The 144,179-nt window shown below is 39.1% G+C and overlaps 1 protein-coding gene and 2 pseudogenes across 1 annotated transcript; all 3 read right to left on the bottom strand.

The window, feature by feature from the left end:
- Positions 1-69,766: 69,766 nt before the first annotated feature.
- On the bottom strand, positions 69,767-70,240 carry LOC116888186 (annotated as a pseudogene).
- A 13,458-nt stretch (positions 70,241-83,698) lies between these two features.
- Positions 83,699-84,714, bottom strand: LOC116890091 (annotated as a pseudogene).
- A 9,732-nt stretch (positions 84,715-94,446) lies between these two features.
- Colec10 (collectin subfamily member 10) lies at positions 94,447-140,473 on the bottom strand. Its single transcript, XM_032915419.1, has 6 exons — positions 140,326-140,473; positions 117,644-117,715; positions 114,773-114,844; positions 99,534-99,587; positions 97,219-97,314; positions 94,447-94,868 (listed from the first exon to the last, which is right to left on the bottom strand). Exons 1-6 carry the CDS (start codon positions 140,471-140,473, stop codon positions 94,477-94,479), a joined length of 834 nt encoding a protein of 277 aa, XP_032771310.1. The 3' UTR covers positions 94,447-94,476.
- Between the last annotated feature and the right edge of the window lie 3,706 nt (positions 140,474-144,179).

The raw sequence follows: 144,179 nt of genomic DNA, 5'->3' as shown, positions 1-144,179 counted from the left end.
TCCACCTGTCATGAGGAGGGAATTAGGTAGCGTTTGCCTTGGGCTCACAAAGTGCTCCTCACATTTTCCTTTTCTTCTACCTTCAATGTTCATTAATTTTCAGCTCATATCCAGTCCAACTTCTCCATCTGTCCCCTCTAATGTTATCATGCATCCCAGGGTTCTTAAACGGGCATTAGAACCATGACTATAGGTTTTGGCACTATGCATGGTAAGTGGCCTTGGTTGGGCCTTATGGATTCTTCCACCCAACCCCTTTCTCTTGGTTATTATTCTAAAGCTTCTGGCTTTTTTCAGACTCTAGTCTTTGTGCCTTGAACAAGTAAACAAAATGTTGGGTGGGTGGATGAAAGCGAATCTAGACTCTTCAAATCTCTCTTACTTCTCTTATTTTACAAGGGGTTTAAGACCATCTAATCAACAGTATTACTTTCATTGAAAACACGGCTGTCGATGCAATTATCCAGGACAAACACATGGACATCTCTGGTCACTGTTCTCTCTCAAGCTACACCGTTAGTGAGCTACCACACGTGGATTATACTCAGTATGATATATCCAGTTCTCCTTATTCTCATTGTCTCATTCTGCCTCACAGAACATGATCCCTTCCCACAGTGAACACCCTATCCATCCAAATGTTCTCATTTGTGTACTATATTCTGCCATCAAACTGATTTATAAACACAAAGGTGACTACTATCAATCCTCTACTTATAACTGCTCTAGAATCCTGTGCTTTTCTCTGGGTCAATTCCAAATGCCATGGAAGGCAAGTGTTTCTGTGACAGGACTGCTGATGAACGTTCTTGCTGCCCAGCTCTATTGACCCACTTATAATCCCAGTAACAGCCCTGTCTCCAGACTTCCCACACATTCTTTCTTCTGATAGGACATCCTTTCTTTTGTACTACTTCCATACCCTAAGAACTCTTTTCTAGAAGATTCCTTTGGGTCATAGGGACAGTTTTCCCTGGTCCAAGGCTTCACAGGACCTGTCCCTTCAGGTGTATTCCCATAACTTGATGGGCTGATTCCCCTTACAGTCATTAGCTTGCTGAGTTAAAGTTGTGTTTGCTTGTCTCCTATCCCTTAGCTAGAGTTGTGTAACAGGATATTAATTTCAGAAGTTCAGTGGTAGGACCAGGAAATGTTGAATATCGGGTATCAAGGTGAGCTGTGTATCAGACTATTGGAAATTTAAAGTGGGGTTGACTGCAAGCTCATTAGACAATCTGTGGACTACCGTCTTCTGTTAAGAATATTTCAACCTCAGGTATGAGAAAATTTGAAAGGGTGTTTGTTTGGGGAGAGGTGGAAGAATCACACTTCCTCCCTTCTCCCTCTTCACCACTCCCTTTCTAATTACAGGAAGTTGTTGACCTTTAGTCACATTGCATAACACAAGTTTGAGTACAATCAGCTGCCCTGGTGAACTCTGCCTGCACATCTCTCGGCTTCGTGGTCATTACTTTCTCTTGTCCTCTCTCTGTTCATATGATTATCTGAAGTCCGTCTCAGCATATCATTTCCCTCTTTTCATTTCCTTCTGGAAATGAATCCTTCAATTTCCTTTTCTTTTTTTTTTTTTCACTTTCCAATTTCCACTATTTGTTCAGTCTTTCCTCCTGTATAAATGCCTTCAAATTCCCCTTACTACCTCTAAACAGGAGAACTAATATCCCTGAATAACAGGGAACACCTAAAATCTTAGCGGGAACTATGTGAAAACCTGATTTTTGTGGGCTATGCATAGCACACAGAGCAGGATTGTGATTGGACAGGAAAGTAACGATGGCAGCCCTATGGTTTGCTGAGGTTGAAGAATTTTCAAAGTGACAGAGGGAGCCATCCTTGGTAGAGGGCTGCAGTCTCCTTGAGTTTAGTTGATGGAAGCTTAAAATTTAAGGAAATGACAGAGTTAGAGTCCATGGGGTACTGATAAGGAAAAGTTGTATGTATACCAGCCAAAACTGAGGAGTCACAAAAAGGTCCCTGAAATCTCCAGGGGAGTGCAGATGCTAATCTGGACATTATGTACATATTATCAGCACATGAAGGTGAGATATTGCCCTGATGCCAAGGCTGGAATACCTCAAAGTAGCAGACGTTTACACAGGGCCACGAATAGTTCATGTTTCTATTGTACACAGAAGGGAAATTCCCAATAAATGGAGTACTGGATAGACTGAGAGATTTGCCTCAGTACTATGGCCATGTTCTAGTTGGATAAATGTCTGCTCTAGTCCAACATTACAAATCTTTTATTAATCTCTCTCTCTTTTTTGAGGTACAATCTTTTAGCTTATGGTTATACAATGGTTAACCTTAAATTCATGATATGATTCTCCGGTTTCTGTTTCTCAAATGCTGGGGTTGGAAATATGAGCCAACACATCTGGCACAAATCTTTTAAAAAAATCATCAAAAGTGACAGGTAGTGGTGGTGAATAATTTTAATCCCAGCACTGGCTAGTTAGATCTCTGAGTTCAAGGCTAGCCTGGTCTACAAAGTGAGTGCCAAGATAACCAGGGATATATAGAGAAACTGTCTCAAAACAACAAAACAAAACAAAACAAAAGCAAACAATCCCCTCCCAAGCAAACAACAACCAACCAACCTAAAAGCCACAAATAAACAAACACACAAAACCAAAAGAAAGAAAGAAAGAAACAAAATTCAACCTACTGACCAACCAACCAACCAACCAACCAACCAAAAAAGCTTCAAAAGGCCTAACTTACTGAAATGTAGAACATAGCAATATTTGGGAATTTTGAGGGAAGGCAAAACCACATAGCAAACAGCAAGATAAAGTTCACAGTGTCAGGTATTCAGTGAAAAGTTGCCAGGCTGGGATAATAAAATATACTATTATGTATAAAATCATCCATTATATGGAGGCCAGAAATCAGCCCGGATGATTATTTTCAGTGGAAGAAAACATGAAGATAGTTATTATAAATGGTTGTCATATGTTTAAAAAGAAAAGTGGAACACATTAAATAAAAACAATGTAATCAAATTGAAGTGGATGTGAAGACTATAACTTGACGGACTAAAACTACTTTGTAGAAGATTAACAGTAGGCTAGGTCCTACAGAGGATAAGACTATTCAACTTGAAGATGTGTAAGTAGAACCTAAGGTTGTATACATAGTGGGAAATGACTGAAAAAAAATGTGTCCATGAAGTGTGTAGTTGAAATGTTTTAATATCTTTGTCTCAGAAGAGGATGGATATTTAAAGAAACAATAATGAATGGTATTCAATTAAAAAAAATCATACCAACAGAGCTAACAAACTTAACAGATTTGAAACCTGAAGAAATCTAAACCAAGTCACATGTTAATCAACTTGCTTAATAGCCATGATGAAAACCTTTGAAGTAACCAGAAAGAAACCTCACAGCATCCAGAGCAAAAGAGATAAGAAGAGCAAGACCGGACATGGGAAGCAATTTAAGGAAGAAGATAGCAGAATGATGTCATCACTAAACTACCAAAAGGAAGAAATAAATATGGTCCCTCTATAAACAAAAAAAAAAGTTTTCAAAACTGAAGGTGAAGCATAATTTTTTCTTTTCATATAAGAAAACATTTCAACATGATTGAGAGCAGAAAATGCATTACAGGAAAGGGCACATGGAGTCTTTTAGGTTAGACAATATAGAAGACACCTGAAAATTTAATTCTACACAGAAGAAATACATAGAAAGGATGCACATTCATGTGTGCGTGTGTGTGTGCATGTGTTTGTGTGTGTGTGTGTGTGTGTGTGTGTGTGTGTGTGTAAGAGTGTCAGTGGAGGTCAGAGTCTGAAATAAGGTGGCTTCTTCCATTACTTTTTTAATTTTGAAATCAATTTATAATATTTCATGTATTCCTTGATAATTTCATTCGTGTCTATACTTTTAGCATATTCACCTCCAACACCTGCTTCTTTTTCCTTCTCATACCCCCAATCTTCCCAACAATTCTTTTCTCCCATTTTCATATTTTTTTAAATTCACTATTTGTGACCACTGAGATGAATTTAAAACTGGTTGCTTGCAAGATCGTGCGTAGGAGATTATATACAGGAGCACAGGCACCTTACCAGGCTACACCACTGAAGGCAGCAACCATTAACCAACCATTAATAGCTTTCCAGGAAGACATGGGGCCTCACGAACTTCTCTCTCATTTGGATGGACTATTGATAGGTCCAGTCTCGAGCCAGCTAACCACAGCTGCAGTCATTAATGAAGACAGATGCTCCACCGTATCCAGAAGACATTGTTGCACAGTGCTTGTCCTCGTTCTTCTGGGGCTAGCTGATTTGTCTAGCCTGTCCTGCCAGTGAGCTCCAGGAATCTGTCTGTTTCCACCTCTCCAACACTGCTCACGGATATGTGCTACTGTGTCCAGATGAGCTCACAATGAAGACCAGTCTCACCTCAAACTCACGAGAACTACCTCCTCTTCCTTCTGGTGCTGGGATTAAAGGTATATACCACCAGACAAAGCTTGTGCCCTATTTTTTACGTGAATGGTGCCGATCCAAGCTCTAGACTTTATGCCAACGTGGAAAACATTTTTCGATCAGAGTTTATATTTTAGCCATTTCCTTAAGATACGTTAAATTTAAATTTTTTATTTTACATTATAACTGGTGAAATAAAAATGTGACAGTTTAATATTTTAAGATTTATAATAGATCTGAGACATACACTGCACCTCTATAACATCACAGAGGTCTTGAGACAGAAATACCAACTGTAGCCTAAAGTCCTTCTGCTTCACTTACACTGCTTAACTAGTGCATAAAGCTAGATTATGAAAATGTCTTCTGTGAACTTGGAAAGAACAACAAAAAAGAAAGAAGCTACAGCCAGTAAGTAAGCAAAGGAGCCATGCAGAGTTCACAAAGCATCTACGATTAGCCCAATAGAAGCCAGGCAAAGTCAAAGAGGAGACCAAAATCAGACAAACTTATTGTCTACAAAAATTTTACTTTAAATAAAACATAAAATTATATTAAAAAGCTCGGTGGTGGTGGTGACGTGTGCCTTTAATTTCAGCTCTCAGAGGTTGAGGCTGGGAGGTACTTGAGTTTGAGAGTATAAAATAGTAAACCATAAGAATAATAATTAAGGGGTTGGGATTTAGCTCAGTGGTAGAGCGCTTGCCTAGCAAGCGCAAGGCCTTGGGTTCGGTCCCCAGCTCCGAAAAAAAAGAAAAAAGAAAAAAAAAGAATAATAATTAATAAAAACTCTTGGGATGCCTTTATTAGGCTAAATATTTTTCAATATCATGAAAGTTATCAAGAGTAAAGTAGATGAGTGATTAATGATAAAAAGGCCAATTTACTAAGCAGGCTTAAGATTTCCAAATTCCTATATGCTTTATAGTATTTATAAAATGTATCACGTGGGGAAATATTTACAAATGTAGAAAGACATAAAAGGTCCACAACTGGAATGAAACCTTTCATTGCCACCTCTCTCAATAACTGGTTAATTAGAAAGGTCAGCACTGGTACGGAAGACTTATCCTTCTCATCCAACAACATGCCCAGTCCTCTGGAAGGATATTTTTGTATGTAAATAATTGATACATAAATGCCACTGGGGAAAACTGGAATAGACATAAGTAAAACCTAGAAGCTGAGGAGGCTAGGAAAGGGTGTGTGACCTTAGGCAAAGTCAGGCTGACACTGACACTGCTGAAAAGATGGAGTGGAATTCTGAAGATCTTCTAAAGCTCTTCTGTTTCTCAATCTGACTGACTACTAAAACAACGAAATGGGAATTTCCCCAGGAATCGCATGCTGGGAGAAGGAAAAGGCATCAGCCAGAGGTGCAACTTGTTGCTCAGGAAAGAAGGTCACAGAGTTCCAAGTACTAGGATGAGCCTGACGGCCAGACAAGGATGGATCAGTGGTTGTCCAAAGCAGGCCTTGATGAGACCGCTTAGATTTGCAAATCCTTGGCTCTTCATTTCAAACTTCAATGTCACTTCAGAACCTCAACAAATGACTTGTGGGCATTCCCCAGCTCTTCTCTCCTCTTTCTATTGTGTCCAAACTGGATACATCTTTCTTTTCTCTGTTTTACTAGCGATTTGATTCTTTTTCTTGGCTCACCGAGGAAGGGTGGTTAAACTCACCTGAAGGCACAGGCTGAGACGTCAAAGTTAGCACTTCTTCACCGGGCAGTCATTGGAGAAGGCGAACTGCCTTCCCCATGCATTTGCACATAAAACCAACCTATCCCTCTCTTCCGGGCACTCACCTAGGGTACTGCTGCAGAAGGCACACAGGAGGGTGTACAAAGGGATTCACCTGGGCGTGCAACGGCACCAGTTCCCTCATTCCCTAGTTACACCTCAACCTCCAGCCTCTAGCTCAGATTTCAGGCTTCAGTCTTATGGAATGACCTTGCACCTGAAGCTCAACATGTCCTACATTAAACTTCACTTTTCCTTTGGGTTCTTCTGCTGCTCTATTACTGTATTCCCAGTCATTCAGTTCTGAATTTCATTGAGAAATAGTTTGCTCTGTTGAACTTCCTATTTCTAATCATTTGTTTGTTTTTTATTGATTATTGTATTTATCTTTCCTGTTTCCCTTCCGCATACCTCCTATCTCATCCCCCTCTCCATGCTTCTGTGAGGGTGCTCTTCCACCCACCCACCCACTCCTGCCTTACCTGCCCTAGCATTCCCCAACACTGGGGCATTAAGTTTTCGCAGGAGGGCTTCCCCTCCCACCAATGGCCATCCTTTGCTACATATGCAGTTGGAGCCATGGGTCTCTCCATGTGTACTCTTTGGTTGGTGGTTTCGTCCCTGGGAGCTCTGGGGAGTCTGGTTGGTGAATGCTGTTGTTCTTTCCATGGGGTTGCAAACCCCTTCAGCTCCTTCAGTCCTTTCTCTACTCCTCCATAGGGGTCCCCGTACTCAGTCTGATAGTTGGCTACAAGCGTCTGTATCTGTATTGGTCAGGCTCTGGCACAGCCTCTCAGGAGACAGCTATATCAGGCTCCTGTCAGCAAGTACTTCTTGGCGTCAGCAATAGTGTCTGGGTTTAGGGTCTGCATATGAGCTAGATCCCCAGGTGGGGCTGCCTCTGGATGACCTTTCCTTCAGTCTCTGCTCTACTCTTCGCCCCATCTATGCTTTAGACAGGAGCAATTCTGAGATAAAATTTTGGAGATGGGTGGGTGGCTCCGTCCTTAGCCAGGGGCCTTGCTTAACCTTTGGATATGGTCTTACAGATTCTCTCTCCCTTTGTTGGTATTTCAGCTAATGTCATCCTAGTTGTGTCCTGAGAACCTCTTGCTTTCCTGGCATCTAGAACTTTTTGGTGGCTACCCCCAGTTCCCCATGTCCCATTGCTACACACCTCTGTTCAATTTCCTGACCCTCAGTACATCTCCCCTATCTCCTCCCATACCTGATCCTGAACTCCTTTTCCTCTCTCCCTCCTTTTTTCCTCCCAAGTCCCTCCCACTCTCTACCTCCCATGAGTATTTTGTTCCCCTTTTAAATAGGACTGAAGCTTGGCCTTCCTTCTTCTTGAGCTTCATATGGTCTGAGTTGTCTCATGGGTATTCCAAACTATTTGCCTAATATCCACTTAGCAGTGAGTGCATACCATGTGTTTTCTTTGGTGACTGAGCTACCTCCCCAAGGATGATATTTTCTAGTTCCATTCATTTGCCTACGAATTACATTGTTTTTGATAGCTGAGTAGTACTCCATTGTGTAAACATAGCATATTTTTTTTGTATCCATTCCTCTGCTGAGGAACATCTGGGTTATTTCTATTTTCTGACTATTATAAATATGTCTGCTATGAACATAGTAAAGCATGTGTTCTTGTTATATGTTGGAGCATCTTTTGGGTATATGCCCAGGAGTGGTATAGTTGGGTCCTCAGATAGTACTATGTCCCATTTTCTGAGGAACCGCCAGACTGATTTCCAGAGTGGTTGTCCCAGTTTGCAATTCCATCAGTACTGAAGGAGTGTTCGTCTTTTTCCACATTCTTTCTAGCATCTGCTGTCACCTGAGTTTTTGATCTTAGCCATTCTGATTGGTATGAAGTGGAATCTCAGGTTTGTTTTGATTTGCATTTCCCTCATGACTAAGAATGTTGAACATTTCCTTAGGTGCTTCTTGGCCATTAGAGATTCTTCAGTTGAGAATTCTTTGTTTAGCTCTGTACTCCACTTTCTAATAGGGTTATTTGGTTCTCTGGGGTCTTCTTGAGTTCTTTTTATGTACTTTGCAAATTAGCCCTCTATCAGATGTAGGATTGGTAAAAATCTTTTCCCATCCTATTGGTTGCTGTTTTGTCCTATTGACAGTGTCCTTTGCCTTACAGAATCTTTTCAATTTTATGAGGTCCCATTTGTCAATTGCTGATCTTAGAGCATAAGCCATTGGTGATCTGTTCAGGAAAATTTCCCCTGTGCCCATGCGTTCGAGGCTCTCACCCTCTCTCTCTTCTATTAGAGTCAGTGTAGGAGGCATTGTGCAGTCTCTCCCTACACATCTTAAAGTCTATATTAGTCTCCGTTTGTTCTCTTTCTTAAGTAATCCCTCCTTTGGCCTTTGCATATACAAATCTGAGCTGTTCTTTAACTTCCTGCTTGACAACCACAATGCCTGAAGCCACATTTGAACTTTTCCATCTTACCAACAGTTTCCACATTCTGTTTAGCAGCCACCCATTAGTTCATATACATGTGAATATGTAATACACATATTTATAGCAATTCACATCATTTCTAATGTACATCACTATTATTTTTGCCCTTTGTGTAATAGTGCTTTGCATGTTATTTGTTCCTTTTGTGTATTTATCCATTGATTGATTGATTGGTAGTGTTTGTGTATTGAGCTTAAGGTCACATGTATGCTAGGAAGTATTCTACAATTGAGCACGACAATGACCTCCTTTTCTCCTCCTCCTCCTCCTCCTCCTCCTCCTCTTCCTTCTCCTCCTCCTCCTTCTCCTCCTCCTTCTCCTCCTCCTCCTCCTCCTTTTACTTTTTTCCTGAGACAGAATCTCATTAACTTTCAAGTGTGGCCTGGAACTCACCCTGTTGCCCACATTTGAATTTGAAATCCTCTTGCCATATTCTCTCTAGTTGCTGAGATCACAGGCCTGTACCATCAGGTTTGGTTTAAGTCATCCTTTTATTCCACAGATTCATTTTGTATTGTGAGCATCCTGTCCCAGGCACTGGAGATATACTGGTATATATGACTGACAGAAACTTACTCTTTATCAGCCTTCTAGTTTCAGGGGTGGGGCAGACATCAGTGATACAAAAACCTGTTTTAAATTGTAATAAATATTATGAAGGGCATTGATTAGGATTCTAAATTGCAAGCAATAGAACTGGAATGTAGTTGGTTTAAATAGAAGTACATTTTATTGAGAAGACATGTAGAAATTCATAGACTTGGCAGGCAGGGTATAAACCCAAATTCAGAAAATGATAGAAAAATAGAGCAGGTATAGAACCACAAATCACATACAAAACTCAACTCGGGGTTGTCTAGTGCTGGTGACATGTCCTTTTTTCTTTGTATTTTTTATTATTCAAAGTTTCTGTAGCCCAAGCTGGCCTAGAACTCAATGTATAGACCAAGCTGGCCTCAAATTCAAGTGTATCTTCTGGCCTCAGCCTTCTCAAAGCTGCAATTGTTACTGTGAACCACCCCGCCTAGCCAGGGCTCTACTTTCTACTCCACTAATCACCAAAACAGTTCACTCTTGTCATAACTAGATTCTTGATTCCACCACACAGTCCCTTTGTCACCAATGTCGCCTTAAAATTGGAGCTCCTGCCACCACCTATGCTTCTTTGAGCTATGTGTTCTTATTTACAGCCAGAAGCCAGTTTCTCCGTCCTGCTAAAACTGGGGTCCAGCTGAAAGGAAGATGAAGAGCATGGATCTCTGCTTTTAGACTTACACAATGAGAAATGGCTTCATGGCTCAGTGTAACTTCAAGTTGGGAAAACTGATCAGATAAATATTTGGTTTGCGTACTGAGCTGCTATGATGACAACAGCTGATGTTCTTTATATGGAGAAATGCAAATATTTAGCTGAGTATCTTTATCCAGTGTGAGAAGCTGGGGAGACCTTTAATCAGTAAATGTCTTAGAGTCAAAGACGAATATAAGCTGATTTGAAGGATAGAGCTATAGGGTCTGGTAGATGTGTGCAGAAGGCCCAACATGCACAGTAAACATCTGTTGTGTGATAAGCATCATTAACAATAACACATGTATCAAAGAAATTATCACTGAAAAAACTCAATGTTTTGTATTGTGGCACTTGCCAAATTTAATCCAACACACAATGATTTTTAGAGTATATAAAACAAAGAAATGGATTAATGTTTATACAAAACATTTATACAAGAGAGAATGGGTGTTGCCAAGAATTTTAGTTAAGAAAAGCCATTTGAAATTGCTAAGTTCATACCAAGTACTCTGTCCCACCAAAAGAGAGAAAGAAATGCTTTTCTAGGGTTGTACTACCCATGTTCTTTAAGACTTGGTAGAAACAGGTTCTACCGTGCTAGAAAATTATTCCATGATATATAAGGCCTATTAAGCCAATTTTCTTCTAATTATATTACATTTATAAGTATAGCCGCTAGGCAGGTCTTAGCAGAGACCAAAAGCTTTTGAGGATGTAAGACGGTGATTCTGCTAGAACAGTTTTAGGTTCACAGAAGAACAGTGTGGAAGGTATGGATATTTCTCACTTACCCTCCCGCTTTCACACATTGTTCTCACCCACAGCCCAGGTTAACATAAAAACTCACTGTCACAGTGGTGCATCCTATGAATTTGAAGAAATTGTGTGATGATTAATGCTATCCACTGTGGTATCATATAGAGAAGTTTTAATGCCTTGAAAAATGGTCTGTGTGCCACCTGGACATCCGTCCATTCTCTAAGTGCTTAGCAACCATTCATCTTGTTGTACTGTAAAATTTTGCCTTTTCTAGAATAAATCCATAGTACACCAGCTTTTCAAGCTGACCTCCTTCTGTAAACAACATTCATTTAAGTTTTCTTTACATCCTTTCATAGTTCAGTAACATTTATTTCTAGGACTGAATAATATTTCATTGTCTAGCTTACACATTATAAAAAGAATATCCTTAAAATGTTGTTTGTAGAGTAAGAAGACCTCACGTGTGTAGGTCAGGATCGGATTTTATGTTCACAAAAAACCCTGTTATTTTGGCAGTGGATTGAGAGGGTACAACAAAAGGTAACAGAAGCCTCATCTGGTAGAAAGAGAAGGTTCTATAACGGCAAAGGGTTAACCTGGGTGAATGAATTCTTCTGCTCCATCATTTGCTTGGAGAACTCTGGCTATGTATAATGGAGAAGTATGTTTAAGCTTGACAGAATGATCTTACATAAACTGGCTAATAGTTGAATGATGCTACTTATTAACTTTAAACGATGCTAATAAGCAAATACATTTCTCCTCTTTCAGCTTCCCTGCAGCCTTCATGTTCATTGTCTCTAACTATCTTTGGGATGTTACAAAGTGGTTTACAGTGTGTATAATTGTTAGAAAGCAGGCTTCATTTTAATTAAACATATTCCATTATAGTAATTAGTCTGCTATGTTCTCATTAAATGGAATTATCTATCATTTTTCCTAAACATTGCTTTGTTCACAGCCTTAAACTGTCTCAGGGCTCCTCCCACACTAAGTATTCATTAACCTGCTCTCTTTAAGTGTATCCTCACTTGAACCTTAAGGAGCTGTCTTCCCCTTTTTGTTTTTCACAATGGATCCAATGTTATCCAGATAAAACTTCTTCCTCTCCCTTATCTTTATGTGAGAGTTGAGTTCTGATTTTTATAGGATCTGGGTTTTCAACTTTTCATTAGTAGATATCAAAATAGCAGTTGTATATGATTGAGATGCAAGTGTATTTTTAGTCTCAATTTCACATAATTATTATTTTTATATGTAAAATAATAAACAATAAAACTGTTTAAAAAGTGAGTTTCAGTGAAATTGTGGTACCAAATTTTGCATGTTGAGTGAGTGCTTATATCAATATAAAAATCAGATATACAATTTATATTTGATTTATTTCACTTATGAAATCTAACACATATATGTACAGAGGTGTGTAGTTGCTTGGCAATAGATTGTAACATTTAAGCCAAGTATTAAATTGTAATTTCCAAGTTCCATCCTATGTGCGGCTTCAGGCAAATACTTTTTCTGTACGATGCATAGAGTTTCTTTTCCATAGAATAGAAACAATGCTTGTAAAATACTTAATTAAGAATAATCCTTCCTATAAAATCCACAATTAAATGAGTATTAGCATTTAATAAAAAAAAGCAGGAACTGCTTGACTGTGACAGAGTATAGAATACAAGCGGGAGGAGGGATAAGGGAGGGTAGCAGTTATGAACATAATCACCATTAAGTAGATGAGATGTGGAGAGTGAAGTAAAAGTTAAGAGAAAAAAAACAACCTACAACTGACAACTAATTCTACTTTAAGAATGTTTTCAGGCATTCAAATGTATACAACCATTATGGGAGTAGACAGAAGCAGAGTTATCAAAAATATTATAAAAGTTTGTCATGCAACCCTGTCAGGGGAAGCAAGTAGACAAGGTCCAGCTACTGTAGAAAAGTATGGCAGGTGATGGATAGATGTGGCCCTGGCTGTGCTAATTCTCAATGAGCTATGTGTGAGGTAGTTGTATTACTAGAGAAACTATGGGGGAATCTGATCTGAGTCAATCTGGATTGCAGCTAAAACACATTTTGGTGCAAGTATATGCCAAATATTAAATTTATACTTTAAAGGTAATTTCTCTGTAACTGAAGTTCAAGTTTAGCTCAACATTCTTATATTTGTGTTCATTGAATCTGGCAGCCCTATTCTGTGTTCAGTTTTGGTCAGCACAGCCAGTAGCTGAAACCAAGATCTAGGGACAGAGCAAGGAAAATGAGGAATAGATCAGAATTCTTGCCAGATAATGAATTCCTCACTAATATTTGCCTGGAGGGTGTGTTTTAGTTCCAATTTCCAGGCATCTATCTGATAAGTTCATATGTATGCAATATATATATACAGAATAAGTTCATATGCATATATATATATATATCTATAGATATAGATATAGATATATAGATCAGCATAGACAATGGCTAAACTTCTTTTGCAAGAAAGGTCACTTCTAGTGGATACTGGAAGTGTCCACAAAGATGGCACCTTCCATATCTCCAGCCTCCCCCCTTTTTCCTCTGTCTACCCTCACCCCATCTCTTACCACACATTTTATTCCTGTAATGTTTACTATAACCTTAATTGCACCCAGTCATGATATGCTCTGCTGACTATTTCAGGATTATCCTGAGGTGCACATCAGTGATTTGTCTGTTTACCAACTATCCCATTGTTTTGGAAACTGGATTTTATGTCTTTTAATGAGCTATAATTCCCTAGTATTACTCTAAGCAGCTTTAATGAGTTAAAAGCCCATTTCCACGTGCAAGCTAAGAACACAGAGAAACCTATCCAGTCTTCATATCCATTCATAATCCAGACCGATTCTGTGAGATGAAATCTCAAGGCTCCATTGCTCACACCAAATTGCTACACTGGGGTATTCTTTCTTTTTCATTTAAAAATATTTATTATTTCATGTGTGTGAATGTATGGTTGCATGTACAGCTGTGTGTTACTTATGTACCTGTGCTTTGGGGACTAGAAGATGAGGGCTGTAGTCTCTGGAGGATTGTGAGGTGCCATGTAGGTGTTGGGAACCAAACCCATGGTCCTCTGAAAGAACAACTTAACACTAAGCCATCTCTCCAGCCCTTATCCTTTTCTTTTTAATTTAGGGTGTGTGTGTGTGTGTGTGTGTGTGTGTGTGTGTGTGTGTGTGTGTATGCACTGGCATGTGCACACACACATGCCTGTGTACATGCATGTGTATGAGTATAGGGGGATATGTTGGAGAAGTCAGAAGACCATTTGGTTTTGAGTTCTTATCTTCTATCTTGTTCAGACATGGTCTTCCATATTGTTTTTGCGTCTGCACTGTTTATTCCAATGTTAACTGGCTAAAGAGCTTCTGGGAAATTCTTTAGTCTCTGCCTCTACTATCTTGCCATAAGAGAGTTCAGATTACAGATGTGCACCATTGCATAGACCTTTCTCCATGAGTTATAGGGGAAACTCAGGCCATCAGGCTTGTGTGGCCTGCTGATCCACCTTCCCAGTCCAAGACATTCTTGAATCTGGATATGCCCATGATCCACTTGTGGAGTTAGCTATGCCAGAAAGCAAAGTCAACACAGGGATTCAGAGTAGGGAAGAAAAGTTGTGTCATTAACTCATTTGGAGATCTTAGATCTGCTGTTCCATTCATAGCTTCCTCCATTTCTGTTTGAACAGGTTTGGATAGACACACATGTGAACCTAGACAAGGTGGGAACCAAGACAACCTGGTAGTTCTGTAAGAAACTAGTAAAGATACAATTCCTGGCAGATTAACTGAACCACATTTAAATTTATAAGGCAAATTACTTACAGAAGAACGTCAAAGGTTGGATCTCTGGCATACATTGTGGTGAATGTTTCAGAGACACAACCACTTATAAATGTACCAGGGTTGTACATTAGATATGTGTTCTTTAATATAGAAAAATGTTTTATAAGAAATGAAACATAATATGATTTAAGGTTTGAAAAACAACCCCAAAGGAAAAGCAGACAGAATATTCCTTCCAAAGTGAGATGAAAGAAAACAGACACTTAGTTGCCGAGGAACTAATTTTAGGTACCAGCTAAATTTTGTTATATTTTGTACCTCTCTCTGAAGCAGGAGGGACAAAACACCCATCTCCATATATAACCAGAAGAGGGAAGGAGGCACAATGTTTAGGGAAGTGGACTCAGAGCCAACTCACAGAGGCTGTGTCTCGTGTTACTGGAGAATTGTGTATTCTGTCAAAACTCAGAGAGGCTGAGTTCTCATGGATACATGCCTGGCCCCCAGAATACCATGCTATACTTCCATAGTACCTCAATGATGTATCTCTTACAGTGGATATTTATGGTCCTTCTTTCCTTCCTTCCTTCCTTCCTTCCTTCCTTCCTTCCTTCCTTCCTTCCTTCCTTCCTTCCTTTTCCCTTTTCCCTTTCCCCTTTTCCCTTTCCTTTTTTCTGTTAGTACAGGAATCTCCTTCTTAAAATTAGAAAATCCCCTACCTTGAGATACAACCTACTACCCGATTCAGAAGCTAAATATTCTAGCTATTCATTACCTGTTCCCTTTGTAATCTCCCCTGCCACCATGGTTGAATGTATTGTGTAAGTTATGTCTTAGTAGGTATTTGTGCTTCAGAGTTTCACACAGACTATAGTAGGTGAACCTGAAAAGACACAGAATCAATCTAACTGGGTGGCCAATTGTGCCTCCCCACCCCTTCGACATGATTGACTTCAGTGGTCACTGTTCCAGGGACAGCTTCACTATCAAATGTGTGGGCAGAGCCCAGTGGAGGCCATGGTGTCTCCAGCAGAGGTTCAAAGTGGTTCACAGATTTCTGCGTTTCTTTTCAGTTTTATGTTTAGATTCTCTGAGGTACGTCATATGCTTTAATAAAACCATTTTATGTTTATAATACAGAGTTCTTCTCTCAGAGACTAATAAGAATCCTATTGATACATCTCCCAAGACAAATTGTCCTGACTTGCCTCCGGCCCACCTCTTACCTCTTACTGTTTTAACTCCAGGTAACCATGTATGTATGACTTTGGATCCTCAAATTCTTTAAGAAGTACAAAAATGCATTTCTTGAAACATGACATTTGAGGAGATGTGTGTAAAACGGCTTGCATTCATCTGAGTGTACTTTTACTCTTCTGTTGCTGTGCTAAAACACCACGACCAAGGCAACCTGTAGAAGCAAAGGTTTATTTGGCTTATAATTCTCAGGAGATAATCATCCATGATGGGGGAACAGAAGTAGCAGGGAGTTGGGGCAGCATCTGAGAGCTCAATTCCAACTACAAATGGGAATTGGAGAGGTAGAGGTGGGGGTTGGGGATGGGGCACAAGTGTTGGTTGGGTAGGTAGGTGGTGGGGAGAGTCACTGAAAACAGCCGATGGCTTTTGAAACCCCAAGCCTGCACCCCGAGACATACTCCTTCCTGCAAGGTCACATCTCCTAAACCTAACTTAATAAAGTTACCAACTGGGAACTGAGTATTTAGATACCAGAGACTATGAGAGTGGCATCTCATTCAGCAAATATAGAAAACCTAAGGGTAAACCACGGTTATCTGCAGTCACAACAGCTGGCACATCTGTTATCCCATTCATTTTTCTCTCTCTATTTGCATACTGATGCTAACTGTACTCCAACAAACTCAGCTGGCTATGTCTCCCATCAACTTAACACAGAGTCATCTGCGTGGAGTGAACCTCAATTGAGAAAGTGCCTCCATGAGACTGTGCTTCAGGCAAGCTTGTAGAACATGTTCTTAATTAGTGACAGATGGGGTTAGTGGGCAGCCTATTGTATATGGGACCAGCCCTGGGCTAATAGTCCTGGATTCTATAAGAAAGCAGGGCAAGCATGCCTTGGAGAACAAACCAGAAAGCAGTACCCCCTCTTGACCTCTGTATCAGTTCCTGCCCTAGGTTCCTGCCCTGTTTGAGTTCCTGCCCTGACTTCTTTCAATGACTAGCTGTGATGTGGAAGGATAAGCCAAATAAACCCTCTCCTCCCCACATTGCTTAGGTCAAGGTGTTTCATCACAGCAATAGTAACCCTGACTAAGACAAACTCCTTCATTCTCTGTTACGAGATATTACAAGCATTTTTCATGTTATTCTAACACAGTTCAATCATCTTATCACTTTTTCTGGTTGTGTTTTTTAGTATTGCACTGTTATTTAAAAAAACCCCATGAGGTTAAATATCTCTGTAGATAAGATCCTTTTCAAAAGCCATGTTGTCAAGTAAAAGAACTGAAATTACTTTGACACATAAATGTACTTTCACGAGGAGGCCTTTTACCCAAAGGGCCTTTCACTAGCTGCGTGCAGGCGTGGTCATGTACTATGTGTGTGGTCATGTACCACGTGTGTGCTCATTTAAGGGGTCGTTTGTGTTAATCAGCTTCAGTTGCTGGGATGAATCACTTGAGCAAGTCAGCTTATGATTCCAGAGATGAGTCCATGTTTGTCTGGCTCCATTGCTCTTCAGCCTGGGATGGGGCAAAATGATCATGGCAGAAAGATGGGGCAGAAGGAAGCGCCTCCCCCAGGCAGCTGGGAAGCAGTGAAAAGAATCTCGAAATCAAATACTCTTCATTTAAAAGCATAGCCCCAATGAGTCTCTCCACTTAAGACCCCAACAACAAATTCATGTATTCATTAGGTCACAAATCTTGCAATCAAATACCTTCTCAGGGCATCATTCAAAGTAAGAAGCAAATCCACACCCCCAGGGTGACGTCACAAGAAGAGAGCGCGGCTTGATGTTATCCAGACATGAGTTTTAGCGCAGCAGCTTTACTTCTCCAGATCACGTTTGTCTTTGCTGAAGAACGACACCCCCTCCATTTCTCCTTGACTATGATATAGGCCAGCATTTTTCTTTGTTGTTATAAAAGGCCTTCTCCTTTCTTCTCTTTGCATTGGTTCTTTGAGCCAATCTGTCTTCCCGATGCACGTTCGTTGAATCATTTTCTGAGCGCACCTTCTTTCTCTTCTTAAACACGCAGCTGTTCAAGTTTCTTCTCTAGCCTTCCTTCCTTGCTTGCTTTCTCCTTGTCTCCTTTTGATCACTAGTCTTTAATTATTATCTTGCTTTTTATTATCATCCTTGCCTTACTCATTTCTAGGAATTAAACCCAAGGTGTCACATATGTTAGACAAGCACCCCACCTTTAATCTTTTGAAAGTTTAGCTTTTTCTCTTACATATATTGTCTATCTCCAGTGTTTTTTTAAAAGACAGATTTTCCAGGTAATATTTAAGTTATTTTCTCACCTTTGATATAGGATCTCATAAATTTCAGGCTGGTTTCCAATTTCCCATGTAGTCATGGGTAATCTTGAGCTTCTGCTCCTCCTGCATCCTTCTCCTTGGTGCTGGGGTTAGGGGTAGCAACACACCCCATTTATTTAGTGCTTGGGCCTGAACTCAGGACTTTGTGCAAACATTCTGCCAACACAACTATATTCCAAATGCAATGTTTAAATTATGAAAGTGAGTTGCTAATATTTTAACATGGAAAGAGAGGTCTGTGAGGATGCCTTAGCGGTTAAGAACACTTTCTCTTCCAGAGGACCTGGGTTCCATTGCCAGCACCCACACGTGGTTTCACAGCAGCCTACAACTGCAATTCCACAGATTCCAGTCCCCTCTCCTGGTCTCTTTGAGCATCAGGCATGCCTATAGTATATAGGCATACAGACTAAAAACTCCCATATACATAAAATGAAATGATTTTAAAAGGTGAGAGTTTATTCACAGTATTATAGTTCAGCTTCTTCAAGAAAAAAACTGAAAATCTTGGACCAATAGGCCGATATTCTTCCGAGTCAGGAAATGCTGGGCATGACGATGGTTGCCTGCACCCCTCTGGAGCAGTCTCATGCCCTTGTATTGTTTCTGGGCCCTGAGCAGCCCATTTCCTTGTTTATATCCATCTGCAGAAAGGAAATAAAAGTTCACACCCCAGTCACACTGCCAGGCTGTAAAAGTTGCTTCTATCTACTTGATAATTATATATTCCTGGTGATTTTCCATGACTTTAGGTGCCTTAATGCTCTTTCTACAACGGAGAGTCAAGAATGTCCATCTTCTGAGCTGCTGTGAGGGTTAAATACATTTAAGAAATGGTTTAGACTTGTGCTGTATAAAGATAAACAGGTTCGCTATTGTTACAAAGCCACCTGGGCTTTGTAAGAACTAAGTTCACAGCCATTGTTACACTGTCTGCAGATGTGGCTTGAGCATGCTCTGTTCCCCCTTCCTCCAAGACAGGATTTCTCTGTGTAACCCCTGCTTACCTGGAAATCACTCTGTAGAGCAGGCTAGCCTCAAACTCAGAGATCTGCATGCCCCTGCCTCCAGATTGCTGGGATCAAAGGTATGGGTCACCCCAGCCCACTGACAATGCTCTGTTTTCAAGACTATCCTTGTTGTTGTTGTGTGAGTGCTGTCACTTTTCTTCTTAGCGAGGAACTCATTGAGGTCGCCCTCTCGTAACAGCGTGCGCGTGTGCGAGCGCTCACACACACACACACACACACACACACACACACACACACACACACGGGGGTGGGGTGGGGGGAACGACACAGAAGAATCTCCTGGTATCAAAATGAGTGGTTCTAAGTTTCTAGGCACCTGAGAGAGCTGTGATTGATGTGTCTTCCGCTAGTGCCCACCAGCTAGCTCCTAGACTGTGAACTGAACTCGAACACAGAGTATTTGTTTTTTAATTCTTCTTTTTCTATTATCTGAAAAGTAATGATATCAAGACTGAAGCTAAGCCAGGCATGGTGGCTCATGCCTTTTACCTCAGTCAGCCCTCTAGATGCTGGTGAATCTCTGTGAGTTTGAGACTATTCTGATATACATAGAAAATTCTAGAACAGCAAGAGCCATATAGAGAAACCCTGCTCAGAAACCAAAACAAACAAACCCACCTTCCACACAGCAGCCTTAAGATCAATCCCTTTCCTTCTCCAGATTCCATTTATTTCCCTGTCTTTCACTGTGAGCTCTCTTTTACCACCCTCCTTTGTTCTTTCTCTCCCTCCCTCCCAACAGGCAATAGAACTCTGTTCTCAGCACTAATGACTTTGTAGTCTGAAACATTAGATTTGATGAGTCACGTCTTATCTTGGGCCAGGAAACACATTATGACTAGTTAACAAATTATTCATGTTAATATCAAAATTGAACTGTGCTATACAGTTGTGGGTGCAACATAGGAATTTTCCAAATTAAGTACCTGCTTCAGGAAAGACTCCCCTCATTGTAAAAGCTATTCAAGCCCCCTTTTCAAGATGCTTTCTCCCATATAATAATCTCCAGTATGAACAGCCCTAGGTGAAAATAAATAGTCACCTGAACTTTAACAGAAAACCACGTATCATGAAATCTCTTTGTCTAAGCCTCTGCTCCTCTCTCTCTTTCTCCCTCCCTCCCTGCTTGTCTGCCAGTTTTAATTATGTTCCTTCTTGAAGGAAAGAGTAAGGTAAATGGCCTTTCAGAATGCTCAGACTTGCAATTCTCTGCCTGTATTTTCTGACCTAAATTTACCCATAAGCTCTGTTTTACTGACTGTATTCAATTTGTAAAAAATGATTGGACTTAATTGGATCCTGTGACTTTAGTAAAAACAGAAAGCATTAATACTTCATCACGAGGCTCTTTTTGATTTGTTTTAAATTGGTCAATGGTACAGGAGGAGAAAACAGAGCATGCTCTAAAGATCTATACTACTGGAGGGTCTGAGAATGACTGACAGGCCTTGGAGTGGAGTGGGGGTAATAGAGGGATTTGGAACCTGGAAAGATCCAGGTTTCCTACCTGGTGGTATTTGGCAGACAGAGGTTTTTTGGAGGGTCAGTGGGGCAAAGTGGAACTAAAATACTGAATCTGGGTGAGTTGTTTTGATCTGGCTATAAGCCAAAGAGGAAGTGTACACAGGTGGGCACTCAGAAATCAGCAGGCTACAAGCACCCAAGGACAAAGTAATATGAGGACTCACTCCAAAGTCTGACTGGGCAGGCAGCCATCAACTCAGGGTGCCACAGGGAGGGAAAAGGCAGGGACAGCTGGGGAACCAGGAACTGGGCAAGCTTCATGAGCACTGGCCCGGGAAGCAAAAAGACCTTGATAACAGATACCAAACCCTGTTTATGATGTAGTCGGAAAGGCATGAGCAAAGACTCTATCCTTAGGTTCCTCCCAAACCAGGCACTGTGACCCAAGACAGCTTTCCGTGGCTCAGTCCAGGGCTTGGCACAGAGGAAGTGAAAATGTAGCATTCAGAGGCTCAATGTCTGTGTGCAGACATTGGGAGTTTTGCATACCTTATTCTGTAAGGATCAAATTGAATACATACCTAGCAGTACACACCTAGCATGCCTTGGAGCAGGTGCTTGGTGAAGAATTGTTCTGCCATCTGCTTTTCAACACCATCTTCCGGATTCACTTGTAGCTGGAACAAGGAGTTAGAAAGTAATGAAAACGAAGGGCTGTGGTTTATGAAGGCCTCAGACAGATGAGGTGGCAGGGATTTGCCCGGGAGCTGGTATGTTTAACATTTCTGCTTTCAGAAGCAGCTTCCCTTGGAGACTGCTTACGTTCTATTTTGACCTAAAACAACATACTGTTTTGAAAGAGTCTTCTAACTCCCCCTTGACCTTACTTCACGGTTGGTGGGTTGCTTATAGACGAAGATGGTTTGCCACTGGAAATCATCTCTCTGTATTTGGGTTCAGTGGGAAGTGGATTTCACATACGAGTGAAGTGTACACACACGAGTGATGGCAAACATAGAGAAAAGAAAGCCTGACGCTCTTCGCAAAGTAGGCATACTACTTCTACTTCGATAATGTTATCTGGACTTCCATGATAACACAGGTTGATCTAATGTTAATGTGGAAGCCCCTCACCCCTTTTGTTATTTCTCTTATCTATTCTACATCTCTGTCTCAACCAACCCAGTGCCCCGAGGATTAAATCCAAATTCTTCAACATGGTGAGTGTACTTTTAGAAACTAATCTGAGCAAACTGTGTGACCTCATTGGTCACGTCTCTTAAAACTGAACGGCAAGAAAGGAAATGGTCTTTCAACATAAATGGGGGTCTAGGAAGCAGCCCAACAGTAGAAAAAAGAAACAGCTTTGCTATGCTCAAAAAGCAGAACAGCAGAATGATGTAGCTAAACAAAATTAGCTACAACTCCATGCCAGAGTTGCCCTCATTTATTGGGTTGGATTTGTATAATTAATTGCACACATATTTGTTCACGCGAACCGGACCAAAACCCAACCAATCAGAAACATCCTAATTTGCATAACAGGAATTGCATGCTGGGAAATTTCACAGCAGAGAGGCTCATCCTATTGCCCGCACCATCCCAGACTACAACCTATGCTGCCCATTCTTTCGTTATTGCCTTGTGCCTGATTCCTTGGCACTGCGTTAAGTAAATCCCCCCTTCTTCCTACCATCATCAAAGGGTAATTTCTTTCACTGACCTGAAATAAAGCTGACCTGAAAAATACACGGAGGAATTCAAGTAGCAACCCATGCTATGTTCAGGTATTTGTTTTTCTGAAGTAATTTTTTCTTTCTACTTTTTACTTCTAACTCCTACTACTTTATATCCTAGTCTATAAATTGTCCCCTTCTTGGGGAACATACCTTTGAGTCTCCTATAACTAACCCAAGGGTAAAAGTTATCAGGTGTTCATTAGAACCTGGAGCAAATATTTAGATATGCATTGAAAAGAAGCTACACTGTCTAGTAATTACTTATATGCCAGTCTTTTTTCTTCATAACCCTAAATATTTTAAAGATAATATGGTAAAACTCACCCTACACACAAAACACTTCATGGCTATTATATGTAGCCAGTATGTGTTCAATGTATAAAACAATGAATTGACCTCAAGTGGAACAAAATTTTCTCCAAACAATAAATTATACCAGAACTATTATGGTAATTGTAAAAATCAACCAGAAATGTACTGGTTCTGAAAAAAATTTTTTACAGATTTAAACAATGTGGTTCTAATGTTCATGCACAAATGCATATATGTGGGTAGTCACATCAACAGAGGCGTTTGGAGTCCTGAAAACATTTGATACAATTACAGAGAATGAAAGAAACTTTCTTGAAACAGAAATGAGATGAATGAACAGAAACAGCATTGATAAGTACATTATGAAGTCAGCGAGTGGCAGCTAATCGCAGTGTTAAATATGTACATGTAAGTGTCCTGGTGAGATGCCCTGTTTCTACATTTCCATGTTGTCCATCCATCACATCTACATTCTGGTGTTTCCCTGTGCCACGTGGCAGTGGTGCTGAGAAGAAAAATCTGAGGTCTTGACACAAGTTCATCCCCATATTTATATGATGACTTTGAAACTGCTGGTGACCAGTTTTGCTGGATGGTTGAAAGCCTGTTCCTGGTGCTACTTGAAAGAGACTGCTCCTGACTGATTCTTAGAGGGCAGAAAAGCATAGTCCTGACACATGGATCAAACAGCCCATCTTCTATTTGCAACTTTCAGTTCTCTTTCTAAAGTACCTTCTGTGTATACCTCACCTTCCTCCCCATTGCCACAACCCTCTCTCCATCTCTCTCCCCCCCTGTCCTTTTCTACCTTCCTTCCTTTCTTCCTTCCACCCATGGAAAGTCTGCACTCTGGTTCAGCTCAACATCACAGACATTAGACATCATCAGAAAACCTCTTCCTTTTCATCTTGTATTTCACCCTCTCCATTCTTTTCCCATTAGGCTCTAAATCTGTTTAAGTCTCTTCTGTTTTCTAACACAAACAGCCTAGCCATGAGGCCTCCTGTGAATTGAATGACTCTTTTTTTTCCCCATTGCTAAAAACCTCTAGAAAGAGTACATTGTATCTACTACTGTAAATCTCAGCTTTATTCATTTTCACATGTTTCAACCTTCATCTTTTGCTCACTGTTAACTGAACTCACTCAGTAATTAATCAATCAATTAATTCATTAATTCATTTACAGCCTTATTTTGAGACAAGATCTCACTATAAAACTATGGTTGGCATGCAACTCTGCATAGGGCAGACACTTCACTCCCTCCTCCTGTCTCTGACTCCCCCACACACTGTTTAATCTGCTTTTCTTAATGTCGATAGTCACTAGGTGAAAAAGTTCAGTTTTTTCCTTTGACGTTTTTCCACCTATACTGCACTCATTTCTGTAACTCCCTTCCTTCCTACCATGTGATCCTTCTCAACTGTCTTTGAACTTTGGTTTTCCATGGTTTCACTAATGCCCTCTAGTTTGTTATTGTTTTGTTATTTGGTCTTTATAAGTGAAGTCAGTAATTTGCATAATTCTGACTACCTTAACCCAACTGCACATATTTCAAGCCTGGTATCTTTTTGAACTCCTATATTTCAGACTACCATAGCTATATATGTTGGATGTTCCATGTGTTATATCAGGTGAAGGTTTCTTCTCTGTTCTTATGTTCCCGAAGGAAAACAGAAATTCATTTAGCAAACCAAATCAAAGCAAATGCATATTCCAGAGGAAGATTAGAACAGGCTAACTTAAACGTGAGGAGAACCCCTTCAGATTCTATGCTGTGGATTGTAAAAACATTTTAATGAATATTAGGGAAGTGGCATATTTTGGAGGGCACAGTGACTCCTTTCCCCTCCACATCATAGTGGACCAAATATACTTTTCATATTTTTTCCACAGTCCTTATGAAAATTCCACACAAGGGGAAGGGATGTACTGGGTACTTTTATGTCAACTTGACACAAGGTAGAGCCATTGAAGAGAAGGAAGCCTCAAATGGCAAAATGCCTTTATAAAATCTGGTGGTAGGCCAGCCTGTGAGACATTTTCTTAGTGATTAATGAGTGAGGATTCAGATCACTGTGGGTGGTGCCACCTCTGGGCTGGTGGTACTGGGTTCTATAAGAAAGCGGGCTAAGCAAGCCATGAGGAACAAGCCAGCAAGTAGCACTTCTCCATGGCTTTTGCATCAGTTCCTGCCTCCAATATCCTACCTTGTTTGAGTTCCTGTCCTGTCTTCCTTCAGTGATGAACTGTGAGGCTGAAGCAGGAGCTGAATAAACCCTTTTCTCCTCAAGTTGCTTTAGTCATGGAGTTTCTCTTTTTCCACGTAGAGAGGTTTAATGAGAGAAGAATAGAAGAGAGAAAAGGCGGCTGGCCATGGGCACGCGGTAGGAGGGGGAAGGGGGCAAGAACAGAGAAGAACAAAGAGTAAGAGAGAAGTAAGAGGGGAGTAAGAGTTGTCATCACAGCAATAGTTTCTCTAAGACGGAGAGGGGAGGGTGAAATCATAATGCAAATGATATTAAAATAAAATTAGGGTCTCAAGGTCACAAACCCTTTAGTAGTATGTGTGACGACTGAGAAAATCCTAGAGTCTTGCTTTCTTAGTCAGGTGAAAGAACCTAAGTGAAGCTACAAGAATGTGAATTCTAGCATCCAGGAGGCACAGCTGACAACATGCTGCTGCTGCTTTCTTGGCTCCTTCACATCAAATTTCATACCTACCTGTTCTTGTACCTCAGATTCAAAGTGTTTGAAACCAAATCCAACTTTTTTATTGTTTCACTTCTGCATTATATAGCATTATATAGTGGATGACACTACCTTTCATTCAGTAGAACAAGTCAGAAAGCCTGTTTCATAAAATGCCACCTCCATGAATAGATGTCAGAAAGCGTGGCTATGAAAGGGGAACATATTAAATTTACCATAGAACCCACAATAGAAAGGAAAGTGTCATTGATTCCCAGGAACTGCTGTATTATTGTGTTGGAGCTCACTGGCTGAATCTCTTTAATGCCCTGCACTCTTGTCATCATCCCCTTAATCCCATTTGTGGTCTTTGTTTTAGATAAAACCACCGCCATGTTCATTTAGTAATGGGATTCCTCTCCTTCCAATGCCCACCCTTCCCATTTGTTTCTGGAGGAGGGGAGCTTATTGCTCTCCTTTTGGATTCAGAGAAGGCTGTCTTTCCTTACTGTCCCCTTATTGTTCTTGAAACAGAAACTCTGCTGATTTCAAAGCCTCTACACACACTCCTCACTTTTTGGCTACAGAATTTTGCCCAGAAAAACTCTGAGCTCATCCTCAGTGATTAGTTTCCTTGCTACCCTCATAAGCCTTGTTTCCTCCCTGTTTACTATGAGTTGTTGGTCCCAGCTTGGATTTATTCATTCATTTTGTTTTTCCTTACAGGTGTGATACATCCTGTGTTTGAAACAGTTGTGTTTACATTCTGTGTTTTAAACAGTTAAGTTTATTGCCACCGAGTCTGTTCTCAAGAAACCACATTATCATTTGTTGACAGAACAACTTCAAGATTAAGGTTAGAGAGGAAAATAACCCTACTGAGAGTTAACTCTAGCGACATTGCAAAGATGACAGTTTATGAAAGCATGTTAGTGACTGCAGGGTGGGTGCCTCACAGTAGCTGGTCTTTGGTACTCACTCCCTCTGAGAGCAGTCACATGGGGAGAAGCTCCCTGCCAGCACAGGCTCTATAGCTAGTGATAATGTTTCTTTGGCATCTATTCCAGAACCTTCTTTGAGGATGATGGTCAGCTTACAGAAAATGCTCTCCAGAAATATGCGTTAATAGTCAATGAACCAACTCTTTGCCAACCCAATATTTCTTATAACTGATACTTCTTTTGCCTCATGTCTTGAAATATTTTTAAATTAAAAAAATTAATTATCATACAAACTAATCTCCTTTACCATGGCATTGTCTTTCCTTTCTTTTTTTTTTTCCTGTTCTTTATTATTTTCTTCATGTAATTTGTGATGGTTTGAAAGAAAATGGCTCCCTTAGGCCCACAGGAAGTAGCACAATTAGGAAGTATGACCTTACTGGAGTAGATGCTGCTTTGTGGAAGGAAGTGTGTCACTACGGGATGAGCTTTAAGGTTTCAGGTGCTCCAACAGGTTCACTTCCTACAGATCCAGATGGAGACCTCTCAGCTCCTTCTTCAGTACCATGTCTGCCTACTTGCTGTCACGCTTTCCACCATGATGATAATGGGTTAAACCTCTGCAGTTGTAGGCCAGCCCCACTGGAATGTTTTCTGTCACAAGAGTTGTCATAGTCATCCTGTCTTTCACAGCAATAAAACTTCAACCAAGACACAGCATCTCATTATGATGTAGCTCTGGCTATCCTAGACAGACACTATGTAGAGAGGTTATCCTCGGATTCACAGAGATGCTCCTGCCTCTGCAGCACCACATCCAGCTCACTGTGACATTTCCATAGCACATTGCTTTGTGTTGACTCCCCTCCCCACTGCACTCTGAAATCAACTGTTCTAGCATTTGTACCCTGCCTCCCACTGTATCCCCTATCCACTTTGACATCGAAGTGTGTATTTCACAGGGAATCCAGGCCTGGGAGCCACAAGAGCAGTCTTGAAAACACATTCATATTGCTTAACCTTCTCCATTTTACTTTTTCCAACTCTCCCCTTTCTGCTCCTTGAGAACACCAGCAAATAAACCACTGCTTCAGGTCACAGTCTCGTCCTCTGATTGTGTGGGCATTCAAATGAAGACATTTACCTGAGACAGTGTAGTGTATCTCCGTAACTGCTATCCGTGTAGTTAACATTGTACAGTTGCCAGCTCTCAGATTAAAGACTTCCTAAGTTCTGTATGTCTAGTGACAATAACAATGAATCTACCAGGAGATTTATAAGGTTGCATCTGAAAGAACAGGACATTATGGATCAAATGTCCACAAGAAGAAAAAAGTTAGAAATAGTTCTACTTTTTTCCTTCCTTTTTTATTGATTATTTTATTTATTTACATTTCAAATGTTGTCCCCCTTCCTGGTTTCCCCTCAGCAAACCACCTTATCCTATCCTCCCTCCCCCTGCCTCTCTGAGGGTGCTCACCCACCCATTCCCACCTCACTGCCCTAGCATTCCCCTATGCTGGGGCAACAAGCCTCCACAGGACCAAGGACCCCACCTCCCATTGATGTCAGATAAGGCAATCCTCAGCTACATATACAGATGGAGTCATGGGTTCCTCCACGTGTACTCTTTGGTTGGTGGTTTAGTCCCTTGGAGTTCTGGGGGGGGGTCTGGTTAGTTGATATTGTACTTCCTATGGGGTTGCATTCCCCTTCAGCTCCTTCAGTCCTTCCCCTAACCCTTCCATTGGAGTCTCTGTGCTCAGTCCAGGGGTTGGCTGCAAGCGCCCACATCTGTATTGGTCAGGTGCTGGCAGGGCCTCTGAGGAGACAGCTATATCAGACTCCTGTCAGCAAACTTCTTGGCATCTGCCATAGTATCTGGGTTTGGTAACTTCATGTGGGATGGATCCCCAGGTTGAGCAGGCTCTGGATGGCCTTTCCTTCAGTCTCTGCTCCATACTTTGTCCCTGCATCTCCCTTAGACAGGAACAATTCTGGGTTAAAATTTTTGAGATGGATGGGTGGTCCCATCCCTCAACCGGGAGCCTTGCCTATCCACTGGATATGGTCTCTACAGGTTCTATCTCCCCTGGGTATTTTGGTAGTTCTACTATTTTGATTCCAGCCACTAAATGAAGAAATTTCTTAAATCTTTCTTACAACCTTAGTGACAAAAACAAAAGTCCATCCTCCGACTGTTCCACATCCCATAACTCTTCTCCTGCCCCCAGTCTCCAAGGATGTCCCCCACCCCACCAGACCTCTAAACTTCCTGGGGCCTCCAGTCTCTTGAGGGTTAGGTGCATCTTCTCTGACTGAACCCAGAACTGGGAGTCCTCTGCTATATAAGTGTTGAGGACCTCATCTCAGCTGGTGTATGCTGCCTGGTTGGTGATCCAGTGTCTGAGAGATTTCAGGGGTCCAGGTTCATTGAGACTGCTGGTCCTCCTACAGGGTCACCTTCCTCCTCAGCTTCCTCCAGCTTTTCCCTAATTCAACCACAGGGGTCAGCAGCTTCTGTTCATTGGTTGGGTGCACATATCTGCATCTGACTCTTTCAGCTGTTTGTTGGGTCTTTTGGGGAGCAGTCATGATAGGTCTCTTTTTGTGAGCACTCTGTAACCTCAGTAATGGTGTCAGGTCTTGAGACCTCCCTTTGAGCCGAATCCCACTTTTTCTTTTTGCATGTGAATGTATTGTGATATATTCACTTCTATTACTTACTGATACCCACCTTCATTTTCCTCTAAACACCTTTATTCCACCTAGTCTGCCAGGTGTGACACCATTAGAGAAAATGGCACTCCCTCCCCAGTAACCATTAACAGTCATTAGATCTGCAAGAAGAGATGGAGCATGGTGGCGACATCTTTTATCCATGGTGGAAACTTGGTGGGCCCAAATACGGTGCTTTCCATAGTAACTGTGTGTTCATGGTTGCCATAGCAACATAATCTCTGGGTGGCAGCATTTAACGAGACTTATCTCCATCCCTTGGCTCTTAAGTTCTTTTCAAGCTCTTCTGGGAGTACTTAGGCCTTGTGGGGAGAGGATTATAAAGAGGTCTATCTGAGTCAGGGTTTTTATTCCTACACAAACATCATGACCAAGAAGCAAGTTGGGGAGGAAAGGGTTTATTCAGCTTGCACTTCCACGTTGCTGTTCATCACCAAAGGAAGTCAGGACTGGAACTCAAGCAGGTCAGGAAGCACGAGCTGATGCAGAGGCCATGGAGGGATGTTCCTTACTGGCTTGCTCAGCTTGTTCTCTTATAGAACCCAAGACCACCAGCCCAGGTTCGGCATCACCCGCAATGGGCTGGGTCTTCTCCCCTTTATCACTAATTGAGAAAAATGCCTTACAGCTGGATCTCATGAAGGCATTTCCAAAACTAAGGCTCCTTTTCTGGGATAACTCCAGCTGGGTCAAGTAGACACACAAAACCAGCCAGTGCAAGGTCCCATTTGTGTCTGAGCACTCACCAGCCACTTGTTCTCAGCACTTTGACCAAATGCAACTCACTGCCTTTATTGTCATCCTCTGCAAGAAAGGGGTCCTCTGCTTGAGAGGAGCACTGGTCTATGAGTACCAAAATGAAAACTTAAAGGAAGTTTGCTAGCATATTCATCTAGGGATTAAACAATATGTATTGTACTGGATAGTTTTTTATCCAACTTGACATAAACTAAAGTTATATGAGAGGAGAGAACCTCAGTTAAAAATGCTTCCCTACGGACAGGCTACAGGACAGCCCATAAGGCAAGTATTTTCAATTGGTAATTGATGGGAGAGGGTTCAGTCCATTGTCGGTGGTGTCATCCCTGGACTGGTGGTGGTCCTGGGTTCAATAACAAAGCTGGCTGAGTAAGCGGTGGGGAACAAGCCAGTAAGCAATATTCCTCCATGGTCTCTGAATCAACTCCTGTCTCCAGATTCCTGGCTTGCTTGGTGTCTTGGGGTTTTACTGCTGTAAAGAGACACCATGACCCGTGCAAGCCTTATACAAAGGACAACCTTTAATTGGGATTGGCTTACAGGCTCAGAGGTTCAGTCCATTATCATCAAGGAGAGAGATGGCAGCATCCAGTCAGGCGTGGCGTAAGCAGAGCTGAGAGTTCTATATTTTCACCTACAGGTTGCCAGCAGAATACGAGCTTCTAGGAAGCTAGGATGAGAGTCTTATAGCCCACACCCACAGTGACACATGGACTCCAACAGGGCCACACCTTCTAATCATGCCACTCCCTGGGCTGAGCATATGCAAACCATCACACTTGGGTTCCTTTCCTGACTTCCTTTGATGATGACCTGTGATGTAGAAGTATGAGTCAAATAAATCTTTTCCTCTCCAACTTGTTTTTTGTCAGTGTTTCATCACAGCAATAGCATTCTTCCCTGAGCCCATCCTCTCTCTAGCCAGTCCTATATATAGTCTCTAAATAGTTGTGTCAATGTTACACCAGTGGGCAAATCTTGCCTGACAGGTCAGTATTGTAGTACACATGGCATATAGTATTAACTTGAGCTAATTGTCTTGTTACCCAGTAGGTAATTGCAACATTTAACTCATCATCTATGTAAACAGAAATCCTTTTGTTGAGAGATATTACATTTAAATGCATTTAAGGGTGTGTGTGTGTGTGTGTGTGTGTGTGTGCGCGTGTGCGCACTTACTTGGGGAATAAAATGAATACATCTGGTATCCAAGAACTAGAGCCCATGGAATAGGACCTCATTTCCTCTGATGACCAGTGCTCCTGAGCTGGTCTTCAGGTATATCATGGTTTTCTTCCAGTTCTTTCCCCACACATGGCAAGTAGCATTTCCAGAGACAGCATGGATCAAATAACTTCACTGTTTTGCCTCTTCTACCTGTTAATTTCTCACTTCTAAAGAAGTAGTTAAGTGATATAAAATGTTATTAATGAGTCACTCACTCTACACACAGCTTATCTTTTATCTCTTCCCCACTTTTATTATACTCAGGCCTATCAATCAGTCTCTCTCTCTCTCTCTCTCCCCCTCCCCGTCCCCCGTGTGTGTGTGTGTGTGTGTGTGTGTGTGCGCGTGTGTGCGCGCGCACGCGCGCGTGTGTACACATGTGTGTGCGTAAGCAGCTATGTAAACCAAAAGGCAACATGGTGGGGTCTCAATTTCACCTCTATTTTTGAGACAGGATCCCTAACAGAACCAGGTACTCACTAGTTAGTTAGATTTGTGGGCTGCTAAGCCTGAGAGTCTCCTATTTCTGCCTGTCCAGTGTTAGGGTTGTAGGTGTATGCTGCCGCTGCCTTGCCTACATTTTGACATGGCTGGGTAGGGATCTGAAGCCTTGGATTTGTAAAGCATGAACTTTTTCTTGATGGATCCATTTGTCCAACCCCAGGGAATACTTTTTAAATTGCTAGTCTTTTTTTTTTAAACAAGCTTGTGTTTTTTCTAAAGCTACAACTTGAAGATTTTTATTTATTTATTTATTTTTTTATTTATTTATTTTATTATTTCATGTATATGAATACACTGTAGCTGTTTCAGACACAGCAGAAGAGAGAATCGGGTCCCATTACAGATGGTTGTGAGCCACCATGTAGTTGTGGGATTTGAACTCAGGACCTTTGGAAGAGCAGTCAGTGCTCTTAACTGCTGAGCCATCTCTCCAGCCCTTAAAAGTCTTTAACTGTGCCATCAATGCATTTTCCTCTTTCTGTGCTCATGTTAGTCCCACTATAGGCTTGCAATTAGAATCAATTTTTGTCAAATTCTTAATCAAGGCATTCTTTAAGTTTGTTTCAGAATGTTTCTGAACGTGTAAAGTACTGTAGGCTAAGATGCTTTGTTTTTCATTGACCCCCTAAAGGTGTCTGGGTAGTAGTGTTACCTAAAGCTACTATCTGGACCAGCACCTTTGTGAGGACAAATTCTACTTTGTCTTGTTCCTTTAGACATTTAGAGCTGTTTTCCTAGAGTATAATATTGCACTTGGTTATATGGAAATACCCATATTAGACCATTGGCAACTCCATATGACTTAACCTAAAAGTTCTCAAGAAATGCATGCTGAACACACATATTTCGAGAGAGCTACATTAAGTAGTTGCTTGTAAGAATTCTGCCTCCTGCTGTTACCTACCCAGACAAATAAGGCAGATAGAATGTGGGAGGGTGTCACAGATAAAACCCCCAATTTCCCTTCTAACTTCTTGTCCTGTGAATGCAACATCCATGCCTGAAATATAAATAATGCAGTGTTATGACAATAGGAAGATGGGTCTTATATCAGGAAGCGGCTAGAGTTAGCCCATTTCCCCTGTTGAGGTCCTTACAGGTAGATGCTACTTTTAATTTTCATTTTACTGAACAGGAAATCCAGAGAGAGAGAGAGAGAGAGAGAGAGAGAGAGAGACAGACAGACAGACAGACAGACAGACAGACAGACAGACGCAGACACAGAGGCAAAGAGAGACACAGAGACAAAGAAAGAGACAGAGAGAGAGAGACACAGAGGGAGGGAGGGAGGAGGGAAGGAGGAAAGGAGAGAGAGAAAGAGAGAGAGAGAGAGAGAGAGAGAGAGAGAGAGAGAGAGAGAGATTTGTTTAAGTTAAGCTTCTTGGTAGCTGGGCTACTCAGATTGAAGCTTAGCAAAGTGATTCTGAACTTCAACCACCCCCTCCCCATTGCCTTGGAGAAACAACAGACCTGATAGAAGCACAGTAGAACAGGTCGAATTAGAAGTTACTTGTGCTGCCTGTGCTTGTTGGACTCGAGGTGTCTGAGCTATGGCATGCTGGGCAGTTCATATATTGAAATCCATAACGACTTTTGTGGAAAAACAGTTCTGCTGATAACCTTTGCTAAAACGGCAGTAAAATTCATTTTTCTGCCAGGACTGGAGCTAAGACTTTTGGCCAGAGCACAGACATTTTATGAGACCTGTAAATTTGACCAGTTTGTGAAGGTCATGGAAATCAACAAGCAAAAGAACAGACCCAGTTAAAACAAAATAACAAGACTGCTCCGTGGTGAAAAGCACTCACTGCTCTTCCTGAGGACTCTGATGGTTTTTCCAGCACCTAAGGTTTTCAATGACAATCATTGAAAACTCCAGTCTCATCTGAACCCTTCTTCTGATGTTCCCCAGGCACAAGACAGACATGTGGTACATGTACTTAGATGAAGGACAAACATACACATAAGGAAATCTAAAAATATAACATGGCTAAATAAATTAAAAATGCCAATAATCTATTAGGTGCATTTAGCAGATTGAGTGTTGTTATATGTGTCATTAAGAATTTTATATTACAGACTATTTTATAGAACTGTCATTAAAGGAATCACATATTTGAGTGTAAATATGATGGGCAGCTTTTGCACTATAAAGTTGGTGGATGGATGTATTAGGGTCTTGTAACTTGGATGTAGTAATACAGTACTGAGGGTAATTAATTTATAATGAAGGCTGATGACTCAGTCATTTGAGACACTACGTGTGATGCTGGTCCACTTCTCACTGGGAACATTTGATTTCTAAAGTAATTATTCTTGTGCATTAAAAGCTCTTGGAGAGCTTTTAAAAATCAAGAGATACAACCTTACATGGTCAAAGGAAGATATGAAACGTGAGATGCTATCTTTCCTCGCTACACAGAGTAATATCCTTTTTATTATTGAGAGCGCCAACAATGTTCAGGCTCTCACTGCAATGCGCTTTTGCAATTTCCTTACCTATCCCTCCAGAAATGAGACACATTGCAAAGAATTCTCTGGATCTCCACTTCCAAAACGAACAGCACTGTATGAGCTAAATGGAACTTTTGATTCGGTTCACCCAAAAGTGGTTGTTGTTGAAAGACAGGATTGGCAGTAAGGCTGCTGATGGTTTGTTGTTATTCATTGTCCTCTTCTGGAGTGGATCCAAAGCAGAAGGGGCTGCTTTTATGCATTCTACCAGGATATGATTTATAAACAGTGGCCAGCTGTCCATACTCATGATTTGTTCAAAATGAGTGAGTTTGCTAAATATCTATCATGTAGCTATTCTGTCAACAAGACTCCCAAATAATTTCTTCATTAGCTATTTAACTTGTAATTACAGAGCGTCTTCCATGTGGTAGGTACTGTATTGAGGGCAGGGATTGCAATGTAGAGAAGCAGCAATACAGCCATCGATTTATTTCCACTATGAAAATGATAGGAAGCAAAGGCAGCAGCCTGGGATCAAGTCTACTTCCGGGGCTGTGTATTTTCTCCTCCAACCCTTTTTCTCTTTTCTGATCTGTTCAGCATAAAGGACTCCTTTCCTCTTTCACTACCACACTGTGCTATTGGCTGAGCAAGATGAAGGGGGAAAGATGAAGTGTAGGGGAATAAAGTGAGGTCAATATCTTCCCCAGGAGGTTGTTACAGACCAGCAGAGCCCCACCTTAAAAACAATTTACAGTTTTTAGGAAGTCCTGCCCAAACTGTTCCTAAACTTCAATATCTCATCCTTCATCATCTTCAAACTTGGCACAGCTTGAATCTTTTGTTTGTTTGTTTTCTGAGAAAGGGTCTCACTATGTGACTCTTTTAGAACTCATTATGTATATCAGGCTGGCCTCAAACTCAAAGGGATCCTCCTGCTTCTACCTCAGGAGAGCTAAGATTAAAGTGTGTGCCACTACACCAGACTCAGTTTAAATATTCAGTGTCTTTCAAAGGCTCACGCTCTGAGCTATTAGTTCCTACTTTCTGACCCTCTTTTGAAGGTTGTGTATCTTTTTATAGGTAAGATCTAGCATTCAGAAATATGTCTCTAAGGGAAAACTTGGGGTTTTATCTGCTTCCTGCCTGGCATAATTTGAACAAATCGTTGGCTACCTTGTGTCTTCTACCATGGAGAAAGCCAGCCCGCCTTACCTTTAGTTCTATGATAAAATTCCTGAATCCGTGAGTCAATATAAAACTTCCCTTATTTAAGTTGCTCACAGCATTTTGTCACAGCAACAGGGACAGAAGGAAAGAGGAGGCCTTAGGATTGTTTTGCTGTTATTAACTCTGGTTAACTTGGAAATGAAAAAAAAAAAAAAAAAAAAAAGACCCATTCACAGACTAAAGTTTAAACCCGCAAGGCCAGAGCTTGTCTGGCATAATACTTTTCATGAGTTAGGTGTTTGAATAGAGTGGTGGTTTGAATGAGAATGACCATCCTAGGCCGATAAGTTTGAACACTTGATGGAATTGTTTGTGCCTGCTGCTGCGCTTCCCGCTTTTACAGCCATGGACTCAGAAGCCGTAAGTCCCTTAGAGAACTGTTTCTTCTATAAGCTGCCTTGGTCATGATGCTTTGTCACAGGAGTAGAAAAGTAGATAAGACAAGGTGATCTTGAACTGTTGAAAATATGACAGAGAATTGACACAGAGGGTGAAGAAATGTTTATACTAAGAATAAATGAAGGATGAGTGATAGTAACTTTACTAAGTGTTTGAAAAGTCAGGGAAAAATGCTTTATCAGTTCATATCCCTGTGCAAACATTCAGAAGTTAAATTTCCTGGAACATTTGAATCAACCACCTTAATCCTCATTTGATCATCTGCATAATAATACTTATAAGAGAACTGACAAAATTATTTAATTTGCATTAACTAATATCAAAGATTGTTAAAGAAGATTTATACACTAGAGATAGATTATTTATGGCAAGTAATATTTTTATGAGTGTATGTATATATGCTCTGGACTTCAATAAAAGGGATATTACTTGTGGGTATCATTTTGTTTGACTATATGTAATAAAAACACTTGGAAAGTAAAATAAAAAATGGTCTATAAAATATTGGTCAGAATAATTTGAAACTTTGGTTAAAATAGAATCTACCAATGTTGATGAATAACATCAAGATATTTTATAAGCTGAGATTCTTCAAAATCTACTTTAATAAGATTATTAAATATTCCAACCTCTTTCTAGCCCACTACCTACCAGAAGTAGTGGAAATGAAAAGTTAATAGGACAAAGGGAAATGTGGACCTGTTTAGAAATAGTTCTTTGGGGAGATTCCAATCTTTGTTATCAGGATATTAGTAGTTCAGTTTACACAAACCAGCAGCAGTAACATTCACGAATCAGCAACATCAGTTTGATCCAGAAGAAACCACTAGTCTCTGCCAATCATTCTGTGTCCTTGTGAAGAGCAGGATGCCGTGAAATTCTTTGATGAGTTTTTCTGTGTGAAGTCATGATAAAGGATGATTAGTTTAGAAGGCAAGGCAAACCAATACCACAACACTGACAGCAAAGCCCAGCGTTAGCAAAGCCCAGTGAAGAGAACCAATGCCACAGGGTCATCTACTGTCTGTTGGGTTATACCATTTCCAAATATCCTGTGTCCTCTTGAGCATCCATCCACTGCAGCAAAACATTACATGACATAACTGAGTCTCCAAAGAAACCAGAAATTTCCACTTCATATTTTCTTATACAGAATCATTTCATTGGCCCATTCTTACTATAGAATGCTTTTTGTAACCAAATCTAAATATAGATCTGAATACAATTCTGGATGATGGAAATATGGCCACGTAAGGAAAATGTTTTGGATTTATCTTCTTTTCTAGATGAAAAGAATATGAAAAGATCATATTCTTTTACAGCTTAACTTAAATCGAGCATAAGCTTAAACTAGCACTACAGTGTCCAAATCAGGTTAATTCTTTTGAGGTGTCAGGTGCCTGGTTCAGTGAATGTATCTCAGATTTATGATTCAGGTATTAGAAAATTATATAAGGAAGAAATGGAAAAGAAAAAATAAGTTTTCCCAGTGTGGAGTTTTAGCGTGGGGCATGAGAAAAAATGTGTGGGCTCTGGATCCTGCTGATGAAATGAAAGGCTTCATTGATGATCTACAAATAGATCTGTGCTGTTAGATAGTTTACAAAACTGTTGTTCAGAGCTGACTTGTCATGTCTAGTGGTCACCATAGTTGTCACTTATATAACAATTATCTTGAGAACTGATTTGATGTTTTTAACTGAGGAATATTTCAAAGTTGGTCCACTAAGATTGAATGAAAAAACATGATTTCAACAGTGTTCCATGGGTTTAAGTGTACTATGTTATCTTTCTTCTCTGTATGGGACAATTTCTGGACAAATGTTATTAAAATTCAATGGCATTTGACAAGGAACCAGGGCACAGGATTCCTTCACTCTCTGGACACACCTCAGTGAATTTAAGAAAAAGGCACAATATCAAAGGAATAATCTTGGAAAAAATCATGTTATTCATTTCTAAAAGATTTCCCACCAAATCCCCATAGTGTCTTCAAGCTACATGATGCTCTCAGAATGCTGTCAGCATGTACTGTGCTCAGCTGGATAGCTGGTCTCCTTGGCTTCATTTCTCTAGATCTACACCCTAATCTCAATTTTCCATCTTAAAACAGGATAGTGTATAAAATTGACCCAAAGGAAAGAAAAGAGAACATTTATATATTTATCCTTGTACTAAAAAACATCAGTAATATGATCTGAATTTCTTGGACTTGATTCTCATAGAGCATTAAATCTTCTTTGTGTAGTAAAAGGGTAAAGATGCCCCTTCTTCACAGTCATACTGACAAGTCTTCTCTGTTTCTTTATCCTTCCCTTTTCAAGTGGATATAAACAGGGTTTTATTTCTAACTCAATTTTTACTAGCTGTATAACTTGGTGTTATTATTTATTATCCTTTAGTAAGTCTGTTGTTTAACTGGAATTGCAGACCTCTCATTTTAGAGAAATTTAGGGTAGGAAATAAATGATTATAGAAAAAATATCTGAAAACCGACTAGTCTTCATATAGTCTCAATTCTCCCACAAACCTTCTTTCAGGTATATTTGTTTCTTTTTCTTTCCACCCATCACCTTGATATTAAGTAGACTTTGATACAACAAACGAACAAACAAACAAACCCCAAACCAGGCATCTAACAGGTTAAAAAAGAGAGATTAAAACATCAACAGTAAGACGTGAGTTAGCTATCTGTCCCAGTATATGAATATTTCCTTGTCTGTCTAAAAGTCCTGACTTCCTGTTTGTAGAAATAGGTTCTGGAACATCACGTTCTCTTTCGAGGAAATGGTTAGTGTTCCATATACAATACATTAAGAATGTGACCAAAGATATCTAAAGTGACATCATGCCCTGAGCTTAGATAATAAGAAAAGAGTCCTTCATTCAACCTGGTCATAAAGGGAGTCACATCATGGTATTTTAATTCAGAGAAAGAGACAGCAGGGGTCAGTCATATTCTGATGAGACAGACTGGTTGAAGAGACTATGGTTCCTCTTTGTGGAAAAGTCTTTTGTAAGGAAATGAATTCAACATATAGAAAAGAAATGCAATGCATTTAGAATACAATGGGGTTTTCTCTCCATGTTGCATTCTTGCTGGCATTTGGGAAAGAAGGTTGGTTTAGGAAACACCTTTCAAAGAGGAAAGACTTTATAACCCAGGCAGACAGGAGGTGGTAGAGTCTGTCTAAATGGAAGATCCTGACATTGGAGCTGATTCAGGTTTAGGTGTGGATATTGTCCTTGCCTAACTCCACTCAGAATTGAGTTAGAAAAAATTGAAAATAAGGAAAACAGAGAGATTGGGAACCAGAAAGATGCTCAAGTGAAACTGGTGACTATTGAAAGGCAGTCAGAGTCAGTATCAACAGCAGCAGACACTGCCAGGCGTGGTGACACTTGCATACATTTATTCCCAGCACTCGCTAGGTAGAGATAGGAGGATTTCTGTGAGTTCCAGGACAGTTAACAGTTCCAGACCACCAGGATTACATGGAGAGACACTGTCTCAAAAAACTTAACAACCAACAACAACAATAACAAAATAAACAAAAAATTCAAAACAAAACACATACACATCGACAAAACTAGTTAAAACCAGTAGGTAGGTCTTTAATGGGAAGTAGATTCAACTTAGTAACTAAGTAGATATGGCAGAAGGGGTAATTATAAAGCAAAGTATATAACACAAATATACATGTTTTGGTTTTAATGCTTTATAGTGGCTAGGAACAAATGAATGTGTGATTGTTACTTTAGCTTAAAAAGGAATGCTGCTGTACTGGGTGATATGAGTATGGATAGAATGTTTTGCTGCTCAAGACAATGAATGTATTTAAGTAATAGTCTGTTAATTATTCATTTTTCTCATCTCTTGGTCCAATGTAGATATTTCATGTTTATGAATATGCTCCTAGGTTTAAAAAAATTAAGAAAAAAAACTAGTTAAACTAAATTCCTGTTATAAGAAAACCAGTCCTGTGAAATTTCAAATTTATAGACTCTTTCAACACTACAGGGCTTCTTTATTCCACACCTATGTCCTGCATTTACCACAGCATTTTTTAAAATGAAGAGTAGCGTCCTTTCACTATAGCTAAACACGACTCAGGACTCGGTTTTTTTTTTTTTAGCATTTTAGGAAATACCTTCTAGGAAGAAAGACAAAATGATAAACACAAATCAGTTTCCATGGGCATCTATAATTTCGCAACTTTTAACATGCTGTTCGTGATATATGTGATTTCAAGGATTGGATACAAGGCTATCACATCCCAGTGTTGTAAAATTTACCTTACTAATTTGCCGGTTCTTGGATATTCTCTTTGTTCACTTGTACTCACCATCAAATGGTTGTAGTTTCTTTAGGTATGATGTTAGAATGCACCATCCAAGATCATGAACTCACTAACGCTATAGCAAGGATAACTATACGGAAAAAAGTAAGCATCACGAGTTGGATCAGAAAGATCCTTTAGAATTGAAAACACTTTCCCACTTGCTACTATGGCTAGGCCTTATTACAATTCCACAATACAGGTATTAGTAGAGTACTTTTAAAAGTCTTATCTTGTCTTGATAGGGGCACTAAATAACTTAAAGTCCATGGGAGGACTTTATCGTGAAATCAGGGACTGCATTGTGTTTTGTGAATATTTCCTTTCCAATATGCTCCAGCCGCTACACAGCAGAACAAATTATCTGTCCTTGAATGAGCTGAGATATCCTGTACATGACATCACATGTCCCATTCAGGCACTTTCCTGATTTCTAAGCATGATGGTGCGTAACTGGTCCAGGGTTGAACTTCTTGAGAATTGCTCAGAACTCAAAGCCCAGAATGTAAGTCAGGCAGTTCCTTGTCACTAGGAGTCCAATGTGCTATTTTACCACAGAGCAACCTCAGTTTTTCAATTACTTAGCATGAAGTTTGTCTTGGATCTTATCATGCTACCAACGAAGTGGCAGATGTTCATCAATACTGTTTGGTAATTAGCTACTATTGTTAGCTCAAACTAGCAGAATTTGATTATTTTATAGCTAGCTGACCTATATATAAGCGAGAGTAGAAGATTTGAGTTTTCCTTTGCACGGTTAAGTCAGAAAAGATATTGAAAATACTGAGCTTGGGTATTTTATTTCATTTTTAGAGATTATCACTATAGATAAAATATAGAGTTATTACTTTTTATAATTGTGTGTTTGCTTTAGTGAGAAAATCATAGGCTGAAAAATCTATCCACTGGAAACTGAAGATAATCATATAGTGCCATGAGATCCTTTTGTTTCAATTTTGGATAATTTGGGAAAGAACAAAATGCATTCAACCTTGTCAGAAATACAATTTTCTGGGTTACTCAACACAGAGGAAAGTTGGAATGGTCTCATAATTTCATAAAGGAACAAAATGGAGAATCACTGAAATAGTTGCTTAGCTAGACTGTTAAATAAATAGCTACAAGGAAAGGAATTGTTTTTAGTCGTTCAATTTCAACATACCGACTCATCTTTCTCCACTGGGCATTTTAGTTATGCATGAGCCTGAATGAGGAAATGGTTAGAGTTAACACGTATTCTATATGGTTATATATGCATATTTGTAGGCCTTAAACAATAAAACAAAGCACCCAGTCACTTTATACCAAAGAGTGTTAAAGGGCAACGTTCAGCAGCCACTGATGGTCTAAGATTTATGACAATACAATCATGATAATTTGAGGGCTGCTTAGTGAATTCCTTAATGGGTGTGTTCTATCTCCAGCTAACTTGAATAAGTGAGAAGATAAAGGAGAGTTTGTTGGAATAGTCTTGTTTTAATGGTTGGTTCTAATATAACCTCACTGTCTGCAGAGCTGCTGGCACGGGTCTCTCAGTTCAGGCGGTGTATATGAGCACACCTTTGATTTATGACTTCATTTTAGAGTTGTTTACTGGACTAATTGAACAGCAGGAATTCAATGCTTTGAAAAGTCCTTTCATAATAGCTGTTGGTTCTGCTTCATTTCCCGTGTTGAAATGTGCAGTCAACTTTCCAAATACATGTCATATTTTCAGCACAATAACCTTTATGCTTAACTTTATCTTAATGTAGAAAATTCAAGCTGTTCGGATATAAAGACAGATACTTTCTCTAGTTACAGAATGATGTTGTCATGCAAATTTAGTGTATACTGGTTGTCAGAGTTTTTTTTTTTCTTCTCCACACACATTGGATCCATCTTCCTGGCCTTGAGGTGGGTGTCTCTCAATGGAAACTATCCAGTTCTGGCACTTTATCTTGCAATGAGCTATGTGTGGGTTGGACTCCAAATGTTAAAAAAGTTGCCTAGCTACTGCATTTCAGCAGAGGAGAAACTCAGAATTTTGACAACATTTAGCTGCATAGCAAGCTTACCAGGCCTCTGTTGACAAGTAGGGAGTTTGCAATTTTCACCTCTGTGGTTTCTTAGAATGAGGCTGATTGGTGCAAATACTTGGATGTATTATCTTTTCCTATTTCTCCCAATTCATACCAGGTTTCAGTAATACATTGTCTAAAGTGTGGATCATAAGTCAGTTTGAAAAGCCAATGAACAAATAGTTTTGAATTTTTATGATGTGCAAGGACAATGTAGGGGATTAGGATATTGAGGTATATAAACCTTGATTCTAAGAAATGGGAAAAGAAGGGCAACTTCATCATGGAGGGGCTCACTAACCTCAGGCACAGGAAAGGGAAAGGCCCTTAAACATAGGTACCTCATGAAGTACAGCAGAATGTGTTGAAGGATCTCAAGGAATCACAAGGTTGAGAAGACAACTGCATGGGAGGAGAGAGATATAAGATAACTCTGGGCCAATACATTGAAGGTTGTAAATATTGTTTGGATTTTGTCCCAAAGCAGTGGTTCGCAACTTGTGAGATATGACCCCTTTGTAGGACATACAACCTTTTCACTGAGGTCTCCTAAGAACATCCTCATATCAGATATGCACATTAAGATTCACAACAGTGGAAAAGGTAAAGTTACACTAATGAAGTAGCAATGAAAATTCTATGTTTGGGGTCACCTCAACATGAAGAACTGTATTAAGAGGGTTATAGCACTAGGAAAGTTGAGAACCCTGTCCTAAAGAAAAGAGATCAGAAATTATTAAGAGCCATGACTACAAGGAGAGAAAATCAGTGGTGACTCCGAAAGGTACCATTAGGATATGATGGAGCATTTAGGAGAATGTTTTTATCTTCATTGTATTGATACACAAAGATGATGAAGACACAAAGTGGGGCAGTGCTGTAGGACAGAAAGGAAGACTGAATCAAGACATGTTTCAGAGGTCCAACTAAATGAACTGGGCGACTATTCTCTCATGCTTCTCTCTGTGAGATCATGAAAGGTAGATACAGATGCAGAGGGAATAAGCATTCTTATAGAGGCATATGAGAAAAACAAGATCAGCAAGCATTCTTTTTCTAAAATGTTATTTATTTATCTATATGTATATCTGTATGTATGTATGTATGTATGTATGTATGTATCTATCTATCTATCTACCTATCTATCTATCTATCTATCTATCTATCTATCTATCTATCTATCTATCTATCTATCTATCTATCTATCATCTATTTGTGTGTGCTATGCCACACAAGTTGGGGACATAGAACAACTTATGCATCTTAGTTCTTCATTTCTACTATGTGGATCCAACAGCAGCAAGAGTCTATGCCTGCTGATCCATGCCAACTGTTTCGTGTTTTTTTTTTTTTGAAAGTTCAAATAGACATGCTATTGGGTTTACACAGGACATAGACTCAGACATAGGGATGGGCTACAGATACACATGGAACAGAGGCAGTGAGAGAGCGGGTCTCACTATATGCTGTGGCACACACAAATAAATAAGTGATAAATAGACAGACATAACAGAGACAGTGAGAGAAGAGGTTGCTTAGAAAGGGAGTTGGTGTGAATACTGGACTGAACCCCAAGGAATTCTGATGATCAATTGCAATTTGGAGGGATCCGATTCCATGATGAAGTCTTGTTTGGGTAGAGAAATAGATCCAAGAGAAAAAGCAAAACAAAAGTGCCAAGAATTCCAAAAGAAATACGTACTTCAAGGCTAAAGAATTCCCCAGTTGGATGAGGCTATGGGCTAGAAGAGAAGGCTGACAGTATGCTTTAGTATGGCTTGCTCTAGAAACTACATTTTATTGGTAGTTAAAGTTTAGTGACTTGGCAATCACAGTGTTAGTAGAATGGCTGGAGCAGGATGATTGGGTGTGAAAAGTAAAAAAAAAAAAGGGGAAGGAGGTAATGAGAAAATCTCTGAAATTTGGCTGTGGAGAGGAAGACTTTTAGTTTGTTGCATGCATTTTTATGTATGTGCGCATGCGTGTCTGAGGAGCTAAGTAAGCAAGATTGTCAAAATGATGAAAAGTACAAAACGTTGACTCAGGATCAAGTTTTTATTCAGTTTTCAATATTAAGAATAATTCTTGTGATGGTTTCCCCCTCCCCCCCTGCATTTGGGAGGTGGGTCACTTCAAGTCTTCTGATGAGAAGGAAAGGTGAGACATCAGTGGTTTGAGACAAGGAATTTTTGTAAGGAGCAAATTTTGCTGGAACAAACTACCTAAAGGCCGGATAATTTGTAAAGAATAGGAATTTAATTTTTTCAGACTCTGTGAACTCAAGATCAAGTCTCCAGCATCTAGTGCCCGATGAGTCTTTGTGCTTTGCCTTTACCTAGTAGATGGCACAGAGACTCACCCAATGACCTCTTGAAGCTCCAGTTACAAGGGCATTTCCTGTTCACAAGGGCATAGTCTTCATGTCTCAGTCACCTCCCAAAGGCCCACCTCTAAACACTGTCACACTAGAGGTGAGGTTCCAATCTGTGACACTGAGAAACGTGTTCACACCGCAGAAATGGGGATGCATATGATGATTAGGGACATAGAGCTGTCTTTTCAATCCATACTTACTTAGGAGTACTGGGTACTAATTTGCTTATTAATAGAAATTTACCAGCAGTACTCACTGACATGAAGCCGCCACAGAGGTAGGCTGGTAAAGTTTTTGGTGTTGGTGGCCTATACTGCCACAGAGGAAATATGAGAAGAAGAAGAGCAAAGGAAAATTTGACTGTAAACCAAAATTATCTGTGGGACTAAAGGGCTGGAACCTAACCTTGGCAAGGCTTCCATAGGTTTTCTGTAGCTTTAAAGGATAAAACCCATTCGGTTAGCTATGATAAGAGGACATTTCACTTAGAAAAATATCAGCTGCTGCTAACTGTTTTGCTTTGAATATCTTATGTGGTTCTTGTTTCTTCTTGCAATAGCTTTCTCTAATGAGCTTCTGACATATGCTACAGTTGTGGATTGTGGAGAAGAAAGAGGCACCCCACCTTTATATAATTTCCCCTGTTCTCTTTTTGTTGTTTGTTAGCTTTTAACTTTCATGTGTCATGATTATATTTTCTCTCAGGATAAGTTGAAGATTTTTCCATACTTAGATTCCTGTTTAGAACACCTACCATTAGGTCCTCAGGAAAAAGGTTTTGTAATATTCTATGATTCCGTTCATTTGTCTTCCCATGTGGTAACTGACTAGGACAATCAATACTTTGTTTAAGTGTATTCAAAAACTTAATCTAAAATCTCACCTTATCTACAGAAAACAATTTTAAACAAGTGTGAAGTTAGAAGCAGTTGTTATCTACTCTTGAAAGCTTGAGCCTTTTCCCTATCTTTATATCCATGCTCTCTGTCATGGACAATCTGATTTATACTGGCCCCTCCTGGTCCACATGGTTCAAGGCCTAATGGCTTATCCACATCTGTCATGCTCCAATGTCTGCCCAGTGCTGTCATTTAATTTAGTTTTCTGGGGATAAGAGCACTATTAGGATGCAAAAGATCCTTCTTCTCCTCTCTGATGATAACATTATCAGTCATTAAGTTTCCTGTTTTAAATCATCTGTATCCAAGAGCATAAGGGAGAAGAAAGGTATGTTGTATAGGAGAGTGTACTGGCTAGATCTGTGTGTCAACTTGACACAAGCTGGAGTTATCACAGAGAAAGGACCCTCAGTTGTGGAAATGCCTCCATGAGACCCAGCTATAAGCATTTTCTCAATTAGTGATCAAGGGGGAGGACCCATCCATTGTAGGTGGTGCCATCCCCAGGCTGGTAGTCTTGGGTTCTATAAGAGAGCAAGCTGAGCAAGCCAGGGGAAGCAAGGCAGTAAGCAACATCCCTCTATGGCCTCTGTATCAGCTCCTGATTCCTGACCTGCTTGAGTTCCAGTCCTGACTTCCTTTGGTGATGAACAGCAACGTGGAAGTAAGATGAATAAACCCTTTCCTCCCTAACTTGCTTCTTGGTCATGATGTTCTATGAAGGAATAGAAACCCTGACTAAGACAGAGAGTTTGTTATCAAGTATATCAATCATGTTCTGTGTTTTAGGAAAGTTTTACTTATAGTAAGCCTACTGGTAATTTGTAAAAGTATTTTAATTCTCTCACTCTTATAACTTAAATATAAATATAATACACCTTTATATACACACCTATTTGTCTGTCTGTCTGTCTATCTATCTATCTATCTATCTTTCTATCTATCTATGAAAGATAAGGTTTTATGTAGTCCAGGCTGGCCTTACCCTTCATCTGCAGTGACAGGTGACCTTGAACTCTTGATCCTCTTGACTCCACCGCCCAGGCCTGCATGACCACAACCAGTTTATATCTTGCTGGGTATCAAACCCAGGCCTTTGTGTATGCTAGGCAAGTATTCTGCCAATTGAGCTGTACCCCTAGCCATGAAAATATGTTATATTCAATGCAACTGTGACAGAATATTTATGTATCTTTCTAATATAAATATAATAGATTATCTAGGGAAGAAGTATCTTGATATACAAGAGGTATCTGAGGGGGTTTTCAACCCCACGGGAAGAACAACAATACCAACGAACCAGACAGCCCAGAACTCCAGGAACTAAACCACCAGCCAAAGAGAACACATGAAAGAACTCATGGCTCCAGCTGCATATGGAGCAGATGAAGGCCTTGTTGGCATCTATGGGAGGAGAGGCCCTTGGTTCTGTGAATGCTAGATGTCCCAGTGTAGGGGAAAGCCAGGGAGGGGAGGTGGGAGGGAGAGGGTAGGTGGGTGGGGTAGGGAATGGGAGGGGAAATTGAGAAAAGGGATAAAATTTGAAATGTAAATAATGAAAATATCCAATAAAGAAGAAAAAAGGAGAAAGAGACAGAACTAAGAAGTATTTATTTTTTCCTTTCTGTTGTTACTCTCAAAATATTTCACTAAGTCTTCAAAATCCCTGATATCTAATCCTCATTATTGACTAATTCGAATTTCCTTCAATAACAAGGATAGGATTTATATACACAAAATTATAGTAGGAGAAGCCTAGCTAAGTGGTATTGAAGAAATAGTAAGATTAGAAAAATCACAGTTGTATAATTCCTAGTTAGGCAAAAAATCTCTTTGAGGTCCACATTTGTTTGTCCCTGATTCTGTACCCTCAGGGCTTCTAGGAAGCTGCATTCTGAAGCAGACAGATATGGTTCAACTCTGAAGCCAACATCTTTTAGTGATGTGATCACAGGTACTCCCTGCCAGTTTTTTCCCTCTATTAAATGGTGCTGTTAATAGTTTCCATCTCTAGTGAGACGCTAAATGGTGTAAGGCATAGCCTGTTTAATTTTCATTCAAATTTATAAATGTTTCTTCTGCAACATGTACTCATTGTTAAACATATCTACTTTGTTGTAGATATGGCTTGAAGGACTGAAAGCAAACATGTATGCAGGGGACACACGGTCTCATGGTGCTTATGCTCCTAGGGCAGAACAAAACAGGACAAAGGCAAATTATGCTAAGTGGTAATAAAGGCCAAAAGGAAACTGTACTATTTGGGTAATCAGGTCAGAAGTCCATGAAAAGATGGTAAGTGATGCAAAAAACACAAAACAGGCTTGGAGTATAGTTCCTTGGTGTTTGTAACCCAGACCCATATGTGTTAATATAGTTACTATTCAAATACTTGAAGATTCTCTTTTAGCTATGGATTTGGATCAAGCAAACCTTTCAGTCTCCAAAATACTTCAACAGCAGCCAAGTTGATAAAGCCCATGGTATTCATTGTTTCTTTTCTTTTGCCACACTAAACATCTAATTTAAATATTTATAAAACAGATATAAACTCATAGTATAGCTTAAAAATGAAGATTCAAAACCTAATTTGAAATAATTCTAAATTATAATTTCCTCAGTGAGTATAAGTCACTACACCTGCTGATACCTCTAGTATGATTAGAATAAACTGTGAATAAAAGACCAAGGGGACTGCTCAGGTGTTATTCCTGAGAACCAAAGGATTTGAAGGTTGTCATTTGGATTTTATAAGGCATTAAATTTTTTATTGCTATTTCAAAACCAAGTGGTATAAAAGGAAAATGTACTATTTACCTATGTGAGCTATCTACATGCATCGTCAAATAAAATTGGTTACACTGTGTACTATAAAAGGACTGAGCTCTTGGTTTGAGAAGTGAGTACTTCCCACCTAATCCTAATGATTCCTAGCAGTGTGTCAACTACATGAGAAACTCACTAAGTATGTTTAAAATTCAACTTACCTGGATTCTGGCCGTGTGAAAGATGGGTGAACATCTGTTCCAGATTGTGTAGGATTGAGGGTGATTTGGGGATAAAGGATTTGGAATTAAAACTAGCACAGCTTTGGCCAAAAGTAGATAGGATTTTTCCTTCCCTAAAGTGAATCTGATTTAACTATGGTCTTTAAGTGGGGAAAAATCGTTGTTTTTGAATGTGCTAAAATTTGAAAGTCTTTCTTAAAGTCACTTAAGAATTGACCAGGTACCATATGCCTATAATCCCAAAACTAATGAGGCTGTGCAGAAGGATTATGAGTTCAAAGACAGTCTAGGATACACAGTGAGTCACTAAAAATCATTTAAAAATTGAATATGCAGTTTCAGAGACCATTCTTCAGCGGAGAACTTTTTTTAAAATTAATCATTCCATTCATTTACATCTCAGATGATATCCCACTTCCCAGTTACCCCTCCAGGAACCCTCCATCCCACCTCTGCCCTTCCCCCTCCCCTTTGCCTGTATGAGGGTGCTCCCCTACTCACTCACACTCTCCTGCCCCACCACTCCAGCATCCTCCTACTGTGGGGCATCAAACCTCCCCAGGACCAAGGGCCTCCACTCTTGTTTCTGTCAGGCAAGGCCATCCTCTGCTACATATGCATCTGGAGTCATGGATTTCTTGAGGTACACCCCTTGGATGATGGTCTGGACTCTGGGAGAGCTAGGTGGTCAGGCCAGCCTGTGTTGTTTTTCCAATGGGGTTGCAATCCCCCTCCGCTCCTCCAGTCCTTCTGCCAGCCTCCCCCACCCCCGCCCCAATCAGGTTCCCTTAGCTCAGTCTGATTAGTCATCTTCTAGAGGTAAAGAACTTAGAGAATGAATGTGTGCACATCTGTACACACACACACACACACACACACACACACACACACACACACACAGGATTTCTTAGAATTGATTTTAGGCCATTCTAGTTCACAGCAGTCTAGCTAGTCCAACAATAGTCATTTATCAATGGAAGTTCCAAGAATCTAGTAACTGCTCAGTTCTCAGGGCTGGATGTTTCAGCTGATCTTCAGTATTCATTGGAATTTCTAAGACATAAGCTCTAATGCCATCAAAGGACTAGCTAAGGAGAGCAAGAGTAAGCAGGCAATAAAAGAGAACAGGCCTCCTTCTTCCATGTACTTTAATATAGGCTGCCAGCAAAAGGTCAGATTAAAAGTACATCCTTTTACCTCAGAATATCTTGATTAAAGATTTACCTTCCCATCTCAAAGATCTGGATTAGAAGTGGGTCTTCTTATTTAAATAATTTAATTAACAAAAAACATTCCACATAGATGTGCCCATCCATTTGGATTTTAGTTAGTTCCAGATGAGGTCAAGTAGACAACCGAGAAGAACCATCGCAGAACGTGCACTGTGTACTGCTTTTTCAGGTCCCCAAAATCAAATTAGGCAACTCACAGAGCCTCTCTTTCTACCTCCAGGGGATCTAGATACTACACGCATGTGCGGATGTTCCCATCACCATGACTCAAACAAAATTAAAAATAAATGAATACATAAATAAATTAAAACATGAAGAATTGATTATGTCCACACAGAAGGCAAAGGCAGGAGGGTGGCCCATTGGAGGGCAGCCAGCCTTGGTTACAGAGTATTATCATGTTTCAATAACGACAAGAAGTGAAACAAATGGAGGTCTTTATAGAATCCAATGATCTCTCACTTTATTTCTTATACATTTCAAGCTGGATAGTGATGATGACTTATATAGTAGCTCAGGGAAATGGACATAATAGACCTCTATACATATAGATGTCCCAGAGTGGGGATGTGTCAAGCAAATAGAGGCAGCAGGAATCAGGGCAAAAGGCATTTTCTTTCTTTGTATACCAGGTTCTCAAATTTACACAAAAATTGAAAAATCACTGTAATATAACTTTATAGAATAGTCTTGGAATAAAATGTGTGAGAAATTTTAAGTTACAAGACTAAGCTAATACAAAAAGCTATATGAGCCAAGTGAAACAGCTGGGTAATAAAAATACTTGCTTAGTTAGAGTAGGATTGGTGTTATCACAAAAGAGCCTTACTTTAAGGCCATCATTTCCCTTTTATTTTTCTAAATAAAAGAGTCGTTATTTAAAATTGTGTTTTCAATTTTTAACTGAAGTATCTGACATGTGGACTTTACACAAACCAAAACTAAAGAAAGCATTTGCGTTCAGTTCCTTTTCATTAAATTTTATAGAGTACATAAAACTAATCGAACCAGTTAGTCTGCATTCTTGGTAAAGCATTGCCTGATTCTTGATACAAGGAAGTGAAAATACCTAATGTATATGAAGCCTTATTGGATCCAGGGCATGTGCTGTAGTGTGAAACCAAAGACCAGAAAACCACTTTCTACAATTTTCTTTTTAATCCATAAAAAGGAGAGAGTGAAGATGTTAATAACGCCCGCAAACAAAAGTAAAGGTTTAGTGTGAGCTTGAAGGGTAGCAATGCAGAAATGTTAGTGGGTTGACTTGCACATTTCTTTTTTCAGAAAAGGGAGAGGCTCAAGCTGGTACACAAGTAAGTTAGGTGTCTGATACGGAGGGATTGAGGGGTGTTTTGTGTAAGTGGGAAGAAGGCTGCTGTTGTGGCTTAGACTTGTCTGAAGAGTGGTTGGGATAACACAACCGTCTCATCATGTCAATTATATTCTAATTCTAAAGAACGAGCATTGTATTCTTTATAAATGCTATTTAAGAAGCAAAATTATAATGGCTATTACTTGATCTTGGTGCCTTCCAGTATACACACAAATGCAGGTCTTTTTTGCCCCATATCCTGCTTTTTAAGAACCATCTAGTTAAAGGAGTCTTTCGTATCTTATTGGTAGTTATTATTAATTGGGTCAATAAAAATTATCGTGCCCATCTGGACCGAGTTCGGGGAGATTGCATTACGTTATATGGGCCAAGGCAGTATGAGAATCAGCCAGTGCTGGAGATGGTAGGGAAAACACCAATGTCCAGCTGCTCCGGAAGCACCTCACAACGAATCCAACTAACTCAGCAGGAGCTTACTAGTTTCCAGGTTAAAACTCAGCACTCTGACTTAGGCCTCCCTAGACTACATCTCAGGTTGTGGCTGTGTTCCTTCTGAAGGGTCTAGATGAAAATCCTCAGTTTTGTCATTTTTCATTTTACCAAGCTTGTGCTTTCCTGGCCTCAGGGCAACATTATCTGTGTTCGAAGTCAGCAGTCTAGAACCTTCTCAGACGCTATTATTCTTATGTCCCTCATTCTTCCAAGTCTGTTAGACTCACCAGGATAATCTCTCCATCTCAAGATTCTGAACAAAGTCACATCCACAAACTCCATGGTGATGTAAGCTAAATAAATTCACATCCATAGACCCTGGTAAATAAGGCATAGGTGTATTTTGGCCAAATATCTTTTTGTCTACCAGTAAAAACCATTACAGTCATCAAAATTAAGGCAACAAATATAAAAGATCAACAAATAGAAAAGAAAAGAGTAGGACATTTTACACCCTAAGACAGAAGAAATACACTCAATAATATGTCAGTTTAAATACATGTATATTAAAAAGTAAATTACTGAAATTACCACTCTTTTTAATAAAACAGGGACAAAATATACATTGGCTCCTCATAGATAATTAAACCTGACAATATTTATAAATGAGTTTTGATTTTAACCACACATAAAGTATGAAAGTGTATAGAATATGTTTGTCTGTATATATAATTACATGTCTCTGGTCAGCAGCCAAAATCCTTTTGCTGAGATTCTAAAGGAAATCTCACTGAAATTGATAATAAAGTCTTCCAGTTTTCTCTGCTCTTATTGGATACTTGTGACAGATATTATGATGTAGACCCTTGAAGACTAAAGAGTTCAATACTTCTCTGCTGGATGAACTACCAGTAGAGAATTCTTGGCAGCTAACATGCTTCAGAGATCACTTGAGTTGAAGAGATTTGCCTTCTCCCAAATGATAACTATTTTCTGCATGATAGCCCATATACAATTATTTTGAGAAATAAAACATGCTTTTTTCCCAGTTCTCTAAGAATAATAAACTGTTTAAAATAATAAAACAGTAGATGTTTCATTTATAGAATACACAGGAATAAAACTCATGACACAATTACATGAGGATAATAAATACAATCATATTTCATAGTCTTTACAATAAATGTAAAAGCCCAAACTATTAAAAGGAAAACAGAGAGCTGAGGAGATTAATGGATCAAGTGCTCAGAATGCGAGCATGAGGATCTGAGTTTGGAACCAAAATAACAAAAATACACACACAAACAAGTTGGTCATGGCATTGGATGCCTGTAAACCTAGAGTTAGGGCAGGAATAGCAGGCAGATTCCCCTTTCTGGTCAGCCTTTCTGATTGAAACAGTGATCCCTATGTTCAGTGAGATTCTCTGTCTTGAATAATGAGGTAGAATGACAGAAAAAGGTACACATGGGCACACATGTATGCAACACACATGTAATTAAAACCTACAAAAAAGGAGAAACTGTTAAAGAAATGTATTGTGTTGCCTTCAGCACCCATTGAAAGAGAGAGAGAGAGAGAGAGAGAGAGAGAGAGAGAGAGAGAGAGAGAGAGAGAGAGCTCTAAGAATAGTATAGTCTTTTGAGATTTCAAAGCTACCCTCAAAGGACATACCTTCTTCAACAAGGCCATGCCTTCTACTTCTTTCTCAGCAGTTCTAGTAAATGGGGAACAAGTATTTAAATATATGAGCTACTGGTGCCCATTCTCATTCACACTACTGACTAAATACCACAGGTGAAGAAAGAGATCAGCTAAGGAGAAGAAAATGTACTAACGGACATATTTTGGGCTTCCATCTAATAATGATGTTTGAACCAAAAGCAGAATCTGTTGCAATGGATAAAAACCAAAGTTCATTTTTGTAAAATAAGACAAAGTATTAAAAATGATGGGGGGGGTTGGGGATTTAGCTCAGCGGTAGAGCGCTTGCCTAAAGCACAAGGCCCTGGGTTTGGTCCCCAGCTCAAAAAAAAAAAAAAAAAAAGAAAAGAAAAAAAATGATGGAAAAGCTACAAAATACAAACATTAGATTTAGAAAGCAAACATTGTTATAGTAATCTGAGATTAGAGCAAAACAAGGGTTTCTCAGTTCCCCATAAAGAGTAAAAGATTAACTCGTGAAGAAGATAAAAGAACGTCAGTTATACTCATATATTAATAACGGAATTCCAAAGTACACAAAGCAATAGACAAAAATGAAAGGAGAAAGACCCAAATCCACACCTACAGAATTTGCTCACTCTTCTCTGCTCACTGATGAAACAAAGAGAGAAACAATCTCTTATGAAAATAGCAGATGAGAGTCGTAGAAGTTACTTGTCTGTGGAGAGAGAAGGAAGGGTTTATTGTAGCTTACAGTTCCAGGAGAAACGACCCGTCGTGGCAGGACTAGTGTGATGGCGGGTGCAGATGTCTGGTTACAATCCATACACACTTGGGACACAGACTGAGGAGTACTCATGCATATCTGGCTTTCTCTTTGACATTTAGTTCAGGACCCAAACCACTGAATAGTTTAGGGTGGGCCTTTCTACCTCAATTAGCACAATCTAGAAAATTCCATATGTACACGCCAAGAGATTTATGTCCATGGTGATTATATATCTTATCAAAGTGATAATCACGATTAGCCGTTACAAAAGTCCTGAAGATGTGGATGATTCCGAAAGCATTGTCAAACTGCTGAAGTAACTGCCATTGTGGGAACCACACCCAACAAAGCCCAGGGGAAGTTGTCAGGGTAGATTATATTTCAGGACATGAAACAAGTCTTACTGAATTCAAAGAGATGAAAACTCACAGAGTGTGTTCTGTGGACAGAGCCACTGAATGGGATTCATAAGATGAACACAAGTAGACTATAATAGTGAAAATAAGACATTTATAAAAGTTCTACATTTTAGAAATTGGAAAACTAACATTTCAAATGGCATGTAAATAAAAGAAAGTAAAAGGGATGAGAAATACATTTTGAGTAGAGTAATAAAATCATGACGTGAAAATAATGGGAGAGAATAGATACGACTGTATAGCAGGCCTTACAGTCATGAGGAAAAAGTATACAAACAAAAAAGACCAGATAAAATAGTAATGAGACTGCTCAAAAGGAGGAAAAGATGAACGGCAGAGAGACATACAGACACGTGCACATAGAAACACAAATACTAATATCCGGTAAGAATGTAGGGTTTTATTGTATATCTTCCAGATAAGGAAGGATAAAGAAATATAATGAAGAATAACTTTCTAGCCCATTTGGAAATTGGCACCAGACAAATTTCTAAAAAGCAACATATTAAAAATTAATAGCAGAACATATCTATAGCTCTTACTCATTGAATGTATTAAATATGCAATAAAAATAAATTTTTTAATAAAGAATGTCCAGACCCATTTGGTGAGAGAATATCTAAATTCTATTTGACTTTTAGGGAGAAAGTACTGCCATGTACAAAAATTCCTCCACAGACGCAGAGAGACAGGGCTGGAAACGTGAGCCGCTTGCTGCCCTTGCAGATGATCGGGGCTTGATTCCCAGGGACCGCATAACAGATAACAACTGTCTAAAACTTCAGTTTCAGGACATCTGGCACTCTCTTCACCTTCTGATCTTGGAAGGCAGAAGATATGTGCATGGTAGTATACATGCTTGCACGCACCAAAACACTCACACGCATAAAATAACAAGAGATTTTTTTTTTAAGAAGTAGAAGGATAGTTGGTACCTTTTTTTTCCATCTTTACTAGATTGGGTATTTCTTATTTACATTTCAAATGTTATTCCCTTTCCCCATTTCCAGGCCAACATCCCCCTAGCCTCTCCCCCTCCCCTTCTATATGGTGTTCCCCTCCCTCCATTACTGCCTTCCCCCAACAATCCTGTTCACTGGGGGTTCAGTCTTAGCAGGACCAAGGGCTTCCCCTTCCACTGGTGTTCTTACTAGGCTATTCATTGCTACCTATGCAGTTGGAACCCAGGGTCAGTCCATGTATAGGCTTTGGGTAGTGGCTTAGTCCTGGAAGCTCTGGTTGTTTGGCATTGTTGTTCATATGGGGTCTCAAGCCCCTTCAAGCTCTTTGAGTCCTTTCTCTGATTCCTTCAACTGGGGTCCTATTTTCAGTTCAGTGGTTTGCTGCTGGCATTCGCCTATGTATTTGCTGTATTCTGGCTGTGTCTCTCAGGAGAGATCTACATCTGGTTCCTGTCAGCGTGCACTTCATGCTTCATCCATCTTGTCTAATTGGGTGGCTGTATATGTATGGGCCACATGTGGGGCAGGCTCTGAATGGGCATTCCTTCAGCCTCTGTTCTAAACTTTGTCTCCCTATCCCCTCCCAAGGGTATTCTTGTTCCCCTTTTAAAGAAGGAGTGAAGCATCCTCATTTTGGTCATCCTTCTTGAGTTTCATAAGTTCTGCACATCTAGGATAATTCGAGCATTTGGGCTAATATCCACTTAGCAATGAGTATATACCATGTGTGTTTTTCTGTGATTGGGTTACCTCACTCGGGATGATATTTTCCAGATCCACCCATTTGCTTATGAATTTCATAAAGTCATTGTTTTTGATAGCAGAGTAGCATTCCATTATGGAGATGTACCACATTTTCTGTATCCATTCCTCTGTTGAAGGGCATCTGGGTTCTTTTCAGCTTCTGGCTACTATAAATAAGGCTGCTATGAACATAGTGGAGCATGTCTCTGTTATTTGTTGGAGCATCATTTGGGTATATGCCCAAGAGAGGTACAGCTGGGTCCTCAGGTAGTGCAATGTCCAATTTTCAGAGGAACTTCCAGACTGATTTCCAGAATGGTTGTACCAGTCTGCAATCCCACCAACAATGGAGGAGTGTTCCGCTTTCTCCACATCCTCGCCAGCATCAGCTGTCACCTGAGTTTTTGATCTTAGCCATTCTCACTGGTGTGTGGTGAACTCTCAGGGTTGTTTTGATTTGCATTTCCCTTGTGACTAAAGATGTTGAACATTTCTTTAGGTGTTTCTCAGCCATTCGGCATTCCTCAGCTGTGAATTCCTTGTTTAGTTCTGAACCCCATTTTTTAATAGGGTTATTTGTCTCCCTGCGGTCTAACTTCTTGAGTTCTTTATATATTTTGGATATAAGCACTTTATCTGTTGTAGGATTGGTAAAGATCTTTTCCCAATCTGTTGGTTGCCATTTTGTCCTAACAACAGTGTCCTTTGCCTTACAGAAGCTTTGCAGTTTTATGAGATCCCATTTGTCGATTCTTGATCTTAGAGCATAAGCCATTGGTGTTTTGTTCAGGAAATTTTTTCCAGTGCCCATGTGTTCGAGATGCTTCCCCACTTTTTCTTCTATTAATTTGAGTGTATCTGGTTTGATGTGGAGGTCCTTGATCCACTTGGACTTAAGCTTTGTACAAGGTTATAAGAATGGATCGATCTGCATTCTTCTACATGCTGACCTCCAGTTGAACCAGCACCATTTGCTGAAAAGGCTATCTTTTTTCCATTGGATGGTTTTGGATCCTTTGTCAAAAATCAAGTGACCAGAGGTGTGTGGGTTCATTTGTGGGTCTTCAATTCTATTTCACTGGTCTATCTGCCTGTCTTTGTAATAATACCATACAGTTTTTACCACTATTGCTCTGTAATACTGCTTGAGTTCAGGGATAGAGATTCCCCCAGAAGTCCTTTTATTGTTGAGGATAGTTTTAGCTATCCTTGGTTTTTTTGTTATTCCAGATGAATTTACAAATTGATTTGTCTTACTCTCTGAAGAATTGGATTGGTATTTTGATGGGGATTGTATTGAATATGTAGATCGCTTTTGGCACAATGGCCATTTTTACTATATTAATCCTGCCAATCCATGAGCATGGGAGATCTTTCCATCTTCTGAGATTTTCAATTTCTTTCTTCAGAGGCTTGAAGTTCTTATTGTACAGATCTTTCACTTGCTTGGTTAAAGTCACACTGAGGTATTTTATATTATTTGGGACTATTATGAAGGGTGTCATTTCCCTAATTTCTTTCTCAGCTTGTTTCTCTTTTGTGTAGAGGAATGCTACTGATTTATTTGAGTTAATTTTATACCCAGCCACTTTGCTGAAGTTGTTTATCAGCTTTAGTAGTTCTCTGGTGGAACTTTTGGGATCACTTAAATATACTATCATATCATCTGCAAGTAGTGATATTTTGACTTCTTCCTTTTCAATCTGTATCCTTTGATCTCCTTTTGTTGTCTGATTGCTCTGGTTAGGACTTCGAGAACTATGTTGAATAAGTAGGGAGAGAGTGGGCAGCCTTATCTATTTCCTGATTTTAATGGGATTGCTTCAAGTTTCTCTCCATTTAGTTTAATATTAGCAACTGGTTTGCTTTATATGGCTTTTACTATGTTTAGGTTTGGACCTTGAATTCCTGTTCTTTCCCAGACTCTTATCATGAAGCGGTGTTGAATTTTGTCAAATGCTTTCCCAGTATCTAATGAAATGATCATGTTTTTTGTTTTTCATTTTGTATATATAGTGGATTACTTTGATGGTTTTCTGTATATTAAACCAGCCCTGCATGATCATGATGGGTGATTGTTTTGATGTGTTCTGGGATTCAGTTTTCAAGAATTTTATTGAGTATCTTTGCATCGATATTCATAAGGGAAATTGGTCTGAAGTTCTCTTACTTGTTTGGTTCTTTGTGTGGTTTAGGTATAAAAGTAATTGTGGCTTCATAGAAGGAATTCAGTAGCACTCCATCTGTTTCAATTTTGTGGAATAGTTTAGATAGTACTGGTATGAGGTCTTCTATGAAGGTCTGATAGAATTCTGCACTATACCCATCTGGACCTGGGCTATTTTTGGTTGGGAGACTTTTAATGACTGCTTCTATTTCTTTAGGAGTTATGGGGTTGTTTAAATGGTTTATCTGTTCCTGATTTAACTTCGGTACCTGGTATCTTTCTAGGAAATTTTCCATTTCCTCCAGATTTTATAGTTTTGTTGAATATAGACTTTTGTAGTAGGATCTGATGATCTTTTGAATTTCCTCTGATTCTGTTGTTATGTCTCCCTTTTCTTTTCTGATTTTATTAATTTGGACACACTCTCTGTGTCCTCTGATTAGTCTGGCTAAGAGTTTATCTATTTTGTTGATTTTCTCAAAGAACCGGCTTTTGGTTCTGTTGATTCTTTGTATAGTCCTTTTTGTTTCTACTTGGTTGATTTCAGCTCTCAGTTTGATTAATTCCTGCCTTCTACTTCTCCTGGGTGTATTTGCTTTTTTTTTTGTTCTAGAGCTTTTAGGTGTGCTGTCAATCTGCTGATATATGCTCTCTCCTGCTTCTTTCTGCAGGCACTCAGATCTATGAGTTTGCTTCTTAGTACAGCTTTCATTGTGTCCCATAAGTTTGGGTATGTTGTACCTTCATTTTCATTTAATTCTAAGAAGTCTTTAATTTATTTCTTTATTTCTTCCTTTACTAGGTTACCATTGAGTAGAGCATTGTTCAACTTCCATCTATATGTGTGTGTTCTTCCCTTATTGTTATTGAAGACCAGCTTAACCTATGGTGGTCTGATAGGACTCATGGAATTATTTCTATCTTTCTGTATCTGTTGAGGCCTGTTTTGTGCCTGATTATATGGTCAATTTTGGAGAAAGTAACATGAGCTGGTGAGAAGAAGGTATATCCTTTTGTTTTAGGATAGAATGTTCTATAACTATCTGTCAAGTCCATTTGGTTCATAACTTCTGTTAGTCTGTCTATGCCTCTTTAATTTCTGTTTCCATGATCTCTCCATTGATGAGAGTGTAGTGTTGGAATCTCCTACTATTATTGTGGTAGGTACAATGCATGCTTTGAGCTTTAGTAAGGTTTCTTTTATGTATGTAGGTGCCTTTGTATTTGGAGCACAGATATTTAGGATTGAGAGTTCATCTTGGTGGATTTTTCCTTTGATGAATATGAAGTGTACTTCCTTATCTTTTTTGATGACTTTTGTTTGAAAGCTGATTTTATTCAATATTAGAATGGCTACTCCAGCTTGCTTCTTCAGACCATTTGCTTGGAGAGTTTTTTTCCAGCCTTTTACTCTGAGGTAGTCTTTCTTGGTCTCTGAGGTGTGTTTCCTGTAGGCAGCAAAATGCTGGGTCCTCATTACATATCCAGTTTGTTAATCTGTGTCTTTTTATTGGGGAATCAAGTCCATTGATGTTGAGATATATTAAGGAATAATGATGGTTGCTTCCTCTTTGTATTTGGAGGTGAGATTATGTTTGTGTGCTTGTCATCTCTTTGTTTTGTTGCAAAACGATTACTTTCTTGTTTTTTCTAGGGTGTAGCTTGCCTCCTTGTGTTGGGCTTTTCCATTTATTATCCTTTGTAGGGCTGGATTTGTAGAAAGATATTGTGTAAATTTGGTTTTGTCATGGAATATCTTGGTTTCTCCATCTATGTTAATTTGCTGGATACAGTAACTTGTGCTGGCTTTTGCGTTGTCTTAGCGTCTGTATGACATCTGGCCAGGATCTTCTGGCTTTCATAGTCTCTGGTGAGAAATCTGGTGTAATTTTGATAGGTCTGCCTTTATATGTTACTTGACCTTTTTCCCTTACTGCTTTTAATATTCTTTCTTTGTTTTGTGCATTTGGTGTTTTGACTATTATGTGATGGAAGGAGTTTCTTTTCTGGTCCAGTCTATTTGGAGTTCTGTAGGCTTCTTGTATGTTTATGGGCATCTCTTTCTTTAGGTTAGGGAAGTTTTCTTCTATGATTTTGTTGAAGATATTTACTGGTCCTTTAGTTGGGAGTCTTCACTTTCTTCTATACCTATTATCCTTAGGTTTGATCTTCTCATTGTGTCCTGGATTTCCTGTATGTTTTGGACCAGGACCTTTTTCCATTTTACATTATCTTTGACAGTTGTGTCAATGATTTCTATGGAATCTTCTGCTCCTGAGATTCTCTCTTCTATCTCTTATATTCTGTTGGTGATGCTTGTATCTTGAGCTCCTTGTCTTTTCCTTTGGTTTTCTATATCCAGGGTTGTCTCCCTTTGTGCTTTCTTTATTGTTTCTATTTCCATTTTTAATTCCTTCACCTGTTTGATTGTGTTTTCCTCGAATTCTTTTAGGGATTTTTGTATTTCCTCTCTATAGGCTTCTACTTGTTTATTTGTGTTTTCCTGCATTTCTCTAAGGGAGTTCTTTATGTCTTTCTTGAAGTCCTCCATCATCACGATCAAATGTGATTTTAAATCTCAATCTTGCTTTTCTTGTGTTTTTGGATATTCAGTGTTTGCTTTGGTGGGAGAATTACACTCTGATGATGCCATGTTATCTTGGTTTCTGTTGCTTGGATTCCTGTGCTTGCCTCTCACCATAAGGTTGTTTCTGTTACCTTGTTCTGCTATTTCTGACAGTGGCTTGACCGTCCTCTAGGCCTGTGTGTCAGGAGTGCTGTAGACCTGTTTTCCTGTTTTCTTTCAGCCATTTATGGAAACAGAGTGTTCTGCTTCCAGGTATGTAGTCGTTCCTGTCCACTGGCTTTCAGCTGTTCCTGTGGGCATGTGCCCTGAGTCCACCAGGCAGGTCACTTGGAGCAGAAAAGTTGGTCTTACCTCTGATCTTGTGCCTGAAGTCACTCCTTGGGGCTTGGTTTCAGCTCTCCATAAGGCCAGCAACCAGAAGGAACTACCCCTCCTTCTCCAGGGTCCCTGTGCACAGGGGCCCCAGATGTTGCTAGGCGTTTTCCTCTGGAGTCAGGAATGTGGGCAGAGAGTAGTCTCCTCTGGTTTCCCAGGCGTGTCTGCTTCTCTGAAGGTCTAGCTCTCCCTCCCCTGGGATTTGGGTGCAGCGAGCTATTTGACCGGGTCTGTTCAGATCCAGGCACAGTCTGGACCACGGGGCTCCTGCAGCTTGACTGCCCCTATCTTTCTGTTCCCAGAGGCCCTATTCAGTTTCCTCTTAGGCCAGGGATGTGGGCAAAGGTGGGCAGAAGTGGCGGTCTCTCCTGCCCTGCAGTCTCAGGATTTCCCACATGTCTGGGCAATAAGCTCTCTCTTCCACGGGGTTTAGGAGCAGGGAGCTGTGGGCCAGGATCAGTGAGGTTCGGACACCAGCTAGAAACCAGAAGTGTCCGGTCGCAGAGGAATTTTGCCTTTGTGTGTCCTGAGTCCACCAGGCAGGTCACTTGGGGTAGAAAAGTTGGTCTTACCTCTGGTCTTGGGCCTGAAGTTGCTCCTTGGGGCTGGGTTTCAGCTCTCTGTGAGGGCAGCAACCAAAAGGGCCTGCCCCTCCCTCTCCTGTGTCCCTGTGCACAGGGAGCCCAGATGGTGCTAGGTGTTTTCTAGAGTCAGAAGTGTGGGCAGAGAGTAGTCTCCTCTGGTTTCCCAGGCGTGTCTGCCCCTCTGAAGGTCTAGCTCTCCCTCCCACGGGATTTGGGTGCAGGGAACTGTTTGTACCTTGTTTTATGAAGCTAAGACAAGCACCACACACACAAACACACACACTCACTGATTTGTAAAACTGGCACTTATTATTTAAATATGGGAATTGTTGACTGTAATTAATATACTTGATCATGTAATATATTGCTTTCTCTTAACATAGGTACCAGGAAAATATGTCTGTTTTCAATAATTCAACCCAGAATTGGATTGTAAACCATAGCCAAAACACTGGGGATAGAAGTCTTGCTACAGTTAGGAAAGAAGGTATAACATTTTATTTACAAATTCTAGGGTATATAGAATTTAGAAAGGATGTGTAGCCTTAGGGATACTAACAAATACATTCAGCAGTACACAGGACATACAAGAGAAATGGAAGATACAAATCTTGAGCAACAGACAACTACAAAATATAATTTATAAAATTATATGATTTAAAATAATTTCAAATTCAAGTATCTTGAGAAGGATCAAAAATGTTTATTTTATTTTTTATATATATATAATTTATGCTTGCTTGCAGGTTTTCAAATAACATTTTATTGAAGAAAAAACAATTACATTAGGCTATAGAGATGGGTCAGTTGCTAGGAATACTTGTTGCTCTTATGGAAGACTGGTAGTTCCCAGCATCTACACAGTGGCCCACATTCATTTGCAACTCTGGTTTCTGAGGATCCAATGATCTCTTCAGGCCTCTGTGGTCATCATGAATACATGTACATAGACATACATGGAGGCAAACAAACCATATGCATAAAAAGAAATCATACAGAAATTCATGAAAATAAAAATTATGTAATAATCCAGAAGAGTAAAGAATGCCTCAGATAAATCAAACATTGGTCTTGGTAAGCAGAGCAACACCGAAAGTGTCAGTGATTTCCAAGGTCGACTTCCTATTTTGTGTTTTAAACCCTCTGAATGCTCTCCCACACTCTGTGAGCTTGCTCACCTTGGAAATGTTCCTTCCAGTGTCCCAAGCAAAACTTTCAGTGTCTTCCACCCTGAGTTTTGCTCCTGTGTCTTTGCTCTTTTCAGTATCTTCAGCTGAGTGACAGGTACCTCAAGTTCCCAGCAACCTTGTGGTGGCTCACGACTATCTGTAATGAGATCTGATGCCCTCTTCTGGTGTGCATGGAGATAGCTACAGTGTACTCATAAAATAAATCTTAAAAAAAAAAGAAAAGAAATACTTGATTAGATTCTCTAATCTCTGTTTGCTTATCTTTCAAGGCAGGGTACTAACAATTCCCCTTGTTTTCCCCTTTACTATTGTAATTTTTACCCAACCTTTGCCAGGTTGTGGTCACCCGTAGAGCTGTGACCAAAAAAGGGCCTCTAAGACTAACCCATAACCTGTAGTCAGTAACCTGCCTTGCTTCTGTGCTCTCACCTTGACCTTCACTATGTTTGCATTTGGCTCCATTGCCAAAGGTACTTTATCAAATGCAAGCTGGCTTTTGAGTAGGATAAAGAGCTACGAGGCTTTGCTGGCACTAGTTAGACCACACACCAGATGACACTCTCTGCTTACAATGCATAACCTTGGGCATGTTATTAGCTTCTATTTCCTTATGTGTGCAATGAGGAAACCATAACCCTGAATATGAGGTGCTTTGGGTACTTGAATGACTCAGTAAATATTGTCTGATTTGTTTGAGGACTTCCACTAACTCTATTGAATTATTTTATGTAAGAATATGTTTACACTTATAAGCATATACACACATAGAGTCATCTGTGTATTATGTATTATGGTTAAATATTACTCTCTCCTCAAGTTGGCATACAAAACTACTGCCTTTTGTTGTTGCTTTATTGATTATTAGTATTTTATATGTGTTTGTGGGGTTGTACACACCATGATGTGTGTGGTAGTCAGAGGCCAGAATTTAGGAGTCGGTTGTTGTCCTCCACCACTGTTTGAAGGAATAACACTCAGGTCCTCAGGATCATCCTGTAAATGTTTTTACCTCGCCATCCTCTAACCTGCCAACTTCCAGCTCTTCTGAGTTAAAAAGTTATTTAGCTTATATGTTAGTTGTCTTTGGGCCTTCATTTTCTATAAAAGAAAGTCAGAGTTTGTGTTTATCAAGGGCCATGGTCAGGGCCAACACCTTGACCTTTTGTATGACAGGACCTTTTATTTACAACCTGCTATCCCTCAAGTCTTCACCAATTCTGAAATCTTTGTATAAGTTACTTTTTGTATTTTGTTTGATGAGTTACATTTTTTTTACCCAGTGCAACACATAAAGGAAACATGAGGTTTGAAAAAAATTAGCCGTGCATGAAGTATGCTGCATTCTGTGTGCTACGGAACCAAACCCAACCAATCCCTTTCCCTCCTGGGACTGGTGAAGTTTGTCTCCTAATTTCTGAGTGATTCTTACTTAATATAGATGCAGCAAGTTCTGGGCAGGAATGGTTTCTCTCCCTCTCCCTCCCCATCTCCTTCATCCTCTCCCTCCCCCTCTCCCTCTCCCTTTCCCTCTCCCTCTATTTGTCTTCTCCTTCTACTCCCCTTCTTCCCTCTCACCCTTCCTTTCTCTTACTCCCTCCATCTTTCTCTCCTTTCTTTTTCCCTTTCCCTGCCTCCTTTACATTTTTTATTTTTCTTCTTCCCCTTTCCCCTCTTTTGCAAAGCTATTCAAACTGCAAAGATAACATCACTTTCCACTGATTTCATAGTATCTACAGAATCGAATGATTGTCTCTCTGTAAATTGGTGTGTAGTATAATGGGTATGTGACTTAACATACACAAAACATATAACTCTGAGCTGCATTGATCTTAAATGTCCTTTAGCCTATGATGAGGACGTCATTTGAGCCCATGTGTTCTAGTGGGAAGAAGTTAGGTCATTGGAAGGTATTCTGTTGAAGAGGATTTGGGGAATCTGCTACTCCTTCTTCCGTCCTTTGTTATCTGCTGTCATGAGGTGAGCCATTTGTTCTACCATATGCTTTCTGACATATGTGCTGCTTTACCAAAGCACTGACCCACAGGGTCTACCAATCATCAAACTGTTAGTCAAACTAGATCTTTTCTCCAAGTGGAATTATATTAGATATTTTGTTACAGTCATAGAAAACAAGAAGCTAACACAGCCCCCCCCATAAGAAGTCAATAACTGCATCTCTATCTCTATCTTTATCTCTATATCTATAAACTTTTATCAATCTCATTATTATTTGACATTGCCAGCACTAACACTTTATGGTGTGCAAATAGAGCATTACAATAGGCATATATACATACACTGAGATAACAATTTTGTTTGTGCACATAATGCAGCATGTGAAAAACATGCCAAAGGCTGCAAGTTAATCCTCTTTGTTGTAGTTTTAATCTCCTTTGCATTCAACAGTGTGTGTTTTTAAAATAAATAATTGAAGGGGTTATGAACTGCTTCCCTTGTTCAATTTTCTTCCATTTAAACCACCGAGGTGCCGATTATGTGCCAGACACCTAATTTGATGGCATTGTCATAAAGGACAAATAGCTGCTAATACAGCTTTGCCGTGTGAGGCTTAGAGGCTGACAGAATCAGGCCTGATGACACAGGCCTGGAATCCTCCCAGATACTCACAAGGCTGAGAGAGAAGTACTACAACGTCAAAGTCTGACAGGGTTACATAGGGAGTTCAAGGCTACCTTAAGCAACTTATTTATGCCTATCTTAAGATAATTGCCAGATGAACAAAATAGCAACCTGCTTTCTAAATACCTAGCCATGTGCCCATAGCTTAGTGAAGCTCTCAGCCCTGGACACAAAGAGAAGCTGCTGCTTTTGCTTCTTCTTCTTTCTTCCTCTTCCACTTTCCCTTCTTGTTCTCCTCCTCCTCTCCCACCTCCTCCTCTCCTACCACCTATTTCTCCAGCAGACACAGGTTAATATGGAGGCTCACAAATGGTCACAGTGCAGCGAATAAGGGACTGTGCATGTTCAGCACAAACGGGACCTCTCCATCACACCTGCCACCCCAAAAGTCAGGGCACCCTGTGGAGGAGGAGGCAGACAGATTAGAAGAGCCAGAGGTCAGAGAAGATTGTCCTGTAACCATGACTTTTGGACATGGCATGACCTTTGCAATCATAAAATGACAGCAGCTCGGGTTTGACTGCAATAGACACATTCAACATCAAGCTATTCAACAGTCCAGCATGTGTTTGTGTGTGTGTGTGTGTGTGTGTGTGTGTGTGTGTGTGTGTGTGTTTACAAAGCCCCCTCCCCGCTTTAACTGAAAAGCTTTTAGTGGTTAATAGCTGCTGGGAGAGGGAGAGTCAGTCCTCTCCAGATGTGTGGTTATTAGATGTGTGGGTTTGTAGCCCACATCATGTTCAGTCTTACACCCATGTACAGACAGCAGTAATTGGACTCTTTATTATGTTTTAAAAAGAAGGGGGCATGAAGTTGTAGGAAGACTTGCAGTTAGGAGTAAGGAATGAATATGGCCAACATGTATATATGTCTGAGCTTTGCAAAGAATAAGTTTTAATAAAAAAAGGGGGGGATTGTGTAGTTCAATAGAGGACTTGTCTATCATATGCAAGACTATCACTTCAGTTCTAGCTAAGGGGGACAACAAACTAAAGTTTTATTAGTGTTATATTTGGGGAAAAGACATGGTGCTTTATGACAGTATACATTCATTGGATACATTAGAAACTACTTGGTTTATGAGTTTCTAAACAAGGAATAAAATGTCACTTTTTTGATTATAGCCTCTCAGGTTGAAAAATCCTGATTAAACATTAAGCACTTCTCCCAGTCTTGCCCCCAGGCGGGATGGCATGGTGTCCATGTGGAGGTCAGAGAGTAACTTACAGGAGTCAGGGCTCTGTCTAATACATGGGTCTCTGGGATCAGAACCAGATCCTCAGGCTTGGCTGCATAAATCTTTATGCACTGAGCCATCTCACCGTGGGCTAACGTTAAGCACTTCCTATCTGCATTACTTTATTTATAATTTCTTCTTTTACTCTCGGCGTAATGGGAACTGAACCCAGAATCCTACTCATAACAGGTAAATAATTTATCACTGAACATAATCCCAGCCCTGCCTTTCTGTTTTAACTTAGGATCTTTTATCCTGCTGTTAACATAGAAGACTGTGAACTGAATACCCAGCCACTGTCCAGCACCACCCTGCTTTATTGTAGCCTAGAAAAAATATGAAAATTAAAAATTCAAAGTACAATGATTTCAAGGTGCATATCAATTTTGCAATACTCTACTGGCTGTACCTTAGAGTTTATGAACTATATCACTGTTCTAAAGGAATGTGAGAGATAATGTTATAATTGCTTTTTAATGTATGAGACTTTTCCCTTTTATTAAAAATTGATTCTTTTCTCATCAAATATATCCAGATTACAGTATCCTCTCCCTTGACTAGGCACCAGCTTAGCTTATCAATGTTCAGTGAGTTACGTGGGTAGAATCCTCAGCAATGGCCCCTGCTGTCAGTTTGTCAGAGCAACCCATTAGCTTGGCAGCAGCTTGGGTGGTTTGGAGATTTCCATGGGAACCCACCCCTCCTTGGCAAACAACTCAATTGAATGTAACCCAGTGTCAGTTCTGAAAGCATAGGTTGTTGACAAAAAAAAAAGCCATCTCCCTAATTATTAGCAGACCTCATTAGGATCAGGTTCATATATTTTAGGAACTTGGCAGGCACTAGGTTTTCACACGATCCCTCAAACGCACCTTAATTCCACTGTCTCTCCCATATTTTTTTCCTCAACTTTGTCTCCCTTCCTCTGCACCTGATTCTCCTATTACCTCCATGCCCCAGTCCAACCATAAAATCTATTCTATTTCTCCATTCCTGGAAATCCATATGCCCTTTTCTCTATATCTAAACTCTTTCAGATCCATATGCCCTTTTCTCTATATCTAAACTCTTTCAGTCTATGGATTGTAGGTCGATTATCATTTATTTAATTACTAATAGTCTGCATAAGAAAATATATAATATATTTATCTTTCTGAGTCTGAGTTACCTATTCAGAATGTTTTTTTTCTACTTTTATCCTACTTGCTTGAAAATTTCATGGTTTCATTAAAAAAAACAGCTGAGTAATATTCCATTGTGTAAATGTACCAAGTTTTCTTTATCCAATATGTTAAGGGATGTTTAGGTTGTTTTTAGGCTCTGGCTATTATGACTAGAGCAGCAATAAACATGGTTGAGTAAGTGTCCTTGTGGTAGGATGGAGTGCCTTTTGTCTGCTTTCCCAAGAGTGGTATAACTGGATCTTGAATCAGATAGGCTCCCTTCTTTCTGAGGAACTAACATTGATTTTCATAGTGGTTGTACAAGTTTGCACTTCCGCCATCAATGGAGAAGTGTTGCCCTATTCTACATTCTTACCAGCATGTGCTGTCTCTCATTTTATTGATCTTAGCCATCCTGACAGGTACATGATAGCATTTCAAAGTAGTTTTGATTTGCATTTCCCTGACAGCTAAGGATGTTGAACATTTCTTTAAGTGCTTCTCAGGGATTTAGTTTCCTCTTTTCAGAATTTTATGTTTAGATCTGTACCCCACTTTTAAATTGGATTGTTTTTTGATATCGAGTTTTTTGTATTCTTTATACATTTTGAAAATTATTCCTTGATATCATGTGGAATTGATGAAAATCTTTTCCCATTTTGTACACTGCCACTGTACACAGTGGTGGTGTTCTTTGCCTTACAGAAGTATATCATAAAGGTCCCATTTATTAATTGTTGATATTAGTGTCTGTGCTATTCACGTTTTTTTCAGGATGTTGTCTTCTGTGCAAATGAGTTCCAAGCTATGTCCCATTTTCTCTTCTATTAGGTTCAATGCATGGCTTTGTATTGAGGTCTTTAATACATTTGAAGTTGAGCTTTGTGCAGGGTGATACGTATGGATATCTATTTGAATTTTTCTTCGTGCAACCATATAGTTTGACCAACATCATTTGTTGAAGATGCTTCTGTTTTCCAGTGTGTATTCTGGCTTCTTTATTAAAAATAAGGTGTCTGTAAGTATGTAGATTTATGCCTGAGTCTTCTATTAAGTTCCAGTGATCAACAAGTCTGTTTTTGTACCAATACCATGAGATTTATATTAATAAAGCTCTGTACTCCAATTGAGTTGGGGAATGGTGAGACTTCCAGCAGTTCTTTTCCTGTTTAGGATTGTTTTTTTTTTTTTAGCTATCCTGAGCTTTTTACTTTTCCATATGAAGCTAAGAACTGTCCTTTAAAGGGCTGTGAAAAACTGAATTTTGATGAGGATTGCATTGAATATGTAGATTTTGCTTTTGGCACAATGACCATTTTTGCTGTGTTAATCCTACCAATCCATGAACATGGGAGATCATTCCATCTTCTGATATCTTCAATTTCTTTCTTTGAAAACTTCAGGTTTTACCATACAAATCTTTCCCTTTCTTGGTTAGAGTTACTCCAAGATATTTTATATCATTTTAGGCAATTTTGAAAGGTATTTCCCCCCGATTTCATTTTCAATCCATTTGCCCTTTGTGTATCAGAGGGCAACTGATTTTTGTGAGTAATCCTGTATCTAGGCACTTGGCTGAATGTGTTTATTGACTGTAGTAGTTTCCTGGTGGATTTTTGGGGTCGTTAATGTATACTTTAATTTCATCCGCTATCAGTGGTGTGCTGACTTCTTTCATTCCATTTTGTATCCCCTTGATCTCCATTAGTTGTCTCAGCACTCTAGCTAAAACAAGTACTATATATATTGAATAGATATAGAAGGAGTAGATAACCTTGTCTTGGTCCTCATTTTAGTGGAATTGCTTTGGTCTTCTTGCTATTTAATTTGATGTTGGTATAGGTTTTTTGTAAATTGCCTTTATTAGAATTACATATGTCCCTTGTATCCCTGATTTCCTCAACATTCTTTTTTTATATTCAAAACAAGCAATGGGTTTTTATTTAATATACATTGTAAGCGCTCAAGCAGACTTAATTTAAAAAAAGTAACACCACTGCTTAGAAATCAAGGAGAAAGGACAGACTGTAGAAGAAAATAGGTGACATAAAGAGAAGCTGAGTAGCTTGTATCAAGGGCTCTTGACTGGAGATCTCCTTTGAGTAGGTTTCTTGCAGGTTTTTCTTAAATGCTGTGGGCATTTCCCAGAGTTCTGCAGCATGTGTGTTCAAAGGGCTATTAATGTTATGGCTCTGGATAGAGAACCAGATGGTCCTGACATTATATACTGGGTATCCTTGAGGATATCCAGGCAGATGGTGCCCTGGCTGTCCTCATTGGACTGGTAGCAGGGTATGAGGAACTTCACTGTAGGTGCATTGTAAAGTAGCCCCTGGGGAACTCTAGGGAAAGTTTATACTTTAGGTCTTCAGATACAGTGCTGGTTGTTCCAAGGATGGTCCTTATCCATTTGAACAGGTTGTCTGATTCAGGGAAATGGAAATTCCTTTGTTAGCAGACCTCATGAGTGTCATCAGCATCTGCTGTGGCCTCTTACTATAGGGCCTGGAGGTCCCCCCATGCCCCCTGCCCCCTCCTCCTTGGGCTTGGCTCCCTCGCCAAAGGCAGCAATTATGGCTATTGCAGTTTTGCGAGGTCATCCCAGACAGGCAGTGGTGTAGAGACGAAAGAGCAACTTCTCCAACATTCATTATCATGAAGGGGTTTTGGAATTTTGTCAAAGGCCTTTTCTGCATCTAATGAGATGATCATGTGTTTTTTATATTTCAGTTTGTTTACAAGGTAGATTACATTTACTGATTTTTATATATTGAACCATCTCTGCATCGCCTGGATAAAGCCTTCTTGATCACTGTGAATAATTTTTTCAGTGTGCTCTTGTTTGCATTTTGTGTGTGTTTTACTGTGTATTTTTGTATCTGTATTCACAAGGGAAATTGACCTGTAGTTCTCTTTCTTCGTTGGGTCTTTATGTGGTTTGGTTCATATTATGTGGCCTCATAAAATGAGTTGAGCAATATCTCTTCTGTTTTTATTTTGTGGAATAATTTGAAGAGTATTGGAATTAACTAATTTTGAAAGTATGACTGAATTCTACACTAAAACCATCTGACTATGAACTTTTTTTTGATGGGGGAGTTTGGTGGTGGTTGACATTTAATGACTGCTAGTATCTCATTGGGATTATAGGTTTGTTTAAATTACTTCTAAACTTTAATTTTGACATTTTACATAGTTGTACCACCAAATATTGTGGAAACAAATGAGACTCATATATCATAATTGTACTGCATTCTTTAAAAATATGATAATGCTCTTTGGGGCATAAATTCTGTTACTTCTACATTTTATTCAAAATTCAATAAATAGTTTGGGTTTTAAATCATTAAATAACTCATGAAGGATATTTCTTCTAATCTTTTCATCTGTGTATCCATAACTTTATCTATTCAGCCAGGTGTCTAGCTATACATTTGAATTATTGCAGGATGGCTTTAACCTTTTGCTCCTTAATTTCAATTTATTTGCAATTTCTCTTCCTTGGCAAATAAAGTTTCTAGAGTAATAGTGATCAGGTATTAAGCGCCTAAAATGCTCAGGTAATAATAGGAGAAAATCTAATAGCTTGGTAGAAAAGGGAAAAATACAATTTAGACAACAAAATTCTGAAAGGAAGGATACTGATAATCATTAATGAACTCTACTGCATAAGTTCCCACCTCTTTCCTATTTTATAATTCATAAACACTTCAACTGTCAAAAGTATTTTTCTTTCTCACACATTCTTTGAAAAACTTTTACAACTAAGCTTATAAAATTTTCTTCCAAATATGTAACATGGAATTGAATCACTAGTGAGGCTAGATTAGGCTAGACAATTTTAATTGTTTATCCCCTGCAGCCTTGGTTAAGTAAAGTTATCAGTTACTTTTACTGGGATCTAATTTCCTGTTTGTTTCTTTCTGGAACTTCCATTGAGGTTGCCATCTGTTAATAATAATATTTCTTTAAATAAATGTAACTTTTAAAGTCTCAATAAGCATAAACATTGCTTGTTAGATAGTGGCTTGACATATTTAATTATCTAGTTTCAAAAATTTCTTGTAAGTTCTTACTATTAACACAACTTCAAAGTCAGTGTGTGATCAGATGTGTGAATGTACCATGGTAGTCCCTTATCAATGTCCTATTTTCTTTGTTACTTGTAACTCTTTTGTTATGCATCATTTTCTCTGAATGACACTGGAGCACATTTCATGGTATTGATGTCATCACTGCTCAAATCCTGAAACTCAAACTATAGAATTTCATAATTCTTTTAAAAATCTATAGTATTCAATTTAGACTTGTTGGTTTTTCACTTACACTTTTCATTTTCTTCTTCCAATGTAAGATTTGTTTTCTCTGCTGCCATTAATGTCATCTCTCTTTCTATATTCTCCCTTCATGGGAGTCTCTGAAATTTCTCTCCTATGTTGAGAGCCCCACGGGCTGGCGGTTAATTAACGTGTGAATGTTAGGGACAGACAGACATCCAGCAGTGAAATGAGTGATAATGAACTTTCTTCCACCTGTCAAACCTGACTGTCTTTATAAGTTATTCTCATACTGTAAACAGTTCCTATTTTTTCAGAAGGATGGGTGCCAGTGACTGATCCTCCACCTTTATTTGTTAGTAATCCTAGAGGAAGAAAGGTTAAAGGCATCCCTCCCAATCTGTGTATTAACTCAGGATAATAAAGAGGTTGGTCTTGTGTATAGGTCATATATCCTTTCAGGAACCAATCACAGTGGTTGGAGAAAGTGGTTGATCTGATTGGCTAGCCTAGCTTAACCATGAAAGAAGAGTCAAATAATTGCTAGCCTCCTATGACCACAGGGAAACAGATATATTGATTAACAGTTTAAGTGCTTCACCGAAGAATGGCAATCTGAGGCCCCTAGTTTCATTTGTAATACTAAAGACGCAATTCTACTTAGAATGTGCTTACTGTGTCTAAAGCTCATTGTATAGGCATGAAAATTTGTACTGTCTTTGTTTTCTAAATTGAACATGATAAATTGTCATCCTGAATAAAGATTGACTTTTGAGAAAATATATAAATATATATTAGTCTATTGACAGTGCCTAACAATGACAAGTGACAGCACAAATACAAGGATCATACAAGTCAAGATTGCCTAAGAGTGGAACAATATAAGAATAGTGAAATCTATTTTAAATCCATTAGAAAGGCTCCAATAGGTAACAGTAATGATTTTTACATCATCCAGGTCAGAAACACCAAACAAGCTGCTACTTCACTCCGAAGGATCCATTAATCATAGTGCCTGCACAAATGGTCTTTCAAAATGGACCACACCTGTGGTAGAGAAGATGGGGATCTGTGAAATGTTCAGACAGAGGTCCACACAGATATTAAACACAGTGACAGCTTATATAAAACATTGAAAGTTGTGATAACATCAGAAAAAATTAGCAAAATGAATGAAAAACATTTTAGCCAGACAAATGATTATTCATTTTTGGTACCCTGCAAAATTTGTCCCATGCTCAACATAAAACTCAACACAATTTTTACCCAAATCTGATTGGGTGGTTTCACTGATTGACTTTATCATCTGTTGAATCAAAGAGACCCTTCCCAGAGGCTTCAAAATTCCTCCAGATGTCAGCATTTGTGTTTCACCTGCAACCTTCAGGTAGTATCCACTGATGTGTGCGTTGATTCAAATGTGTTTTATTCTAGAGTCAGTTTATGCCAATTCACTTGTTATTGTAAGAAAATAAATAAATTTTAATGAATGTGAGTAATATTTCCCCAAAAGATAGTTGTTTCTGAGAAATCACAGTTGAATCTATTGTAAAATCTAATTTTCAAAAGTACATTTTAGAATTGAGGGAGTGTCTTCAGTACCTCCTCAGAGTTGGTCCCACTTTGTTTTAGCTCAAATGTCTTCTGAATTCAGGAAGATTCAGGAAGCTGAATTAGGAAGCCTAATTAATTCCTTAGCAGGCACCCTTGCCGTTTGAGTTTTCCACATGTTTTGCCAATGAGAACTCTGGGGGGAATCAAAGAAGATTTTGAATGTTTGTTTCCCTTCTCACACATCTCCTGTGAATCATAGGAGTCTATCTCCTAGACCAAAGTTCTCACTTTTGGGTATACAGAGGTCTCTCTTTGGTGACCAAACCCTCTCATTTCCTCTCAAACATACAGGTGGCAATGCTGCTCTGTTTTTGCCAGTCCATGCTCTCTGTGTTTATCCATGCTTTGCCTAGGTTTTCTTTATCCATCCCTTGTTTAAGCTTACACATTGTGAGTGTGCCTTCTGTTTCATCCAAGTACTCCAATAGATAAAAGGCCTGGAGAAAGGTTTAAAAAAATGTTACCACTAGTCGATTCTGGTGGCAAAATTTGACTTCATTGTTTCCTATGCTGATAGAAGAAATCAAAACCCTTGTCTGGCATCAATGGGAGGAGATGTCCCACTGTAGGGGAAGGCTAGGGTGTGAGGCAGGAGTGGGTAGGTGGGTGGGGGAGCTCCCTCACGGAGTCAGGGGAGGGGGGGAGTGGAAGGTTTTGGGGAGGAAACCGGTAGGGGGAATAACATTTGAAATGTAAATAAGCAAAATAACCAATAACAAAATATAAGAAAAGAAAAAGAAAACTTTCAAATTACAATTTCATATTCATAAGCATGTGGTTAATAAGTTCCTTACAGGCACATGTTCTGTTCCTACTGCTGCAGGCAAAACCGATTATTTATAGCTTTGTTTAATTCAGTGTCTGGCAGCGGATTTAGTAAGTACTCATTATTGGTACCTCTTGAAATTTGGTAAAACAATAGCTTAGTTTGTGATGAAGAGCAATATCTTTTTCAGGTGTATGCTCTGACACAATCACCTGTCACTGAGCAGAAAACTTCGGGATGAGATTTGGGCAGAATATTTGTTAAGCATAACCAGATTAGACCATGTAGAAAAGTTTTATTCATGTTTTTTCACATCAACAGAGCTGAAGTAAAGCACGCAAATATAAATGTGTTAAATGGCATGAATCATGAAAATGCACGTTATTTTGACAGTGGAGCCATGTAGGTCATGGTGCCATATATACATATATGTGCCTATATCTGATGTCGTAATTGATTGGAAAATACCATGGCTGCTAATTATCTGCTGCACTGTGTTCTGGTGTTTCAACATTTTTCTGTGACACTTGAAAATATATTTGTGTGCTCACATGTAAGTACATGTCACGGTGCGGGTGGGAGGTGAAAGGATGAGCTCAGGGGTCAGTGCTCACCTCCCTCTTTTGAGGCAGAGTCTCTTGTTACTCAACTATGTATGCCAGGATAGTTGGCCTGCAAGCTGCAAGGGTTCTGAGTTCTCCTTCCTCTGTATCCCATTTCACAGCAGAAGCTTTGGGGTCATACACTACTACACACAGCTCCACCCACTACTTCATATAGCTTTACGTAGCATCCTGAGATCTGAATTAGATGTCCACACTTGTATGGCAAGCATTTTACGCCCTGAACTATCTCCTCAGGTCCCAAATGAGGTGATACTTTAAAAACTACATTAGCACATGCTGCGTATCATACTTTGCTCATTACTTTATATGTATAGGACCTATGACAATCTAGTGTGGTAAGTTGTTTATTTTTTCCATTCAAAGGGAAGGAACCTGAAGCACAGAGTTTAATGATTTGTTTAAAATCATTATTTATGCCCTTAACCTAGAGCTTTTAGAACCATTATCGTCTCATGTTTGGTACACTTTCCCTTCTAGAACCTACAAAAGGCTACCTTCCCCAGGTACATCCTACAATGAGAACACTTAATTTTGCTCACTTAAAATTCACGTGATTCATTTTATCTTTTAAAATTCACATGATTCATTGTATCTTACTTATTTAGAGACAGATTCTTACTGTACAGTATTGACTGTCTTAGAATTTACAGGGGTGACTTCAAACTCACAGAGATACACCTGCCTCTGCCTCCCCAGGGCTGGGATTAAATTTTGTGCCACCACACCTGGCCATATGATTCAGTTATCAGCAATATTTAACTGATAGGAATAAATATTTTTCATCTCAAAAAGTATCATTGGTGTATATGTGTGTGAGTGTGTGTGAGTGTGTGTGTGTGTGTGTGTGTGTGTATCACACAACAAAGAAAAAGAGGCAACGAACTTGAGAGAGATTAAGGATATGGGAATGGTACCTGGGAAAGGTTGGGAAAGAGAATGGAAGAGAGAAGATAATGTAATATAATTTTATTTTAATTAAAAAGTAAAGAAGTGTCACCTTAGTAATCTATAGAGGACTAATCTAACTTTAACCAAGGAGTATCTCTCTATGGGATCCAGTTATGAAATACTATATGGATGAACAGATGTAAAGGTACTCAAATCCGTTTAGTCTCTGGCCTATGAAAACATGCTGTGATTTTCTCTTCTTTTACTGTGGCAACCTAGGAGACTAAAGGTGTCCTATTGTATCCTTATGCAATGGAAAAGAGTGCTTAGCCTGTTCTCAACTGTAAAGTAATTAAAAATGAACTTTGTTATTCTGTGATGCATAACCAGAAAGGCTGTGCCACTAGTAAGTAGAGCAGAATAGGTGCCTTTAACCTATGGTTTTGGAAATGGCTGGATATGGCAAGAACATCAGTATTTTAGGTCATTACTGCTTGCCTTGGCAAGGTGATTGATTATACATGCTTGTCTCAGAAAGGAACTGGCCACTCCAAGACAGCATCAAGAGAATCAAAGTGTGGAAATCAGAGTCGTGCCATGAAAGATGATGCTGAATCCTTAATGAGAAGTCCCAAGAAATTGAATAAGGTCCTACTATAGCAAATCTCTGCAGGACATAGACTTATTACCTGTGGTTCCAGAGATTCTCCAAGACAAAAGGCATTGGCTTAAGAGAGACTGTGGTGACAGGGTAGGGGAACGAGGTACTGATCCAGGAAATAGACATAGGGTTTGAGAACTCCTTTTGTCAAAGAACTCTGCACTGTCACAGGGAGTCAAAAGTAAGCAGACAAGAAACATACTAACTTCTGAAGGGTTTGCATTGCTAAGGAAACTACAACCCTGGTTTTTAAAAATTCATTTGATCTTTTCAGACCTCAAAGTACTCTTAGGTCCCAAAACATTTGAAGAAAAAAAAGGTGATCTGCAAAGGCTATCACAGCTCAAATGTAAAGCATGGTCTCTACTATCCACATTAGATGTGGCTGGGGAGAACAATGGACAAAGGGGATGTCCTTGCCACAGAACCTTGGTTGGCAGAATGCCATGGTAAAAGACATTCTCTTTTCTCAGAGAGGAGCCCTGCTGATGGGGTCAGTAAGTAACACTGCATATGTGCACTTATTCTTAAGTCCCAGAACGAGCTCCAGTTCTCAAGTTGACAGTATTGTCAAGTTTCCAGATATAATGAGTTATCTTAACAGAAAAATTGTTGCTTTAAGTAACAGAAACAAACATTGTTTCATCCCTGGAATGCAAGCTTGAAATAAGTATAAATATACAATAAGATAATGATGGGCATTGAACAATTTGAAATGCATTATAGAGCTTGCATACTTGCTCTGTGGAAAATTACAATTGCTAACACCCCATTTGGAAAACTTCCAGTAACTGTCTAAACACTCAAGAAAACTAAAATTTCAGTGAATTTGAAAGTGATCATGGCATTATAAGATTGAATTCTGGCCAGCAGCTATATCCTTATGGTCTTATTCATATTTGATTTCTGTGCATAAAATCAATATAGTCTTGCTGGTTGGATTGAGGGTCAAACCAGTGTTCCCAAGGAGGAGCAGGCCAAAAGGAAATGTTATCTATATTTCTTTTGCTACCATTCTTAGTTTAAGGCTGAGAGGACTCATTATTTTACACCAAAATAAATGCCCTGCATGGTGGAATAACAGATCACATCTTTTAGAACAAGTCTTGAGATAAGATATGTAACTGCAAATGAATTCATGCTTACAGCAGTCATATCTGACAAGTGTCTCTGGGCTGAATCACTTGGCAGGAGCAAGTTAACTGAGAACTGGGGGATGAGAGAGAACAGAAGGAAATAAGGAGTGTGGGAGGCATTCTCCCATTTAACAAGATGGCTAGTGATGCCTTGTGATAGTTATATATACAGTCCCACTGGTCTTAGGACACTGCGTAGAAGAACTAGATGGTATGAGGACTTTTAAGATAGAAAATGCTGAGTAACTGTGACGGTGGAGTCATAGCCTACATATACCAATTAATTGCATTTTATATATTTACCTTCCTCCTACTCAGCTCTTCATTTAAATTTAAGTCAGCACAGTTCAAATACGAGTACATCATATGAAGATTAATGTATCTATCTCTAGATAGATAGATAGACATAGATAGATTAAGACAGAGATGAATATATCAACTCTACATGCTAACGAAATCCTCTACCATACCCTCACACTTGTCATGATGTGTTGAAACATGGTCCAAGAATGGAATTGTGAAGGAGAATTCTTAGTACTTGTGAGAAAACAAAGATCTTTTGACCTAAGTTTCTTCAAAAATACAGAATTTGTTCTTGAAATATGTTTTCATTCTCCTCCAAGTGTAGCAGATTGGAGTTAGTTCATTTCAGGTTATTCGTTATACTTGGCTATTTTTATTTGTTTATATGCTTCTGTGGAAAAACATGCTTTTGCTACATGCAGTTTGTCTGCCATGTGTGACTTGTACACCATGTGGAGCTTGTTCTTATAACTGTACACTTTACTCGTTGACTCTTCTTAACCCCCAGAATAAAAGTTGTCTGATGCTCTGAATAAAGTTGGCTTTAGTCTGCCTTCTTTATTGACTGATTTATTCTCCTAAGGCCCTAGAGCCTCTAAAACAGTGGCATAGATGAAAGTAAGATTGAGAACAAGCATTTGGGGTAACTCCGAGTCCTGCATGGTCATGGAAGAGATAGTATGCCATGTTTTCCCACCCCTGGAGCAGAGCCAGCAAGGAATTGGCCTCCACAAATGTTGACAGTTGCCAGGCATGAGGCTTGTTTGTATAAAAATGTGTATATTTTACTTCATGTTCCTCCTTCAGAAAATATTCTCCCTGCTATGGTTTTTGAGAAATGTCCTTTCTCAAGGTTAATGCCTAGGTTAATGACTCCATGATAATCAGAGATAGCATGAGTTTGGGAAGTAAGGGTCTTTAGCAAAAATAGTAAATTCTGTGACCTTCAGGACAGCCCTTATGGCTGTGGGAAAGAACTCTGAAAGCATGAGTTTGAAAATATATAATTTCTCAACTATGCAAAATATAAGGATGCAATATAAATTATATAAATAATATAATATATATAAAGGGCTTCACAGATATAAAAGAACAGTGGCAGCTGCACTATAAGACAGCTCGTCAGAAAGATACAAAGGCAGGCAGATTCAAATGCAGGCAGATTCCTGAGTTCAAGGTCGGCCTGGGACAGAGTGGTTCAGGCATGGTTAAAATGGTAATCTCAGGATGGGATCCCACACAGCTAAGTTTATTGTTTGTGCTTACAAAGGCAGAAAGATCTCTGAAATCATTTGCATGTTTTAAAAATGTGCTTCCTGTCTTTTTCTAAGAATCAGGGAGCTGGAGTCATGGAATATTAATTCCTGGGGTAATTAAAAGGGAACCTGGAGTAAATGACTTCATTAATATGTAAATAAAAGACTGGGCTTTTGGTCTGTGGGAGCTGAACTATTACATGAGCTGCCTGAGCTGTCCAGAGAAAGCTGTCTTGAGCAGAACACAGACCATCAGCTTGTACCCCACAATTGATTTCAAGTCATTTTTTTTCTGCTTTCAAATACCCCTTCTCTCAGGACCCCTCTTCAAGATGAGACTGGTCCTTATGTCATACTGTAGGATGCACTCTTCTATCTCTGAGCTGATAAAGAGGAAGAATGAGAGTCTGAACTGTATAATTTTTTCATTTTCCCTTTAAGAGAATGAAAACCAAACAAAAACCAACCAACCAAACAAACAAAGGGACATGAACAAAGACTAGGATCCAGAGTTGTCATAATTTAATCATGGCCTTGTCTCCTGTTTCCTTCCTTGCTTCTATTCCTGTGAGTTGGATTTCTGTCTCTTGTAATTGAAACTCTCCTAACTCAATATATATTTTCTATCACATCAGGTTTTTAATCATTCCTCATAATTTTCAACTCCAAGTCTCTTCAGGACTACCCATATTAATTTTAGTTTTCTAGTGCTTGCTGTTTTTTGGATTTCAAGGTCTTCATACTTCCTGGTTTTTCCTGATTTTTATAGGAATATTCTTCATAGGCAAAGATTCTCATCTGCTGGCTTAAGAAGCATGTTTGGAGTTTACTCCGTTTTGGAGTTTGATTTGCCCATTTAATTTTGTCTCTGCCTGGCTCTTGTTTAGATATTCAAGACACTGAATTTTATACAAGGAATGGATGTATTGCCCTCTGATATATGGTTTGGGTTTCTCAATGTGCAACAGAACAGAGGATTCAGGACAACTCCTGAGCTTTTGGATTTCCTCCCTCACTGGATGCTGGATCTCTTCTTACCTCCCAGGCAGCTCTTGCCAGGTAATTCTTGTGTGAATGTCTGCTAGGGTCTGTAAGTTGTTCCTACCACTAGCTAGCTGCATAGGCTGTGACTTTCTAACACATTCACTAGCCAGTGAAAAGTCTCCTCAGGACCTTCATAAACACATCACCTTTACTATTCTTCTGAATGTCCTTGTTTACATGGATTATGTTTCTCAAAGTTTGTACAATAGCATCTTGTACAAAGAAGGACTGAGAGGTAGCAGTGATTTTACATTCTATTCCCAGCCTTACCCCTTAAGAAATAATTATTTATTAAATATCAGTCTATTACTTGTTATATCCTGAACACTCCACTTTAACATTTGTGTTATAAAGATGAATGTGGCACCATAATATGTTATCCACAAGAACTCAGAATGAACTCTTGACAGATACAAATCTGCCATGCCTTGCATTTGAACTTCACAGACCCTAGAACTATGAGAACTAAATATCTGTTGTCTATAAGCCATATAACATTTTTGGTCTTTTCTGAGACAGGTTTTAACTGGGTGCTCTGGAACTCACTTTACAGACCAGGCTGACCTTGTCCTCGGAGGTACACTTGCCTTTTTCTCCCAAGTGCTGGGATTTAAGTCCTGCATGACTATGCCTGGCTATAAGCCACATAACTTATGGCATTTCTTTATAGCAACCCACTTGAAGTAAAAGAGTGGACAATAGGCAACAACACTTCAAGTTAATAAGCATAAATCAAGGGGGTGAACCTTATGTGAAAACTAATACATGTATAGGTTTGAAAATGTGTATCTAACATTGCAAATGATGGGGGTGAACTTATAGGGAAGGTCATGAAGAATGCATATTTATTTACTTATTCCTTCATCAAAATATAGGCTTTGCAGATGTTAAGAGTTCACAGCTTTATTTTGTAAGGCTAACAGAGGAAAATGATTGCTGTCAAGGATAAATTGAATGATATTTCATATATTAAATAGAACTAACATAACCTGGTATATACATCACAATAGTAAGAAAGGGAGACCAGAATCATTTTAGATGGATGAAGGTCATTTTTTGATTCTAGAATACTATTTTTTCATTTCTGAATTTTTTAAAAAAATATTTTATTTATTTACATTCCAGTCATTGCCCCACTCAGTCCTCCCTCCCTCCCTCCCTCATCCCATTCCTCTTCCTCCTTGTTTCCAAGTGGCTGCTTCCCCCACCCCACCAGCCTCCCCCTTCCCTGGGGCTTCAAGTCTCTCAAGGAATAAGTGCACTAGAATACTATTTTTACAATAAAGGACTTACATGTTTTTAGATACTGAACAAAGGATCACTCCTCAGTATTTCTGCTAGGATAACATGTAGAATCCCAAAGAAAGGACCTCATGTCCTTACCACTGTATACCCATAAGTCTGTGCTTCCCTCCTGTAGCACTCACAATGCCGTTTAAGAGGTCCCTGTGCTCTCCATGTTTCTGTCATATGCTATTCCAATATCTTATTGCTGTAGCCCAGGGGACTCCAATACATCATCTTCCCTCTTCTGTCTGAGCAGTCGCCTCTCAAGTTCTTTTCGAAAACTTTATCATGTCTGACTTTAAGTGTTTTCAACCAAGTCCCCTCAGAACACTCTATCTCTATTAAAATCAATTCCTTTATGTGAAGCTGTATTTTTACTTGCCTTTTGAGGGACAGGGAAAGAATAATTTAAGAATTCTTGAAATATCTATTTGTTCCTTTTGAGAAATGGATGGAATGTTCTGAAGTTTCAAGCCCTCCCAAGACTTATGGAAATGTCGTGAAGTAGCAATGTTTTTGTGCAGTTTTTTGCCCCCATATATCCATGAATAGATGTGCTCTACATGCAAAAAACAGGCTTAGAAAGAGCTGAAAGAAATAACATAGAACAGGAGCAGGAAAGCCATAGTATAAATTCAAAACCTTGCAAATGCCAGTATTATATGTTGAGATTAAAATAGTGCAATGACTAAGTAATACTGCAGTAGATGAATGGGATCATTGAAATGTTAACAAGATGACTTTAGGACATAACAAGTTGACATTAGATTGTAACAAGGTGACTGAATGTAGTGTATAACAAGGTGACCTTAAGGTATTACTTATTCTTTGGGACTCAGTTTTTTCTACATAAAATAGAAAATACTTCTACTACTACCTGTACCACATAGTTATTTGAATATTAAATGAAAATTGCCTGTAAAATGTTTAGAACCATGTTCATGTTATAATGATTATTACAGTAATTCTTATTTGCTTATCTGCTGGTTCACTTCCTACCATTTCAAATGGTTGGGCACAATATGTTTCCAAATATTGCATGGAAAATTTAGGAAATAAAAAATGTAGGTTTAGATTTTAAAATATACATACTTTTAATAATGGTTCTCAAACACTTTGACCCTGCTTCTAGCCCATTGCCCAAAGGTGTATGTGTGTGGGGAGGGGTGGTGGTAAATAGGACAAAAGAATATAGACCACTTTAGAAGTAATTCCTTGGCGGCAATTCCAGTCTCTGTTGTCAGGTTGCCAGCAGTCCAGTTCAGTAACATCAGGATACCAAACACAGACTAGCAGTGGTGGCATAATCCAGCAGAAACCATTAGGCCACCACTGAGTCAACATTAGTCAGCAGGAGTGGCCAGGACCAGCTGTGATACCAGGAGAAATTCTCTGCCATGCCTCTCTCAATGAAGTGAAGTGAAGACAGGAGACATTGCAATGCTAGGTATGCAAACCCCTGTCACTGTTCCTTGAGTCCTATTTATATTCTCTGCAAACATCACATGTCCTCCTGTGGGTCTTGTCTCAGTAAAACACCATGTGAGTCTGTATCACATGACACTACTAGAAACTTCCACTTCGAAGAAATTTATAATTTAAAACTGTTTAATGTTCTAAGTAGAAAAATGAAATTCTGTGTGTCCTTTCTCTTCCCAAACCAGGACATAAATAATCTTTGTGTAAAGCCTGTCATCACTGTATGTTATCTGCCCAGGACATGAATAATCTTTGTGTAAAGTGTGTCATCACTGTATGTTATTTGCCCAGGTCATGACAATCTATGTGTACAGTGTGTTCTTACTGTATACTATCTGCCCATTTGTCACTTGGCAGCTTCCTTGGTTATTTGTCACTACTACTTGTGTTCAATTAATTCTTTCTTGGGGGGTGCATCAAACTTTGTTGATGGTATTCAAGAGTAGGGGAGAACTCCAAGGACCCTCCTGCTATTTTGGGTGTCTGGGATGGGAATTGTGAGGGAGATGCTCAGTGTTGGGGGCTGAGTTGGGATGGGGACTCCTCAGCAACTGAGGCCCTCTCTCTTGCTCTCAGTGACCTTCCTGGGGTGGGTGGTTCAGGATTTCTTAGAGGCCATGTAGGCCATGAGGTTCACCACCTGTTGCTGTAGCTTTATTCATTATCATAGCAGGAAATGAGCTTTACAAAGCTGTCGTTGAGAGTAATGCCAGCCCCATCATCAAAGGTGGAGGAGTGGGAGTTGCTGTCGGAGTTGCAGGAGACAACATGGTCCTCAGTGTAGCCCAGGATGCCCTTTAGTGGACCCTCAGCTGCCTGCTTCACTGCCTTCTTGATGTTATCATACTTGGCAGGTTTCTCTTGGTGGTATGTAACATCCACAGTGGATACATTGGGGTTAGGAACATGAAAGGTCATGCCAGTGAGTTTCCCATTCAGCTCTGGAATGACCTTGCCCCCAGCCTTGGCAGCACCAGTGGATGCAGGGATGATGTTCCAGGCTGCCCTACAGCATCACACCACAGCTTTCCAGAGGGGCCATCCATACACAGACTTCTGAGTGGCTGTGGTGGCATGGACTGTGGTCATGAGCCCTTTCCATGATGCCAGTTGTCATGGATGACCTTGGTCAAGGGGGCTAAGCAATTGGTGGTTCAGGATGCATTGCTGACAATCTTGAGTGAGTTGTCATATTTCTTGTGGTTCACACCCATCACACACATGAGGACATTGGCTGAAAGGACAGAGATGATGACGCTTTTGGCTCCACACTTCAAGTGGGGCCCTGCCTTCTCCATGGTGGTGAAGGTGCCAGTAGACTCCACAACATACTAAGGACCAGCATCACCCCCATTTGATGTTAGTGGAATCTCGCTTCTGGAAGATGGTGATGAGCTTTCCAATGATAACAAGCTTCCCATTCTCAACCTTGACTGTGTCATTGAATTTGCCATGGGTAGAGTCATACTGGAATATATAGACCACATAGTTGAGGTCAGTGAAGGGATTGTTGAGGGCAACAATCTCCACTTTGCCAAATGCAGAGCAGAAGGCAACCCTTGTAATCAGGCACCCAGTATGGACAAATCTGTTCACACTGACCTTCACCATCTTGTCTAGGAGATGAGGCTGGCACTGCACGAGAAGATGCGGCTGTCTCTGGAACAGGGAGGAGCAGAGATCCATTCAAATAATTTTTATTTCACTTAATAATTGCTCCAAATCATGAGGTCATAAATACTGGAAATTTGGAAACAACAAGAATAAACTGTAATTCAATACCTTTATATAAAAAGAAGAAAATTCTGTCCCTAATAAGAAAAGGAAAATAGTGTATGCTGAAGTAACATTGGTGAGACTCACGCTTCTGTCTGTGAAGTTATAATACTAATACTGGTTTTGTTGTCATACCTCACACTGCAAGTATTACTGCCATAGTACAGGAAAAATGAATGGAAAAGACATAGCAGTTATAGATGCGTATGATGGGGCATGCGTAATCTGGGTTGGGTACTATCTTAGGTTGAGACATCTGAAGTCTAGGACTGTAACCTTTGGGTTTGAATGAAGACTTCCTGCCCTGTTTTCTGACTGCCATTGCAGATACTATTCTTGATTTTGTTATTTCTTATCTTCTCTACAAGCAGGTTTGCATCAAATACTACCCATGCATTCTTCTTTGACTTCTTAAAGCTCATCCCCTTTCATTCTTACTGTTTTCTTCCACCTCCATTGTGATATTGGCAAATCCAATAGATACTTTTAAGTATTTGTGTACTTCAAGTTCCAGAGACATTCCATGAAAATGATTGTTTTCTCTTTGAGCATTTTTGAATGTATTACTACATTTCAGGCTGCTTTTCTTATATCTTTCTAATGAAATACTCAATTTTTCCTTTTTTAAACTTTTCTTATACCTGATAGAGAGTTGATGCATCTCTTAACCCTCATCTGAGAAACTTCTCTGCAGTAGATGGTAACACATCATCTACAAATGTCCAAGATGCAGAGAATAGGAAATGACAGAATGCTTAGTCCTAAAGATAACATATAGACTGCACCCTGCCACCCAAGGCTCAAGAATCATTGTGAAAAGGGGAACAAAAAATGTGTAAGAAACAGAGGTAGTAGATGACTGCAAAGAAACATTACTTTTCAAGACCAAAACAGGCCAGCTGCACATATGAACCTACAGAATTTGTAACAGCAACACACACAAACTTGTGAAACTACAAACTGGTCCAAATCCCAGCATGGAGACAAGATCTAGACACACAGCCCCACCCTTAGCTATAGAGCTATTGGCAATTGTTAGCTGCTAGGAGAGGGAGAGACAGTATTTTCTAGGAGTGCAGCCTCAGGTAAGTCAACTACTGTCCAATTGAAGTACACTTATCCAGGTGTATTTGGCAGCACAAATTGGTCTTGAAGGACTATAAAGGAAGACACAGACTTGGGTGGGTGGATCTAGGAAGAATTCAGGGAGACAGACTACTGTGATAAAAATCTCAACTCTCAAAGAATAATCATTTAGAATAACTTAGATCTCAACCTACTTTTTAAATTTAGTATCTTTTCTTTAAGTAATTACACATTTGTACCGTCAAGTCTTAATTTATGTTCATGGTTTCTATAGTACTCTATAGCCAAGCTTGGAAAGTACAGGAAAGAATGTAAGTGGAAACTATCTAGGTTTTAAGACACATGCTCAGATAATACAAGATTGCAAAGTTGACACTGAGAAAGTATGAGTCTTAGAATGTGGTCTTTAGTTATGTATGACATGGCTGCTGAGTAGGAAAATCAAAGTCTTATATGGTAACATAAGTTGTTTCTGACAAAGCCTTTTGAAGGAGTAACTTGATTGCCTAGGGCTTCTCTATCATAGTGTGCTTCTCTCTCATGTGGGTTTGCCCAGCACCATCAACATGAGTGAATTCTAATCAGGAAACTTAGATGTATAAGCTTAGATGTATAATTTGGTAGATATCACTCTTGATTAATTAATCAAATGTACATGAGTTTTATTTCTTCAGCACTTTAAGTCATTCCTTACTTCTTTGATCTAGGTCTAAGATATTCTTAGCATATGAGTCATAAAGTAAAAATAATCTAATAGCTGATTGGAGATGAAAGGAAATAAGAATAACATACCTTCTGTGTCAGAGTGGCATGGCAAGAGATGAGCCAATGACTTGTTGGGCACATTCCATTAATGAAGGTAAAAGAGAATTTATCTTGATGCTCCTGCAAGGTAGATCAGAAACTGACTACTCTCAGCTGCTGTGGAATAGCTGGAGAGAACAATTGAGCACAGAGATAAGACTTTGAGATGGCGAGAGCAGAAGCCTTGTCTTCAAGTGCATGAGTGCTGTTCAGACAAGTCAAACTGCTGCCATCTTTATCAAATCAGCTGTGCTCTCCACTCACCAAGATTCACCTGAAGAGTTCAGGCTCAGTGGCATACTCTAATAATGCTGGCACAGAGACACAGAGACACTCAGCTCTCGGGGAATCACCGTCCAACCTGCTTAGCTTATTGGCCAGCTGCAAGCCATTTAGAGAACCTGTCACCAATGTGTTTGGCCCCGATGGAACCATACCAGTTTGTCTTCCGGTTTAAACATGCACGTGCCACACCCACTCACCCTTATATCAACAGACATACAGACAGACAGACAGACACACACACGGCAGTTTCTAAATAAGTGGGAAAATTATTTTTAAATTTGCTAACCTTAGACATCTCTATAATAGTGCAATATTTTAGAAATTTAAAAAGTTATAATATTTTTTTTTAGTCAACTTCTTTGAAAATACAAAAAAGATGGTCTAGGGCTTCTCTTTTTTCAAATGACCAGTGTCATTGATGCAGGGGAGGACATTATGTCCCCGGGGGTCTACAAAAGGGCTTTTGTGATACAGTCCTAACCCCTACATTTTAGAAAGCTCAACAATTTGATTCATACCAAATGTTTGAACTTTATCAATTCCCATTCCACAAATCATCAAGATCCTGTTTGTACAGTGATATCACTCACAATTCAAAAGCTGTGCTTTCTACACACAAGCTCTCAGTTCTGAGTGAACAGAAACCACTCTGTACCTGGTTCCTGCTATTTGAAACCTCTGGTAGTCTTTACGGTCAAATTCTTTGCATTCCTGAGTAATTTGTGAGCTTGGTGTTCTGAATCCTTCTTGCTTTGATCATACCTTGCCTTTCCATTAGCTCTTGGACACAACCAGTCAGACTATTCTCAGTCAGACTATTCTCAGGCTTTGCATGAACCTGCTGGGGTGATCGATTCCCAGTTCCTTTACTCTTGACACAACCATTTTCATTGGTACCAATTGCCAAAAAGTATAAAGGGCACCTGCCACAATAATTAGAAATTAGTCCCTCCTTATTTAGGTGTATTGATTCAAAATGGCTTCTCTTAGTGTAAGCTTTTGAACTAATGGATTTCTTTCATCACAAATTCAATGAAGTCTACCTCAGTTCACCCAACTTGGATTGGTAGTACTTTAAGAAATGACTGGAGATATTTGTCGGGGAAGAAAGCAAATCTTTTCTTCTCAGACACCTTTGTAAACTACTTCTGAAAGAACACGGATGAAGCTACTAGTTGCAAAGAAGGGCAGCAAGGCCAACTACTCCATGCAGTAAAGACAGTGCAGTAGAGACAGCAGAAGCCCTCAGGCATCCACTGGGCTTTAGAAGTTTTGGAAAATTAAATATTCAAGATTTTGTCAATTTTGATCCTTTTCTGTATCATATTTCATCTGTTCTTGGAAAGTTCTTCAGAAACTTCATGTTTGGTCAACTATATCTACAATAAAAAGAGCTAATAAGCTAGCAACCACATCACCTAGGTGAAAAGCAATTTGACATTCTGCCCCATTTAATTTACTGATTGCTGGAAGAATTTTTAGTTCTAGGCTGTGTTGGTGATGGGGGCTGGGTAAACTCTTACCTCCTTCTTCTAAAGTCCTAGGCAGAAACCAAGGTTCAATTTCACTAAACTTTAGCCTTGGGAACTGAAGTTCATTAGGGCTACTTATGGAGTATGAGTGAGGGTTCTGGGCAGAAACTTGGGGGACCCTAAAGCAGACATACTGGGAAGTGTGCACCTGAAAGGATCCTGTTCTTTCTCACCTCCCAACTGACCTGATGTCACATGTAATTAACTGCTGCAAACTCCTGCTGGTGAGTTATTCAACATCAGGCCTTTCCTGAAGTAATGGGCCATATGGCTCAAAATGTGAGCCCAAATAAATTCTTCCGTTCCTAAATTACATGGACAGGATCTTGGTCATACCTATGAGCAAAGTAACATACTCTCTGTGTTTATAGACTGTTTTCTTTGTTTTCTAAGCTTCTTTGGGGGTATGCCAGGGTCTATGTTATGTGAAATGGAGAAATACATGGAACTCAAGTGCCAGTAGAATATTTCCTCAATAGTTGAAGGATGTGCATGTCCCAAAAGTCCTATGGTCACAGAAATCAAACATTAACTTTTTCTGAAAGTGCTCACTTCTAAAACACACCCTTTCTGTTGACAAGCTTTCTCCATTATGTGAGTTGGTTCAGTAAATAACTATATAAAGTTATGACCTTCCAGGGCAAATCATCTCTTTCCTTAATGTCATACCACATAGACTACTCTTCTTGGTTTTATACTTATGGTCACCTTACTGGACTGAAAGTGAATGTTACTTTATTTTCTCAAGACTTGGCTATGATTCTGTTGGTTTGTAGGGTATTTTACACACCATGATTGAAATTTATGAGTACTCTTTCCAGGACTATAATTCTCTCAATATATCAAAGGGTGTACTATAGTAACCAGTGACTATGTTCAGCCCAGCTTTTGTAGCATACTGAGTGAGTGAGTGAGTGTGTGTTTGTGTGTGTGTGTGTGTGTGATTAACTATTGTTAACTATTGATAAATTAAGCTAAGATTCATAATGAGAACAATGCATATATGACAAAGTTATATTGGACTGATGAAAAGGAATCTTCATTTCCCAAAAGGAATTGCAAATGTTAGGTAAGGTTTGTTATAATCACAGTTTAGTCAATTATAGAATGAGGTCATCACTTTGTCATCCTTTTCATATTTCACTATAAAACTGACAATCTGGGCAAATAGGAGCTTCACTGGCTGTCAGGTATAGGTCAGCAAAATGATAAGGCAAGAAACATTTGCCACTTGTCAATAACCATTCATGACAAACACAAAAGAGATATTCTAATTGTAAGGAAATAATGCGGGTGGATGGAGGTACACATTGACATGGGACATCTTGTTCACATAAAAAATGAGTAAGCCAAAATAGATGAATTAATATATTTGAACAGACATGTCAGTGTTACTCTTTGAGAAAGGGTGATGTAAATCCTCCTACAAAATTTCTTCAGCCAAGTTATTTTAGTGTACTGTAGAAGAGATGTTATGTTAAAACAACACAGATGTAAAAGCAGCATGCCTTTATATAATCTTGTCAATGCCTTTAATCTTGAACCTCATTACCATAGACTTGATGTACAAAGAATCAGAACTAAGTTCTGCTCATGAGGCTGGAAATCTGAGCTGCCTTCTCCATATTTTTCCCAGTTGTCAACACAATACCACTAGAAACATAATAGATATACCATACTATAGATGATTCATGCTCACATTAATGAATTTTGTGGTTACCCTAAACACAGCTTATTTTAACTACTCCCCCATGGAGGCATCACACTTTTGTGAACATGGCCTCCAATTTCTACTTCATTTTCCCATTGCTACAAGACTCCTGTCCTTAACTTTTTCTATGTTATTTGCAAACCATCTATTTGTAGTATCATTCCCAGATCCTGTCTGTATAATACACTCACTCCATCTCATTGAACAAATTATGTGTGATTGAGATGTCCCAGTTGATTGAGGACTACCCCTACATTCCGTCTTTGCCTCTTGTATCTCATGAACACAATTCAGGTTAATTGGTAGTGATGGGAACTGTTTAGTATTTGAGAATGTTGTAGTACTGGATATCACTTAGATAATGTTTGGCAAGGCAAGTACAGTACTTTCTCCTGTATCTCCTTTCTTTCAGAACCTGCTGTCAATTCCCCAGCTAATCTCAGGGCTAAGCTTCTCAATTATAAGTAGCAAAATGCAGAACAAGGATAACGAGTGCAAATTACATGAAATGCATTTTAATTTGTCACAAAGGCTTATTAAATTACCAAAAGCATACAAAAACAGTCTGAATGAGAATCTCTTAGAATTACAGTGAAACACATCCCTATACTATATAAAGGTTTATATATATGATCAATAGAAAATAGTTCTTCAATCCTAGTTGAAATGATGTGAAGAGATATTTTCCCTCATACATGAAAGGATTCAGCTGTAATATGAAGGCCTAATAATCTAAAGGTAGCACGACTAATAGTTTTATTTTGTAAAAGGTTTGATTTTACTTTTACTGTTATATGCATATATGTGAATCTGTGTGTGAGACTGTGCACATATGAGGGTAGGTGCCCATGGAGTCCAGATAATAGTGTCTGTAGGCTTAGATTCTTTTCAAATCCTAACCTTCTTTCTTGCCCTCTGAACCAGAGGTAGGGGAGAAAAAGGGGAGTTGTGGACCTGTTTAGAAGTAGTTTTTTAGGGTAACTCCACTTTTCTTTGTCAGGATACCAGCAGTCCAGTCTAATAACATACATCAGACACAAATTATTAGTGGTAGCAAGATCCAGCAGAAAGTACAGGGCTGTGCTGAATTGCCACAAGTCAGAATAAATGGCCAGAATCATCTGGAATACCATTATAAATTCTTTGGCTTGTTTCGCTCTACAAACTTAAGACAAGGGAAGACCACTCAAGAGTAGCATGGCCAATAAAGACCAGCAAAGCATGGTATAGTATCACAATGCAAAAGCCACCTTTCACTGTTTGTGGGGATTCATTAATATTCTTTGAAAACATCACATGCCCTCTCAAGTGTCTGTTTTCAGCAAAACATCACTTGCTCTCTCACAAGACAACACCCAGAAAAAAAATCACGTGACACAATTGTGTTTTTTAAAGAAACCAGAAACTTCCCCTTCAGGTGTCAGATCCCTTAAAGTTGGAATTACAGACAAGTGTTAACCACATAATGTGGATTCTGGGAACTTAACTGGTGTCCCCATGGGCTCTTGTCCATTCAACTATCTGTCCAGGTGCCAGTAATTTTACTTTTATGATTTAAAACTCATACTTTATGTAACTAAATATAGATTTTCTATTCATAATATACTGATATACATTTACATTTACTTAAGTAAATATATATCAAAATATTTTATATATCTCAAAATACTCATTGTTTTCTCCCATTTACCCCTTAACACCACAGGTACTTAGTAGTAATGTCTAAGTCTTGTGGTACCCCTATATTATGTCTAGTTGATACTCCTCCAAATACGTCACCATAACTCCTCCTTTGTTGTCACAGTTCTCTATGAAGAGAAAACGATAAAGACAAGGAAAAGGGCATTTAAATTATCCCTAATAAAATGGCTAGGAAGAGTCACAATCAGCAATGACACTTAGACAGCTCTGATGGTCAGATCTAGAGTTTGAACTTTTGTGCAATACTGACACGGGTGTATCACCCTAAAAGAACCCACACTACCAACCTTCTCATTAGTGATAACACAAATCTCAGTCTCTGTAGACAGTACCTCAAGTGAGGCTGCTCACTTCATTTCTCCACACCACCCCTGACACACACAGATCTCACTACCTTTTAAGCATGTAATACATGGAACATTCAGGTTGGACCAGCATAGAAACTTGCTTTTCTTTCAAATGCACCGTTCTTGTTAATATCTTTGCTTCCCAGAGCTGCAGTGTTTTCACTGAAAAAAATGGCAGTAAAAATTCCTGCCTTGAGGAAGGAGGTGCAGAGGCTTTCCTAAAACACAGAACATGTATATTTTCAGCTGGGCATGGTGGTGCATACCTGTCACCTAGCATCTAAGAGGCTAACACAGGAAGATTGCAAGTTCAAGGACAGCCTGGGTTATATACTGACATTCACACTTGAAAGACAAATAGAAAAAACATTTTCATGGAGTTCTGATTAAATAAGTACTGTCTTAAAGAAGTTCTTTCAGGCAGGAATGGATGGATCCTATTCCTTGAAACTGTCATCTACTCTAAGGAGTATCCTCCAAACTGAGTTGAGTTACTGAGAGGATGATTGTTAGCATTATAAATTTATAATAGAAATGATAGCATTTGCCATATGTTCACAATATTCAGACTTCAGGGACTTAGAGCAATTGCAAACATGAGTCCAACAGGAGCCGCCCTGGTCTGTATTTGCTCTTGGCTGCCACTCTCTTCTTTCAGCCCTTTCCTTTCCTCCATGTGTTTCTGAATGTTCCAGTTCTCTGAGATCTTGGCTGGCATTTGGCGTGATGCCCTGATTTGTAATTATATTAAACTGATTGGCCTTCAAAATATCCTATGCCACATTCTCAAAAGAGACTCTGTAACTAGTTTAATAACCTGATAAATGTCAAAGATTTACTAAATTTCTCCTATTAAGCTGAACTGAATAAGGCATTCATGGGAGACCTGACGTTGAAGTAATCATTTCCTAATGACACCTGGCACAATTAGAACTTTCCCCAGAGATGAAAATGGAAAGTTCATAATTTGGTTAACAGACAATTGTAGGTCTTACATTCTGGGTTAGATATTGATTAATTGTCAACACTTAGAAACATGGAGTTATAAAGTTCCAGCTATTTGACTTCAGTTCAGATGTCAGGATACTGGCTTGCAGTGATTCTGGGTCGTTGGTGGCAGTGACAGCAGTGGCTAAGAAGCACTTGGCTCCTTTAAAGAGCAGACTGTGACTAGTGGATCAGGGGCCTCACCCCTCCCAGATCATCTATTTATGTCATCTTTCTGGACTCCGTAGGATATGGATTTGTGGCTCTTCGTGAATTCACATAGACAATGCCAGGAACCTCATCTCACTACCAGTTAGTCATGGGCAAAGTAATGAACAGATGGCTTAAGGAGAACATATGCTGTTGATCTGTTTCCCTTGTTTCATTAACTGTTTTGCTAGCATTTTAAACAATCTAATCAGGTGTCATAACCCATAAGTATGGTATCCATTTATAAGAAGAGGAGAGAGAGGTTTTTTCAACTGTTTATTTTCACATGCCAAATTAAAGTTGCTTTGAGGTTTGATCTGCAGCTCAAGGTTGCCAATTCGGTAAATGAGGATTCAAAACACATTTCAAATGCTGTGCTGGACATATCTCTGTGATGTCAAAATAATACAAAGGGCGTCTCCAGCAACATTAATTTACAGGGAGTGAAAGGCCTCCCATGAAATTTCTCCATGAGTGACCTATGTGATGGAACGGGGAGGGGCCCTGGAGGGTAGCACGTTAGCACTTTCAGAGTTCTCTGAAGGCTTGAACCCTTCCCTCTTGAATATTTATGCTGAAGGTGAAGAATGTCTGCATGAATACATTCATGAAATAAAATGGAGTCATTCATTAATAGCAAGGAACAATGTAACAGAAGGAATATAACTTGTATTGTTTCAGAACTACCCTCTCCCTTCCCCTTTTGAGTTGTAGTGCCTTCCTTCCATTACACCAGAGGGTTAAATAGAGATGCAAGAGAAAGGTGGTCAAGAACGTCCCAAGTAAACATCATGTCCAAAAACTTCACAATTAACACAGAAGAAGATAGTGGAGGCAGAGCCTTTCTGTCATTTTAGCAAGTACAATGTAGTTAGAAAGGCAAAGATGAATAAAAGTAACCCAGGGAGAAAGTGCCTATGTAACATGAAGGAAATTAATTTTTCTTCTTGACAAACTCACAGACAAAATACATGGTAAGATGACACTCAGTGTCGTTCCACCGGCCGGAGCTCAGCATCTCCACACAGTCCTCATGGCCATAGGGGTCTCTAGGCTCCCCCTCCCTCCAGTTGCTGTAGTTCTGCAATGGAGTGTTGTCTGTGAACACATATTGCCCCTCCCTCTCAAGGTCATTCACGCCAATGAACACTCTGAAGAAACCACTCTTGGCGACATAGTCAGCAATAAGAGTGTTAACGACTTCATCCTTAGGCATGGCTAGCATCCCTCCCCGGATCCTGCAGTGGGTCAGAGATTCCCTGTAGTTCTTCTCCTCCTGCACAATGTAGTAGAATTTCTCTTCAGTTTCCCGGATCCCTGCTATGACTGCAAGGAGGAGAGAAAGAATAGCATAATGTGTCTCAATACAAGAAGAAGCGAATACCTATATAATATTGTCACATTTCAAAGTATTAAGATTATTCAAGACTTCCTTTTGCAAGGTTACAATGAGTTACTCAATTAATTTCTTCTGTGCCTTTCTGTTTATTGGGTACAAAATGAAAGTCTACCATCTGTTCTCTCTCTCCTTCCTCCTTAGCTTCCTGCATATTTGTTCCATAGCACCCTTGGTAACAAAGCCTAGTTAACACGAGCTCCTACTTGGAGCATCTCACCATTTTGTATCAGGTACATGTGGCACTTTTTTCCCCCACCTACACCTTTCATGCCTGGGAAGACCCTGGTGGTCTTTACATCTCAGAGAAAATTGAGCTTTTCCATATGAAGCTTTTCCAATGCTTCTTGGTGGAAAGGGGTCTTCTATCCCCCCAACCCCATTTCTTTTCTCATCTCCTTTTTATACCATGCAGCACAGTCTACTCTGCTTGCTTGTCTATATCTTCCACTGAACCCTAAATGTCCTGAGGTCACTCATCATGTCTGATGCTCTTCAACTCAATGCCTAGAGCACCCTAAAAAATGCCAACTTCTTATTACAAGCAAATTGAATGGATAATAGGGGAATAATAAAGGTGTTTTGTCCACTTCAGGAGCGTTTAGAATATGGACATACACAATAATTGAGATTAAGCACACAGTTATAGGGGAGACTCCGCTACTGAGTTTTCAGGATACAACTAGATATTGAAAATGACTTTCAGCACATAATACTGTCATCACGGTTTATATTCATCTTGGGGTCTTTATCTTCATTAAGAAACCTGTGACTGATGAAATATTTTAACTTTTGTGTTCATGACAGACTGAGTCATGTAAGATGAAAAGTTTTATCTTTAAATTTGTTTTTATGTATGGCTATGTGAGTATGTCTCTGTATAGGGCATGTTATATGAGAGTATCCATGGAGATCAGGAGATGGTGTCAGATTTTCTAGAAGTGGAGTTACAGACAGTTGTGAACTGCCTGATATGAGTGGTCAGAACTGAACCGAAATCCTCTGAAAGAATGGTACAAGTTTTTAACTGCTGAGCCATCTCTCCAGCCGCAAGATACACCATCTTATGAATTCCAACTAGAAGTTATAACCAATTAAGTTGCTTTGTTATGCTAGGTGTTTCCTATGCCTCTATCATTACATGGTGACTCTGAGCAAGTGACGGTATTTGTTTTCTTCTACTAATATGCAACATGGACATCTGTATTACGCTAAGTGAAAGTTCAGTCAGATGAAATTGACCATCATCACTGCATCTGATTCTTCAATAAACTTCTCTCAGCAAAGTCCTTTCCAAGTTGAAGACTTTAGTACTCATCAATGTGGGAAAATGGACAAGGGGCAAGAGAAATGATCAAGCTGAAAAGTTTATAGGAACCCATGATTGTACTGAATGTATTATTGGGAAGGGGGTCAGGAAAATGCTACTCTTCTCTCTGTATCTCCAGGCAGGACACTCTTCATGCTTCAGGTGGTTCACAGCAGGTATAACATAATACTGAAAAACACCGAACGCTCTATTGTTAGCAGTTATGTGCTATCGCAAGCACTCCAGGAAGTAGCCCTTGCTACTAGAAGATTTTCAGAGATTCTGTTTCTGTTTGAATCGGTGTCTGTTCTTCTAGCGTGGCTTGCTCGGCTCTCCTCTTTTCTCCTGTCTGATGGACCAGCTTCACTCCATTTTAAGATTAAAAGCCATCTAGTGTTGAGGTCAAAATAAGTTCATACTCCTGTTTCTGTAAAACTTGGATTTGAGCAGGTATTGACCCATTTTCTGGAATTTGACGTGCTCCACACATTATACCCTGACTGCCCTCTGCCCTGATAAGATGTTCTGAAAAATAATTTTGAAATGTTCTCCTCAATTCCTACATGACAAAAAAACCTTGGAAACCTCCTAGCCCTGTGGTATTTTGGGCTATATAAGCCCAACTTTTTCATATGTTTGATGCTATTTTCTTCAGGGAAATAGCCTTATGTGACAGAATATAAAACTTTCCTAATTTGACCAAAAAATTTGAGTAATGATCCTTACTCCCAATAGGTGGGAGTAACACCTACTTTTAGCAAAGTCTCCTTTCCTACTGAAACACCACACACATATGATTGAATCTGTGCAGTGAAATTAAAAATATTGGAATCTGAGAGGATATTCAATATTTTGAGAGGTTTTTGGACTGTGATACTTTGCTTGACCCAAGGTGTATCTTGCTGAGGAATATAGTGTTGAAAGACCAGATTGATAGATATGAAACAAGGCAAAGCACTGAATACGTTTACCATTCTTGATGAATTTCATTGATGTCTTAAGACGAGCAACACTAATATCCAGTTGTCCAACCACTTTCCGGTATCTGCCACAGTCGCAGATGGTACCTTGTAAACAACGACAAAACTATCAGTTCATGTCGAAGCACAGCATGACCTGCTGGAGAGGACCATTTCTCTATTCTCAGTGTTTCCTATCATTTGTTAGTTTGGTTACATATCTCTATGAATCGCTACATGTTTAAACAAGGGTTTATTGTTAAATAATTTATTATTTTCTCTTAAAAAATTCATAAACATTTCCTTTAGAAATGTTTGGAACTGGGGTGGGGACTAGAGAGATGGCTCAGTGGATAAGAGAACTCACTGCTCCTTCAGAGGACCCAGGTTCAAATCCCACCACCCATGTGGCAGACCACAACTGTTTGTAACTTCAAAATATGACAACCTCACACAGACATACATGCAGGCAGAACACCAATGCACATAAAACAAAAAATATATACATTAAAAATAAGTGTTTGGAATGATTTAAAAGAAAAAACAACTGTAAATGAGGGCTTATAAGGGATGAATGAGATGGACTGCTGCTCAGAAACTCGAGCCACTTGGTATTTTTGTTACGTATGACATGGTCTGCTCAGTTTCAGGAGAAACTTTTACAGCTTCCTCAGAATGTATCTGCAGCCAGGCCTCTCTTCTGTTACTGCATTATTCACGAGCTCACACAGCTCTCTCAAGATAGAGGAAACTTTTCATGATTCAATCACATGCTAACTCTGATTATCCATGTAAGGTATAGCTGTCCAGTTTCAAAGCCCATGTTTAAATACTGTGAATAGAGACAGTTTAGATTTTAAAAGGCAGCTGTCCAGTTTACTGGTTAAGTATTCTTTTTTTTTGACATTTTTTTATTGGATATTTTTATTTTCATTTCAAATGTTATTCCCTTTCCCCATTTCCCAGACATAAGCCCCCTAACCTGTCCCCCTTCTTTTCTTCTATAATGGTGTTCCCCCTCCCCAACCATTTTCCATTCTCACCCACCCCTGACATTCCCCTGCACTGAGGGTGTTCAGCTTTGGCAGAACCAAGGGCTTTTCCTCCCATTGGTGCCCAACAAGGCCATCCTCTGCAACACACGCACCTGGAGCCATGGGTCTGTCCATATGTGGTCTTTGGGTAGTGGCTTAGTCCCTGGGAGCTCGGGTTGGTCAGTATTGTTGTTCTTATGGGGTTGACAGCCCCTTCAACTGAAGAATCCTTTCTCTAATGCTCTAATGGGGACCCATTTCTCAGTTCAATGGTTTTCTGCTAGCATTAGCATTGCCGGCTGAGCCTTTCAGAAGACAGCTCCTCTCACTATGCTTTTCTTGGCTTCATAAATATTATCTAGTTTTGGTGGCTGTATATATATGGGCTGTATACTCAGGTGGGGCAGGCTCTGGATGGCCATTCCTTTAGTCCCTGCTCTGAACTTTGTCTCCATATCCCTGCCTTTGAATATTTTTGTTCCTCCTTTTAAGAAGGGCTGAAATTTGTTCTGCAGCTGGCTTTGCTCTTCCAGATTTCTACCTGCCTTGTGTTGTAGTGAGGAGAAGCAGAATCAAAGTAAATGGTGGTAAATTCAAATGTCTCTCTTTTGTTTCTGTTTAATGATTGCTGCTTATAGTTTTCCATTTCTTTATTGCTTGGAAGTATGAAAAGTTAAACGGATTTTATTATGCAAATGGAAAAATATCTAATGCTTTAATTAATCCATTACACAGATAAACACAGGAAATATCTGGCAGTTCTTTGAACAAGTCTTCACTAAACCACTGTGAATAGAAACAATGGGAAATTTCCCTAAATAGCTTACTTTCCTTCCTCATATCAAACATCACAGCTGAGTCCTCTAAGGACTCCTCCATCTTATGAAGGGCAGGCATTGTACCCAGGTAACATAAAAAGACCAGCACTTGAGGCCAACCTCGTCTAGCATTTGGCTCAGATGCTCTCGACTCAAAGCATGGCTGCTGATGCGGTTTCTGGTGTGGACTTTCCTCTTGATTCCAGAGACTGAGCTCTACTCCCTGATGTGCTGGGCTTGCTTCTCACCGTGAGCATGACAGGGGTGGAATGTGCCCTTATTCCCTTCCCCAGGGCTTGGAAAGTCACCAGTGTGCAGACTGGAAAGGTCTCTTTTTCCATGTCCTCTAGTTCATGGAAATAAGGTTGAATGCATGGAAAGGGGCTTTTTTTTTTTTCAACATGTAGTTTTGAGCTGAACACATTTGGAGTGTTGTCAGAAATCAACAAAAACAAAATAAGCATGTTGTTCATACCTGCCTTGCCTTTTTCTCCAGGTACCCCAAGCATACCTTTCTCTCCTTTGTCACCTAAATAGAAACAACAAAAAATCACAGTAAATAAATAACAGTGAGTTGCTTCAAGCTGATAACATTCTATCCCTCCAAAACCAAGGGAAACAGCCTCCAAATTTTATTCTTATCATCTCCAACTAATATTCCTTGGCTTTTTACCACTGATTTGCTATGGTTTGTTCACAAGCATAAGTAATCAGGTAAGCCATGATCTATTTAGATTGATCATTAAAACTCCTGCAGGATATATAAAGAACCTTAGAATTAGTGATCCTTGTCTTGATGATAATATGGCCTTCACCTTAGTAACAATGCCAATACAATGAGCAGAGTGGTTTAATTTTAAAAATACAATTGCTTTGCAAATCTGTATCCACTAATTAACACACTGAGCTGTCTCTAGTTACTGTCTTCCAGGTTATTCTATGTGGCTTTGACCTTGGCAAAACGAAACCAAACCAAACCAAACAAACAAAGCATAAAACAGAAAAAAATAGTTTTTTTCAAATGATTTCAACGAACATTTGCTATTTATTTTGTACAGCTAGGTTCTTAGAGAAATACACAGAAGGACAAGATTAACTTTCTGATTTAAAGCATTTACAATCTTTGGAAGGACATTACACATGTAAATATCTGCTCTGAAGAGTCATATCACATTAGACTGAAATGTCAACCTTAGTAATTTTTCTTTTTGTTCTTCTTCCTATGGGGCCATTATATTACTCAGTCAGAGGCCTCCAAAAAATAATTCTCAAAGAAGCAGGGCTTTTGAAACAGGGAGAAAGAAATAAAAAAAATGGTTCTTTTTTAAAACTTCAAAATGACTCCTGAATCCCACATCAGACACAGTAATTGAAAGGAAAGGCTTTTGATTTCTAGGAGAGTGTATTTGGCTGAGGTACTTGAGGATCAAAAGAGAAGATACTGAGCAGGGTGAAGTAAGGTTTCTTGCAATAAAGATGACTTGGCAATATAAGAAACAATTGCGAAGGATAAACACAGCCTGGAGGTCACCCACATTGAAGGAGTAGGAGGCAGTCCTACCTGCAGGTGAACTAAGGGAAGGCAGGAAGTTGGACATATAATCCAATAGGTTCTGCATGATGCCATCTCTCACAAGGCCACTGTAAAGCCTGCAGTCTTCCTCTGTCATTTGCTCTGAGGGTGTCATTCTGCAGACACTCTCTGTTTAGACAATCTCTGCTGAGTGCTTCTCACTAAGAGATTCTAATATGTTGAAGAAAGTGTTTCTAATGGGATCCCATAGTTTTCCCATGCCTCTCTAAACTGATCTATGTGGACAGTTTCTTTACAGTGATGTCACACATGCAGGTGTTTGACTGACAGAAGGATAAAGGCCCTTGACCTCCAGGGTGCTGTCTAGGCATGAGAATAGAAGTCTCAGAACTTGCCTGTGGACACTGGTAAGTCTGGGAGAGACAGCTTTCACAAATATGATACGCCCAAGAGAGAATAAGCAGAGAGAATATACTACTATATCCCAGTAGGAAAGGTGAAATACTTTGCATTGAAGCCTGGCAACCAAGAATTTCAGCAGCAATTGTTAAAGATGTGTGACATCACTATAAAGAAAGTGTTCATGCAAGTCAGTTTAAAAAGGCATGGAAAATTCACGGGATCCCATAAAAAATACTTTCTTCAGCATATAAGAATCTCTTAGTGAGAAGCACGCAGCAGACAGAAGCTGTCTGAGACAGAGGGTGTCAGTAGAAGAGTACAGACATCATAGATGTGGTGAGAAAAACAAACAAACAAACAAACACATGAGAGAACATGTCAACTCCCTTCCTGAGGAAGGTTGCTCACATCTAAGTTGTTTCCTAAAGATTATTCATTCCCTCATATAGAAGTAAGAGAAGATTGTGAGAATGAGTTAGTAGAAGAAGGAACACATATATTTACTAAATATAAATAAGTTGCCAACTGTTCTGCATGTTTCACTTATATTACCAGATTAAATCCCATGAGGTAGGCAATCTGATTGCCTTCATTTTACAACTGAAAGAACTTGGGTAGGTGCATAACATGCTCAGCAGTTTGAATGGCAGAGTTTCTGACTTCACAGATGAGTTTCCTGATAATCTTACAAAGCTAAATAAAGTGAAAACGTTATCCAAGTGAAATAATCCAGGTACAGAAAGACAAAATCCTCATGATCTTACTCATATATGGAAGTGGAAAAAGTCAGTCTTGTACATGAAGATGATGGGAGAATAGTTATCAAATGCAGGAAAGGGTAGTATCAGGAGAAGTTGGAAACGATTGGTCCAGGGGAATAAAGTTAGAGTTAGCGGCAGCAAGCCCTGGTGTTCTCTTGCACTGCACTTTATTTTCTTATAATTTGTATCTTGATTGCACTTTTCAAATTGATATGGATTGAATATGAATTCTTTTTTTTTTTTTTTATTAACTTGAGTATTTCTTGTTTACATTTCGAGTGTTATTCCCTTTCCCGGTTTCCGGGCAAACATCCCCCTAATCCCTCCCCCTCCCCTTCTTTATGGGTGTTCCCCTCCCCATCCTCCCCCCATTGCTGCCCTCCCCCCAACAATCTAGTTCACTGGGGGTTCAGTCTTAGCAGGGCCCAGGGCTTCCCCTTCCACTGGTGCTCTTACTAGGATATTCATTGTTACCTATGAGGTCAGAGTCCAGGGTCAGTCCATGTATAGTCTTTAGGTAGTGGCTTAGTCCCTGGAAGCTCTGGTTGCTTGGCATTGTTGTACATATGGGGTCTCGAGCCCCTTCAAGCTCTTCCAGTTCTTTCTCTGATTCCTTCAAAGGGGGTCCCATTCTCAGTTCAGTGGTTTGCTGCTGGCATTTGCCTCTGTATTTGCTGTATTCTGGCTGTGTCTCTCAGGAGCGATCTACATCAGGCTCCTGTCGGCCTGCCCTTCTTTGCTTCATCCATCTTGTCTAATTGGATGGCTGTATATGTATGGACCACATGTGGGGCAGGCTCTGAATGGGTGTTCCTTCTGTGTCTGTTTTAATCTTTGCCTCTCTATTCCCTGCCAAGGGTATTCTTGTTCCCCTTTTAAAGAAGGAGTGAAGCATTCACATTTTGATCATCCATCTTGAGTTTCATTTGTTCTAGGCATCTAATAATTCTGTTATAAAATATATTCTGGATAAGTCTTATATGAAACATAAATAAATATAGATTTCTATAGTTGTAGTTCCGTGTGATAAACCATAGTCCAAAAATTATTAAATGGAAGCCAGAATTACATATTATTCTGAATGGCATAAAAATATTTAATTTTAGCTTCCTGGCAAGTGAATCTTCCACTGGCATTATATCCACTCTGTGTATGCAACCCATCTACCAACTGGTTAATTGTTATCTCAGTTATCATATGGAGTACACATTAAAATGTTTTATAATAACACTGATGTAGCATCATAATCATTGGAGATATCAGGGATTCAAGGCCCATACATAAACAAAATAAAAGCAATATATAGCAAACCAACAGCCAATATCAAATTAAATGGAGAGAAACTTGAAGCAATCCCACTAAAATGAGGAACAAGACAAGCTTGTCCATTCTCTTCCTGTCTATTTAATATAGTACTCTAGCTTCTTGCTAGAGCAATAAGACAACAAATGGAGATCAAGGAGATACAAATTGGAAAAGAAGAAGTCAAGGAAGCACTATTTGCTGATGATATGATAATATACGTCAGCAATCCCAAAAATTCTGCCAGATAACTTCTATAGCTGATAAACAACTTCAGCAAAATGATTGGATATAAAATTAACTCAAATGAATCAGTAACCTTCCTTTAACCAAATGATAAATGGGCTGAGAAAAAAATAGGGAAACAACACCCTTCACAATAGTCACAAAAGGTATAAAATAGCTTGGGGTAACTCGGATCAAACACATTAAAGATCTGTATGACAAGAACTTCAAGTCTCTCAAGAAAGAAATTGAAGGCTTCAGAAGATTGAAAGATCTCCCACGTACATGCAGTGCATGTAGAAGCCAGAAGAGGGCAATGAATCCCTGGATCTGGAGATAAAGATGGTTGTAAGTCACTAGATAGGTGCTGGGAATTGAACCTGGGTTTAATGGAAGAGCAGCCAATACTCTTAAACACCGACCCATCTCTCCAGCCCATGTGGTCTTTTTGCAAAACAATGAAGTGCTAAAATGTTTATAAACTAAACGGAAATAAAAACAAGAATGAAGCAAAAATGAGTGGTAGAAAAGAAAACATAAATTATGAATCTAGAATGTTAAAATATCCTTGGATATATTGCTTACTTAGTTGAGAAAAGGATGACCAATGAGAAACACCCAACCTTCTTTTGTGTCCCCGTGAAACTGAGATTATGTGGCTACTGAAGTGGTGACATACTTAACAGTGGCTAAGGAGAGTGACGCTAGCAGGCAGACAGGTAAAATCCAGTAGTGCTGAATTTTAGGTTTGCAAAGGAAACAGACTCTAACACAGAGCACTGAATAGCGTACTGAGGAGGTGAAAGAATGCTGGTGGAACCACAGAGAAGGCCCTGAAAGCCTCAGTGAGGCCTACAAACACCACAGCCGACATATCACAAAAAACGTGTTATGTTACATACTAGCAAAGTACAAACAATGGTGTCTGGAGAAGGACCTGCCTGTCTTCACATCTTTCTCAGGAGCTTGTAGCGCATCCATTCTGAAAGTTACTCATGCCTCAAGCCTCTGAGGTAGGTGAAGAAGATATTATACTTTTATATCTCTAAACCTTGACTGACTAAACCTTCCTCTGATTAAGCCAGTGACCCTTCTGAGGGTCAGGATAGACTTACAAGGCAGGTAGAGGACTCAGACAATTCAGGCAAACGTGATGCCTATCATGGGTTGTGAAGTATGACAAAGTCAGGGGGGGAACATTTATGGAGGAGTATTGGCGGAAGTCTGTATCTAGGCAACCATAATCTCAAGGGAATTCTGCTAACCAAGAAAAACCCTGTAAAATGAAGAATAGGGAAACAAAAAATTTTTATTGCAAAGGAAAGAATTCTCACGAAAGTCACTCCCTCAAACAGATGAGCAGAGTTCAATATGTAAGCAGAATAAATATGCAAATGAGCCAACGTGACTCCTCCACACTGCAATGCCAGCAGAACTGAGACTGAAGACACTGAGTGGACTGAAGTGTGAGCAACGATTAACACAAAAGCCTAGTTTTAAAAATTATCCCATATCTCAAAGAAAGTTCAATCAACAGATCAACAAAGTATGGATAACAAATTCAGGAAGTGGATAAAAATGTCAACACACTGGATAAAAAAATTGAGCAAGGAAATTGAGATTTTTGCAATACAGAACACAAAAAGTCCAAGTTCAGTTTCCAGCACCCATGTTGGGCACCTTACAATCATCCATAACTATGGCTCCATGGATTGCGATGGCCTCTCAGTATCTTCACAGATGTGATAGCAAGTATTTAACGATATATTACAAATCCCAAGAGTAAATAACTTCCCCCAAATACTTTTATTGTCAGCAAATTATCTTTTATAAATCATCAGAGAATAAAGACATTTCAAGATTTAAAAAAAAAAGAAAAAGAAAAAGATCTCCCATGCTCATGGATTGGTAGGATTAACATAGTAAAAATGGCCATCCTACCAGTAGCAATCTACATATTCAATGCAATCCCCACAAAAATCCCAACACAATTCTTCACAGATATGGAAAGAACAATTCTCAATTTCATATGAGAAAACAAAAAAACTCAGGATAGTAAAAACAATTCTTAACAATAAAAGAACTTCTGTGGGAATCACCATCGCTGATCTCAAGCTATATGACAGAACAATAGTAATAAAAATTGCATGGTATCAGTACAGCGAGAGATGGGTTGATCAATGGAATAGAATTGAAGACACAGAAATAAATGCACACATTTGATATTTGACGAAGAATCCCAAAACATATAATGCTAAAAAGAAAGCATCTTCAATAAATGGTGCTGGTCTAACAGGCAGTTGGTATGTAGCAAAATGAAAATAGATCCATATTTATCCTCTTGCACAAAGCTCAAGTCCAAATGGATCTAGGACCTTAACACAAGACTAGATACTCTGAATCTAATAGAAGAGAAAGTGGGAAAGAGCACCAAACTCATTGGCACAGGGTGGAATTTCCTGAACAAGCCAACAATGGCTTAGGCTCTAAGATCAACAATCAATACATGGGACCTCATAAAACTGAAAAGCTTTTGTAAGGCAAAAGACACAGTCAATAGGCCAAATCATCCATCTACAGATTAGAAAAAAAAATAAACCACTAATTCTACAACTGATAAAGGGCTAATATACAAAATATATAAAGAACTCAAGAAGCTAACCTCACAAAAACCAAATAACCCAATTAAAAATGGGGTAGAGAGCTAAACAGAATTCACAACAGAGTAATCTTGAATGGCCGAGAAGCATTTAATGAAATGTTCAAAGTCGTTAGTCATCAAGGAAGTGCAAATCAAAATGACCGTGAGATTCCACCTTACATAAATCAGATGGCTATGACCAAAAGCTCAGGTGACAGCACATGTTGGTGAGGATGTGGAAAAAGAGGAACACTTCTCCATTGCTGGTGGGATTGTAAACGACCACCCTGGAAATCAATCTAGCAGTTCCTTAGAAAACTGGAAATAGATCTACCTGGGTAGACCCAGGTATACCACTCTTGGGCATGTACTCAAAAGATGTCCCACCATACCATAAGAACACATGCTCCACTATGTTCATTGCAGCCTTATTTGCAATAGCCAGAAGCTGGAAACAAGTTAGATGTCCCTGAAATGAAGAATGGATACAGAAAATATGGTTCATTTACACAATGGAGTACTATTCAGCTACAAGAACATCATTAGTTTTGCAGGCAAATGGATGGAACTAGAAAATATCATCCCGAATAAGGTAACTCAGACCCAAAGGGACATGCAAGGTATGTATTCACTAATAAGTGGACATTAACCAAAAAGTACCTAGGATACAACCCACAGACCTTAAGAAGTCTAACAAACAGAAAGGCCCAAGTGAGGATGCTTCAATCTCACTTAGAAGCGGGAAGAAAATAATCAGGGGAGGCAGAGGGAGGAAGGTACCTGGGTGGGAGAGGGAGGGAAAAGAATCAGATATGGGGGATGGCAGGAGAGAAACCCAGGACGGCCAGCAGAATGAAGGAAGATATACCTCAGGGGGGAGGTGGGATGTTGGAGACACTCTAGAAAATACCAGAGACCTGAGTGATGAGAGATTCTCAGGACTCAAAGGAAGGGACCTTAGCTAAAGTGCCCAACATTGGGGAGAGGGAACTGGAAGAGTCCACCTCTAGTAAGAAACCAAGGCCTCAAGTTAAGGCATGGGGTTACCAACACACAGTCAAATTTTCTGACCCAGAATTATTCCTGTCTAAAAGACCTTCAGGGACAAAAGTGAAAAAGAGACTGAAGAACCCATCCCAGTGGCCAGCCCAGCTTGGGATCCATCTCATGGGGTGCAGTAAAGCCTGACACTATTCCTAATGCTATGGTATGCTTACTGACAGGAGCCTAATATGGTTGTCCTCTGAGAGGCCCAATCAGCATCTGACTGAGGCACAGATACTTACACCTAACCACTGAACGGAAGTAGTGGACCCCTATGACTGAATTAGGAGAGAAATAGAAGAAGCTGAAGAGGAGGGTGACTTTATAGGAAGACCAGCAGTCTCAACTAATCCAGACCCCTGAGAGCTTCTGGACACCGAGACACCAACCAGGCAGCAGACACGAGCTGGTCAGAGGCCCCTAACACAGATATAGCAGAGTCTGGCCTGGTTTGGCCTCAGTGGGTGAAGATGTGCCTGATCCTGGAGATACTTGAAGCTCCAGGGAGGGGAGAAGCTTGGTTGTGGGGAGAATCCTCTAGGAGACAGGAGAGGGGAGGAGGAATGGGATAAGGAACTGTGGGAGGGGGGTCTGGGAGGTGGGCAACTGCTGGATTGTAAAAAAGAATGTATGAATTGGGAAAAAGTTCATGCTGAATAAAGGGACTGGATTATTATCTGCAGCTTTGACATCCATTGCAAATCTTGGATGTTTCTGCCAGGAATAAGAAAGGTCCATATTTGCTTTGGAAGAGGGATTGGCTTTTAAGGAAATAAAAATACACGAGAGAAGAAGAATATTGACATCATGATGTACTAACATTTCAAAATAAAACAAAAGCCTGGTAGGTGGTCAGAACAGTGAAAGACCGTTGTGAATCACAGCAAAAAAGGTTACAAGGCAGCATCATCCTGGTCTGATTTTTTTGTGGGACATAGTTTCTTGAATTGATATGTGGCTTTTTCTGTTCTGAGAAGCTGTAATTCCTGTTGACAATTTGTAATGTTTTGACATGAAGTTCTTTTCTTTTGTGACAAATTGGAAGACACAGTCATGAAGGGGAATGTCCACCTGTTCGAATAATGTGCTTGCTGTTTCATGGACAGGCTGCTGAATTTCCTCAAGTCTGTATTTTTATGTCTTAAATGGGAATAATGGTACGCAAGATGATAAGTCACTAGGGAAGTAAATGAAGCAATCCCATCTCTCAATGGAATTCTCACTGGTCTCCACTCAGAGGATGCTGAGCCAACCTGAGCTCACAGTAAAGCACTCGAGCTACACCCTTCATTTGCTTACCAAAGATTTGGGCTCAGTATATCTATCTTTCCTAATTATGATTTCTACTCACCCACGATTCCTTATTTGGACCTGTGAGTGGGAATATGCCAATAACAAGTGACGTAAGTAAAGAATTAGAGGTCACATTCAGTGGAACAAAAGAAATCAGAATGCTTTCAGCTTGAAAAAGATTATTGGCCTGAAGTGAAGACATTTACTTTGCTATGAGATTGAATTTACCTATACTAAATCATTCTTATTCCTTATTCTAAAAATGAAATATTGACATCTAGAAAGCTACCTTAACCACGCAGGTGGCAGAATTAAGGTCAGCCTACAGAGAAAGTCAAGATTAATCCAAGCCAGTGAAAAACTTAGGAGGGCCGTGGCCAAATGAGGTCAATAAATTTCCAAGAACTGATTAAAAATGAGATTAATCCAGGTAAGCCAAAATACTGCGTCTCCATTTTTCTTAAGACATGCTCATAAATTTTTATGGCACATCAATAGAGGGGAAGAAAACCTTGGCAGCCAATGATAGAATGGGTAGTGTAGAAAAGTGGTTCTTCGAAGAAAAGAGTGAAAATTTAGACTACCTTGTAAGAAATAGTATGTTTTGACTTTCAGTTTTTACTATGCCCATGTATACCCATGAATCCCTATATGTGGGTAAACATGTGTGCATGTGTTTCTGTGTATGATACCCGGAACTTGTCCTACCTAGGCAAGCTTGCTAACACTCAGCTATATCCATAGCCAAGTTTTCAGTATTCTTAGTACAGCAAATTATTAGAAAGTTTTTACAGTGTTATAGGCATAAAGGTAAATTTACAGTCCTCAGGTAGTTTTTATGTGAACACACACATGCATGTGCACATGCACACACACATTTTGTAGATGTACGTGTATTTATGTATGTGAATATGATACATGTAGACCTGTATATGTAGGCATGCATGCCTGTGAATATGTGTGCTTGCAGAAGCCAGAGAAGGACATTGAATGTCCTGTCTACCATGCATGCTTTGCCTTATCTTTTTTTTCTCTCTTTTTTTTTTTCATCTTTATTAACTTGGGTATTTCTTATTTACATTTCGATTGTTATTCTCTTTCCCGGTTTCCAGGCCAACATCCCCCTAACTCCTCCCCCTCCCCTTCTTTATGAGTGTTCCCCTCCCCATCCTCCTCCCATTACCACCCTCCCCCCAACAATCCTGTTCACTGGGGGTTCAGTCTTGGCAGGACCAAGGGCTTCCCCTTCCACTGGTGCCCTTACTAGGCTATTCATTGCTATCTATGAGGTTGGAGCCCAGTGGTCAGTCTATGTATAGTCTTTGGGTAGTGGCTTAGTCCCTGGAAGCTCTGGTTGGTTGGCATTGTTGTTCATATGGTGTCTCGAGCCCCTTCAAGCTCTTTCAGTCCTTTCTAAGATTCCTTCAACGGGGGTCCCATTCTCAGTTCAGTGGTTTAATGATGGCATTTGCCCATGTATTTGCCATATTCAGGAGAGATCTGCATCCGGTTCCTGTCGTCCTGCACTTCTTTGCTTCATCCATCTTATCTAGTTTGGTGGCTGTATATATATGCCTTATTTTTTTAGACTTGGTCTTTCACTAGACCTGGAACCTTACTGGTAACCAGCAAGTCCCAGTGATCCTCCTGCCTCTACTTCCCCTTCCCATTACCATGATGCTGGGATTACAGGTGCCTGTTGCCACACATCTTTAAAATTGGTCTTCAGGATTTGGTCACACGCCCTTGGTTTGCTCAGCAAGTATTTTTACCTACCATGTTATCTCACCAGCCTCCTGTTTTATATGTTTTAAGTCAACAGATCCGATAAATATTTTACTCGTATCTTACCCCCTGTGGTGATTTGAATAGGAATGGCACTCATAGACTCATGTGTTTGAATGTTGGCCCATAGGAAATGGGGTCCATTAGGAGTAATGGCCTTGTTGAAGGAAGTGTGCCCTTCTAGAGGAAGTCTGTCACTGTGGTGGTGGGTTTTGAGGTCTCAGAAGCTCAAGAGAGTTCACCTTGTGCTGCCTGCAGATCCAGATGTAGAACTCTCTGCCCCTTCCCCAGTACCATGTCTGTTTGCATGATTCTTACCATGATGATAATGGACCAGACTTCTGAAACTGAAAGCCTGCCCCACTTAAGTGTTAGACTTTATAAGGGTAGCTGTAGTCGTGGTACGTCTTCAAGGCAATAGAAACCCTAATTAAGACACACAAGAAAGCAATATTCTACAGTGACAAATAAAAAAATCAAGCATACCATGAGGACAGTGATAGAGGTGTACTCTGGGTACTGCATCTCTGAGCGATGAAGGAAAAGTGGGAATTGACAAGAAGGCGAAATTTTAGTTGACCCCTCATTTCCAAATATAATTATTCAACATTTCTGGAATATATCCACTTTGGGACTTAGCTAGTCACACAAAATAAAGATTTATTACTCTCCCTTTCCTCTGTCACCTATTACCTAGTTCCTTAAATAGTGGGTTATGACCACACTTGGGGTTTAATAAGTAAATGTGTGTGTTCTGAGAAACTTGGAAATGGTAAAAAGCTTTTGAAAATATCACGAGAAAAGTCAATTCACAGTTACTCATATAATGAATCTGAAGTGTCTGTGACAACACTTACCCATATTGCATCTGTGGCTTCACTGCAGCCTTGGTTCTGAGCATACAGCATGCACACCTTGTACAGTGTGTCACCACAGCACACATCAAAGTCAAGAGGACTGTACTATGGGTTTTAGTGCTTTTATTGTATACACAAAGTTATATAGGCATAACATTCACAAGCATAATAGAAAGCAAGGACCATGTTTTCCTATTGTCATCCAGTAGCAGGCAAAGATCATTCAGTATGGCTCTCGATTCTATAGTACCATGAGGTAATATTTCAAATTACTGTTTGAATTTCATAAAATATCATTAAGTAAACTTTGGCTTGAGATTTGGGTAGAATTCCAACAATCCTAAACAGATTTGTGTCATCTGTGCTTATATTTATGCAAAGCAGCAAGCACCTTTACACAATGAGCCAGCTCACTCATCCAATTATTATTTTTAAACACAAATATTTAAAGATACACAGCTGATTTTTTATCGAAAACAAAGCACCAACCTGCATAAACCAACTTTGCATGTAGTGACTGTACTTCCATCTCCTCAGGTGGCCTTTGATTCCGTTACCATGTCGTGTTTGTTGTGGAGGGCTCATATAATTTTTACTGAATGTGTTCCAAGGTTCATGATAACTTTGATACTATGACAAATGGTGCTATTTTAATTTCATTCTGTGTATTTAGAAGTCAAATTGATTTTCATTCATTTGGCATCCTAACACTCTCCTCTATACAAGGAGCTTATCTTCAGCTCATTTACAATTCCTGGTCATGTTTTAATGAGTGTCAATCTGTGTTCTACTCTTGTGATTCCTACTTCTTTTTCTTGTGTTTGTGGTCCAGTTAGATGCTCATGAGAAATGTTGATTAGAATTGGTGATGGAGGGAGATGCTAACTTCGTTACCAATCTTCAGAAAGACATTTTGAGTTTTGTTTTTTTAATTGAATGTTTTGAAAGTAGATTCTTTGTTGTTTATATTCTCTTTTGATCAAGTATTTTCTTGCATACTTGCTATGCAAAAAACCCCGACAAGTTGGTATATGTTTAAATAAACGCTTTTCTTGAAGGGGCTCGAGACCCTATATGTACAACAATGCCAAGCAACCAGAGCTTCCAGGGACTAAGCCACTACCTAAAGACTATACATGGACTGACCCTGGACTCTGACCTCATAGGTAGCAATGAATATCCTAGTAAGAGCACCAGTGGAAGGGGAAGCCCTGGGTCCTGCTAAGACTGAACCCCCAGTGAACTAGACAGTTGGGGGAGGGGCAATAGGGGGGAGGGTGGGGAGGGGAACACCCATAAGGAAGGGGGAGGGGGGGGATGTTTGCCGGAAACCGGAAAGGGAATAACACTGAAATGTATATAAGAAATATTCAAGTTAATAATAATAAAAAAAATTAAAAAGGAAAAAAATATTTGAGGTTATGTAGGATATATTAATTAAAAATTATATGGAAACAATAAAAGCACTGTGGATAAAAAAAAAATAAACGCTTTTCAGGTTTTTCTGGAGTTATAACTAAATTATGGAGCATTTTCCTGGGTTTCTCTGTTCTTTGGAAATCCTTCAGAATCAATCGAGTCTGAGCAAGTGTCTAGTCACACCCAAGTCTCTCAGCGTTGCCTCCCCTGTACATTGGGTACTGTGTACAAACTGATAAATGTCCCAGGAAGAATCCACAGCTTAATTTCACTTTGATTTCTAAGGCTCCAGAGCCTGGCTGTCATTTTCTCACGCCTTCAAGTATAAGTACATATTTTTTTAACCTAGCCAGTCAGTTTTCAGAAAGATAAACTTGATGTAGGCTGCAGTCTCTTGCCCTATAGCTAGTCAGGATATTGTGTGATTATTAACTACACTCATGTTCTTCCTCCACTGCAACTTGTTCTAGAAAGGATGTGCATGTTCAGACAATCATCATGTCTGAGGACACATTCTGGTAAAACCTTTGTCATGTATACCTGAGACGTCTGATTTGCAAAACTCCAAATTACCTCTAGCTCTAGGTTTGTCAAGCATCCCCCCGCCCCTTGTTGATTTCTCTACATTTCTTGTGCTGGATGTGCCTGGACACAGTCAGCACTTTTGTTCCATGACTTGTACTGGCCTGCACAGTAGGTGGTGGGAATATTTTTGGAGGCCATTCCTATGTTGTACTTATTAGCAATAACTTAACTGTTTATGAAAGTAACTTCAAACTATATAAATATATCACCTTAAGTCCAAACTAAATGTTTTTCTTCACTTAAGCCTGTCTCAGTTCACTTCTTGAATACTTGTGTCCACTCCCAAACCATTCAGCACAAGAAGGATGATAGAGAGAATTTAGAGCTGGAGACAGTGGTCTTAGCTCATGCTTTGTTGGTGGCAATATCAACTCAGTGGTACAAATGGGTTAGGGGTTGAACAAGAAACATACTTTAATATATAATGCACACAAAATACATGTTAATATATTATGTGTGTGTTCTGTTGGAGGGGCAATCATTTTAAAAATGTAGAGAATCATTCTTTCCGCTGATAGATTATAATTTCCAAAGTTTACCAAGACATATAACAGTGTAAACCCATGGTAAGCCTCCTCTCAGGGTCCGAGTAGGACCTGTGCAAATGAAGAGATCTGAAACGAGCTTCTCAGGTTTGTTGATAAAACTGCCAGACTCAAGCAACAACAGCTGCCCTGACTAGGAAGCGCTTGTGTAGCATTCCCCAGCTGTAACGTTTTCAGCCAGTAGTGAACATTCAAGGGAGGCACCCATCCATGTCTCCCAGTCCAACTGAAGGAAACTCCTTAAGGATCAACAAGGAAATAAGTGGGCTGAGGTGGACAAGAGGAAGCACAGAGCCTCCAGGAGAGACAAGAAGGCACAAGCCTCTGCTCAGACTCCACTCTGCTAAGCTGCCTTTAAGAATTTATTGTTGGGCACCACTGGACACTTGATCAGTTTTGAAAAGGGCCAAATGTTTATGAATTATGCAGTTGTCATAAAATAAAGGATGCGTTATTATACACTTAGGGCACTGAGCATCTCATTTGAACCTTTGTAGAACTATTCTGTGCATTTCCTTCAGATGTCTTTCCCTGGTGCAGGAAAACTTGTTGCCATTCCTTGAGAGCAAGTTCAGTTTCTTCCCATCTCACTCCTGCCTTCCTTTCCCATTTGGCACCTGTAGCACTCATGTTGCTCAGGATTATAATTCTCCCTGAAATAAATCTTATCTTTCTGAGTGATCTCTGAGCTGCTGGCAAAGCATTTTGATTTTTCCTTCAGCTTCATGTTTCCAACTAAGTAGAACAATGCATGTGTATATAAATGAATTAATGAATTTGAGAAGAATTGAGACCTGTTACCATTGTGAAGTTTTATGAGAAGAGGTCAGGGAAGGGGAGATTGGGTTAAAAATAAAAGCAACTTATTGAAGCTGCAGTTATAACAGAATATGTCTGAAGAGGTGGACATTTTTGGATATGCTTCAGTTTCCTATCTTGATAAAGAGATTTTGGAGACATTATTAATTTCTGTACTGTATACTTGTCTACATTCTGTTTATGAGTATTTGAATCATGATGTCATTGGGTTGTAGCCAGGGTTAGTAGCAAGCCATAAATCCAGGGAGAGAGTTCAATATAGAACCTACCAGAACTTTATGCTTGATTCTGTTCTGAAATCTTGCTTAATTTTACTCCATGGTTTATTTTGATTCTCAGCTATGGGATATATTAATTGTATAAGACTCAAGTTCAGGAGAGAACAAACACTATTTAAAAGAAAGAAAAGTGATCATTTTCATGACATAAAACATTTAAAAAATGTGTTTGCAATGTACTCCCTTGCTTCAGTTTGTACTGCCAAGTAATGTGGCCAACTTACCCTTCTTGCCAATAGGACCAGACTTGCCAATATCGCCCTGGGCTCCCATATCACCCAGCTCTCCTTTAACTCCTGAAAAACAAAGCATGCCATTGTTATAGCATGAGGCCTTTTCTTTCCTTTAAGGATGTACTAGCATGATTAAGCATATATAATAAGTATCTTAGGTAGAATGTATATTACATAGAATTCTATTAGGAAAATTATTATATATTCTATATAAAATTCTCTTCATATAGAAGATGCCTAATTGTGATGGTTAGTTTTCTCATCAATTAGGTTGACTTGCATGCATATTTGTGGGGGTTTTCTTAATTATGTTCATTGATGGAAGAAGACTTGTTTATTGTAGATTGCACCATTCTTTGGGCTTAGTCTTGGAGTCTGAACACACATAAAAGAGAAAAGTAAACTGGGCACACACACACTTGCATTCTTTGCTCTTTGTTACTGATTATGGATGCAATGTGCTAAGATCCCTCAAACCTCAGCTGCTGTGGCTTCCTGCCCATGATACTTAAGAACCATGAACAAAAACACTTTCCCTTTAAAATTGAATTTGTCAAAGTATTTTATCATAGTATCAGAAAATGAACCCAAGATATTAATATGTATATACTATATTTAAACAGGGTTAGAAGGTATCTATTAATTGAAATGTGATGACTCTAACAATTCTGGGCATGTTGGTGTTAAAATATTTACTGAAGAAATGATATCTAATGCCCACGGCAGAGGGTCAGTAAAATAAAGGGTAGATTAGTGGCAGAGCAAGCTTCTTTTATTTTGTTTTAGATAGGTTTACCTCTAGATACAGTTCTGGTTTTGCCTTAGGATTGATTTCTGTCTCTGCTTTCAAACAAGATTTGACAGTTTTTAGCTACTTCAGAACAGAAAAGAGAATGCATAGCTATAAAACCTAGGGATGAGAGAGACATAGAAACTTTCTGGCTGAAGTTCTGTTGCTTATTTTTGTCTTTGGAGACAACGTCTTACACTGCAACCCAGACTGGCCTGGAGTCCAGAGTGCCGGGTTGACCTCAAATGCAGCAGGTCTGCCTCAAGTCTTGATGCTGGGATCACAGATATGATCCATCACAGCTCGCTTTGCTGCTGAGCTTATAATTTTAAAACTAATAATCCCCAGGAACCCCTACACTATTTTAAAGTCGTTTTTAAAAAAAAAAACCTGATAATAGGGTCTGGAGAGATGGCTCATTGGTTAAGAGCACTGACTGCTCTTCCAGAGGTCCTGAGTTTAAATCCCAACAACCACACAGTAGCTTACAACCATCTGTAATGGGATCAGATGCCCTCTTCTGGTGTGTCTGAAGACAGCTACAGTGTACTCATATACATTAAAAATGAATATTAAAAAAACCCGATAGTAAAGGATGGGTATGTTTGTGCACATGTATAATCCTAGCACTCATGAGGCAGAAGTGGGAAATTTCTATAAATAAGAGGCTACTCTGGTCTACATATCAAATTTTGGAGTAGCCAAGGCTCCTATTATGAGAACTCTCATAAAATACAAACAAAACCCAACCAACAAATCAAAAAACAAAAACAAACAAAACAAAAAAAGTCAAAAAGCAGAAAAGAAAATGAAGTCAAACTGAACTAAAAATCAAAGACAAAAACCTAATGAATAACTAACAAAAAGTGATACTATAAAAGCGTTCACTGGTGACAAATCTTTATTTTGCGAAAATAATTTAGCAATCAACATAGAAATTTTTAGAACGGCACAGTCTTTCCCGGATATAGGTTCTAAGGGCTTAGGCATCTTTTCCACACTTTAACTAAAACTTTAAAACAAGTCGTCCATGGGTACCATTCAATAAGAGATAGAACAGCTCAGGTGTTTAGAAGACACATGATGGTGACTTAGAAGCCTTTTGCTTATTGATTTAATTTTACCAAGGTTTACTCCTAAGTTTATTCCTGAAAACATCTAAGTAGCTTTTGTGTTAATATTGTTTGATTTATTTTCCCTTCCTTTAAGACTCTACATTGACCTTTTACATTATTCTTTATTATAAGGAAAAAGGAGTAAAGGAACACAGAGATTGGGAAAAGACAAACATTTCAAAGGACCAGACAACCCTTCCTATGAACCTAAGTTTCTTTTTTCCCATAACATCATATTTTTATTGATTATTTGGGAATGTCCCATCATGCACCCCATTGCATTCAATTTCTACAACTCCTCCCAAGTCGCCCTCCACCTTTGTGACCAACCCCTCCCCCCAAAAAAGAAAAAAAGGGTGTGAACTAAGTCCAATTTGTGTATTTCTTCTACTCACTGGAGGATGGACAAACGCCCAGTGTTCAGCCTCTTAAAGAAAACTGAGCCCTTCTCCTGTATCCCTGCTAGAAGCCATCAAATCTATGACACCTACATTTCTTAAAACTCATCACCTTATATTTTTCTGAGACTGCCACTCCCTGAGCCACAGAGTGTGAACAGCCTTAATGATACAGCTTGAGAAATATGACAGAGCCTAGCCTTCAGACAAGTCTGTAAGTCCATAGGGGCCCTTGACTAGTCAGGTAACTCATACCTCAAACACATTATATCTAACTCTGGAGCAGAGAGCTTGTGAAACTGCTAATTTCAAAGACAAGGGCAGAGAGAGAGAAAGGGAGGTGAGGGGGAGAGGGAGAGGGAGAGGGAGACGGAGAGGTAAGACAGACAGATATAGACACAGAAAGAAAGGGAGGGATGGAGACACACACATGCACACACACACACACACACACACACACACACACAGAGAGAGAGAGAGAGAGAGAGAGAGAGAGAGAGAGAGAGAGAGAGAGAGAGAGAGATGCATTAGACTGGCAATGTCAGATAGGCTAGCCTACCTTTTGGTCCTTGGCGTCCCACTTTGCCATCCTTGCCTTCTTCTCCTGTGTCACCTCTTTCACCATCATCTCCTTTTAAAACAAAGCAAAAGAAAGTAGGTCATTTCAACTAAAGACTCAACTCAATCTCCCCAGGGGAAGGAGACCATAATGCCATTGCAGCTTGGATATTAGAATGTATGCAGGCTACAAGGATTGGACAGCTGAAAAGAATGGATGTCCAATGTAATCATCACAGTAGCTATGGTTACCTGCATTGGGTCCACATAAGAGTGACTGTCAGCAATCTGCGATGGATGGGAGAGGGGCTAATGGATTCTTGATTTTTATCACTGGATGCTTGGCTATTTGTAGATGCTAGGAGTTTGGAAGGGGGTCATTGTTTTTACCTTTGAACCCACTGCTGAGCCCAAAAGACTCTATCTGCTCCTAACGCATGGTCACCCAGAAGGTGTTGGTTAAACTCAGTGGGTCAGAATGCAGGAAATAGAAATGAATATGGGAAAAGATTTGTGAGGAAAGGGGAGATAAATAGCGGTGGGAGGGAGTTAGATGTTAGGGCATTGTTTCATTGTAGCATCATGTAATCTCTGCCTATGAAACTGTGAAATAACTAATTAATAAATTAGTAAAATACAGCACATCATCTCCTCTCAGCAATAAAGGAACCCCACAAATTGAGGCATGGACTGGGAAGCTAAGAATAGGAGACCAAGAATAGCAAACAGCTGACGAGCAGCTGTATGTTGCAGTGAATACCATAGCCACAGATGACCTTAATAGCTCAAACTGATTTCGCTCAAGCAGATTTACTGAACCTTTTACTGAAATGGACCATGAGTTGGAAGGCACAAATTACAATATCATGCTAGGGACTAATAGTTTGTGTGACTCTTTGATACATTGTTGATACAGCTTACTGATTTTGGAGAAAGACAAGTCCAGACTTGAGTCCCAGCTCCTTTATTATCTATCTGGAGAAACATACACAAATGACCAACTTTCCTCAGCCTCACTTTTCTTTCATGAAAATTAAAATAATGACATGTGGGCTACCAAGATGTTTCCATGGACCAATAGACACAGAGGACAGGAGCACAACTGGTGTGTAATTATGGTGGTTACTGTTACTCTCTCCTGTATTCTGTCTTTCCTTATCATTAGTGTGGGGGTATTACCTGCTCTCCCTGACTTGTCCGGTTGTTTTAGAATCAACAAAGTAAGAATTTGAATGTGCTTTGCAAATAAAGAGCGTAACAGATAGCATGTTGTGACTGTTTACCCCACATTGTCACCATGGCAATCTCAGGATAGTGAAAGCGTGAAGAATGATGGAAAATGAGACTCTAGGTCGTGAGATTATCCAAGCATCAGGCTGCTTTATACGACTGACTCCAGGATCCTTCTGGAGCTAGCTTTTACAAAGATGCTCAGATGATTTCTGTGGTCAGACTAGAGGAGTTGGGTTTGCGCTGGATGGTATTTTCCAGTGCCAGGGTGGTGTGTGTTCTTAGCAAGGTTAATATGTGCTTTGCACCTGAACTAAGGATTTTGACATGGAATTTGTGGTAATTCCAGGAGGTAGAAAATACTCTCACTTTATCCATAAATTAAAACACGAGCAAAACAATAACAAGAACAAAATATCTACCAAGATGCTGTGTGGTTAAGATACTTCTGAATTATTGCAGGACTCTCAGTATCCCAGTAAGAATCTGCCCATGTCTGTTTCTGCCCTCCACATGTAAATCTGACACACTCATCTTAGGTATCAGTGGCTCTTACCACATGGTAGATTTTAGAAAACTTGGCATTCGTCAAAGTTTTCAGAGAGAGAGGAGAAAGTTACCAGGAAAAAACCCCACAATTTGTATTATCTTCTAAACAAGAAAGATAGTAGGAATCCTGTTAGTATTCCAATCACTTAATTCATACAGAATGTGCCCCAGAGATAGAATTTGTGAGACCTGGCTTTGCTGCCCACTAGTTGAGCAATTCTGCATCCTGGGAATCCCTTTATCCTTTTGAGTATTATTTCACTCAGTGATAGAATGGACAAAATAGTGTGTGTGTGTGTGTGTGTGTGTGTGTGTGTGTGTGTGAACGTGTGCATGTGTGTATGTTTTCCAGAAGGTTCCCTCCTTCATTTTTTCATCTGTTCCTAACTTTCTTTCCTCATTTTTCACCCAATGTGACATTATATAGAAAATGATTGTCTTCTTTACCATTAGAAGACTGAGCTAAATTCTTCTGGTTATCATTTTATACTTAATGTGTCAGCTCATTTCTGCTTAGAGCTCACAGTCCTCTGAGAGCTGAAGGAGAGACTGCCATCTAAACAATTTTTTTTGTTTGCACATAGAGAATTTAGCACAGCCTGAAACTTGAAATGAGATGGAATGGGCTATACTTTGTATGAACCATATGACACTTTACAAATGCTATGACAGCATTATTGAATATTATGAGCCAAAGTGTCCATTCTACCTGACATGTACTCTATCATTTGATCCCCATGATAAACTTTCAGAAGGATGCTGTCTTCAGCTCCATTTTACAGATGAGGGAATGAGGTCAAGCAGAGGTGAGGCAACATCTATCCAGTTATAGAATGTGTAATGGTAACATTGGGATTCATATTTTGGGTATCTTTCCTCAAAGCCCACGTTCTGCACAAGTGGAGTGATTTTAAATGGATTTTTATCCTCACATTCCTGGGACTGAGATTGTGGATCCATGCAATGGGACTAAAGAGACAATTCCTGCTCAGCAAAGGGCAAGATCATAAAGCCACATGGATGTGAATATTGGCACCATTATTTTCCCCTTCTTTCCTCCCCTCCCTGAGATCTGCTCATTCATTTCCAAGCAAGTGTCTCACTGGAGGAGGCTAGGTGAGTGATTTAGTCATTTGCTGCTCCCTGGTGGCTTCTGATGAAAGATCCTGGAGGACAGAAACAGGATTATGGTTCTTGTGACCTACATGACTGCACCAGCCTGCCTGCTAGAGCTGAAGTAAACAACCTGTGCCTTCAACTTGCACTTGGGTCCAGGTTATTTAATCTTTGGGAGTTACTTTCATGAAAACAGAAGGGAGACATAAAAACAAGCACTGGGAAGGAGCCCTGCATCTCAATGTTGTCTTTTAGTCTCTTGGAAAGGTTTTATGAGATTCCTTCATTAAAAATAACTACTAACATTGAAAAAAAACCAAGATAAGGTAAACTATAATAGACTAATTTTAAGTTTCTAAAAATTATTTACTCGAGCCCCTCTGCGTCATTAGCATACTGTATATGTTCCCAGCAGAATTCTCCCCAGCAGAATTCCACCACAATGTACAGTTGATCACCTTTTTTAAAGGTAGGATTTATTTGAAATTAAATAGCTGAACTCAAGTTGTACCATGTAAATGGATTTCTATAATTATTTTGGAAATGCTAAGTAAAATCACTGCAAAATGTGTCTTTTCTATCATTAAAGTAATCTTAGCGACCGGAGAGAAGTTGTTAGCAATCTTTCCCCTGATCACCCTTAGAATTGGGTGGGGCATGTGGCATGAGACCCCCTGCAAGGATGTAATCAGTCCTAATACATGCTCCTTACTCCTTGCATCTTGTTTATAAATTTAGTAATTCTGCCTCCTGTTTTGAAGCTTTCAATAGAAGAATTGATATGGTCATGAGGCTCAGGGAATAAGGTTGTTATACTGGATCTGCACTTTCTCTTTTCCAGGTCCTTCTTGGGATCTCCAATTGTTTGCTTTGCTCACCTTTATCTATTTATCATTCCCTCAGTGCCTTCATTTGCCTTCCTGTTTACCCCCAAGTTCTTTCAATTCAATCCTTTCTACACAGCTCTCCCTGAGGCACAGGGAACAGATTGAATTTTTGAAAATTCTCCTTTCAACTCTCTGAGTCTCAATTTTTTATTGTTAAAATGGAGAAAAATCCGACCAATTCCATAGGACAATTTCAAATTATAAGTATCTCATCCAATGGGTGAAGAGTATTTAGCTAGTTGTTTGGTGTGCTCCACTGTTTGTGTTTTAATAGAGAGTTAAAAAGTGATTGTCCCTCGGTATTCACTACCTCAACCTCTACCCTGTTACTTTATTATTATTTTTGCTTGACTACATGGGTATTTTTTACTTCACACTATGAAAATTTTCACATACTTAAAGATGAAGGACAGATATACCAGTACGAAGATATAGCTATTGGCTTGATGTCACTACTTTAACTATTTTTGCTGCTTTTTTTTTTTTTTAAAAAATCCAATTACAGATATGACAGCATATCATCCTTAAACATGTCAACAAGTGTCTAAAGGCTAGGAACAGTCTCCTATGTAAGCACATTGCTATTACAACATTATTGCTTTTTATTCAAGTACTCGATAAGTTCTGCTTCACAGAATTCTTGTGGCTCCACTTATAGGCTGCCTATATAATTATGCTTTTACAGTTTAATCTAGTAAGTGGGAGAAATGAACAGTTAGAAAGAGAAGTCAAAATTCATAGGAGTGAACCTGAGTCCTTTGAAAACAAATCATGAACAATAATGTCATTTTTCTGCTGAAAGAACTACTAATAGAATAAAGAGGTTGGGGGATGACAAATTCCTACTGGTCATTTATAGAAAGCAATAATTCCTGAGAAGGTTGGGTATAAACTGATTATATCCATAGGATCAAATGCTACACATCAGGAATTCCAGCTCCCATCATATCACTTACCTTCTGCTAGACTTTGGATGGAGAGAGGTCTCCTGCAGTCCATGTCTTAAAGACTTAGAAGGTGGTGAAACCATTAGCAATTTGGGGCCTAGGATCTAGTCTCTCCCTCTTCTTTTGCTTCTTGTCCATGAACTAAGCAGTTTGCTTTTCCATGACTTCTGCCATTGTCATGTTTGCCACCACTTGTAGCCAAACATTATGGGTTTCTCTAGTGCTAAGCATTGAAGTAAACCTCTGTAAATGTGAGTTATATCAGGCATTCTGTTACAGTTATGGCAAGTTGATTCTCCCAGGCTAACCAGTTGCATCTTAATTAACTGGCACTCTTGTCCTTGAGTAGAACGGTTGTTCCAGGGAGGATCTTACAAGACAGATAGCAACACTTTAGGAAGACGTGACTTTGTACTATCATGAACAGTTTCAGCATGAGCAATGATAAACTAAAAATATTGATGAGCTCTGAAATGCCAATTTACAGACTTAGGGGTCAGGAAAGAATGGAGCCATGCTCGAGCCACATTCTTGAGCAACTTGTTCTGGGATCAGTCTTCCTGCCTTGGCTTTCTTCTCCTCTATAATTGGATTGAAGATCCATTGAAGATGCCTGGCATTTTGCAGAATTGAATATTTAACCAATTTTAATTTTCTATGTAAAAATCAACAAGCAAACTTATCTAAACAATGATATAATTTGTCAAGGGCTCCAGGTTGCGAAGCACATGTTATTAAGTGCTGGGATACTCATTCAAATCTGTACATATAAATGTATATTTATATATACTTTGGATATGCATATATGAGATGGGATATACATATACATATGCGAGATAGGCTCAAAATTTAAATTTCCTAAATAAAAGCTCCTTAATAACATGCTAAATAATGTATAGTTCTACTTCATTAATCATTGCATTTAATAAATAATTGAATTATAATAATTTAATAAATAACTTGTTAAATTATTTAATCAATTATTTAAACTTAAATTAAATCTTATAGTAAACAATTAACTTCTATTCTTCAGAGTTTTTGATTGATAGTGGAACTACTTTATTATGGAACTACTTGAAGATTATATAGGATATGGATGATCGAACTCATAGTGGAGTTTTTGGATCAAATGTGCTCCCTCTATACATATTATGTATATACTGAATAGTCATCCATTGATTTTTCTCTCTTGGTATATTTTTTTTCTGGGATTATGATAACATGTGGCCTTATAAGGAATCATGAATCTCAATTTCAGGATTTTAATTAGAACTTCCATAAAGTAGAGAAGAATCAATTTGTCTTAGGTGTTTCAGAGAAGATGCTAAATCTATCCTAACAGCACAAGAAAGAATGGGCTTTCCACTGTAGTAACTAGAGAGGAGAACAAAGCCAAGGCAAGAAATGTGAGCCCAGAACACGATGGTCAAGCATGCAGGCGACTCTAACATGGCTCTATCTATTTCTCCCTCATACAGAAGTCTATAAATTGGCATTCTCTCCTCTGTTCACTGTTAGGCCTTGTGCTGGGTTCTTTCACTTGCTAATACAAGTTTCTCATTAATACAATTACTAGATGATGATTAAGACAGCAACACCCTTCTCCATGGCAAGGGCACAGCTGCAGGAAGCCAAAAATCAGTGTAACAAATGCTAAATAAAATCTGTTACAGGAGCAGAAAAGAGCCACCTGCCTCAATTTGCCCACATCCCCAGATCTCCCTGGCTTTTGTTAGGAAAAAGTAGAATCTCTGAGGAGGATTCAATAGAGAAGATTTACATCTAAGAGAGATGCACGAAAATGAGCTAACGTATACTCTTGTTAGTATTTATAACAAGTGTGTGCTAACACATTCTCACCCATAGGAGCTCGTGTGAATTTTTATATTCTACTGGGTGATATTTTCCTGACAGTCTCAGGTCCAGAGGCTTCTAGGCATAGGTATGTCTATGTAAGCATTGCACTTTAGCATGGAGATTTAATGGTGCTCCCTGAAGGGTAGTCCTCAGCACCTCAAAGCTTCTTACCATAAGTTGTCACCCCAGTATTGGATAGATCTGAAATGACATGCTATCTTCCCTTCGTTCCTAGCACTTGGCACCGAGACTGAGCTGCATAGGTACCTGCTCAATAAATGTTCTTGAAACGAAAGGAGTAACATCCCTAAAGACAAGAAGGATAAATGTGAGCTTAATGACACTACAGTCAAACGGATTTGTGATTGATTGAAATGTCATTCCCCATACTGGCTGATTAATGAATTGGCCTCAGTCTGTGGTAACAGCCTCTAAAGCAATAAGGCAGCCTAGGAAAACACACAGAACAGGATTGCTACTGCCCTGCAGTGGTTTTGTTTCTTCCTCTAATTTATTTTCTCTCCTAATATTTTCATCATGCTCAAATGTCCCAGGCTCAACAGTCAAGCTGATTTTGATAATTTATCTTTCCTCAGGCCCGTCTTCATTATTCCTGTTTCTCATCTTCAACCTTACTTTTTCCTCTTGTTTTTGTTATCTCTATCTTACCTATTCTGTCTTCAGGCCCCAATTCTTGCCCATTGTAGGTAATTCCTAAATGGTCTTTAAGAAGTTTAACTAATTGATACATCCAGTACAATTAGAATAGCTTCTGTTCAACAAGTCACTGAAATACCGGTTTACATGAATCTGAACCTTGCTGTATCAAACTATCTTACAAACTAATCTTAAATATCATATCTTTGCTGTTACTCCCTCATTCAAAATATTCAAGCAGTTACTATAGGGTCAGACCACACTTAGTCTAGTATGTGGGCTTTTGATTGACATCAAGGAAATTCCTCCATCTTATTTATGACCTTTACTTGTACAATCTCTTCTTGACTGAGTTGTTTGGTTCCTGATTATCAAACTACCTTTGAGCTCTTGCTGTCACCGGATGGCACATATGCTTTCTTTCTGTGTGAAATTCGTCCACATCAAGAAAACAAAAGTCATAAAAGATGGGTCAGTCATAATGATGTGGTGAGAGTTTAAAGTAAATATACATAAATGTATGAAGGTTATAAACAAATAAATGGCAAGAGAAAAGTGAATACTTGATAAGAAATAAGTAATTGTCATAATATAAAAGAATTTAGAAAAATTCCTTTTCAGATAAGCAATGAATGATTTTAAAAGATTACTCAAAAGTTTAAATAACAAATACTTAATGTGAAATGTTTTATATATAAAACATTTATATATATATATATATGTGTGTGTGTGTGTGTGTACGTAGGCATATATATCATATGTCATATACCATATATTATATCAATATCATATATTATGTATTCGTCTATAAATATCTATGCTATATTTTATAACAGATCAAAAGAAAACATAATAAAGAATGTTGAAGTTTCTCACTCATGGTTCTTGAAAATAGAAATACATGTAGAAAATAATCTGGAAGTAAAATCAAAGTGCATGTATTAAAGAATTAAAACATCTGTAGGCCTGTAATCCTGACTGCTGTGGAGGCTAATAGAGAAAGATTAAAAATTTAAGGGCTGCCTAGGCTGCATAATTAGTTACAGGTTAGTCTGAGCAACTTAATAAGACCCTGTAAAAGACAGCCCAGCAAGACTGCTCACTGAGTAAAGGCACTTGCTGCTAAGCTTGAGGAGCCAAGTTCCATCCCCTGAACCCATAATGTGAACCGAGAGAGCCAGCTGACTTCTGAAAGTTGTCCTTTGACCGCCACACATGGCATGGATAACTAACTAACTAACTAAATAAATAAATAAATAAATAAATAAATGTGCAATAAATAATCCTTTAAAGCAAAGAGAGCTGGATATATATTTAATTAATAGGGTACATGCCTAGTATGAGTGATGAGGTCGAGTCCCTAGTATGGAAAAAGAAAATTAAAAAATATGATACCTTACTTTACTTCAAAGGACTTCTTTGTAGACATATATAACATTTGGAGGTAAAAATCAGAAACTGAAAACACCTGAAAATGTGAAATTATGACATTGGTTGGAACAATAATTATCATTATATTCCAGTGATTACAGTTATATTCAAATAAAACACAGTTTTATGTTGATAGTAAAAAGGATGGGTTAGAGAGGGTGATCTTTATTTTAGTTTTATGTCTCCTAGGGTGTATAGTATGACACTATTTAGAAGAAGAAACATAAGTGGAATAAATCTATAGAAAAGCCCCAATGAGAGAAATGAATCCAGAAATAAGAGGTAGCAGTACTAGGAAAACTCATTAGCTTCATTTTACATAGATTCTCTTCAAAATTCTCTCGCCAAAAATAATGAAAAGGAGCTACACCTTTTCCCTTCCTTCATAAACCCCACCCATAAATTCTGCCTTAATTCCTTCATTATTGAAGTTTGTTGTTAGCATTGTTCTCTTGGTAATAGACCATCTTGTTCCTTGTTACTACATTCTAATTGATGCCATGAAATACTATTTAAGCAACACACTCTCATTTAACTTCATATTAATGTCCACTACTCAATTTGACAAGACAGTTTTTGTCCAACACTTTGATATCAAGTGTCATTCACAGCATCAGTTTTACTTGTGTGTTCATTAAGCACATATCAGTTGTATTTGTGCTTGGTTGGCTATCCAGCTCTGTGTTGGGCTCAAAGGAATTGAATATTGTATTAAGGAAGATCTGATCTGTGCCTAAGACTTTGGTGGAGAATCTCTGAACAGTGTCTTTTTAATGCTGTCTAACAAGTGAACCTGCGTGAAGATGAATGATTCTGGAGTTAGGACACTGTCCCATACATCTATGAGACATCATAGATGAGTTCAGTGTAGTTGATTTCCTTTCCAAGGACTCCTCCCCACCCTAACTTGTATTCTTCCTATACTTCTATAACCAAAACAAGAGTATGTTGGGGAATATGCAGTGATAGGATGGATTTGGAGTGACTCAGTAGACAGACACAGATACTCTGTGGTGATTCTGGACATTAGCTGTACATACACTCATATGTTCAGAATTAAAATAATAGAATTAAAATACTAGAGAATTAGGAATAAAGAACAACAGGAAACTGCATGCTACTGTAGTATAGATAATAATATCACAATGGTATTTTCTTATCTCATAAGGACAAGGTAACAAAAATACTATAAAAATTATGGAAATTCATCTTTTTCCCATTTTACTTTCTTTGAAAATAGATTTTTTTATACAATATATTCTGATTACAATGTCTTCTCCATTGATTCTCCCTAGATCCTCTCCACTTTCCAACCCATCTAAATCCATAGCATTTCTGCCTCTCTTTAGAAAATAAACAGGCCATTCCAGTCAGGGAGGCAGGTAGGCTAACTGTGAATCTTCACTTGTCACTCCACTCCCTCAAACCCAGTCCCCTAGTCCCATCCCCATTTCTGCAGAAGACCATTTGTGTGTCTTCCACTTCCTCTCTGCATACTTCTCCACAGAACTTTCCAAAACTTCCTTTGCCACATTCATTGCTTTATCCCAACCCCTGGAAGGCAGGGACAGCAGACCATGTAGGCTTTTTGCAAATCTTCACCTCCTTCAATTCCATTCCTCAGTTTCCTCACCAACTCTGTAGCAAAACACCAGTTGAAGATTCTGACCCCATTTGCAGGGGACTAAGCAGAACGTGATGGGATACCCTGCTTTCCTCCCTTCTGTGGACCTTAGCCCCCTTCCCCAGCCCATTCCCATTACTGAATGAGTGTTAACTCCAAATACCTAAAAACACATTTTACCTGGCCCCTCAAGTGGTCATACCTATCAGAATTCCAGAACAATTTTCTTCCAGACAGTACTCTCCTAAGAACCAGAGAGGCCTACAGAAACCAAGGAACAAAACACACACACACACACACACACACACACACACACACACACACACACACACAAAAAGGACAAGAACAAATATCAACAAATATCAGCACCTAGAATTATAATCTCCCTAAACCCAGATGACTAGATGCTAGCATAAAAACACAATCAATAACAGCTAGGACATATGTCTCCACTAGAGTCCAGGAACGTTACCGCTGTGGGGCCTGACTACTGGGACATAGCTGAAACACACAAAAAAGATCTTTATGAATATCATAGAGATTCTTAAAGAGGAAATGAATAAAATAGTCCCAGATGACTAGATGGTAGCATAAAAACACAATAATAGCTAGGAATATCATAGAGTTTCTAAAAGAGGAAATGAATAAAACAGTCTAAGTTGTATAAGAGAAAATTTAATCAACAAAGACCCAAACTGCAGGAAATTTGGAAATGAAAAATTTACAAACTCAAGCAGGAAACTTTGAGGCAAGCCTCACCAAAAGAATACCCGGCATGGAAGAGAGAATCTCAGTCATTGAAGACAAGATAGAAGAAATGGATATCTTAGTCAGAAAACGTTAAATTTGAAAAATTTACTACTGTACACAGCGACCCTTTGAATCACAGTAGACAGAGAAAATAAAGCATTCCATGATAAAACCAAATTTAAACAATATCCATATATATATATATATATATATATATATATATATATATATATATATATATGTATCCTGCCCTAGAAAGAAAGCATCAACCTAAATAGGTTTTAAACATACCCAAGAAACACAGATAATGAATAATCACCAGCATCGCCCTCCCACCACCACCACCGCAGCAAAACAAAAGGAATCAGCAAATCCTGATACATCTCAACAACAGTGGACTCAGCTCCCCAATAAAAAAGACAAATTACCAGCATAGGTGTAAAATCAGAATTTATCTGCTGCATTCAAGAAACATGCCTTAAGAATTAAGTATAGATACCACCTCAGAGTAAAAGGATAGAAAATGTTACTCCAAACACATGCACATAAGGGGCAGGCTGGTACAATCATTTTAATCTCTGACAGAATATACTTCAAACCAAAACTAATCAGAAGAGATAGGGAAGGACACTACATATTTATCAAAGGAAAAATCCACCAAGAAGTTGGTTCAATTCTTAATAACTATGAAGGAAAGATAAGGACACCAGTTCATAAAATATTAAAAAAAATCCCAAAAAGTTCTTCAGCCTAAATCACACATTTCACACAAACTCAACAGTTTACCTTCTTCTCAGCATCTCATGGAACTTCCTCCAAAACTTACCACATACATAAAGCAAGTCTCACTCTGCATCCTATCTGACTACCACAGATTAAAACTGGATATTGGCAACAACAGAAACAACAGAAAACTTACTAATTCATGAAAGCCGAACAATTTTCTATTCAGTGAAAACTGGTCTCAAACAGAAATGAGGAAATTAAAGACTCCCTAGTACGGAAAGAAACTAAATAAACAACATATCCAAGTTTATAAAATATGATGAAGGTTAAAAGATTCTAAGAGCTCATAGCATTAAGTACCTACATAAAAATATAAGAGATCTCATACTAGTAACTTGACAGCACACCTGAAATCCAAAAAACAAAAGGAAGAAATCACACTTAAAAGGAGTAGGTGACAAGAAGAAAAAGGTCAAACTCAGGGTTAAAAATATTTTCAAAGAAAGAAAGAACATTAAAATACAAAGGATCAATAAAACCAACAGTTGGTGCTTTTTGAAAATTGATAAAAGTAATTAAAAGGTGCAGAGATAGTACCTCACAAAATTAGAAATGAAAAAAGAACATGACACAGACGCTGATGAAATCCAGAGCCCCATAAGGACATTTTATGTCCTTGAGCAACTGCACTCCACCAAATTGTAAAACATAAAGGAAACGGATGATTTCATCAACATATACCACTTACCAAAGTTAAATCAACATCAGATAAGCAATTGAAAGAAACATATAACCCTTTGTGAAATAGAAGAAGTTTCACAAACAAAAAACAAACAAACAAACAAAACCAACATCAAAACCCAAAAGAACAGACAAACATTCATACAAACAACAAAACTTCCCAAGCAAAACAAACAAACAAACAAACAAACAAAATTTCCCAAAACCAAAAAAACTCATGGTGAGATGGCTGAAGAGCAGAATATATCAGAGTTTCAAAGAAGAGTTAATGCCAATATTTCCCAAATTGTATTACAAAATAGAAACAAGGAATATTGCCCAATTTTCCTTTGAGGCCACAATTACCTTGATACAAAAACCACATAGAATCCAGTAAGGAAAGAAAATTACAGAATTACCAATTTCCTTTGTGAGTATGGATGCAAAAATTTTCAGTGGAATCCAAGAACCATCCAACACCAAAACGATCATCTACTCTGAGCAGGTAGGCTTCATCCCAGAGATGCATGTGTAAAGAGATAAACATAAAACACCATATAAACAAAGGGAAAATAAAAACCACACGATCCTCTCACTAGTTGAATAAAAGGTCTTTGACAAATCTAAAATCCTTCTACGATAAAAGACCCAGAGGGATTAGGGATAAAAGAGACATACTTCAACATAATCAAGACAGTTGACAGAAAATACGCAATCAAATGGAGAAAAAGTCAAATAACTTCACTAAAATTCAGACTAAGGCAAGGTTGCCCACTCTCTTTATACCCATTCAAAACCTAGTCTTAGCCAGAGCAGTGAGTGAAGGAGATCAAGGGTATACAAATTGGAAAGAAAGAAGTCAAAGTATCTTTATTTGCAGGTGATATGATAGTATATACAAGTGAATCTAAAATTCCTCAGGGAACTTCAAGAGCTGATAAACATTTTTCAGCAAGGTAGCTGGATACAAAATTAACTCCAAAAAAAAAAAAAAAAAAAAAAAAAAAAAAAAACAAAAAACCAAAAACCAAAACAAAAAAAACAAACAAACCAAAAACCAAAAAACCAAAAGAACCCCAACAACAACAACAAAAAGAATAAAAAACCAAACAGCAACAAACAAAAACCCACAAAAAAAAAGTAATAGCTCTCTTATATACAAATTACAGACAGAAAAAGATATCAAAAAAAAAAACAACTCTTTTTAAAAAAAGAAATTATTAGATATATTTCTTTACTTACATTTCAAATGTTATTCCCTTCCGGTTTCCTGTCCATAATTTCCCTCTCTCCTCCCCCTCCCCATACAGGTATTCCCCCATACTTCCCCTTACTGCCCCCATATTTTCCTGCACTGGGGGTCCAACCTTAGCAGGACCAAGGGCTTTCCCTTCCACTGGTGCCCCAACAAGGCTATTCATTACTACCTATGCAGTTGGAGCCCTGGGTCAGTCCATGTATAGTCTTTGGGTAGTGGTTTAGTCCCTGGAAGCTCTGGTTGGTTGGCGTTGTTGTTCTTATGGGGTTGCAAGCCCCTTCAACTCTTTCAATACTTCCTCTAATTCCTCTTACCAAGCAAGTGAAAGACTTTTATGCTAAACACTTTAAGACTTCAGAGCAAAAAATCGAAGAAAATATCAGAAGGTGGAAAGATCTCCCATGCTCAAGCATTGACTGGATTAGCATAGTAAAAATGGCCACTGTATCAAAAACAATCTACAGATGCATTGCAGTCTCCATTGACATTCAAACACAATTTATCAGAAAAATGCAAAATAAAATTATTTTGAGAATTTCCCTTACACCAGGCAGAATGGCAAAGACCAATAAAACTAATGACAAAACATGCCGGTGATGATGTGAAATACGAAGCACACATCCATTGCTGGTGGGACTGTGAACCTGTCTCTCCTCTAGGGAAATCATTGTGGCAGTTCCTCAGAATGATGGGAAGCTATGGACTTCAAGATCAAGCTATTCCACTCTTGGGCATAAACCCAAAGTATGCTTCATCCTACCACAGAGGCACTTGCTCAACATGGATCGTTGCTGCTCTGTTCATAATAGCCTGATTTGGAAACAACCAAGATGTCCTTTTAATAGGAGAATGGATAAGGAAATACGTGGTACATTTGCAAAACAGAAAAATACTTAGATGATAAACGAAATGAAATCATTAAATTTGTAGTTAAATGGATGAAGCTAGGGAAAAAAATCACTCTCAGTGAGGTAACTCACATCCAAAAAGACAAATACAGTATTATATTATAAGTATAGTTAGCTTATATGTGAATGTTAGCTTTTAAGTCTTTGATTAGCCAGCTAAAATGGATGCTAATCTAAATTTGGAAAAGGAAATGCCATCTCAAGTCTGCTGCAATATAGGAAAATAGATCATGTTTCCTGCATTGTGACTTTACCAGCTTCCTGGTAGTGGTTTGGTCCATGTGTTCAGCACGGGCTTTGCCTCACAATCCTTGAAAGACTGCCTGCCTTGATCCCTGAGGAGTGAACTGAGCAATAAGATGACACTGATAAATTACTATTTCCAGATGTCCATTTTCTGAGGGGACTTTCAGTTTGTCCTTCCTCATATTACTATGTCCACCTCACTACATCTCGAGTTTGCAGAGACGTATGAGTCTCAAATCTCTCATTGCTGTGTACTCAGGTGGCACAGAGGATGGTCCAATGACTTAGAAGTGACTTTAAGTTTAGTCTTTAAATGGTATCATTTTCCCTAGATACAGGTTCATTTTTAGACAAGTAAAATACCACTATTGAAAATATTGTTTTATTTCATCAAATACTATTTCTTACCATATCACTTTGGCTCACAACAAGTGAAAGAATCTAGAAGAACTTGAGTGCAAGGTGTAATTATCTGTCACTTGGTTAAAGTCGTTGGTATCAGTGGTCCATCTATTCTTCCTCATTCAGGAAGGGGTAGTTCTTCTGATGTGAAATGATTCAATTAATAGATACAGCAATGGTGATGCTTACACAAGCAATAGGTCTTGGTGTTAAGGAGGGAGAATAAATCACATTTTATTTCTCTTTAAACATGGGCTTGTGGTGGTTCAGTGGAACCATAAGCAAAAGCAGTACCTGAGTTTCCTTCTCTTTAAAATAAGGGCTGTGATCCCCATACATGTCAGCAGCACTAAAAATGAAATAATGGATGAGCCTTTTTGTAAACTCAAAAGCAATGTGCAAATAATTTGCTAAAAAGATACAAGTATACTCAAGTGGTCACAAGAGACCTGAAATGATGCTTACAGAGTTCTCAAATCAAGCACAATCACAGTAAATAACTCCCAAACATTAAATTATTTAGATGACATTTCACTTGACTATCTGGAGTTCAGAATTTTACTGCATGTATTTACAATCCATCCCTAAAAGAGCAAATATGGCTATAAAATATAATTTAGAAGACTTTTATGATATGGTAGAAGATTGCAGATCAAATAATTTGATGCATAAAAGCAGGCAGACTCATTAGGAAATGAAATAGCATGAGCTCTGACGGTTGATGAAAGCATTTCAAAAGAGTTACCAGGTTATACAGGTGGAGTTTCATAGGCTAAATGGAGAAAACTAAGAGGGATAAGTTGTCTGACCTACGCCTCCCAGCAATGGCTTGTTGTTGTATGGATATAAAATAATAAAAAGTAACGGTGTCTTTTACCCCGCTAGGTCCCAAGATATCTGCTAGATATGTTGGCGGAAACACATCCCAGCCACACTTTCCTACACTCAAACCCCCACATAAAAGAACACACAACACAATAATCTTAGATCCAATTGGTAAGATATAATTGTCCACTTAAACACACAAAGCCCAGTACCATCCATCCCTTGAGAACATTAATAACAACCTGTAAATACACAGAGCAGAATCTTAACAACACCTGCCATGGCTTCTCTCCTCTCTCCGTCTCCTCTTCTCCTCCTCTCTCCCCTAGTCTCCTCCTCTTCCTTCAAACTTCTCTCCCACCCATCCTTCCTTCTCCTCCAATGACAGGCCTCCTTCTATCCTGTACCTGCCTCACCTGTGACATCATCCTACAATGGCTGGAGGACAGCAGAATGTGTTGCCCAGAGTAGACAATAGCTGCTGTGATTCTTCTTGAAGGAGGAGGACAAGAAGAAGAAGGAGGGGGAGGAAGAGGAGGAGGAGAGGAGAAGAAGGAGGGAGAGGAGGAGAAGGAGGAGGAGGAGGAAAAGAAGGAAGAAGGAGGAAGAGGAGGAAAAGAAGGAAGGAGGAAGAGGAGGAGAAGGAAGAAGAGGAAGAGGAAGAGGAAGAGGAAGAAGAAGAAGAAGAAGAAGAAGAAGAAGAAGAAGAAGAAGAAGAAGAAGAAGAAGAAGAAGAAGAAGAAGAAGAAGAAAATGCAAAAGCCAGTCTTCTAAACCATTTATTTAGCCACATTCACAGAATCCCCGAGGCCATGTCAAATATGTATACTAAGTTTTCCATGTGGCTCAACTCCTTCTTCCTCACAATGATACCATGACATAGAGAATTTTCTTCTTCATGTTGCAGGTTAGAAAAATCAGACTTTGATATCATTTGTCTTGAAGTTCATTTAATCCCCATTACAAGCCTACTATTATTCTCATTTTAGGAATAAATGATGGGAAGTCCAGGTGAAAAAGTACAGAAAGAGGGAAATACAAGTGAATGAAAAGTGGGGTCTTGGGATTGCGTGTCCTGGGAGACTGCAGGTGAGTTTGAGGTGGGACTAGAGGCTAATATGAAGTTCCAAAAGGGGCAGAAAGTTGTAGGAGGTGGCGGTGCATTTGTAAAGCCAATTTGTTAAGCCTATGAAAGAATTTTTTGAATCAAATTGAAGAGAAAGCAAGCTTATGGTGACCAATAAGAGCACCAGAAGGGGGCAAAAATAATAATGATAGCTGAGATGCATGATAAACTTGTTTTAATTTTAAAATAAGCTTTTAGTGTGTATGGTAACACATTTTTAAAGTTGAAGGCACCAAAAGTTTAAGGCAGCAAGGCTAATTATATACATATGTGTACACATATTATTATATATACATATATAATGTATAATTAGTGAAGATCTCAAATTTAAAATTATGTATTATATATAATAAATTATATTAGGTATACTAAATATATTAAATACTTAAGTACATTAAAATATATTTTATTTATTTATTTATTTATTTATTTATACAATGTCCATGACATAAGATTTTTCAATATGCAAGAGTCTGGTGCTATGGTCTCAATCAGAGATTTATACATAGCCAAATAGTTACATAAGAGAATTGAGGAAAGTGCAGTCTAAGGGTTATGCCTTTACTAAAATGAGACAAATAATTTTAAAAGTCATGACCATTCACTACCCATCTTTATACTTTGATGAATGAGGGTTTTATACTTCCCCTCCTCACCTAGCTTTGAAATGTTGTTATCTTGGCATCTACTCAAAGGAAATGGGTGGGAAGAGTGGTCCCAAAGACCCTCAATGTGGAATCTCAAAGTTAAAGAAGCCAATCCACTTGCTTACATGCTCTGTGACTTGCAAAGACTAGGCAGCCTACATGTAGATATGACCCCATCGATGTGGTCCTATGCCTTATTATACATTGATCTCATAGATCTCTTTCTCTAATGCTAACTAGGCAGACTAAACAACCAATGAACACACAGTTAGAACATGGATAATGAAACAGGATGGATGAAAAGCTCTAGGTTCTCAGTTCTACTTGTAACTTGGCCACCAATGCCTGTGAGACTGGCACGACATTAGTGTGCCCCACTAGACTTCAAATTCACAAAATTGGGCTTCAACCAAATGATCATTGAGAGTTGCCTGGCAAGTGATATATGTCTATCCTAAGGACGTGAGAGACTCAACCTCCTGGGTGTATCCAATTTTATGTATGAGGAAGTGGCAAGAGCCCTTCCTCTTACTGGAGGTTGAGAACTGTTTGGAGAAATAAGGAAAGTTGTGTCAATTCTGCAATATGGAACAATATCAAATAATAAAGAGGACGATCAGATGTATGTCCCTTTTCTAATGTTAATTAATTTATTTGGAAGAGCTTATTCCTCCCCATGGGGGTGATCACCTGTCTTTCCTTACAGTATGACCTCTCAGTATAAAAAAAAGTTAGCTGTGGCACACATATGCGATACACCATACGCCTACTGCTTTCTGCCCAGATGTGTGCCCTCGTCTCTCCATGTGTGAGTTCTACAGGGACCGATGAAAGTTTTAAGTAAAACCCAAATCAGCTCGTTTCTGGCTCCATACGCTACAGCACACTCAGCACGGGTTGAGGGCCATGCTCTGCCTGGCTAAAGCACTCAGCAGGCTGACTGGAAAAGACAATACAAATGGAGCTCAGTGGCATAACACTAGTGACTTTAACTCTGAACCCCAGTTTCTTTATACGGCCAATGGGAATTGTACATCTTTTGCAAACTTTATTGAGATAATTAAAGTGCACCATGGTGGCAAAGTACTCACATGGTTTCGAATGGTAATACTTTGCTTAACATGTATTACTCAAGAGAAATAATGCTTACTTCCAAATAAATGAAGCACCAGCTTTAATGATTGATGAGGGCATATGCGTCATTTTAACATATGTTCGTGTCCACCAATGGACTGAGGTGATCTGAGGTCAGTGTCCTGTGATAAATGAACAACCACTATAATCATTAGAGGGTAGCCAGTGGCTAATATTTTTAAGTGTAATACATGACAACTACAAACTAAAGTATGCCATGGAATGACTAGGCCTGGGCAAGAGGGTAAATTCAAGAGTAACTGTAGCTCTGAGTGAACTTGGGAGCTCCGCTTGGCTTCTCTAGAGATCATTTCCTCATTCATATGCTTAGGATATTGATAATAGATATGGACGTTGTGAAAATTAAACAGGACAGTGTATTCAAAATCTACTTGCAGTTAGCCGAGCCTCCCAAATACCCCTTACTGACTGAAAAGCCTTTACTTTTTTTCATTTTCCTCTCATCCATGCTGTTTACAATTAAAACCACCAGAGGTCAGACTTTCACACAAGTTGCTAAAAGAAACTGCAGTGGTAGGGATTTAAAAAAGAAATAAAAAAGAGCATTCACTGCTAAGCAGCAGAAAATAAAGGCTTCAGGTACAGAAAGAAACATAATGGGAGGCTTTTAGCGAAGAAGTCTTGGTAACTAGAAAACTTAACGTAAAAATTGCTCCTTGGTGTACTTGAGAGGCAGGCAAAAGAAAGAGAAGTCAAATTTGTTAAATATGTATTTGTGATATCTGCACAAGATTGGTTTGTGGCGATTCTTATATCTTAAAATTAGAAAATATGTATGATGAAGGCCAAGTTTTCGAATGAAGAGGCTGAACCCTGAGTAGATCAAACAGAATCTCGCTCTTTTCCTCTGGTGGGATGCAATTCAGAAAAGACGCGCAGAAAGCACGTCTGTCTATTGAACCGCATATTCTATAACGGGATGGTGTTATTGGTACTTCATCTGCTGGTCTGAATAATTTATTCAGCTCCCACTCTCCTGCACAAAACTAGAGTTACGTTCCTTTAATTGTCTGTTTCTCGGGGAATCTGGAAAATTCTGAGCACAGTATTGTTGTGGTGGTAAACATTGAAATGAGCTGATTATCCATGAAGGAAAGAAAGGATTAGGCCCCTTAAAAATGTCTCCTTGGCCATCAAGCTATGTTTCCCCCTTGCCAGGAGTGCAGTATTTAGACCTGCCTTCTTGACATTTGGGAGGGCCTATTGTAGTTCTTACAAGGAATGAGATATGGTTTATATTCCAAAGGAAGTCCCATGTGCTTTCACCTCTAATACTGTGCCTGCGGCAGAGGAAAGGCAGAACTCACGCTAAGGTTGCTGCCCTGTGAAGGCCATTCACGAAGATACAAGTTAACGAGGAGCTCAGCCTGAGCTTGCAATCCATTCCCAAGCTTGATGCCTACAGACAAGTCCTGAGATGAGATCCTTATCTTACCTAAAATCTGTGTCATCTGACTTGATGCCTAAAACTTGGGAAGGATTCAGTATGTTCCAGAATCAGGGAATCTCTTTACGGAGAAGGGAACTTAGAACACCCGTGGTGCAAAGGCCGCATGCTCCACAAGGGGAAACCATACCCGAGCTATAAGATGTGAAGTTCTGAAACGCGGTGTTCCAAAACACTCTCTTAGCTCCTCCTTCAAGGCATACCTACAGCTCTGTCCTCCCACAGCAGCTTAGAATCTGCCTAGAGTTACCCTTAGGCTCAGGAAGAGAGTGACGCTTCCAAAGTTTAAAACTGTACTTGAATTTTTAATGAGAGGACTTTACCTTTGTACTAGATGAAGACGTGACGAAAGACAGCTCATGGATGCTACTGGTTCTCAATAAAGACTATTATAGGTTGAAGTGATAAAATGAAATAAAGTTGTTTAATTTTTAAAAGGCAGATAACTTATTTATTTTGTTTCTTATAAAGACTTGCATTGTTTCTTAAATTAACTCAGTGTCTGCAAGTAGATGAGAGTCATTCCGAAATTAGAATTCCTCTGCTTTAACCTCCTGAATGCTGTGGTACATGGCTGATTTTGCAAATATTTCGGATTTTACTGCATATTGCATGCAGCCTTTTGAAACTTAGAATTACTTAATGCCTTTCTTAAGCTCATTCTGCAGACTGGCTCCTGTCTCAACAATTTCTTTCCTCATTTGCTCTGCGGTATTATGTCCCAGCCTCAACTCAATACCTTCTCAGAAAACCTACGCAAAACAATTTATCTGTTTATTGCTCATGACACTAATTTATTATTTCATGTACTGCTGCACCTAAAATAGGGCCTGACAATGTATAGTCAATGCCTAGTAGTTGAATTGCCAGGGACATAGTTGTTGGATGGGAATGTGTTATGTTTAGGGTATTTAATTAAGAGCTTCCTGCGTGTTCTTATTCCATCATGAAAATGGTAGCATTTCTTCAAGAGGGAAAAAAAAACTCAGCTAGATTCTCTCAGTTGCACAATTGAGGAAGCCTTCAATATACAGTCTTCAGAATACCACAGGGAAATCACAATTTCCTTGTATGCTGTGAAAGGTCCAGTAATAGATTTAAGTAAATACTATTTCTAACCAAAACTTTCCTCTCTGAACATTTGCCCTTGCATTATTCATCTACTCACCAAGGAAATGATTTGGAAGCCCCAAGGTCTCCCTGTAACTCCCTCCATTTATTTTATGGTAGCAAAGGTTAGAAGCTGGATTGCAATCGCAGGAGACAATTAATTCAATGATTAAGAAAAATGCACTTTAAGCAATACAAATTTAAATAACTGACAAGCACCGAGTCATGTTGCTTTCCTTTCTTTCTTCTTTTAAATCTTTTATTTTCTACTCGAGACTTTAAGCAGCTACAATTCTTTTGCCCAATAGCCCCAGGAAGCATAGCATGAATTACTAATAGGAGAGAACCAACCTACAGTGCACTGGCCACTTTCAGAACAAAAAGGGTAAGAGCTGACACAAGGAAAACAGATTTATTTAACTGACTGCTCACCTACCTCCAAGGGAAAAAAATACCAATGACAACCAGTGCTAGAAGGGCATTTGGACCTTAGACCCTGACTCTACCTGGGGGGATAAAAGGGAATATTTTATCATTCTCCAGCTGAAGGCAATTGACCTCAGAGATTCCACTTTCGAATAAAAAATATTCGTTTGTATACTACTTTTGATCTTTAGTTAAGAACATCTTCCCCATTGGAACTTAGGAGCCCATTAAAAAACATATACTTTAGAAAAATTTATTTTTGACCATCTAGGTAAATTTCTCTTTCGAATCAGTGTGAGGAAAGAGAGGAGGGGTGGTAGCTCTAGGGTAAAGGAAGGTAGTCTAATCAAAAAGGTTATGAATCCTCACCTCCATCTAAATAAAATGGAAGAGTTTCCCAGAGTCCTCAGTGTTTGACATCAGACTTAAATCCTAGGACTTCACCTTTTTCCACCTTCCCTAAACTACCATCAAGGAAAACCTATAGTAAATAACTAATAGTCCACTGATTTCCAAAATAGACAGGAAGTCAGAGGAAACTAGGAAGGAGGGGGAGAGAGGACACACAGCAGTTAGGGCGGATTTGAGGTGAGGAAAGAGATCCTATCTATTGTATAAAATTTGAGGTTTCTTCCTCACCTTTAGGTCCTGGTGAAATGGTATGTGTGACACAGACTTCTGCAGCAGAGCGACCATCAACATCCAGACCCAGACTCTGAAAGTGCAGGAGAAACAGCAGCAGCAGGATGAACTGGTTTCTTCGAAGCAGGACTCTACGGCCATTCATAACTGTGGCTCTTCAAAAGAGGGTCCCTAAGGCACACGAAATAAACAGCATTATTTTTTTTAAAGTAAAACCTTCTGCTACAGAATAAAAAAAGGGGGTATCTGGAAAGTACATTCCAGAAATGGCTTCAAAGACAAGCAAGGAGGCATTCCCTTGGGTGTTTATTTTCTCAGGATTGCAAATGGACCATACATTGTCCAGACTGTTTCTTTTCAAATGACAACAGTTTATTGAAAATTATCTCTAAACTAAACACTTGGATGTGCAGGTCAACGGAAACTTTCCCATAAGCAGAGAGACTAGAGCTGATTGGTACTGAGTACTTCGTTTGCTTTGAGTTTAAACATTGCATTCCAGGAGTGTTGGGGAGGTTGCGACCTGAGATTTCTGCACATTTTGCAAACATCATGCATGGCTTTAAGCTTTTTATAATGTGTTGCTTGTTCCTGAATGTGCAGTGGATCACAGATGTTCTTAGTGTTTTCTATGACATAGCTCTTTCTCTTGAGAGCATAAATTACCCTAAGAGTAAGCTCCAAATGAATGATTTTTTTCTGAAAGTCAATCTGGTAATAAGGATAAAAGCTATTAAAAATGTGTATAATTATGGCCTGGTCCTTGCCCTTCTATCATGCTTTCAAGGAAATAACATAAAACAAAGACAGCTTTATTTGGAAAATGGGACAAGATAGGAAGGGATATGATTTATCTATCTCTATAGTAATAGCTGACAAGTTATGGTAAAATACAAATATATTAGTATGACATTTGTAGCAAGTTCTTTATTTAATTGTAGAGAAAGTGTCCAATTATATTTCTTAAATGACAGACGATTTTTATATTACTATATGGATTTGATATAGACATGTAGACATCCTGGTGATTGAGGTCTCTATATTTATATACCTCTATTCTTATATAACTGTTTCACTATGAACAGTCTAGATTTGACTGTAATTTATTAGAAAATTAGAATAAGTCATTTACATTGGAGAGACCTCTTATATTCTTTTTAAATTGTGTTTCTCTGTCTCTATCTTGCTATGTCACTCCCTTCCTTTCTCCCCCTCTCTCCTACCATTATGCACCCTCTCTCCCCTGTGTGCACACATGGATGCAGGTATGAGCATAAGCAACATGTGTACATGTGGAAGCAAGAAGTCAACATTAGATATCAACTGCTCTCTACCTTACTTTTTAAGATAATGTCATAATGTCTCACTGTACCTAAAACTTGCCAATTTGGCTAAGGTCAGGAAGCTCCTAGGTACCCCATTTCCACATCCAGCGCTGGAATTGCAGGTGCTGGGATGCACTAAACCCACTTTTCTTTCTTTCTTTCTTTCTTTCTTTCTTTCTTTCTTTCTTTCTTTCTTTCTTTCTTTCTTCCTTTCTTTCTGTCTGTCTTTGTTCCTTCCTTCCTTCCTTCCTTCCTTCCTTCCTTCCTTCCTTCCTTCCTGTCTGTCTGTTTGTCTGTCTTTCTTTCTTTGTTTCTTCCTTTCTTCCTTCCTTCCTTTCTTTCTTTCTTTCTTTCTTTCTTTCTTTCTTTCTTTCTTTCTCTCTCTTTATTCCTTTTAACATGGGTGTTGGGTATTAAATTCAGGTACTCATGCTTTTATGGAAAACATTTTACCAACTGATTTTTCTCCCCAGGCTCTTATATTCTTTATTATTGAATTAATATTGGTAGGTGTACTATCTAGAGTTGAATAAAAGGCATTTGGAACCCATTCCTCCCAGAAACAACAGTAACAGTTTAGTGAACTGTTCTTGAAATACAGAGAAGAGGAAGGAAGGGAACTGACATAGATAGAAGTTATTGTATCTTATATATAAGTATATATTATATTGTATATCATCATATAGGAGAGATGGACAACCTCACTATTACCTCATTTCAGCCACAGATCCACCCTATGGAATAGATAGTTAGCCACCCATTTTGTAGATAAATCAACTGATACACACACACACACACACACACACACACACATACACACACACACACACACACACTCACACACACACACACGATTGAAGGGAAACTATTTCTGAAAATTCTTGCTCTTAAGGTACAATTTGATTTCTACAAAGGTGAGTACTCTTAATTTTGAGCATGCACTGATTTTTTTCACAGTCACTTAGGATGTACAGACTGGAAGCACTTATCGGGCTGACAGAGACAGGAAGATAGTGAGGACAAACACAATGATGCTAGAAGCTTCAAACTCCACATCCGTTACTGGTAGATACGTGACAGAGAAAAATGATTCCATTTCCATTGCCCTGCAGCACATAAAGTGAGTTTTGACTTTATATCTAATGCTCTTTGAAAACTGATGCCCTTTAAATTATTTAGTCTAATTTGATACTCTTTCATTTCTTTTGTTTCTTTTCCAGGATTCCCGGGAACCCAGTGAAAGCAGACTTGTTCCATTTATGCACAGGGACAGGCTGGATAGCAATCTGAAGGAAAGGCCAGTCTTTAACATCCTTTGTAGCTCATTTCTTCTATCTCCAATCTCCACCTTTTACTTAACAGTGCATATAAATATCTTTCTATATCTAGCAATAGAATTATTACATAAAAATTTAGGTTGTTACACATCATTCAATATTTTACTAATAAAACTCTCAAACCAATATAGTAGAAAAAGCATTTTAGACTGTATTGATGTTATCAATGTAACATGGTATTGGGCATGTTTATCATATTTGCACCTAGTCGGTGTCCACTCTTTTTGACTTATAAGGAAGGCAAATGCATGTGGCTTGTGAATTCATTGAAGTTGCAAACCATAGATTAAAAGAAACAACTTAAGTTTCTACATATTATACTCATCTCTCTTGGGCCATTTGTTTTAGGTTGGATTATTTTTATATACTTTTATTGGATAGTTCTTTATTTATATTTCAAATGTTATTCCCTTTCCCACATTCCTGTCTCTACGCCCCCTGTCCCTTCCCCTTTCCCTTTTCCTAAAAGGGTATTTCCCCTCCACATCTACCCACCCTTTCTGCCCCCCTGACATTCCCTTACAGTAGGGGGTCTAACCTTGGCAGGACCAAGGGCTTTTCCTTCCTTTGGTGCCCAACAAGGCCATCCTCTGCTACATATGCAGCTGGAGCCATGGGTCAGCCTTTGGGTAGTGGTTTAGTCCCTGGAAGCTCTGGTTGGTTGCCATGTTGTTCTTATGGGGTTGCAAGACCATTCAGCTCTTTCAATCCTTTTTGTAATATCACCAATGGGGGTCTCATTCTCAGTTCAATGGTTTGCTGCCAGCATTCACCTCTGTATTTGACATGTTCTGGCTATGTCTCTCAGGAGACGTTATATCCAGTTCCTGTCAGCATGCACTTTTTAGTTTCATCAATCTTATCTAGTTTTGATGGCTGTATATATATGGGCCAAATGTGGGTCAGGCTCTGAATGGCCTTTCCTTCAGTCTCTGCTAAAAACTTTGCCTCCATATGCCCTCCTATGAATATTTTTTGTTCCCCCCTTTTAAGAAGGAGTGAAGCATATGTGTCGTGGTCATCCTTCTTCTTGAGGTTCTTGAGGTCTCTGGATTGTATCTTGGGTAATTTGAGCGTTTGTGCTAATATCCACTTATCAGTGAGTGCATACTATGTGTGTTTTCCTGTGATTGGGTTACCTCGCTCAGGATGATGTTTTCTAGTTCAATCCATTTGCCTCTTAATTTTA

This window comes from Rattus rattus, chromosome 1, assembly GCF_011064425.1.
Source record: "Rattus rattus isolate New Zealand chromosome 1, Rrattus_CSIRO_v1, whole genome shotgun sequence".
Taxonomy (NCBI): domain Eukaryota; kingdom Metazoa; phylum Chordata; class Mammalia; order Rodentia; family Muridae; genus Rattus; species Rattus rattus.
This window is presented reverse-complemented; position numbering and strand designations above follow the sequence as displayed.

Bases quoted from the DNA above. Each gene is read 5' to 3' on its own strand.
- Colec10 (XM_032915419.1), bottom strand. From the start codon at position 140,473: ATGAATGGCCGTAGAGTCCTGCTTCGAAGAAACCAGTTCATCCTGCTG. The intron at 117,716-140,325 runs GTGAGGAAGAAA...TTGTTTTAAAAG, and splicing joins CATTTCACCAGGACCTAAAG to GAGATGATGGTGAAAGAGGT. The intron at 94,869-97,218 runs GTAAACGTATTC...TCCTCCTTGCAG, and splicing joins AATGAAATTCATCAAGAATG to TCATAGCAGGGATCCGGGAA.